Source organism: Grus americana, chromosome 4, assembly GCF_028858705.1.
Source record: "Grus americana isolate bGruAme1 chromosome 4, bGruAme1.mat, whole genome shotgun sequence".
Lineage (NCBI taxonomy): Eukaryota > Metazoa > Chordata > Aves > Gruiformes > Gruidae > Grus > Grus americana.
In genome coordinates this window covers 28,025,253-28,127,540 of record NC_072855.1, presented here as the reverse complement: position 1 = coordinate 28,127,540, position 102,288 = coordinate 28,025,253, and the positions used below count along the sequence as shown (strand labels likewise).

The window sequence follows — 102,288 nt, the reverse complement described above, 5'->3', positions numbered from 1 at the left end:
ATAATAGGGGAGGGAAGTTATACTGAGGATCCAGCATCTCAGGTGCTTCACTGGCAGGAACATGGTGGTTATAGCAGCATTGCTTCCTCCTCATTTCTGGTTTTGCTTTGGGTTATTTTTGCATGTTTGCTGGCAAATGCATTTGCTCTTTCTTCAATGGTCTGCAAATTCCATGTTATAATTGGGTTTTAGTGTATACAGTGTGTTTTTCATGTGTTGGATATTTGTCTTTTGCTGTCTTTGTTATCCCTAAATCCAGTACTAATGTGGTCTGCAGCCCTACGGCTTCTGGTGTCATCCTACTCTTGCAGTTTCAAGGCTCATGCTGTCATCTTGTGCTTGAATTTTTGGAGGTCCCTGGTTTTCTTCAAAAGCCTTGGAGCTGTTCTTTCCCAATAATATAAAGTTATATTAGCACAACCTTGTCAAGCATACATCCTTGTTCAAGGGTTATTCAAGAGTTCACTCCACAAAAAGTATGCTCCACAGGTATATCTATTTGTATACTGAATATGCTTTGGTAAATACTTGTAATTAATACCTATTAGTTATGGCAGTATCACTCTTATCAAAATTGCTTTACAACAGGAGGGATTTCAATCACTTGAACTGGAGTAGATGTTTTAAAAAGTTTACAGTGTTGTTACTTTTGGTGACCATCCTAATGCATGTTTATAACTCGTCAGTGTGAGTTAGTGGCTTCTAGAGCTCAGAGCAGTTTTGAACAGTTGAACTCAAATCCTTCGTGTACTTTGCGCATTGTCAAAAGCTGGGTAGGATTACCAGTGGAGTAAATCTGTCTGAGTGCACTGCATATGCAAAATTCATTGGTAGGTAACACTGGGATGCGATTCCTAACTCATTGATTTCCAGCTCATCGTCATTACAAACATTATTTAATTCTGGTTGCAAACTTACAGTTGTTTAAAATCCATTTATGTTTTGCACAGGTAATGACATCACCTTAAGCAAGTCAGTAACATAAAACAAGGGCAGCCCGATATGCCTATTACCAAGTCCTCTCCCATCCAAGACCAGACATTTTGACAGTTATATATTCCAAATGCAATTTGAAATTCCTTACCGAAAACTGTGGACTGGCTCCATTAGGGGAAAGTGCTATAAAAATAAAACATTGCAGCTGCCAGAAAAAAATCTGGGAAGAAGTAAAACTTGTTTCAGAGAAGAAGGAGAACTGGGAAGCAAAATCCTAAGAGCTGTATTAGTGGAAGCTCTTCAGGGTACGAGAGTTTGACTTTTGAAAAGAATATTTGAACGAGTTCAGCAAGGAGTTGAGGAGGATTTAGTGAAAGACTTAAAGGCATTAAAAGGTACTAAAACTTACAGCATTTGATGGAAAAATAGCGTCTGAAGACCTGGTGGCAGAACACTCCCCTGGTGTTTTGAGAATTGTGCTCAAAAAAGTCGGCTCGTCTTCAGACCTTCAGGCATCAAACATCAATTCTCTTAGTCCAGCAACCAAAAATTCAGAGAGCTACTTAAACCTAAAATTCTGATTCAGAACCACATTGCAAATGGATCATTAAACCAATCTATCTTGTCTCCTACCTCCTGTAGTTCTTTGTTGAACAGATGCTAAGTGCTCTTTGCTTTCAACTTGTCTGTTTGACAAATACAACTACGATAAATCCAAAGCAACTGCACTTAATCTCTGTTTTGCTTGGAATTTTTCACAATTTTTTCAGACTTGGAGAAGTCATCGTGTACTTGCAAGCTTGTATGCTTTCTCCAGCTATTTCACCTGGTCTAATGCACTATCTTACATTTGTTTCCCTCAGAAAAGACAAAAATCATCACATCACATGGGTTTCTGATACCCTGGGTGGTAGGGTTGGACAATCTGCATGCAACATAAGATTCCAGGCCTGAAAGCCTGAGCAATATTTTGGGTTCCTGCACAAAAGCGGGAATAAGATCTGAAATTTAAAACAAGACTAGAAAGTATTGGAAAGTCACCAATATTTAGAGGGATGAGGGCTATAAATGCTTCTTTAGCCAAGGATGAAGGACTAAAACTGGAAATGGCAGAAGGAAACATATCCCCCTTACTTAGCTTGCACAATACCTATCTCCGCTGTAGGAAATGGAGAGGCTGTGATCTGCTCTCCATCTAGAGAGACTAGATGGACAGCTTCTGACAAGAAAGAGGAAAGGCATCCTGCAGCAGGTTAAGAAGCACTGAGTCCAGTGAAAATAAGGAACTAGAAAGGCACTTCATGATGATGGCAGAAAGCCGCCTGCAGACCCAGCCTGGAAACATCTTCCAGTGACCTAAGGATGTTACACAAAAGGATAGAAGGTTCTTAGTTTAATATTTGGGTTTATTTTATCTATCTAAGATGACGATAAACATTGAGAGGTACCATGGTGTCTGTTACTATGGTTATTCTTGTAGCTATCAGGGTGATTTTATATGTTGCTTCCGGAGAGGAAGAAAAGTAGCTACAGGCATGTGTATGTTGAAAGTGGGAAAAGGCTACCCACCTTCAGAGAAGTGCTAGGTAGAGTCAGTTGGGCACATTCATCTATGAGTAGAAGATTTTCAGAGAAGTGAATCAGAAAAATGTGGGATTTCTTTTGGTTACCTCTAGTTGGAAAAATTCTCAATGATTACCATAGGTAGCATTAGCAGCATGAGGTCTGCAAGGCCCTGTTAAGCATTGGCTTTTAACATGTCAAAACTCCAAATAGCTGCACTGCTTCGGGAAGAGTGGAAGAGGCTGTATGGCGGGGCATGAGGCAGAAGGGAGACTCTGATTATATTGAGCTTCCAGGAATTAAGTGCACTCTACTAATTTGTCAGAAACTAATTACCAGTAGTGCCATCTGCAGTGAAATTCATCTGAAGGAATGGGAGGGAAGGACTAGTCACACAGCTAAACTATATGCTCTCTGTGCAGCTGAGAAAGAATAACTGAATCCTCCAAAAGATAATTATTTCCCTCTCCATGGACTACATAGGGATCCTGGGAAATAAACGTCTTAACCTAAGCACTTCAGAACAACATCAAAGTCAATTGCATGTCGCATTTATCTAGTTACTTGCTATGCTGGCATCTTAGTTGTTCACTTCCCAAGTGTTTAACTGTTAAAACATCTATAAGACTATAAATATGTCTGCTTTCATGGACGCAAATACAGAAAAAAAATATATATATATTAGGTGGACCAATGTAGAATTGCAATTCAGAGAGCTTGACATACTTACACAACACCGAGCTTTCTAACAGTGGTCACCTACTTAGTTGCTGCCAGAGTAAGAATCACAAGAAGTCATTGATGACGGCGTGAGATGGTAGTTCTTCAGTATGAAAAATTACTCTCATAGTTAATGCTAGCTGATGTAGTCATCAGATTCAGAGACAGCATGCATGTCTAGGCCAAAAGAATGAGCTCTTACACCCTGTAGATAGGAAGATATTGTGCAATAGAATTACGTGTGCTGTACCTATTTTGCAGGTAAATAGAAGTCCCCAGGGCTGCCAATTCAGGTGCTACCATGATCTGTATGTCTGCACCAAACCCAAAGATATCGGACCTATGTTTACAGCGGCACACTCGCTGTTTCTTGCCTTTTCTTTCTTAAAACCTCTACGAAGGTAAATAAAAAAAAGCCACTAGATTAACTGGTTAATCTTTATAAAACAGCAGGTATAAAATACCAGCAGGTTCAGCAGCATGATTTTCTCTTATTCTGATAGGAAAATTACTATGAAAAGCCACCATCACAATTTACAATGTGACAGTAGTGCTTGTGCGTATAACAGTTACTTCACTTTTTCTGACTGTTCATCCCAGCAGCACTATAGCATTGCAGTCATAATGCCATGCTCAAGGCTGAGAGGACAAGACCACTGCAATACTCTGTGTTGGGTTTGCGTGGCAAGGTTTTGGTAGCGGGGGGGCTACAGGGGTGGCTTCTGTGAGAAGCTGCTAGAAGCTCCCCCTGTGTCTGATAGAGCCAATGCCAGCCGGCTCTAAGACGGGCCCGCCGCTGGCCAAGGCCAAGCCAATCAGCGCCTCTGTGATAACATATTTAAGAAGAAGAAAAACACTTAGAGAGAGAGCTTTTGCAGCCGGAGAGAGGAGTGAGAAGATGTAAGAAACTCTGCAGACACCAAGGTCAGTGCAGATGAGGGGGAGGAGGTGCTCCAGGCGCCAGAGCAGAGATCCCCCTGCAGCCCGTGGTGAAGGCCATGGTGAGGCAGGCTGTCCCCCTGCAGCCCATGGAGGAAGGATGAGGGGGTGTAGAGATTCCACCTGCAGCACGTGGAGGACCCCACGCTGGAGCAGGTGGAGGCACCCGAAGGAGGCTGCGGCCTGTGGGAAGCCCACGCTGGAGCAAGTTCCTGGCCGGACCGGTGGACCCATGAAGAGGGGAGCCCACGCCAGGGCAGGTTTGCTGGCAGGACTTGTGACCCCGTGGGGGACCCCACGCTGGAGCAGTTTGCTCCTGAAGGTCTGCACCCCGTGAGAGGGACTCCATGCTGGAGCAGGGGAACGATGAGAGGAATCCTCCCCCTGAGGATGAAGAAGCGGCAGAAACACCGTGAGATGAACTGACCGTAACCCCCATTCCCCGTCCCCCTGTGCCGCTGAGGGGGGGAAGGTTGAAGCCGGGAGTGAAGTTGAGCCCGGGAAGATGGGAGGGGTGGGGGGAAGTGTTTTAAGAGTTGATTTTATTTTCTCATTCCTCTACTCTGTTTTGCCTAGTAATAAATTAGATGAATTTCCTCTCTAAGTTCGGTCTGTTTTGCTTGTGACAACAATTAGTGAGTGATCTCTCCCTGTCCTTATCTCGACCTACAAGCATTTCGTTATACTTTTTCTCCCCTGTTTAGTGAATGAGGGGAGTGAGAGAGCGGCTCTGGTGGGCACCTGGCCCCCAGCCAGGGTCAACCCACCACATACTCCTAAGGCATATGCACTCGTAAAGAAATGTGGTAGCTTAAATAATTTAGGCTAATAAATCAGTTTAGTTTTAGGTTAGCACGGGGCTGCTGACATAATTTTGCCTATTCTCAGGAGCGTCTTTCCATTTGTAGACACTGATATTAATGAGGTCAAGTTGACCCTTTCTGAAGATAAACTATGACTTGGACTTAATCACCTTGCTTTCAAAATACACATACTAGTAAACCATGCAGATGACTTTTAAAAAGTTTATTTTTTGTTCTTTCCTATGGATAGATAAAAGAAGTAAGATTGTTTCAGTATAGTGAAAATTTTTACCTAGATTACAACTCCAAGGAAAATTTGACAATATTTCAGGGATCATTCTTACAGGATAAAAACTTATCCTTCTATCTTGAAATGCCTCTAAACAAGAAAAAAATGCAATCACAACAGCATATATTAGGTAAGATTACATTAGCTACATCTAGTAAGATGTCCCACCATTTTATATTATGAAAACTCTATGCTGCAATTTAGTCTATGGATTTATTCTATGCTGCACTTTAGTCTATGGATTTATTTTCAATACATTCATAATCATCAAGGACTTGACTAGGATTAATGAACTCATCTGTCCTCAACAGATGCAGTGTGTAAGGTCACCAGGTTGTCACAAGTCTTGAAGATGATATGCTCGTGAATAGGCAGCTTACTCTGAGTCCAAACAAGAAATAGGTGCTCCTGGCTATGACATTCGCATAAGGCTTCAGCAAGAATACATGCTGCTAGCAAGAATCTCCATCATCCCAAGAAGGCAAGTGGTTTTACTTTTTAAAGACAGGTTTTGGTGTTTACTCACCATGAGAAAAATGTTCTGCGATATCTATTTGGCAAGAGACTACACCACTGCTATTCAAAAGTATTTTGCAATTGCAGTAGGCTCTGGCAATCCCTGGTATTTGTGCAGCTATGACTCACTTTATCTGAGGCTTACACAGGGGCTACCGCTCAGCATAATGTGGCAGTAACTCAAGGCCAAGACATAGCATGAATGTGTCTGTTCCTTTTGTGCTACATTTATTCCAAGGGGCAGATCTGATTTTGTTACAAACCCAGATTATGGAGCTACAGCAAAGTCTGGGACTGGCTAAAAGCAAAGTCTCTCCTTCGTGCCATGATTCACCTAGAGAGCGCAGCTGGACTTCAGGTAGTGCTCATAACCCAGGCCATAAATGTCAAAACCTGGAGGCAGGACTTTATCAGAAGACGACAGCAATTTACTGGAAGAAATTTGTAGAATGAGCAAAGGCAAGCAGGGCTCACGACGGACACTAGGCTCTGCAGAAAACACTGAAACGAGTGACTGCTTTTATATCTTTCTGTCATTTTTTGTCTTTCCATAAGATTTTCCACTCAAACGCTACACTTTTAACTAGGTGAAGTGTGTGCAACCACCACTGAAATTTAATGAGGTAGTTTAAGAAATTATACAAAGTCACTGATAGTAGATACTTTGAGTGAGGAAGATACAAGCTGGAAAAACAGAAGTGCATGTACGGTCCTCTTAAAATAATCTTTTCTTAGCAGAAAGAGTGTGATCCAGGAGGAGCTGCAAACTCTCTTGTAAATAGACATCCAGGTCCTGGCACTGATCTGGAAGGAAGAGGGGATATGATAAAGAGCTGGGGAAGATGGATGGTGGAAATTCCTCAGCTATGGGACACATTGTCAAATTCTGCACGAGTGGCAGCTTCTACTTGACACGTGTCATAAGCCTGTGAGACATTGAGATTGGCAGCTATTAACACACTGCAGTCTTTGCAATACTTCCTAAAGAGCAAGGCTAGCCTCTGGGTGGACCACATTTTGACAGGCGATAATGAGTATTTAATGGTGAAAAAGGATTAGTAGTTTAGAAGAAATATTTTAAACTAAAGGAACTATGAAACAAAATAGATTAGAAAATTAATTTTAAATTACATTTTATTTTATTAAATCAGATTAAATTATAATGATATTTTTCAGACTACATAAAGAATCTGTTTTACATGGCTAATACAGTGTGGTAACTGAGGTGAAGCTTCAGAAAAACATGCAATGCTTTTAACACCTATTACGGAAATCAACACTCCAACATCCAGAGTAACATTTACAACACAGCTGAAGCAGAAGATAATATGAATATCACCAATCTTGTCAGTGGAATTATTTTAAGAGATACTTTCAGGAGAATGGTTGAAGTACCCCAGGGAAAGATCATACCCAAGAATAATAGTCATCAGTGACACAAACTAAACAGCTGTTCCATTAGTCTCCAATCAAAACGGTGAATTGGTATTGATAATCGTAACTGATATGACCTTCCTGAGAGCATATGATAAACCGTAAGATAATTCTTCCACTTTTAAAAATAGTTGAATTCTACGTCATTCACAAGAATTATCTCTGCACAGCAATGATTTTTTGTCATGCTAGAATGATGAATTTTCATCATATGCAGATGCTAGACATGCAAGTCGGTGATTAAAGACAACTGCAGAAGCAAGAGTTTGCCTAGGAGCAAAAGACCTAAGACTAAGAGCCCTCAAGTCCTACTTTTTTGGTACTTTTGAGAGAGAAAAATACTCTTCTCTGGGACATGTTAAGAAACAAAATCAAAGCACTTTTACATTGATGATTCAATGAATTAGTTTTGAAAACATACCATGAAATATATCTTTAAGAGATTAGCAGACTTCTGCATTTTGACACAGTGGAATATGCATATTTATATTCTTTATTCTTTAAGCTCCATGCTATCTCAATGCTGCTTAATGTTGACATGTATGATATCATCAGCAAATGATTACTGGTAATTAACAGCATTTTCTTTACACAATCTAATGAGGACCTGTCATGACACACTACTGAGGAAGGCTGGGTTTTTTTCTTTTTTTCTCAGTAATTAAGTTTGGAAGCAATGCTGGTTTTACATTAGGTATTTTGGCCTATTCCTGCCACTGCAAATAAATCTATTGACCTGACAGTTGAGTTTACAGCAAGCTATATTCTAGGACAGTTCTGTTTGATTATGTAGTGAATACTCAATAACAATTAAAATAATTTGAAGCACAGCCAGAGCTCTGTTATTTCCCTACTAAGCACAGGAGATACTGATGACTGCGATGTGTTCAAAATGGAAATTAAACAATTTTTTTTTTAAGAGTCCTACAGTAACCTATAACGGGAAGATGGAAAAAGAACCTTAAGAAGAAAGATGGAGATGCAGAAGAAAAGGAGAAAATTAGTGCAACTTGAGAGAATATATATCCTTTGTCAAAGGCAGAAAAATACAGCCTAATACATCAAAAAGCAATTTCTAAATATCTCAGGCTTTTGTTACAATTGAGAGGTCTAGAGGTCAATTAATAACAATTGCAGAGGTTTAGCAAGTGACATAATATTTTGCAGAGAGAATGTTAATGTTCTGGACAGCAATTATATCACCCTTCATTTAGATTTGCTATGGGATTCTGTTACCAAGAGTTTAAATCGACATTCTGGAGAGAATGTTTTTCAATTATCAGACAGACCAGTCTTATGAAGAGACCTTTTTATGTCTTATGCTTTGCAGATTAAAAAACTTCTTATACTCTAAGGAGGATTGGTCAGGATAGGGTATGCTGAAAAGCCACTTTCAACTTTCAACAAAGGCTGAGCCAAGTTAAACTGAATCTTTTTGAAACTGGAAAAAGTACAGACCACAGTCTTTTGCCTGCCCCATTATTTTTCATTTTCACATGTCTTTGTCCTCCTGATCTGGCTGGAACAGTAAGTGCTCACAGTAGTTGGATAGAACAGCTGCCCTGTTAGCCTCTAACAAAATAAGACCAGACAGATAATCAAATATTAGTCTCCTGAGAGCATCCTATAAGCCGTGAAACAATTCTTATTCTTACCATTTGCAGGGAATTTCCATCCTGCCTGGAGACAAGAGGAATCAGCAAAAAGAAAAGAGCTCTTTGCTATATGATTTTGAAAGTTGAGGAGCACCTACATTGGCAGGCTGATTTGCCACGATTCATGCCAGGGTCCTAGTCCTCTAATGATTCACCATGGCTTTGGCTGCACTGGCAAATACTGTGGTGGTGAAAGAGGAGCAGGTCTTTAGAATCAGTTGGTGCTGAGGGCCTGACACCCACAGCATGTGTGTTTTGGGGGAGTTTTACTTTAGACTAGCACTAATCTAGCCCCACGGACTGAGGATCCCTTAGTGCTGGAGCACAGTAGGTTCCAGCAGTCCCAGAAAGCACCTCCAAAAAGATGCTGCAAGCATTTTCATGTGTTCCAGGACCCCTCTCTTATGCTAGCTAAAGCTCCATAGGTGAGGAAAGCATGCTCTTCACTTGAAGTGCCAATGTATGTACAGTACTCTCTGTATATTTGCACCACTGTGGTTCACTGAGGCGAACCATGTTGCTTCCTTGCCAGAGAAAACAGAGCATAGACTGGAGAAGAGTTTGAACCAGTGCTCGCCTCCCGCCCACGCCATTGAGGTCATCCAAGCTGGACTTACCTTACAAGGGTGCATCTTGGTGCCACAGTCCCCTGTAAGACTCCTTGCCTTGTCTGCAGCATACACGTGCCTCACATTTGCAGATATGACACATTCCTCTTCTCATCAGTCACCGTATTCACTAGAAAAGTCTGCTGTCTTTGAAGATGTGTCTTGGCAGATGGGAAATCCACGCTCCTGAAAAATCCAGGGCCCTGGCCTCTGTTTTCTGGGATATTGTTTGAAAGGTGAGGGAGAGGCAAAGGTAAAATTGTGCTCTTTGGGGGAAGAAGATGGAGAGATTGTGGATTTATGCCCTGTAAAAGAGAAAGGATCAAAATGTATTTACTTTCTGTTTTCAGGCTCATGTTGAAAATACAGGTCTAGTGAAAGGCAATGACAATAGTCATAGACCACGTGCTTTTAAGTTGTCTTTCTGTACCGAAACACTTCAGTCTAGTTACCATAGATCTGCCTACACTTCAATTTGTTTTTCATTTCATCTTAGCTTAAATGGAGAAGAAGGATAACATGCTAAATGTAAACAATATTGGTTTATATGCTCTAATACTTCCCCTTTCCTCTGGATGTAAAGATGGGTGCAGTCGTCTTCTTTCCTACATCCGTCGTTCTCTACTTGAGATTACTTCTCTCATTTAATTTTTAAGTGCCGCTAAAGTCATACTGTTAGTAATCATTTTAATGAATAACATAAGTGAGTGAGCAGTTAAATCAATGTATGGGAGATGAAATCTTAATTAAAATGGTATTTAGCTATGGGAAGTGAGAGTTTTATAATTTATTTTCTATTAAGATGTTGACTGTTTCACTGAACCAATTATTTTGTGGTTTTAATCACAATATGAAAGCTGCACTGAAGTTTGTGCATCTTTCTGTTCTCCTCTCATGGAGATCCACCATTGTCATCTTTAAAGGTACATTTTAAAAAGCCACTGCCAAAATGTTTGCATTAATTTTCTTTGTTCTTGAGGTGTTTTTTACATCTGTTGCAACAGTAGGCTACTGTGCTGTGTATGACACCTTGATATATTTCTTTAATTTTATTTAAAAGTAAACATTCAGGTAGGATTAAGCATGAAAGTTTTATCGCATATTTTAAACCGCTTTTTCTTGAATTGCTCTAAGAAGAATGTAACTGTTTTCATTTGGGCTGCAGGTTTAAAATACTGTGCTTGTGACAGCACTTGCATTGGTGCTTACTCAAATGCAAGCACATAAACCACATAAGCATACCTGTTGCAATCTAAGGGTATCTAAGGGTACACACAGGAAGTTGCTTTGTGCATCCACAATTAGGGTCTGCATATGTAACTTCACCAAAAATGTGTTAAGTAAATTTGAATCAACCCTTTTGAAGACATAGCTGCAATGGTCCTTGAGCTCTTGCTACTGTAGACACTTTTTTTTGGTGGAGGACAGAACCCCATAATCATTTTCTCTTCCCTCTCCATGTACTGGATGACTTTGCTCTCAGCAGGATATGTGTTCCATATACAACTACCTCAGTGAGGACCACCAACTTCCCTCAAGCACAGTGAATGAAGATGGGCCACCCATTAGGGCTAGATTTTCAAAGCTCTTTATGCACTCAAAGTGTTATGCAGACACACAAACCTGCCATCAAGTTTCACATGTTCCTGTCAGGAAAGTACTTATGTCCAAGAGAAATACAGCAGATATGTGATGTCAGCTATGGAAAATTACATATGGGTGGTTTTAGGTTCCACTGTTGTCTTGAACAGTTAAATTTGAGGAATCAAAATGCTTTTCAGTACTAGGTGTGAAGGCTCCCAGGTGCAAAATCATAGAATCATAGAATGGTTTGAGTTGGAAGGGACCTTAAAGTTCCAACCCCCCAGGCCATGGCAGGGACACCCTCCACTAGCCCAGGTTGCCCAAAGCCCCATCCAACCTGGCCTTGAACACTTCCAGGGATGGGGCATCCACAACTTCTCTGGGAAACCTGTTCATTCCTTCTTTTATTTAAAAAAAAAAAAAAAAGGAAAAAAAAGGGAAGAAAAAAAAAGGGGAAAAAAAAGAGGGATGGATGTTTCCCTGAACTGGCCTTGCCTTGGTGCTATTTGGGAAAGTGTATAAATGCTTTCCCATATAGTGATATTAGCTAGTTTTGGTTTTGTTTTTTTTTTTTTTTCCCCTTCTCTTTCTATTTGGACTTCAGCTTTAAGCATGAACATTCTTTCTCATGTCATTTTAGATACATTACAGATTGTAGATACCTTGAAGTTGAATAGGTGGCTTCCAGACTGGAAATCACAAGCTTGTGCTAAGTGCCTTCTGCTCCTTCTACAGTGCCAGAGGGTTAGGTGTATTTGTATGGAATCCAAATACATTCCCACACTTTTAAGAAATTAGGAAAGGGATGATCTACCCTGATTGCATTCAATTATCCTATTATCTTGCATTCCTCAGAGCTGGAGGGTAGAGAAAGATTTCAGGTGAGCTTGGGCAGAATTTAGGTGCTGAGCTGCTCAAACTAATGCTCTTCTTGGTGTTTGTATGTGTGCTGCTCTACAGTCCTGAAGAAATGTCACAGTTAAATATAAATGCTTTCTCTAGATCTTCCACTATTAGGTAAGAGCAGAGCTGAGATGTGATTTTACATTTAGATACTTAAAATCTTTACCAAATTCAACCCTGAATTATTTTTCTTTTTCTGTTTGCCAATATACAGTCACTTCCCATTTTATAATTAATTTTCTCTACTCTGATGAATTAATCAGTGTTCTCTATTTTTTGCTATGGACTTAACTTTTCTGTTTCTTGTCTTTAAAACCATTACTTCAGTGAGGAATTGGTTAAATAAATTAATCTCAAGAGCAGATTCCTAAGAACTCATGATTCATCTTTTTAACGTGGAAAGCTGACCGCTCTGATAGTAGTCTCAAGCAGTTTCTGAAAGATGGCATTACTGTCCTCAGCCCATAGCTATGCAGCTCCTTTAATAAATAACTGATAGACTTTAAACGGTTTTGAAAGACAGTGAATTATGTAGCCCTGTTCTTCTATTCATGGACTCATTAAACATAACTGAAGAAGTTAGAGACAGTGGTTTTCCTTTGCAGAAGCCATTACGGTTTCTGCCTCTTCAATAATAATAGCAATCTGAATCCTACAGGTTTGCTTGTACATTAACATTGTTCAATTTGCTGCTTCTGAAGTGATGCCTCGCAGGTCTGAAAGTCCACTGTTGACCCCCTTCTTCACCTCTGATCTTTTTTTTTTTTTTTAAGACAGCCTTCCAACTCTGAGCAGGAGAAGATGATTTTAAGTGAGAATTTAAATATTGTTGTTAGGTCAGCTGTTCCAATACCAAGTGGCTGTTGAATATCAGCAGGCCTTTGTAACTCACGGTCCTTTAGTTCATTATCCTGCATCATTATTCCCTTCTTTTGACACTCATCTAGGTAATTTTCCCAGCTTTTCTTCAACATCCTCTTTTTACAGTTTTCCTTTATTGCTTGTTTTGTTCCTTAGGAATGCAGACTATCTGAGATGATTTTTTTCCCTCAAGTTTTCTTCTGGTAGTTAAAGAATTTTTGTTATTTTTGTTTCCTGTTTGCCTTTCAAAATTTGTATACCTATTTTTAATCTTGTATTTTACTTACTCATGGAATATTTTCTTCTCTAGTTTTGAGAGGGATGGATTTCTATTGTTTACATTAAAGTATGAGGAAAATTCAGATTTGGGACTGTCTGAAACCAGCTTGTCCTGATATCATCTTTAGTCTTCTGTCATTTAAGAAATTTAATTGATGTTTATTTTAAATTACTTTTAATGACACTTTTATATGCCTTAGCATTCTAAATTCAGAAATGAAATGAAAAATTTTATTTTCTCACTATTCATGCTACATGCTTTTTTAGCTATAAGCCTCCACCTCCTTCACTGTTAGCAAGCTGCTGGACCTACACAGGGGTGAAAACTATGTGGTTTTAAATAGATGCTCCAAACTGCTCATGTAGAAAGAAGATGTCTTGTAATCCTGTAAGTAATCTTAAACTTCTTATGTCGAACTTTCTCTGTAGTCACATTAATTATGTAATATATTTTAGTGACAGGATGAAATTTTATAGACTAGTAAAGAGTTTTAATGGCTCCATAAACATCAGAATGCAAAGGCATAAGAAGAGTTCATTGCATATGTTGGAAAATACAGTCAATTTGACAGATCAATCCATAATAAACCTAAGGACCACGGCTATTTTCAGGGCAAAAGGACTTCCCAGAGAGAAGGGGACTTGGGGACGGGCTGCGCTTATTTTCTTGCAGAGGGGGACAGCAATCCCGCTCCTTGGACCCAGTGCCACCAGCTGCAGCAGGGGAGCAGCTTCTGCACTTACTCTGTAATAAATGCATGTTCTCTCTTCTGAGCTCATGCCTCTGCCATCACACTAGGACGCTGCCTGCTGTGTTAATCCACCAATAAAGAGACCTCAGGTCATATAATAATATGTGCCTTTACCTTCTGCCAGTACCCCCAGGACTGGCTATTAATTTTCAAGTCATTGAATTTTCACTTAATGTACTGCAGCTCTCTGAAGCGTGGTGAGTTAAATTAAAGCAATTACCATTAAAGCAGCTGTAAGCTGTATATATAAAATAATAACCAGATGATGACGTGTAAAGAAGCAGGAGAACCCAAAACAATGCACTGCCTTTCATCGGAATAACCACTGAATAGGGGATTGTTTACATTTCTGTGCAGTTACATCTTGACTCAAAGGATGATGACGATGATTATAAAACGGTTAGCTCCTCACGCTGAGAATCACGCAGCACAGGTTACTCCAGGAGTGGCCCATAGAGAGCTGCAAGCGGGCACATCTCCGGGGCCAGATAATTGGGTTGGAGAGACATTGAGGGACCATCAGACCCTGAAGCCGTGCAAAGAAATACCCTTTATTTAAGCCCTAGTCCCGCTGGCTGTCCCCCCCGCCGGGGGAAGAGGGCTGCAAGCGCAGAACGTCCGGCGCGTCTCCGCCACCGCGGTTGCTTTTCCTGCCTTGGGTTTGTTTTTGGTGGGGGTTATAGTAGGGTTTATTTGCTTGGTTGGGGTTTTTTTTGCGACTTTCCCCTGTAGGTCTCCCAAGAGAGGCAGGAGGAGGGAGCAGTAGAGGGGGGAAAGCGTTTTGCATGTTGTAGCAAACCCCGGCGCATTTTATAGCGCAGCACCGCGCACAGCCCGCTTTCCTTCCCCTTCCCCCCGGGGGCGCTACGCGGCCGCGCAGAGCCGCCTGCAGCCTCCGGGCTTGCGCGACTCGCGTTTCTTGGGTACGCGGAATTCCCGCGGTTGCACTTGCGCGCCGAGCAATGCCGCCTGCCTCCAGCACGGCTTTAGGGACCGCGACTGGGGGGGGTGGGCCCCTTCTCCTAGGGACGGACGAGGGGCTGAAGGGCACCCCCTTCCCCGCCGCTGGTGCCGCCCTCCCCAAAATCGCGGTCGTGCCGGACGCGGGGCCGCGCAGTCCCGCGGGTGTCCGCGCACATCCCCCGGCGCTTCTCCTCCCGGCTGCGGGTCTCCACTTGGCAGGGCCGAGGGGCTGCTTCTCAGATTGCAAGCCGTCCTCTGAGTAGCTTTAAAAAATAAATAAATAGATTTAAATATATATAATATAGCTTTAAATATATATTTAACATTTTATATATTATGCATATCTATATATATAAAAGAGCTATTTTATTTCCCTCTTTGGAGAAAATAGCAAATCAATGCCACCCTTTCTCCCAAGCATGTTTCCCTTCTAGTAAAGGAGGCTCCACCTCTGCTAGGGATTGATTCGCCCAGCAGTTTTTAGGATAATTTATGGAGCAACCTGATGAGCCTATTGGGCGAGTTGCTGGGTCCTTGTAGAGTGGGTTCCTACCTGTTTGGGTGTTTTATTTTATATTTTTTTTCCCCTTCCCTTCCCCTCCCTCTGCCTAACGTGTGCCGGGGGGGGGGGAACGGTGGGATTGGCAGGGTGGCTATTCCCCAGCCTCTCCGGAGAAAACTCGGGGAAGGGAGAGCGCCTTCACGCCCATGGATGCGTGGGGGGGCCCCGCGCCCCGCTGGAGCCGCCGCCGCGGGGCCCGGCTGCTGCTGCTGCTGCTGACCGTGCGGCTGGGGAGCGGGTGAGTACGGCGGGGACCCCTGCACCGGCCGCCCGCACCCTCCCGCCGGCTCTCAGCTCCCTGAGCATCACGCCCCGGGCTGAGCTCGGGGGGTGCCGGCCGGGCTTGGGGAGGGGGGTGGGGGGCGGGGGAAGGAGGCGTACTACGCGCCGCGAAACTTAAAAAAAAAAAAAAAAAGCCCATGTGCTCCGGCGCAGGGTCCCGCGGGCGGCTGCGGGGGAAGCCGGCACCGGCAAAGTAAAACTTCTGCCGCATTCCACTTGTTCGCTGAGCGAGTCGGTGAGTCCGGGCTCAGCTCGGTGCTGGGATAAAGCGCTTCCCCCCCTGCAGGGGTCGGGCCGGGGGCGGCCCGGGACAGCTGGCTGGCGGGGGAGCCCTGCGCCCCGAGGAGGGGCGGCGGTGCGGGCTGCCGCCCGGCGCAAGAAGCTCCCCGCAGCGCCGGCACCTCCCCTCCGCCGTGCCTGCCCGTCCCCGCTCGCTCGCCGGTTGCTGCTGGGGGAAGAGGCTGGAGTTTCGCTGGCGAGCGGCTGCGGCGCTGATGGCTTCTGTGAAAGAGCCCGGTCCAGCAGCCGGTGGTAACGCGGGGGCACCGCTCGTGGTGCCGGTACTTTGTCACTGCTGCCCGCGCAGCGGGGCATCCTGCACGGCGCCCGCTGGCGCCTCTGCAGCCCTCGGGAGTGGGGTTGGGCCCACGCGTGGGGTGGTGCTGGGCAGCTGCTCAAGTCCCAGAAGTTGGAAACGTGCATTTTAAGGGAGAGTTACAAAATTGATCTGAAGGGCTCTTGAAGAAACAACAGTTTAGTACTGTTGTGTAAATGTATTGTTAGTACCCATAACAATTGAACAAAAAGCAATCTGATCATTCAACGCCATTAATAATTCAGAGCTAATGTGAATCATTCCACAGGTTATACTCATAAAAATCACAAGGCAGTACTAAAAGGGTATTTGACTGTTGCCTAGTGTGTCTTTTTTTTTTTTTTAACGATGAACCAAATTGTCATTCTAAGAGGATATAGCAAATCTGTAGTGTAAAGGCTGGGGAAAAAAAAGAAGAAAAAAATCTATTAAACATTTTTTTAGGTCTGTTAGACTGTAGACCCCTGCCCCACACTGAATGCTGATTTATCAATCTGTGTGAAGTGTGTTGATCTCAGCTGATCTGTCATCTTCAGAAGGCTGATGTGTTATCCTAGTTAGAAACACCACTGATTATACTTTTCTTAATCTGTGTCTTTAAAAACCTTGGCATATTATGGAAATATTTTTCAAAAGCATTGATGGAAATTATACCAGTGCAGCTGTGTGTCTTCAAAATGTTTCTTAATGAACATATTGTAGCTCAGGTATGAAAGAAATTATCAAGTGGTTTGAGAGAAAAGAATATGCATGCTAATTTATCAGTTCAAAGACTTAGTTAAAAAGGAAGACCAGCTAAAAAAAGTTGGTTTTTTTTTTGTTTGTTTGTCAAAGTGTGGTTGTGATTAAAGTACTAGGTGTAGATTATTGTGTATAAATCTCATTAACAGTAGCATTTATAAATAAGTTGATAAGAAGTCTTCAGTGAGAAAAAGAGGTAACTTCCGTGCATTATTTTATTTTGTGCTCCAGAAGATCTCAGATAAAATGGAACCTTTGGTATATGTATCCATGTATCTGAATCAACTGTTTTCAGGCTTGCCTTTCATTCAGAGACTACATGGGAAAATGGTGGTTATTGAGAGATTTTTCTTTTTTCCTTTTTTTTTTTCTTTTAAGTGACCACAAATGGACATGTTTTTCAGATCCTGATTCCCTGGTATGTAGTGCATTACAACTCAGGGGTGTTTGCAGAGAGCTCAGGAGCTCTAGCTCCCTTTAGCAGCCTACCACAAAGTAGGATGGAAATACTATTTGTATGCTTTTTATACCTTTCTGTAGTTTCATCCAGAGCTTTTCCTTGAAGTTCAAATTACAACACAGAAGTAATGTTTTTCTCAAGAATAGTCCAGGCTGCACCAATTCTAGATCTTTTTCCAAAAAAAAATCTTGCAGGAGCCAACCCACTTTTTCAACACATACTTTTAAAAGATTGCAAATTGCATCACTTCTAGTATGCATTTATACACAAAGTACTTTGTGCTGAGTGTGAGTAGTTACTTCAGGTGTAACTAATGGAGCTAAAACCTGAGCAAGGAAATTGGTAATTGACTACAAGCAAGAGCTTATCCTCTTCAGCTGTAGCGTGACATTAGACCAAACTTCCTTCACCAAGGGGATTCATCGTAGTTGAACTCTGCCCCATAAACCAATTGTTTTCCCCCAGTTCTGCACATGCACTACAAAGAGACCAGAATGGCCAATGCACTTGATGTAACTTCACAGTCAGTATTTTGAAGGACTATTTTCTTCTGTAGCAGAAATTGGGCTGTGAGCCTCTCTGTAAGCTTTGCACAGGAAAAAGGGTAGTTACCCAGCAGTCACTGCAGTCCTAAACGTTCAGCAGACCCATTATTCTTGTTGGACTCAAATAAATAGATAATTCATAGGGAGAGCATAAGAGCTGACAATATAATTAATATTATTTCCTTAGTTCTAACCATACAGGTGCAGCATAATTTCTTCTAATTTATACTGCTTTAAATGGTATGTGCTGGTCAGCATCCCTAACAGTATATTGTAAACTTAATTTTGGCCATATCTTCCCTTTAGTTTTGAAACCTGATGTTCTAAAAAGCAATGATAAATACTCCCTTGCAACCTAACTGTCAGTAGGTGCAAATGTTAACTAATATTTTCTTTCCCATTTCAAAGTTTCTCATAGGAAAATACTTATATAATAAACCCTACATTTTCTTCTCATATAAATTTCTGGATCAGAGTTAAGCCTGTCATAACAACATGGATTTCTTAATACTTGATAATAGCGATTTACTGTTTCATTTGAACATCTGTGATGTTTATTCATTATTATCCTCACTCTTATGTGCTTTGTTCATGATGTGACAGTGAAGAACTTGTTATTCAGCAGTCCCAGTGGTTTAAAATACAGTTTATTTTATTAAAAGTTTATTAATATTTTCTTTTGTTAGTATAAAGTTTAACGAGACAAATATTGAGAAATACCTTTTTTGCACATAATTTTCTTACAATGGATTTAAAGGAAATCTTCAGACTATGGCAATACATTTAAAAAAAGGGTCTCATAGCAAATTGAACTACATTTTCAATTACTTTTAATTTTCTGTTTGTTAAATATGCCTGATGTTAAGTAAAAGTACCCTTGCTACCAAGTCAAGCCTTTTTGAGGTGGATAGAAAAGGTTACAGGTGAGCACTCGTTGGCTTTGGTCAACCTTTTTCCTGGATACATAAGCCTGGCCACAGAATAAATTACAAGGGGGTTGGGAGATCTGTGTTTTTTCTCTGAAGCTGTAGAGGAATTGTAATAATCTGGGTTGAATACAAGACCTGGTTTCTATGGCCAGGAGGTAGGACTACTTAAATGGACTTAGCATATGCACTGTTTGAAAGAGAATTCCTTGGTTTGTGCTGTCATGTATATACTCAAAAAGTCATGTATGTCGAACTCACAGAAAACCAAAGGTGAGCATCTCCCAGGATGGGAAAAGAGCCATTTTTATAGTAACATTTATCAGGGAAGAGTACTAGGGCTTTTTTTAATTACCTGCCTAGCCCCTTCTTGCACTGCATATGAAATTGAGTGTGTACTTAGGTAAAATAACGATACCATAACTTATTTGGTAAAGAGCAACAGAGAGATGTGATAATTATAAATGACAGTATGTAGCATAGTGACAGGAACATTTCAAAGGGTGGTGAATGACAGTGACACTAACTTTTATTTCTTAACATTTTCTCTGAATAATTTGTAAGGAGTAATTCAGATGCAATTGAATTAACCTGGAGATGACACAGAAGCCCTGATTTTGCAGTTTTATGCATGTGAACTTTTTTAATAAGACTGAAAATAGCATGGTAAGTTCAGTGGCCTGATGGCCTATATTAAAAACTTGATTCTACATATCTAAACTTCAAAAGGCAAATCATGCAACAACATTCAACTAATAGACGTGACTGGAGACACTAGAAAGGTCATCAGGAGTTGACCAGAACAGAACTTGCTTCAAAAAAGAGAGAAATCTCGGTGATATGGCAAAGATGGAAAGACATAGTTTCTAAAATATACTTTCATTGGTGGGTGTTCAAGTCGGTAGGATCTGTTGTGATAATCCAGTCTGATATCAGAATAAACAAAACTGGAGAATTTACCCTGGCTTCTGCATCAGGTTTGTTGCTTCAGTATTACTCTTCTAAGTCCTTACATAAAGATTTGATGAGGAGGAATCCAGTGAAGTATTTTACAGTATTTCTAGTCTGAGTTTTCTCTGGCTTCCAGCTAGTGGATCTTCTGCCTTCTACTTGCTGAAAAAGCCAGATTTTTTTCCCCAGTACCACCTGCTACATGTGGCTCAGCTACTGGATCCCATGTCCATCTCTCTGTGGGAAGATCCAGGTCTTTGTTCATACCTCTGGTTCTGCAGGGCAACCTCAAGGTTCAGATCCATGGCTGCAGCAGCTCTTCAGGAACGGAGTGTGGTCTGCAGCCAGCTGGTCTTCAACAGGGAAGCCAGTCAACAAAGCTCTTCCTCGCCTGGTGTGCCTCTGCCAAGTTTTGCCTTAAAGAGAACTCGGAGCACCTCAAATGAATCCTGAAAATTCTTAAAAGAATTAGCATTTTGTTCAGAAAACACAGAATCATAGAATCATGGAACGGTTTGGGTTGGAAGGGACCTTAAAGACCATCTAGTGCCAACCCCCCTGCCATGGGCAGGGACACCCTCCACTAGACCAGGTTGCTCAAAGCCCCATCCAACCTGGCCTTGAACACTTCCAGCATCCTGCTGTCTTTCTCTTTCTAGCCTAGTCTTTCCTGATATGTTGTAGACTATTTGCTTGGAGAAACCTCCTCACCTCTCAGAGATGAGAAGCTGCAGTGCAGTTATACGCCTAGCAGTTGTTGCAGGATGAGTGATCTCCTCCAAAATGACAGTTTTATACAAATGTGTCACAATCAGAGATACTCCGCGCAGAGCGTAAATTTCCAATTAATTGGATTTACCTATGCTACAGACATACTAACTACTGTTAGAAGTGTTTCCCTGGTATATGTAGTCTAAGAGACAACTTGATATCAGCTTACATTTTTCTCTCAGATAAGTAAACTGAGCTACTTAAATTTCTTCAGAAAAAATTGAATTGTTTGTTTAACCATTTTGTAAATGCTTTCCATTTTTTCTTTGAAGAACAGACCTCAAAAATGGGTATATTATATAAATACACACAGAATATTATCGCCCTCCTCCTGCTTCATACTGCTGAGATACTCTATCCCAGGATTAGCTCCAGTACTGCTCCGGTGTACTTCATGTTCTTTTTGCTTTCTGCCTTGATCCTCAAATCCTTTTCCGTGTCACTGCATTCATCTCTCATAAGGTGTGAATGGCTAATTCTGTCTTTCTAAATTTATATGCAGTTATTTTTCTTATTTTCAGGAAGACAGACAGACATAGTGAATAGGAAAGATCTGAAGTAACATGAGATACGTCCCCTTTGGATTAAATTATTTGAAGTCTTAAATAGATTGTTAGTCCTTTCATTTAATATGGTTTTCTTCTTATTTAAGGCAATGTACCATAAGAGATTAAGTCTTATTATTATTGTCTAATTATTATTAAGTCTTATTAATGTAACATTATGGTCCAATTTATCTTTCAGAATGCAGTTCAGCTGGATGGAATTTATATTAGAAAAAAGTTGTAGCATTACGTGTTAATTTAGGTGGCTAACTGTCACTGTAAGTCATGAAATTTTTTTTTTCTTCATTGTCCAATGCCATATTTACATGGCAGAATAAATTATGTAGATTTTTTAAAAATAAAGTATTTTCAGTGTTTTCCCTGGGGCGAGAAAGGTACTTGATCTCACTAGCACACAGCCACCGAATGTGTACTGGATTTTATTAGACCTCCTTCATGCGAGCTATGGACCTGTACCTTAGGTTCTTGCTTTGTCAACGAGGGTCATCCAACTGATGGCCCGCAGGTTGCATCCAGCAGGAGACAACTCTGACAGCCATAAATTTTAGTCACTGTTTGACAAGAGGTGGAATACTCGTGTTGTAAAAGATATTTTTTATATTTAATAGACAATAAATTGCAGTGGAGAAGAGACAATTTTGCTTGCAGAGAGAAAGAGAGAGCGCAAGCTTTTTATTACATGGTTTAGCCCTTACGGAGTATATTCACCTCTTTGTACAATTATTCATTAATTTCATTGACCTTTGGATTAGTCCATAATTGCCTAATGACAGTTACACTAAATTTCAGTAGAACCCGTTTACCGTATTTCTCTTGGGGACATGTTGTCATTGCCCAGTTATTGTAGTTGTATGGCGTTTTCTGTGATTTTAAGCCAGATTCACCTATATGCCACAATTATAGTATGCAGTTCAGAGCAAGTCTCTGGTTCTGTAGCTACTTCAGTCTATACATATTTCTTTGCTTCCTGTGAGAGGAGACTGATACTTGCTCAGATGTGTACTAGGACTGGGAAGTATTTCTGATAAGCTTGTTTTTGTGAAGAGCTGTAGTAGATTCCTAGTTACCTCATGATTTGGTAGGAAACAGGCAATGAATTGTGTTAGAACAAATGTTTGCATGAATATGTTGAAACAGGAGCAGCTTAAATGACTGAAAATGCTGTATAAAGAAGAGCTCATTTTATAAATTTCTTGAGATGCTGGTGACATTTTAGAGTAGAAATCTAACAAAGTTGACTTTGCAATTTGATGAATGTTATAGTGACTGTGGGATGACATTTAATTAGGGTAACTGCTTTTTATTGTGGTTATGGTTCTCAGCACTCGTTTATGTTAGGTTTGTTTTAAGTCTAGTTCCAGCATGGGAAGTGTTTCATGGATCAAGGCACTTAACCCATCAACAATACGTCAGCTCATTCTGAACTTGATGACAATTAACCTTTCATCAGTCAAGTGTAGATAGAGATCTGCAGTCTCTTGAATGGGGTGCTGACATGGGGCACATCATCATGTCCTTCCTTAGCAGTTTGGGGATATTTTGTCCTTTATTTAATACCATTTGTGCCTTTTCAGTTATATCTGTAATTTACCATCGTTATTCTTTTATCTCCTCTTCTCTGAATCATCATTTCTTCCCTGCTGTTTGGTCTGGATGAACAGTGGAATATGGCTATTTACATTTTAATTATTTGATTGTATGGTCTGGCCAAAACCCACAAAGAAGGTAAAACTTACCAACTGAGAAGATAAGACTTACCGATTTACATTTCTAGGTTTCATTCAAATCCATCTGAACTAAATCTCCGTAAGAGTTTTAGTAGGTTTAGACTTCAGTTTCAGTCAAGGCAGTACAGATTATCCTAAGGCCTCCTTTATCTTCCTGATAAGTTTAATTTTTTGTTGTATGCGATGGCTAAAGGCTTTCCTTAGAAGACATTTTGTAGAGGAAAAAGAGTATATATTTGTCTAAAAATTTTACAATGACAAAATGCTCTTGATCTCTAAGATTAAAATATAGTTGGCTTAAAGGCCTCTACTAATTTTTCAGCTAGCATTAGAAATGTTTCTACTAGATAAAAGGAAGGACCTCCTTACTGAAGATAATGGGTACATTCAAGTACTTTCCTAGGCAAAGAACTACATTAAGATACTGTAGTAACAATTTTCTCAGAACAGAGGAAGAGGTGTACTTACACTGTGAATGTGGGTGTTATGATCAATAAGTTACCGATTTTTGTAAGCCAAAACAAAACACACAACACATTCTGCAAGTTTGTAGTCAGAATGTGGAATAATTGATGTGAGGAAAGAGAAGTGAGAAGTGTGTCCTATTTCCTTGCTTGTCTGGGGTGGAACAAGAAATGCTCAGAGCATCAGGAATAACGATATTCGTATAGCCTTTCCTGAAGACAACTTATTTTTTTCCATGTTGAAAGATTGTTTTTACCAAGTTGATGTGTTTGTGGGCAGGGCTGTTGTTCAGAGGGAGCTACAGACTATGAGGGAGTGGGTTGACAGGAATGTTCTAAAATTCATTGAGGATGAGGTCCTGCACGCGGGTGGGAAGCCCCCCTCAGCAGGACAAGCTAGAGACTGGCTGGAAAATTTTCAATTGATTTCTGGACTGCAACTTGATAGGAGTAGAAGTGGCAGTTTTACTGGTCTGAACTTAACAATATTTGGATGAACTTTCAAGGAGAGAAGATGAACTCGGTATTATATTGGAAGACTGATGGATAAAGAATATCTGTGATGCTTTGAGTCCATATGATATTTTTTTTTGAGATGTTTAAAACCCATTTGAATTAATAACAAATTTGACCAGTGTAATTTCAAATAGTATGTATCATTATCTGAAAGTTGACTTGGAGGACAGCAATTTGTGTGGATCTCAGAACAAAATTGTGCTTCTGGGACATATCTTTAATAATACCTGTTGTTCTCAACATTAAAATTCACATTTCTGTAAATGTTCTTTGCAGTCAGGTTGTGCCTTTATTAAGTTTTCAGAGTTCAGTCTGGTTGTATTGTTCAGTAATTTCTGTTCGAATTACTTTTTGTTATATTAGTATCACAGAGATGTTGAAGATCATTTTATAAGAAATGTGATAATGCTTTTAAGTGAAGGTCTTGCTGGGACTAAAATTAATTGTACTGAAGTTATTGTGCGTGGAACAAAATGTTTCTTATCTTTCAGAGATGTACTTCAAAGCTATAATGGCTCGAAAGAGCTTGATCACCTGATGCTTGTGATATGTATTAGGGTATCACAAGTTTGATAGTCTAAACACTCAGATATGTAGGCAACACTTTTCATTACAGGGAATGAGCAGCAGAGGTACCTGCTTTTATTCTGTTAGTGCTATGATTGTTCTTTTTTAAAAAAAAAAACCAAACCAAAACCCGAAGCTTTAATTATTTAGTATTAAGTGAACTTCTTTATGTAGCTTATCCTACAAATCTAATGTTTCTTTCTGTATTAGAATTTTTACTATTTTTTCCACACTTTTCTCTGATAATTTTACTGCTGACTTAAGATCCAGATTCATCCCTTCAGTAAAAACTCAGGAAGGAGAAGGGAAAGCGGAAACAGGGCAGGAAATTATAAATAGCCAGACAAATATGAGATTAGAGAAGGCGAAGAGTATGTGTATCCAGAAGAGGAATCAACCTAACAGTATGTGGTAGGTATACTGGAAAAAAGATGTAATTTTGACACACAAAAAATGTGCCAAAGTCTGGCAAGGCAGAAGGAGGGGCAAATAGATTGATAAAAGCATCTGAGATGGAATGGGTGGGGGGAAGAGAAGAGATTTTTGTCAGGAGAGTGTCTAAACCACTTTAGGAAGGATGAAGATGAAGGAATACAACATCAGTGACTTTATATCCCACAGGATTAAGAAGAGAAGTAATGCTTTCTGGAGACATATTTTCAGTAGCTGCATTTCTTTGCTTGCAGTTATGCTTATTTTCCCAGAAATTTTCTGTGATGAATAAAGCGTATCAGTGAAGCAGCTGATGATGAAATGCAAAAGAGAGTTCATTTCTGCAGAAGTGTAGTAGAACTGATGAGTATGATCTTGAGAGATGTTTAAACCATCCACTACTGCCAGCTAGCAGTGGAAGTAAGCTTTCAAGAAAATCTTTTGAAGAAAAATGTAATTGGGTCCTATTCTAGCAGTCATGACTATGTTCCTGCTACTATTGCTGCTGCTGAAAAGAAGTAATATTTGTATATGTGCAGGAGTCCCAATCCTTTTTCAGCTTCTGAAGGAGACTACAAGTCTGTCTGAGGCCCTTGTTTTATCTTAAGAAGATCCAAGGAAATATGTAAATATGTATTTTAAATTGCTGACATAAGAGTAATTACTCATTCCTACCATGTTGAAGTTGCATTTTGCTCTCTCTGTAAGGAAGTTTCTTCTGTCTCAGGCACTGCTTAAATTTACCATCCTTCTAGAGTTCAGATTTTCACCTATATGTGGTCCTGTGCCTTGGTCATTCACATGACACATGCTTAAGTGCTTGCTTTTTTAGCTTCTAAATTAGAATCATCACCAGCCTCTGTAAAAATGTCTGACTCTGGATGTTGGGGTGTCAGTGACCATGTTTTGTTTTTTTTGCAATGCTTCAGGTCATTTCTCATGTGTAGAATTTGGCTAGGTCAGATGAACTCTGAACTCTCATTGATGGGGCCATGAAATATACCTCTTTACAACATACAAGCATATCATATTTGGTGTTCTGGAGTAAGGTAGTGTCTGGTTAGATGTCGGATCGATTAGAAACCTTCCCTGGAAACCTTGTCTGTCTCAACTGACTTCTTATAAAGCATTGTGGAATACTGTGTTCAGTTCTGGTCCCCACTATACACAAAGATTGTGGACAGGCTGGAGAGGGTCCAGAGAAGGGCCACCAGGATGGTCAAAGGACTGGGAAGCCTGCCGTATGAGGAGAGGCTGAGGGAATTGGGTTTGTTCAGCCTTGAGAAAAGAAGGCTTATCACCATGTTCCAGTGTTTAAAGGGTGGCTACAAAGAAGATGGAGACTCCCTTTTCACAGGGAGTCACATGGAAAAGATGAGGGGTAATGGGTGCAAGTTACTCTTGGGGAGGTTCTGATTGGACACAAGAGGAAAATTTTTCACAATGAGAACAATCAGCCATTGGAATAATCTCCCCAGGGAAGTGGTGGATTCCCCAACACTTTTAAGATTCAGCTGGACAGGGTGTTGGGCCATCTTGTCTAGACAGTACTTTTGTCTAGATGGAGCTTTTGCCAAGAGAATTTGGACCAGATCATCCTTGAGGTCCCTTCCAACCTAGTGTTCTATGATTCTATGATGATTCTATGATTATCTGGTTAAATGCAGTATTTTGACAAACCTCTGAAGCTGTATTGTTGCTAACAAAGTAATCTCCCATGTTTACAATGCGGGAAACATTACTATTTTGCCTGAAAGTTGAGAGAAATAGATTTGGGGTTTTTTTAAGTACTGGAAAATAAAGGTTAACTCGTATTATACCTACACAAAGGACATAAATACAACATGCTGGGAAGCACAGCAAGTGAATAACAGCTGTCTTAAGGCATGTTTCATGATTTAGGTAAGTGTTGCTGTGCCCTACTCCTGTATTGGTAAAACTCCTGAAGCAACTGCTTTTTTACTGCTTTCATTCACATGTATAAGGCAAAAAGGAAAATGGTATGTTCCTTTCAGCTCTTCCAGCATAGAAATTATCTGAAACACTGACTTTCCTTCTTATTTATTTATTTATTAAATGATCATCAGACTATTCCTTGTACGGAAGGTTCACTTTGTCTCCAAAGAGATGAAGCCACTGTGCAGGGTTGTTTAAACCTCACAGCCACTTCAGGGCTTGAGTTGCTTATGCACAGGAATGAAGCGTTGGTGGAGATAACTAAGGTTCCCTGCCCAGCCCCTGCTGCTTCTCCAGAAGTCTACGGGTTCCCCATAAATCAACCTTGCTTGGAGGACTGGGTACCCTCAGGTGTGTTGGGTGGGAATCGGAGCCTGGGAATGGACAACTAAATTGATCCTTAGCTGTGTTTAAATACTCCCACCTATACTACACATGTACTTCTACATGTAATACTTTGATACGCATGATGCAAGTAGCAGTAGGAGCACTCTCACTATCTATTTTTTTTCCAGTTCATTACATGAGCTGACAGTTATTAATTGCAACTTAAAGTTCATCTGATTGGTTTTTCTCATGTTTAAAGGAGAACAAAGACCTATGTTATCAATGTCTGAAGATGAGCATGTTGCCTGATATTGAAAAGATTTATTTAGTCATTAGTCACTTGTGCTCAGGGATTTATTAGTCATGGTAATGTCTCAAATTAGTTGAAGGACAGAGAGCATAATTAGGGCACTTTTTACCTAATTACTGTTAAGTGTATACATGCAGTTTACTGTTGAGTTTACGAGGCTAGCTGAAGTGTTGTAACAACAAGCATGTTTATAAGTGAAGTCTCTTTCTGTCATGGTTTAACCCGGCAGGCAGCTAAAGCAACCACACACCCATTCGTGGGATGGGGGAGAGAATTGAAAAGATAAAAAAAGGTGAAACTTGTGGGTTGAGATAAAGACAGTTTAATGGGACTGAAAAGGAAGACAACAACAACAACAATAATAATAGAATATCCAAAACAAGTGATGCACATCACTATTACTTACCACCCAAAGTCAATGCTCAGCTAGTTCTTGAGTTGAACCGCCCCCCAGTTATATACAGAGCATGACGTCATATGGTATGGAATATCCCTTTGGTCAGTTTGGGTCAGCTGCCCTGGCTGTGCCCCCTCCCAGCTTCTTGGGTGCCCCCCCGCCTTCTCATTGCCAGAGCAGTATGAGAAGCTGAAAAGTCCTTGACTGCTTGGCAACAACCAAACACATCAGTGTGTTATCAACATTATTCTCATCCTAAATCCAAAACACAGCACTATACCAGCTGCTAGGAAGAAAATTGACTCTATATCAGCCAAAACCAGGACACTTTCTTATTTATAAAATCCTTAAAATTAGCATTAACACCTGGAGTAATAGATGTAAAATAGCGTTGTGCCATGGAACAGAAATGTTTTAATGTTTGATGTCATATTTTTTGTTCTAAATAGTCATCTCTCCAGACATTCTGAAAAAGACCTACTGAGTGAACTTTGTTGGAAAAAAATATATTTTACAGTAAATGGAGAGAGGATCAAGTATTATGTTCTGTGTATAGTGAAATAACCTTTAGATGATCTTGGAAAGGAAAAGAATTCATCTTTAATTAAGTTTGTCTTTCTTCCTGGGGTTGTGAGAGAGAGGGGAAAGTGCTACTGTTAAAGTGAGGGTGGAGTTAATTGACATTACCTGAATTTAACATTTTATTTTCTGGTTTGGAATGAAGTTTTCTGTCTTCTGTCTTTTTTTCTACCCCATTCCAAACCCTGGAGAAAAAGCTGGACTTTACAATATGAGACACACAGAAAGTCAGGTAAAAGGTCAACACTTTTGAACCATCTTGTTTTCCAAAGTGAATATTTCTTTAAAGAACATGGTTTAGCAACCTTAGTTAAATTCTGGTAACACCATCTCAACTGATCCTGCTGACTGTGTAAATCTGAAGGGATTTCTACCTTTGAAACAGAGTAGTTCACATCTATTTAGTATGACAAAGATCAGTAATTCAGATTCCAAGAAATTAATATGTACACAGTGTCTGTCCTGTTGCCTTTGCGTGTCTAGGTGCTCTTTTGGGGGAGCTTTATGCAACTCCCCCCAAAACATCAGGATTGAGAATTCAAGTTGGCAGGTGTTATGTGCTCTGCTTCACTGGAGGGCATGCAGAAGACTTGCTATATATTCTGGTCGCTTCCTTTTTCCAGCCAGCATCTTTCCTTTCTTATCTCAGTCCTGTGCCTGCGCATCAGTGGCTATGGCTTAGGAATCAAAGTGTAGAACTGGGTGCCGTCAGCACTGCAGAGACGTTATAGTCTTTATTGCATGCTCAGTGGTCTTGGGCACATTTTAAAGAGGAGTTTAAAAGATCGTGTTCTGGTAGCGAGATGGGTTAATCACAGTCAATCATCTATGAAAAAGCCAGGACGATAGGAATAGAGTAAGAATAGCTCCTTTCACTGTGTAGAACAGTGATAGTCCAGTTCCTCCACGTTTAGTTATATAAATTTCTCATTTGCTGGTTTAGCTAATAGATTAGTGAGCCTCAAACTCTTGTTAACCTAGGGTTCTGGTATGGAAGTCTAGTGTATTTCTTTTCTAGCAGTTGGCACTTTTTTCAGTGTACAATATTTTCTAGATAAAATGAGATAGTTCCATGTAAATATTAGGAAATGTGCATTTTAAGCCAAAACTCTTGTCCGATACTAAGTAAAGAGATGTTGCCTCTAATAAAAGTGCCTCTTTAAATGGATTTACTTAGTGGTGGCTGGAAAAGCTGTCAGATGTTGGGATGGAATTTTTCCTTCTCCCCCTGGAATTGCATTATTAATGGATTTATGTAAGCTATCAGTGTCCTCATCTGTATACCTATTTGTAGTTCAGAGTTTTAAAATTGGAGGAGGACCAGAGGTCCTTCCATCAAGCAAAAAAGAAAGTGAAAATCTGAAATGTATTTGCATTTGTGTTTTTTTTCTTGTTAATTTCAAGTTTATTTAAATATAGTAAACAGTGGAAGAGAGAGAAGTGGACAGCAGAGGAAGTTGCGCAGTTTGCATTGCTGGAGGTCTGCAAGACCCAACCTGATCAAGCCCTGAGCGACCTGCTGTGACCTCAGAGCTGGCCCGGCTTTGAGCAGGAGGCTGGACTAGGGACCTCCCATGATCCCTTCCCACCTGAGTTGTCCTGTGAATCTATAAATAAAACTAAGAAATCTTCAAAATGTCAAGATATTTGAGTGACTGCGAATGGAGGTTTCGTGCTTGTAACTCCTCTTGGGTTTAGGTGGGAATGGTGTGACCTCTTGCGCTTTTCATTTTGGCTAAATCTGTGCTGTTCTTAATAGTGATGCGGAAAGAACATTAAAGTAGGACAAAATTGTGTCATCATCACTTCAAATTCTCTGCAGATAATTGGGCTGATCATGAGAGTCAGGTGTCCTGAGTCTGTACAGAGCTCTGGTAGTTTCACTGTATTTTCTGCTGTTTGTGGGATGGAGGACAAGAAGAAAAGGTCAGTTTTGTAGTGGGCATGTCTCTTTCCTTAGAGAGCTGCTTATAAATTAAGTTTTACTCCTCGTCATCTTAATGCCCCTGGGGAAAGGCTGGGATTGCCTCTGCACTCTTAGCAACCGTAAGCTAATTTATATAGTAATTAGATGACATAAAATGCAAGCAGACCAAATATATATATAAAAAAGCTGCGTGGTAACAAAACATGAAAGAGATGGCAATAGGTAGCTTTGAGGGAAAAAGGAGTGTACATTTACAAAACTTAGCTTTCTATTTCTTTTAGTGCTTCCATTAGTGGGATCCTGCTAATGGGAAATGTTAAATATTTAATATCTGACATTTCTACAATGTCTATGTAGTGCAGTAAAGATTAAGTATTTTGTGGTGCATTTCAATTTAAAAGAATGAAAGCGCTTTTCAGACTGTTACAGGGGAAGCTGTCAGTGAACTTTGTATTTAGATTGCATATTACTTTCAGCTATAATAGACTCTTGTGACTTGTTTGCAGCAAGCTAGGTATGAAAGTCCCGATATCCAAGCAGTGCCTTTTGTTCATCCTCTGGGAATCTACTGAGCTGTGACAAGCTCCCTGTTGCAGTTCCCAAATTAAGCAGACTTGCCAAAACCACCTAGCAGTTTCCACAGCAATGGTAGTCTTGATTTTCAGTGAGACTTGGCAGTGTTACCTTAGAGGTGATGCAAGGTCTTACAAATACAGACTGTTTTGGTGCATTCCCACGAAGTAGTGCAATAAAAGCCCGGCGTGCCTACTCCATCTCTGTCCTTTCCTGACTTTTTCTGTCCTTTCCCCCTGAAGGTGTAGTGTTGTCTCCATGTGGAACATGCTGATGGTCTTCATTCCTGTAGGAAATTTACTGAAAAATTCCACCCTTCGTTTTGAGGGCAGCGTATGTCTGTGTAATTTAGAAGCCCTTAAATCCCTTTCTAATAATATAGCAGTAACATTTTTAGTTTTGATGTGCAACAGAAATTGGTACAAGGACAGTAATTTAATTCCTTTCTTTTACTGGAATATCTGTGCTTATGTTAACATTGGAACTGATTTATATGGATTGCATACGTTCTGTAATAGTTGCTAGCCAGTGTCCATTTGTGAAGATGCGTTGTGTGACTGTCAGAGTTACTGCTATCAGTTTGATGCACTTTGCTTGACTTAAAGCCCATAGCAGTTCCCTGAAATAAACTGGATGAGTAATATAGATTGCAAACTTTAGCACTGGAGGAATACTTAAGTCCGCACTCATTTGATTCAAATGGAAAGAAAACTACTTCCAGGCATTCTTTGACCTTTCGGTGACATCTGAGTGAATCTGCAGATGCAACCAAGGTATTGCGATTTTTTTCTAATGACTTAGTGATTAACTATATATTGCTGCTTATCTAATTAAAAGAGAGGCAATAAATGAATGTGTACTTGTTTTCCTTGTACATTTGTTTCGTCTTGATAAAATAAGTAGCTAACAAATGATCTTAACTGAAGGGAATGGTACAGCATTTTAACTATCCCACATATACACGCAGATACATAATTGACACATGACTGCAGCTTCTGTGAATGTTTAGTCATAGCACATGGATGTAGTGTTTGTTTGCTTTCTTAAAATCTGAATGGAGTTGAATAACTATACAAGTCTGGGTTGTTTTTTTTTTTATATTATACCTAGAACGGAGGCTACTAGGAGGGAGATTCTGTTAATGTTCTTGACATCAAGATGTACCTATTACCATGATTAAGCGTCTCTTAGAAATATTTGTACCATGATTTGAAAATGAAATACATGTAGGGAAAAGCTTGGGAATTACAGTTTGTGTTTTAAACCAGGAAAAGGCTGACAGTCAGAGGATGCCTACTGCTGCTTTTATGGGTTTGACGCATGGCTTGAGTTTTTCTGTACGGATGATGTGTTAATGCGTCTCTTGACATGTTTATTAGCTTACACTCTCTGCTGCCATAAAACAAAATGTTGGTGTTTTAAATAAGGGCCTGCATCTTTCTGTTGGCACTAGAATGTCTTTTGATTTTTATAAACTACCCTAAATAGTGTTCAATATTTTATTAGTTTCTTCTTCACCTCTTGTGTATTTAGTTTCACTATTTATTTTTTTTCCTAACCTTGTGTTTTTAATTCCCTTCCCATAGAGCTGATAAAGCAGATGATGAGGATGATGAAGATCTAACAGTGAATAAAACATGGGTCCTTGCACCAAAGATTCATGGTGGGGATGTAACTCACATACTGGACTCCCTACTTCAAGGATATGACAATAAGCTTCGGCCAGATATTGGGGGTAAGCCCATAAAATAATTCAGTAAATAGAAGATGTGAACCAGAGATGGCATGCATTTTGTCAAAAATGGCAAAAATCCATTTAATGCAGTTTTTAAAACTTAATGCAGCAAGCTAAATATAACAGCAATAAAATGTAATGGTTTTCAGGAACTGGTAAAAATAATGTTCCATGCAAGAGTAGATTTTTTATTTACAATCTCTTTTTCTTATGTAAAGTATTGCTTTTTTGTGACAGTGGGCAATCTATAATCAGTCATTAAAAGGTGATTATAGTTTGCTTTGTTTAACTAAGATCTTCTGACAGAAAGAATTGTAGATATAAACCAGCCATGGTTATTTAAAAATTTGATCTTGAGTCTGTAGCAGTTTATTAAAGAACTATTCCTGGGTATTTTTACTCTTACTGTAGAAAATGCATTGTAATTGTGTATTTTGAGCAAATTTAACTCAACCCAGTTCTCTTCTTCCCTTAGCTCAGTTTTTGAAAAATTGCATAAGAATCTAAAAATATGACTTTGGACTATATCTTTTCTAGAGGAATATAGGAAGGAAGACTGCATTACTATAGATCAAACTTTGCAGCTAGTAGGAAGGCAGTTTTGTCTTTCAATAGTCAAAGCATCAATTTGCATATAACTATTAAGTGTAAATATTTGGAAGAATCTTGTGTTGAAAACATGGAATACATGAAACCTTGCCAGCTCTTGTCTACCACATGCATGCTGGATCAAACTAAGAAAAATAATTTATTTCCTCTGACTTTGTTTCATGAACTGTGAAGGGAGAGGTGGAGGACATAATTATTTGTTAAAAACTTGGCATTCCCTGTCAAAGGAATGCCATGTAAGTCTGTAAGCTGCTTAAGTGATAAACAATACAACAATCGAGACTTGTTTCACTTATGTAGGAGAACAGAGAGATGCAATCTCAAACTAAGCATTTTCTTTTGAAAGCTTTTTTTTCCTCCCCAAATTTCTTCTGTTTTATTGTTGACTGTTATGCTGAAGATGTTGAATGGCAATTTTTCTCTCACTGTCATAGTATAATCACATGTGAATCTCATGAAGTTTGTTGTAAGTCTTTGCCTTCACTTTCATTTAACTGAATTACTGCAAACCTTTAGACAACAAGAAAGATCTTCTAGCATATTTTTCCTTAAATTCTCAATGTGTGGCAGATGTATAGCGTTACTTTTTTTTTCCCCAACTGCTTGATGCAACAGACAGCAAAGGGATTATGAGGGAATAAACTGTCTTCACTAGGATTCCTTCTAATGATTAGCTGGTAGGTGAGGATGAAAGAAAAGAGAATTCTGTTTCTCTTCTCTACCCATAAAACTTAGAAATAAATGGAGAGAAAATAGAGAAAGAGGAGTTTATTCTGACATTTCAAATGGATTTAGATGGACACAGAAGAATTTTGGTGTAATCCTTACCTTCACTTTTCTGGCTATGTACTGAGTCTTGATAGGGCAAGAGATTTTTGGATTCTGAATATCAGTTCCTGAAATAAGACACTTGGTTCTAGCTTCTCTCACATATATGCTCCTTTTCTTTTTCTTCTTCACGCTCTTGATGCAATACTTCTGTACCAATCTGAGCTTTGCTATCTGGAATCTGCCTCCATCCAGTATATTAAAACATGAGGTTCATGAATAATCAGCCAGAGTGATGAGAACAGGAGACATTTGGGAGTATTCACTTTGTTGCCAGGAGAACAAACGTTACGACTGACTTTCTTCTGGATGGAGAGGAAGTTGCAGACTTTTGCCACAAGGCAGAAATTTTGAACAACATAAGATGAAATTTCCAACTTCAGGTAAAGGCATCGCATTCTGTCCAGCTGCTTGGAAACTACAGCAGATATTTAACAGATAGTAAACCAAAATCAGGCTATAGTGCATTCATCTTAGTTTGCTTCAATTATGTGGATAAAATCTGGTGTCAGATTCCACATCTTCACAGTATGTGTCAGTACTTGTACAAGGTTATTGAACTGGAATTCCTATTATCTTTTAAAGCAATAATACCCCGCAGAACATTTTTACTATTGAATTACGAAGCTCAGTTACAATAGCAATGTTTTTTGTTTTGAACCTGGAGTTTTTGGGTTTGAATACCAGAGCAGAATTTTGTTTTCTTCCTGATGCTGACACAGAATTTCAGCACCTCAGAGTGAGATAAGGGGTTTCATTGTTAAACATGCAGTTAGTTGAGGGAGATTATAAAGGAGAGCCAAATGAAAATTGAAATGTCAGAGGCAATACTGAAATTTAATAGGAGAAAACCACACTGTCATTTTCTTTTTGTCTCATTCAAATATCCACAAGTTGTAGTGATTTCTTAACTCCTACCCTTTGCTATGTTTATTAATCTTACTAGTCTTTAGCTCAATTTATGTAATATACTTTGAGGTTTTTGGAGCATAAAGGAACTAGTATTAAAGTACCTTCTGCTCAGTATGAAGTTATAGTATTACCAGATGAAATCTCTTATCTGTAGTATAAATCCCTTTAATTACAGATACAACCTTGGAGTGTTGATATATTAATAAAGTAGTATTATTCTCACTGTAACATTACCTTTTGGCTGCCTGATTTTATGACCACACTGTTTTACTTTAAGTCATGCATCAAACTAGCTGTTATTTTTCAACTTTCGTTTTTAAAGGAAAGAATTCTGGCTGCACACTGTTCCATCTCTCATACCTTACGGACACTGATATATTCATATTAGCCTATCAATATACAGCACATTTTTTCCAGCTATGTCTCATGTCCAATTTTGTGTATTATATAGGTGAAACCCATCTGATCAATCTGAAAGTTTAATTTAAAATAGGGAATAATCATCACATATCTACAACTATAATAGAGTGTTTTCAATCAGCAGTTTGAGGAGAGTCATCATTGATAGAATTTGTAAGACTGGTGAGGATGATTGCTCATGGACATAGAGAAATTCGATACCTAGAGAAATTTGGATAGGTAATTACAGCCCTATAAGCAGGGCATGGGTAAGTAATTCCATCTCAGTGTGCTAACGTGAAAAAGCCATGTACTCATAAAGGATACATGAACAAAAAGTGGACTTTCAAGAGACTAATAGAAGCACTAATTCTGAAAAGATAAGGATATTAGGGGATATTCTGTTGAACAGGTGCTCTTAGTGTAGCATTGATGAAAGGATGATAGAGGCAGGAAAGTAGTAAGACGGAATAAGCAGGAAGATATCAAGTAAAGGTAGAGAGGTGTGTATTCTGAGATGAAGAATATTTTGCAAGAATTGCAGGAAACTGAAGTACAAGAGCAAGATGTGGAAGAGCATATGCAGTGAATGTTAAAGGTGCTGGATGTGTGCACTGCATAGAAAATGATGGCAATAATAAAAATGGTGGGGTAGGAATATTTGCTAAAGATGTGTTTCTTTTAAATAAAAAGGTAAAAGAAGTGTGGAGAACAGGACTATGCTTTCATCAAAATCACTTTGAAAAAGTTCTTCAGAGACGGAGCTGGAAGCCTGCTGTAGATACTTGAGGCCGAATTTTCAATATAGATAGCCATATAAGTAATACTCTTAGATAACTGGTTGTGAGAATCGTATTATTCCATTAAAAACTATTACAAATTGAAGGCCTCTGTTATTTCTGAATGTAGTAGTCGTCAAATTTTTTTTGCTGAATAACTGCTTATCACTAAGAAGAAATTCTTCATTAGGCAATTAATGAGGAGTTATAGAAAACATGTTCAAAGAAAATAACCCTGGATGAAATTATCAAAAGTGGTCTTAGTTTAAATTAAATAGCATGATAAGTAATAATTAAAAAAGGTGATATACCTTACACCTTCATTCCAAAATGGGGAATTGTGGTAAACTACGGGAACTGGTTAGTGAATTTAGATGGACTAACACGCTACTGGGTAATGTTGATGATTGGAGTAATGAAAATGGACCCATATTAAGCAATAAAAAGTGCAATGTTCTGCACTTTTACAATAATGATAATTTCTGTCAGGAGATGGGGGTCTATAAACGGAGAATAACTGATAAGGAGAGATATTTCAAATATCAAAAGCTGAAAATTGGACATGGATAAATACAGGCTAAAAAGGAGGCATTTTTGATAGCAAGAGCAATTACTAAAATAATTTGTCAATGACCGAGGTAGATTTTTATCACTATGATTTTTCTAATCAAGGGTAAACATTTTTGAAAATACAGATTTTGAACTGAAACTGGAGTTCAGAATATGCCAGTGTATTGGGTTTGCATGGCAAGGTTTGGTAGCGGGGGGGCTACAGGGGTGGCTTCTGTGAGAAGCCGCCAGAAGCTTCCCCCATGTCCGACAGAGCCAATGCCAGCCGGCTCCAAGACGGAGCTGCCGCTGGCCAAGGCCAAGCCCATCAGTGACTGTGGTAGTGCCTCTGGGATAACATAGTTAAGAAGGGGAAAAAAATACCCAGAGCAATTGCAGCCAAAGAGAGGAGTGAGAAGATGTGAGAGGAACAACTTTGCAGACACCAATGTCAGTGAAGAAGGAGGAGGAGCAGTCTGTTCTGGAAGGTCTGCACCCCGTGGAAGGGACCCACACTGGAGCAGTTCATGAAGAACTGCAGCCCCTGGAGGACTCGCGTTGAAGAAGTTGGTGGAAGACTGACTCCCGTGGGAGGAACCCACAGTGGAGCAGGGGCAGAGTGTGAGGAGCCCTCCCTCTGAGAAGGAAGGAGCAGCAGAGACAACATGTGATGAACTGACCGCAACCCCCATTCCCTGTCCCCCTGCACCGCTGGGGGGAGGGGGAAGAGAAGTCAGGATTGAAGTTGAGCCTGGGAAGAAAGAACGGGTAGAGGGAAAGTGTTTTAAGATTTGTTTTTATTTTCTCATTACCCTACTCTGATTTGCAATAAATTAAATTAATTTCCCCAAGTCAAGTCTGTTTTGCCCGTGTCGGTAATTGGTGAGTGGTCTCTCTCTGTCCTTACCTTGACCCCTGAGCCTTTTGTTATATCTTCTCTTCCCTGTCCAGCTGAGGAGGGGAGTGACAGAGCGGCTTTGGGGGGCACCCGGTGTCCAGCCAGGGCCAACCCACCACAGCCTGGGGGTTATGCAGCATCATCCCATACTAGTAGGGGATGCCAAGAGAGACTTCTTTCCAGCTCTCGTTGCTTGTCGGGAAGTTCATTCTTGCTCTTGAAGTCCAGGCGCAAGAGTCACTTATTTACTCTATTTATTTCTTGGGACGAGCCTGTCCTTAGCTATGTGCTTGTGTTAGATGATGCTCAATACCAGTCAAACCTTTTAAGGCAGAAGAGGAGAAGTTTAGTCTAGTGAAGAAAAGGTGTCAAAGCAGGAAATCAGAAAGTGTGAGTAGATCTCTCTAGATTGACCTTAGCCACCAGGTTCCCTGTGTGCTTCAGCTACGTTAGGAGTTGATGACTTATCCCTTGGGGGCAACTGTCCTTTGGTGCTCTTCTCTCTCTCTCTGTTGAGTATGCGATCTGCTGCCCTCCCACCTTGTTTACTCTAGCCTGGCTAATACTGTCTTTCAGGGTAAATACTTAGTGTGCAAGCTCTTTCTCCACTTCCTGAGAAGCTTCTGTAAGTTTACCGTGTTGTTTTGCACTTCACGTGGGATGTATTAAATAGCCTTCTTCCTACTTGTAGTGTGTTCAAGGCTGATAGCAAATTTTTAAAGTAAAATAAGAAGCATTCACAGTAGAAAAATCTTCTCAAACCATCTTTCACTGTTAGCTCTTTGTGGACAGTAAATGAACAATAGTAATTATATGGATGTCAAATTAGTATCAAGAATGTATTTTCCTCCGATGTTTGTCATTTTCATGGACTCGTATCACTTCTAGTTCAAGAACACAAGAAGAATTAATTCTTTCTTCAAATTCACTGAAGTACTTTGCTCTGTACCATACAGAAGAACTAAGGTAACAAAACAGCCTCTTCCTGTCTTTTTGAATTGGATCTCTTTCTCTGGATCATTTGGGTCAATTAAAATAATTTCAACAAAGGCAGATTTTCAGACTCTTCACTGGCTCTTAATAGCTCTGATAATCTTACTCATAGCAGTATGGAAAAGCAAATTGTGCTCCATGGCACATTACAGGAGAGCCCTTGTGGCAGATCAAGTACGGCTCGCTGCAAGCTGAAATTTCATAAATTTAACACAGCCCCCATTAAAAACTGGCTCACTGACAGATCTCAAAATTTACTTGTTAATAAGGAAATATCAATGGTTGGGCTTTCCATAGTGGGATCTCATAGGTAAGTTTTGATCAAGAATAATGGTATTTTGAATGATTTCAGCAATTAATTTTTGTAGTAAAGTTGGCAGATGACACAAGCCTGTTGGAAAGGGAGAGGCTGTATCTGCAGAGTAGTCAGCTCCTACAGTAAAATTGGAGATACGAAAATTGAGAGGGGAAAAAAAAAAGGAAGGGGGGGAGAAAACCTGTGAGTTGTATTTCAAGGTGAGAGATTCTGCATAGTAAAGTAGTGATTTAGGGGAAAACTTAGATAATTTGTGTAGTATAACATCTTAGCTCTGCCTCCCCTGAGCATTGTCCTGAGATAAGCCCCCTTTTGAAAAGGAACACAAGTAGAAATCTGGAAATGTTCGAGCAGCACTGATAACACTATTAGAAAAAGCTCCAGTTCTGGTGTCCACATTTCAAGATGGATCTGGAAACAATGGAGCAAGTTTAGAAATTAAAGCCTAACAGATTATCTGTAGGTTGCATTTGCAGTATGCAGTATAAACTGTTCAACGTACTGAAGGCAAGTTTCAGAGATGACTTTAATCACTGAGTGTAGGTGCTTGCATCTGAAGAAGAGGTTTGATATATGGCTAGGCTGTGCTGAAAGTTGGAGTCAAAGACTTGAACCTCCGAACAAAACAAGATTTCCTAACACTAAGGAGAATTAAACATTTCTTACTAATAGGGGGGAAAAAATAGTGGATTCAGCATTGCTCAAGCAATGAGGCAAGATGCACTTTGATCCACCTCCTTGTGTTCTAGTCTAGCAGTGAGGCTGCTGCTATATAGATAAATAGGGCTGCAAAATTAAAGGAAGAGGATATCTGTATGCGAGATGTGGTGTATGTAAAATATGTTATATTATACATGTGTATATATATACACATGCATTATATACTTTTTTTACTCTGATTTTTCAGTCCATGGATATGAGTTCTTGTGTTGCCCCCTTCCTTTATGAACCCTGCAGATATTGAAAACATTTGCAGCTCAGGAAATACTTAGATTCCCCCCCCCCCCCAGGAAATAAATTGGTTTCCAGAGTCTGTTTAAACTTTCTGTGAAGCATGCTGGGGACCCGATGGTGATCAAGTGACCCTGTGCTCTGTGGCCGTACAGAAAATCCTTTGTGCAAGCCTCACTGGTGTGTCTTGCTGTCAGGCTCAGGGTCACACCAGTAATCGGATTTGGAATCAGGGATAATTTCCTCACAAGTGAGATTGGCAGGGGAAAGGTATCTTAGGATATTTAGGAAATGTATCTTGCCTGTCATTGTAGCTGGCAAGGTTGTTAATGAAACCCTGTTTCTTTCTGTGTGTCTGTTCGAGTGTTAGATTTTTGGGATTTGAAAAATCCTCTTACTTAAGATTTTAGGTTTGTTATAGAGCACTTGGGTCATCTCTGATGGGCTGCAGTATAAAGAAATCAAATCTGATTACCTAGGGTCCCTCCGCTATGAAATCAAAGTGCCTTTTTGTTTGTACCTTCCTCCTTTTCCATCTGCAGAGGGACAGAGATGCTTCATTTTAATGTGCCACATCATGAAAGAAAGACCAGCAGAGCTTTATTGTTAACCCTCTTCATTCTTCTTGTGTCCACGTTTTGGCTCTCCAGTACAAACTAGAAGAAAATGCTTGGTAAATTGATGAAGTTAAAATGCATCCTCACCTCTTCCATTTGTACCTTTTTCCCCTATAAACCAGTTAGGAGGAAAAAACTTTATTATCAGTGTCACCTGTACCTCAGATGTGACTTTCATGGGAAGTCACTTAGACTTTGTGCCCTTCTGTGAGTGCACAAAGTGAGAGAGCATATTCTGCAAGAGAATATATTTTAAAAACCAGTTAATTTTTTGGCTGCCCAGTGAGAGTGGTTTCCCTGTGTTTTTGAAGAAAAATAAGTTTGGAAATGTTTAACTTTTAAATGGCTTTCACGTGAGGAGCTTTCAATTTAGTGTTCCAAGCAGTGTATCAAGCTGATAGATAACATGACATTAGTAATCCTTAGGTGTGCTATAGTTGCATGAATTGAAGAAATCTGTGGTGAACAGTTATTTTAGGTTTTTTTACACATTTTCAGTAGGAATTGACAGAAAGCACTGCATATTGATTCCTTACAGTTGATAAACACATCTGCTCCCAGACCTCATGCTTTGTTGCACGAGTGATTTTTTCCAAACATTTCTTTTCTGTTTATGATTAAATTTTTATATTGGAAGACAGTTGGGGTTTCTTTTGTTGTTGTTGTTTTTTTTCCCCCCTCCCTTTACCTTTTATACCTTTTATATCTATCTTATATCTGTTCACAAAGCACAGGTGGGGATTGCATTACGAAGTAAAAAAATCGTGTTGGTAATTCTAACAATTCGTATGGAATAAGGGAGCCAAGTCATATATGATCCTTCACAGAATGAACAAACCAGAGATTCAATTTTTCTGAATCTAATAAAAAGAATATCAGATCTGTTGTTGTTTTAGTAAATAAGTTAAATTACATTAACAATGTACGGAGTTAATTAAATATGTAGTTATTATGTTTACTCTTTTGTTTAGTGAGAACCACGGTAATTGAAACAGATGTCTATGTTAACAGCATCGGCCCAGTTGACCCAATCAATATGGTAAGTTCTGATTATTTACAGAAAATACTATCTGAATGATGCTGTGGGTTAATATTATGAAACAACTCTAATCTCATTCAAATAAGTTTATTTCTTACTGTGTATTCTTATGCTGTTGGATAAGATTGTAATTATTGTAGAAACATGTTTAGACTCGATTTGAAATTGTTGTAATTTTAAAAATATATTTCTTCTTAAAAAACACAAGGCCACACACAGGACATTGTATCAGGTCCTTATTTTGGTATGTGTTGAACATTTTGCCTCTGTTTGTTTTTATCTGGTTTATCTCTGGCCCAGTGTAATTTCCTGGAGTTATTCTTCAGAGATTAACAAAAATAACAATTGACCCAGCATTTGTGAATAAAACTATTTTCAGTGCGGTGCTTCATTATTATTTTTCAAATTCATAGAATGAAAAATTTGAAATTAACTCTTTTGTCCTTCCTTTTCCATGTCTGTCTTAGTCGTATGGGTCCTCTTCAGTGTGTGTGTGTACACATAGCTGGTTTCTTCAGAAGTTAAGCGATGCATCTCATCTAGTTTCTGGTAGTCCTGTTGAGATCTGACCTATCTATTTGGTATCAATACTGAAGTAACAGCACTTATGAGGATGTTGAATCTGTGGCCTTTTCTTAAGTCGCTTAGATTTTTCCGTCACGGTGTGCATTGTATGAAATGGTGGTGTCGGAGGCTTTAGACAGGCCTTGTTGCATGACTTCTCCTGGGGACTGCTGCCCAGGACTAAGACTGGGAATGGTCCTTGGGTGAGTTTGAGCTCAGCCCCCTTCTGCCTTTTTCCTTTGCTCCTCCCTGCAGAACTGCTGACAGTGTTGAATTTGCACGGCAGGGAAGCGTTTTGTTCAGTCTGAGGCTGGAGTATGCCAGTGCAAGGAACTTCTGAGCATATGGTGAAAGCACAGTAATTCTAGATGATTATTAAGGACATTGTGGTTTACAAGTTTGTCATCATGCTTGGGTGGGGAATATTGACTTTCAGTGAAGGGAAGACAAGCAGGAAAAAACAGTGATACTTTGATACTATGGATAAAGGTGCCAAAAGTAGATGACGCAGATCTGTGGCAAAGGATATTAATTCCAGCATAATGGTTTAACAAACTTAGGGTTGTCATTACCTGGGGCTGTGGCAGGGAAGTCCATGTCTCAGGGCAGGGCTGTACATAAAGAAATGCATGAAAGAGCAGAAGAGCGATGGGGTGGGGCAAACTCAGTTTCCATGCCCGGTATAAGTGGTGTCTTTGGTTTTGTCTGTTTTCCTACTACAGTCTTTCTCTTTTGCTTGTCTCCATCCTATCTTCTTCTGAAGGAACTTACTGTGGGAGCAAAATGTGTGGACAGGCAGCTACCTGTAAGGAGAATATACAAAATGGTAGAGGCTTCCTTTTCCAGTAACCGATGTACATCCTTCAGCCTGCGGCCAGCAGGTGTTGCATACACTGGAACTGCAAATGAGAAGTGCTTACAGCTTCAGTTTTCCAGTTTTAAAGAACCAGCACGTGACTGGCTTTGCAGGGTAGCCCTGCCCCACTTCCCATGCCCTCTTGTCTCCGCAGCCCCTGGGCACTCTCCGTGCTGCCATGTGCCATGGCCTCTCCCGTGCCCACCGCTGCCTTCTGCTTGCTCAGCCCAGAGCCTGGGAGCAGCGTCACCGTGCACCGCGCTTGCAGTAGTGACAGCGTCAGCCATGGGGCTATTTCATGTCAAACGTTTAGAGATCTCCCCACTTCTGCTAGAGCTGGGTGGTGATGCTCTTGCCATGGCGCTAATAAAGGCCAGTCATACTGGCTTTTAGTCCAAGGTGAGGATAGCACCATATTGAAAAGGCATATACTTCAATAGAGAGCAGGATCCTAGTGGTTATAATGTATAGCAACTGCATGTTTATGCCTCAAACCTTCTGATTTCTGTTTAAAAAAAAAAAAGATAACAATGAAGCATACCACCAAAGGGTAATAAGGTAGATGTCACGAAGACATAGAACTTTAAAAACTATTCTATGTTTTTTAAGCAGGGGCAGAAAACTACTCAGCAATTTAAATTATAGTCTAAGGGCACTATGGCCTTCATAAAAGAGCAATTGCTTTCACTGGGATTAGACTCGAGGATCATATGAACATCTAACATCACTACAAAAATCAAATGTTTGTGAAAATAAATAAAACCATATATATGCAAATAATTTGATTAAGAGTTCCAAAAAAGAAGTTTTTAATCTTGGAAACAACATTCTCAGCAAAAAAAATAATTACAGATTTGACCCTGTAAGTTCTCTTTATGTGAGCTGTTGGTTTCATTAGTAAGGCACTTTCCCTGGAGTCAATATTGTTTGAGATTGTTAACCAATAATCCAAAAATTGCTTCTGTTTCAAGGGCTGTCCTTAGCCCTTCATTTGATCACTTAATGTGAGAACACATATCTGTGATTCCCTATTGGATTACTTATTTGCCTGATATGTTAATTCACTCTGGCAAATGATGTCCTCTAGCTGTTTAGTTTGGATATGATATGGCATGATGTAGAGAGCGTTTTTTCTAACAATGATGCTAAAGCAGCATATCAAGGGAGTATGTTTGTCTGAAAGCTTCAGAGGACACATATGAGAGGAAACGGATTGATTTGTATAATTCAGTCTATTTTCCTCTTGCTATCTGATAGACTTTCACTTTCATAAAAAGGATGCTTTAAGTGTATGTATGACATTCATTAGTATTTGTTTTTGAAGGCTGTTGTGTTTTGGCTTTCACTATTTAACAAAGATCTGCACAAAATTCTAGATGGAATAGACACCTGTCACGTTTTAACCTGGCTGGCAGCTAAACCAACCACACAGTCATTCGCTCACTTCCCCCCCTCACCCTTTCCTTGGTGGGATGAGGGAGAGAATTGAAAATGAAAAAAAAAAAACCCAAACCCAGAAAACCTCATGTGTTGAGATAAAGACAGTTTAATAGGACAGAAAAGGAAAATGGTAACAATGACAACAACAACGACAAAGAAGATAAAAAACACATGATGAACAACACAATTTCTCACCACTCGAAGCTGATACTCAGTTCCTGAGCTGCCCTGCTGCCCGGCCACCCCCCCAGTTATATACAGAGCATGACGTCATATGGTATGGAATATCCCTTTGGCCATTTTGGGTCAGCTGCCCTGGCTGTGCCCCCTCCCAGCTTCTTGGGTGCCCCCCGCCTTCTCATTGTCAGAGCAGTATGAGAAGCTGAAAAGTCCTTGACTGCTTGGCAACAACCAAACACATCAGTGTGTTATCAACATTATTCTCATCCTAAATCCAAAACACAGCACTATACCAGCTGCTAGGAAGAAAATTGACTCTATATCAGCCAAAACCAGGACAACACCCCATGCTTAAGAGATCTTTTTCTATAGCATGTGATCTCTTTAGGCATCCGCAACCTGAGTAAACATTTTTAGCAGGCGTCTGGATCAGTGGAGTTTTTAGGCTTCTAAAACTCATTAAGCCTAAAGATTTTTGATTCTGTCTTTTAGACCTAACCTGGGCTATGCATCATGCAACAATCATGTAAAATGGAGCTAAGTGCATTTTTACGGCCAAAGTCTTGATCCTCAATAGCTCTGCAGTCGTCTAGGGATTTCTTAGCAGAATTTAGACATGCGGTGAATGTTTAGAGCCTGGTTTTCCTCTATGTGGAAGCTCATTCAGTTGAGCACTTAATGTAGATGTACTAGGCTCTTACCACCTTTCTCTTTCCTTTCAAACTAGGGCCAAGGTGAAAAAAAGCCACTCTGGTGGTACAGGTGGCAGAGTCTGACGTATGGTCCCTGTGTAGAAATGCATGTTGATCAATGTTGCCTGTGGGCCTCACTAGCTTTCTCAGCCATTATTCATCCCCTCAACCCTAGGTGTTCATAAACACATAACATTTTGTGCTACTGGTGCCCCAAGGGGTCCAGGGGAGAACCATGCCAGCGCCACAGCTTTTGTGGTTTGGCAAGACCATGCAAGTGTGCAATTCAGGTGGGTTGGGAGAGGCATGGCAGCCCGCCAAGACATTTTACCTTCCTTTAACTAAAAGAATACTTGATCTTGTAATTTCTGTTCAATCAAAACTCTCATGACAATGAAAGACTGCTACCCCAATTGAGAGAAATTTTTGGAGAAGGAATACAGGAGCAGTTCTTTAATTAAGAAATGGTATTACATGATTGTTTCAAAAATAAAGAGCAAAGAGAAAAGTTTATACTTTCCCTGTACTTAATGTCTATTAAATCAAGCTTCATTTAGTGGAGCAGTACTCAAGTAACAAAAATGGGGAAAGGGTTATAAAGAGGCAGATAATTTCTATAGAGATGCATAGACTTCAGGATGGATAGATTAAAAACAAGCCAAAAGATCTGTCTGTAAGTATATACATATATAAATATGTATGTTTACAGAAACAAAATTATGTTTTAAATCCTTTGCTTTTTCATGTGTTTCTAAGTCATAATTTAACATTTTGAAACATTATGGTATCATTGTCATTTTAGTGTGTTTGAGGTCTACATATTTTTTTATTCCCTTGCTGTGGATGCAGATGATGCTCTCTGTTCAGCTTTTGTATTTATTAATGGAACTTGATATTAGAAGGTCCAGACTGAAAATTCCAGGATAAATTTCTAGGACTGCACTTCACTGAAGTGGTTCGGTTTCCTTGTTATTTTCCAACATGTCTGTCTCTTCTGCAGATGATTTAGCTTTTGCCGCAAGATCTTTGCTAGTTATCCATTGAAGGCTACTGCGACCGCAGGCTGAAGGCCATACTTTGAAGCCCAGCACCCTTATTTTTAACAAGATAGCTAAACCACTGAGAGAATCAGATACTCACAGAATACACAATGTGCTACTTTGGTACACAGACTGCATGGCCTGGACACTGTTAGCTTACAATTTTTCCTGTCATATTGTACCGTTTATGACTTTGTGTAGAATGTGCTGATGGTGAATTTTAAGTATCCTTTGACTTCTAAATTCCATTTTATTCTCAAGTTGCAGTAACTAGCAGCAATTTTTTTTTTTTTAAAGTATTCTAATACAGATTGCTCAATGTTATTGTACTTGTGGAGGATGCTTTGTGGTCAGGTGTGTCACTGTACTTATTCTACTAGCTACTAAATTTGTATTGAAGGCTTGAAGGTTTGGTACTCTTACTTTACAGTGCCAGGTAATTTACATTGAGCACACTAGAATAGAAGTAATTGTGACCCAAAGATACATAATCTGAAGCTACCCTGGAATCCAGTACTCAAAGATGTACACTCTTTGTGTGCGTTATTCTGTAAATCAACATATTTTTAACTCTGTTTTTGAATGGCATTAAATGTTTTGTTACTGAAAGAATAGTAACTAGCATAAAGGAAAGATGAGGCTTAGAAAGAGACAGAAATAAATACTGGAATTAGCAAGGCCCTGATCCTGCTGATACCCAGGCATGTACTTCAGTTTACAAACACAATAGGAAAAAATCCAAAGAAGTGTATAAAATGAAAGATATGAACTCTTTCTCTCCCTCCCTCCCTCTCTGTCTGTTACAGAGGGTTGTGTGTCCAAGTGAACATAGTTCCATACAAGAAACATAAACATAATAAATCACAGTGCTATCCAAATGCTGCAGTGTGTAGTAATATTTCAGGACTGGGTGAACACTGCTTGATAGGGCTTGTTGTGGCTTGTGAGCTGCATTTGAAGCTTTTCCTGGAGGTTGGAATTGCTTTCACGTTTAAGAAGACTGTTTTGAGGAGAACCATTGTGTCTATGAGCTTTATGATGACAGACTGAAAGGAAGAGCATGAGGGATGCATTTCTGCCTGTCTTTGAGAATTTATGAGTTTTCTTAAGGTTTTGTGGGTTCAGTGTGCAAGCACTGCAAATTTTTGAAGAGTCAAGTGTGTGTATTTTATGCAAACTGGTTCCATTCTCTTCCAAATGACAGGAATATTTGTTCATAAATCAGGACGGAAGTACCAACAAGTCTTTGAATATTACCTTTCTTATTGTACAGCATCTTCTTTGGAGTAAGCTAGAATAATAAATTTTTTCCCAACATACTCTTTTATTTTGATTAGGAAAGATAGATTCCAATCATTTTGGTGCCTGTCAGCACTGCAAGTGATCAGAGTTAATTGACTGTTACTTAGATGAGTGTTTGAGATTGATGGACACTGCGTTCGTTTACAGCAGCTGAGTAAATATTCCTTCAGTAGGCTTCAGCATTGTTTTTTATTTGTTATGAAATATATTTAAGTGTCAAAACACATATGTCTGTTAGTATTTCTTATTTTACCAGCTCTAGGAACTTGAGTAATACTTCACAAATACAATTTCATGAATGTTCTCTGTTTTTTTTCTGGGAAAAAAAAAAAAAGCTTAAATTGATTAGTCTTACTCTTGCAGGCAGCTAGTTTGCCTAGTGCTATTGCAAGGTGGCTCTAACCTTCCCCTGTCTGGTTTTGGAGGAATTGGCTAAATACAGGCAATATCCTGCTCACACAGGCTCAGCACAGCAGTTCCTGTGTTGCTCCCAATTTCTGTGATCATTTTGAAGGGAATGGTGAGGGGTGAGGGAAAAGGCTACCGTTGTGCCACAGACAAATGTTGCAGTAGCTCTCTGAAACCAGAGTACAGGCATCTTTTCAGCCCCCGCCTTAAACAGCATTCAGTACTCGTCCCATTTTCAGCTGCAGTTTACTGGTTGTCCCTTAACAGATATGAAGTCAGGACAGGTAGTTAAGGTTCTGCACAAGACACCAGAAAAATCTGTGCTCTTTGCTGTAAAATGTGGCCTGATTGCTGTGTGCCATTTAGCAATGCTCTAATCTAAGGCTGCAGTCTTTTTGTGCTGTGGTTTATTCTTAAATCTTAGCTAGACTAGTTCATGCTTTAGGAAATACTGGGTTTGTATATTACTGTTGTATCATTTGAGCCACAGTTGGCATGGTTTATTATTATTATTAATAATATTATAATAGAATATTAGTAATAATAATAATACTAATACTTTGACTTAACTCCCTGACTTCAGTAGAGTGTGCCAGCATACTGGTTGGAAATTCTCTGATTCTTAGCATCCACAGCCAGAGCAATAACCAAACTGCCCTTGAAGTATCCGAGATTTCAGATGTTAGTGCTCTGTGTCTGCATAAGGCTAATTTGTTACAGAAACAGCAGAAGTGCTGAGCTGTGAACGTGGTTGGGGCTAGAAGACAATTCTGAAGAGCTTCTTCCTTTTTATCTGTGGTCAGTCTGTCGGTGTGCTTAATTTCTTGTGTTCCCATTACTTTATCTATTTTAGTGTTGATGTGAATGTACTTCTTAAAGCTCTTCCTTTGGTACTTCTGCGCAGGATGTCTTCCATGGTCACCTTCTCTTCTCCCGCTCTCAACTACGTGGCAGTTTCATGCACCAATTCAGCAACCTTTCGGTGCCAGTTGCCTGCTGTTACCTGTGTCTCCTTTTGTCCAGTCTAAAATATTGTCTTGTGTGCCTCATATCTGTTCTCAGGTGTTTAGTTAGCTCAATATGGCTAAACCATAGCTTTAAATCTTCCCACTTTTCACCCTTCCCACAGTCTCAGTTGCTGTGGATAATCACTACTCTGTATGTCACTGAGGCCTGAAATCTAAACATTTTCTGTGATGTGATGGATCTTAGAACCAGGAGTAGGGTCTCAGTTGTAGTCTTGCAAATTCTGAGTGCAAAGGGGCTTTATTTGTATTTGGTTTTTTAATCCATCACGTGGAATCTCTTGTCCAGACTCCCATTGTTACGCTCACGTATTTTTGTAACCTTTCAGTTGCAGCCTTGCTCCATTCATACCATAGAGATGAGAGAATTTTCCACTGTCTACTGAGTTGTTTCTAGCTCAGGTTCTTCCTCTGTCTCCTCTTTCACTGGGCCTCACACATAAACAGCTTCCTTTCACTTTCAAGGCACTTCAAAGCCTATCCCCAGCCATTTTTAGTTGTTTTTTTTCCCCAGTAGGCCATTTCCTATCAGATCTTGCTAGCTTCTCCTTCCATCCTTTCAACTTTTCATACTACTTTCTCCCATGCTGCCCTTTATGCTTGAAAGAAACTTTCTACAAATGTCTGCAAAGCTGTTTCGTTGTTTCTCATCGTGTTCCTGTTTAAACTTACTTTTCTTTTTTTCCTCTTTTTTTTTTTTTCTTTTTCCTTTCTGTAGAGGCTACAAAATATCACAAACAATTCAGCTTTTGTTGTGCTAAAATCACCACTTGTAATTCTGACTGGTATTGGGTTCTCTGTTTTCTGTTACTTATGCCCCCCTTGTCTTTCCAAATCTCATCTCTTATGTTAAATTCAAACCGTAAACTCCTTGCAGAGGACGTGTACCCTGTATAAGCAGTATTGAGTGCCTGCACAATTCAGTTGTGATCTGAGATGATCTAAACCAAGAATAATGTTACTATTAAGTACCGCATAGCACTTCACTGAGAAGGTAAAAATCTTGACTCGTGCTAAAGCTAACCCAAACAGTGCTTTACTCCTGCTTTTCCCCCCAAAACTGCACAGACTGCTTGCCTGCTCTGTCGTACAGTTTATTGTTCCTTCCGATGCTTTAATGTCCTCTCCAAATACCTTCCGTCTGCTTCTGCTGTGGTTGTCTCCCTTGTGTCTGCAGCTGAGACAAGCTACATTTGGTTCCTTGTCTTGTACCTCTTATCTTTGTGTCAAATAGATGGTAAATATTTTGAAGAACATTACGCACCTGTTCTTTGTTATTAATTCCTAATCTGTCTGTCTATATGGAAATTTGTGATGCTGCGTTCCAGTTGTGGGAATAATTCTGCTGGCCTAGATTTGAACTGGGTTTCGGGAAAAAAGGTAGGGGATAAGCTTTGATTGTTATGATAGCTCGTAACAGCTTGTTGCAATAGAAACTGTCCTCGGCGCTGGCTTCCACCACACAGGTTTTTATTGCCACCTTCACTGCTGCGCTCCAGAGGAAAGATGCTGTCATTCACTGGCCCCTACAATGGCTGGTGCCAGGATCTGTGCTGACTCTACAAACCCAACTCCTCTGTCAGAAGCTGGGCAGCCACAGGAGCAGGATTTTTCTCCTCACAGTACCTGCTGCGGGAAGTTCACTTTACAAAGCAGGGGAATGGTCTGGATGCCCTTTCCTGCAGCAGCACCTCCAAGCTGTTTACCACGGAAGGAGATCCACTCTTGGAAAGAGCGTTGCCCTGCTCTCTTGTTGGTAGGGGTGACAGCACCGACAAAACAGCTATGAAGAAATGCAATGTGCTTTTGCTAGTTAAGTGAATGTAACTTCCCTGCCTGTTGATCTTGGCCTTCATTATTTTTATTCTGGTTTTGTATGATTTTAAATTTCATCAAGTCTTATACATTCTGGATGGTTATTTCGACCACCATGGAGAACGCCCATCTAAACCCCTTTTTGTTGGACGATTTTGGAGTTTGTTGTTCATTGGCGTACAGTAAGTGCTGCATGAGATTCTACTTTTTTGAATACCAGCAGTGTCTCTATTATAGAGGGTTATCCCCACGAAGGGTTATGCCCTTGAGGCCAGTAAGTAAACAGAGGCTTTTTCAGGAAGTTCTTAACAGTTGTCCATGCTCTTCTATCTTCAGTGTAGCAGATGATTGATACTTGGAGTTGCATGACTGCCAGAAAGTTAAACTGATAGGAGTGCTGTATTTCACGTAGGATCATGTATCTTACCGGAGCGGCAGGGAAGAAATCAAACCCAGATAAGTCTCCTTGCCATCAATGTTGGGATTTTGAAGCGTGGCAGGAAACCCATGGAAATAAAAGACCGAACAGTAACTGGGCAATTAATCTTGCTTTAAAAATGGTTGTGCCATACTGAATGGGGAATTGTGTTTGAGACTTGATAGCTTATTTATAAAAGGAAACTGTAGAAAACAGTGTATGCTTGAGTAATGTGCAGCTTTGTTACTAAAGTTGTTTGTGGGACCAATTTTGACTACCTGAGTGTCACAAGTTACAGGAAGGTAGATGTAGCTGCTGAATTTAGAAAGTATAGTTAATGGAGCTGAAAAATCACTATTGATAATCTCGAAGCCAAACCCTTAATCCATACCAGTGTTCACTCCTGGGCTTTTAATATATATGTCTGTATTTATGTTTGATTTTTTTTTTGTTTTGTTTTGTTCTGAGTTGTCCTCTCTGGTTCTGTAGTTTAATGTTTGTTTATGAGTGCCCATGGCTGAAATATTTCAAGTTTCAATTGAAAAGCAAACCAAAACTTTTTGTATAATTTTCAGTGAGGGAATGTATATAGATTATACATATATTATCTATTTCCTCTCCTTATGCTGTCTTCAAATGGCCAAAATCTAAGCTGATCAAATAAAAGCAGAGATTTTGCTGAAGTGCTTTAGTCACTTCTCTAGCTAATCTTTTGACTGTTGGCAAGATTTTAATTATAGTTTCTAATCTACAAAGCATTGAAATAAATCTTGCCTTTTATTCATATTGTTGTTTGCATCTGTCACTTTGCATGTTCAAAATAAGGAATGGATAAGCACAGATGCCAAATTATGATGTGAAGAATGATAGATTTTTTCTGTATTGTGACTATGTAGGTCTCGCTGTACTCTCTCACCTTCTGTAGATATGATTTGCCATATTTCCACTTACCCTGTGCATATGTTCTCATAGCATCCTCCAGTGTGATTATCTGTACAATTATAACAATCTGACTGGTTAAAAGATTCTGGGAGCAGATGCTGTGCATTTCTGTTCCGTGTATTTCCTGCAGCCCCTACGTCTTCCACAGCTGCAGTATCATTAATGTAATATTACAGGTACATGTCAGAATCATTGGGATTTGTTGGATCTTTTAGATCTCACCCTAAGGTCACTACGTTTAGATTGCTCTAATGAGCAAACTAGAATGGTTTACCTAAACAAGAAGTTTTACTTTTGCTTCAGTCTCAGCCATGGGGATCAAGCTCTGAAACCATTGCTGGCCCTGAAGCAGCTCAAAAATCTTTTTAAAGGGCTTTTAAAGTAACACACCAGGGAGAACAACCACTTTTTAGACATTTTGTTAAGAGCAGTTATACATCAAAGATAGGTTAAGTATTTTAGTAAATTACTTAATAGCCCGTTATTGATGTCCAGAGATATTTGGATGAGGGAAGAGGTAAAGGTTATGAGTGTTTATTGGCAGCACACTGGCAAGATGAAGATGAATTGGCTAATGCTTGATGCTTTATTTGGTGCTTACCTCTTAGGAAAGCATGTGGTTACCATTTTGTCTATGACTTTGTTGTTTAAACCTCTTAATCAGCATACTAAACTGAGTCTTTGATATTACATCGCATTTCTTAATGTTGAAACATATAGGTTGGTAGAATGCTTTTTTCTTCATTTTCCCTTCTTCATTTTTTTTTCTGAAAAATTCCCTGCTTCCCTCACATTGAGTTCCAGTTTCAGGAATTAGAAAACTGAATAGAATGAAGAAACATGAAGAAAATATCTTGAAGCTCAGGTAACCGAAAGTCGTGGTTTAGCTCTAGCCAGGAGCGCAGCACCAGGCGGCCACTCGCTCACTCCTCCCCCCGCCCTGGTGGGATGGGGAGGAAAATCGGAAGAAAAAGACAAAACTCGTGGGTTGGGATAAGGACAGTTTACTGGGACAGCAAAGGGAGAGGGAAATAACAACAATACTTAGAATGTACAAAGCAGGTGATAAACAAGGCAATTTGCTCAGACACCCGGCCCATCCCTGAGCAGCGGCTCTTCCTCTCCGGCCAGCCCCCTTCATACGCTGAGCATGACGTCATATTGTATGGAATAACCCTTTGGCTAATTTGGGTCACCTATCGTGGCTGTGTCTCCTCCCAAGCTCTTGTGAAAATTAACACGAGCACAGCCGAAACCCAGGACACTGAAGAAGATGGAAGTCATGTCAGACTTGGTACTTGAATTGAGTTCAGGGGCTCCCTATGAAACAGATTTCTGATTTAGCTGGTTGCACTCTGGGAAACTCCAGGTGCCCTTCAAGTGAAAATTTTAATCTGGGAGAAAAGCTGTGGTGGGTTTCTGAGCAAAGATGAAATGACAGGAGTATGTTTTTATTCATTTTTCTCTGAAACTCACTTGTAATGAACTGTATTGCAGGCCTGTAGTTTGCTAACACAATTTTTCAGTTCTGAGTTTGATTTTGGGACTTTTCATTGCTTTTCTGTTTGGCCCCAGAAAACTAGCCCACTTTTTGCCTGTTCTCTAGCAAAATGTGTTGCAGTTGACATAATCCAGCCAACAATTTAGCTGCTCATAGCTTGACTTCTCCACACTTTTTACTGTGGAATATCAAATCAGTCGTGAGACTGCTAGACAAAATATCCAAGAAAAATGCTTTTTCAGCTTTGTGAGATTTTTTTTTCCATCCTTACTGACACTGTCTTAGAATTCGTGTGATTCGGTTTACACTGAGAAAAAATCGTGTAGGATGGTATCTGTCTCCCTTTCTTTCACAGCTTTCCGACAAAAAACCCAAACAATCCACTGGTCCATTTTCATGTCTGACTGTAATTGAACTGAGCATGAAAATGAAATTGATGTTGAGGATTCCATTTATTCCCATACGGTAGCTGTTCCTACTTTATTTGAAGTAATTGCTTTTATTTATTAAATTATTTTTCTCTCAGACTATACACCTGCTTGTCAATATTCACAGTTTGTTCACTGCCTGGCCCTTTAATGGTAATCTCTGATTAGTCACTGTGTTCCCAGCCTTTGGAGTTTGTTATGATCTTTTAGAGAGGAAAGAGATGGAGGAGGATTGCAGTTATCTGTAAATAATTAGGCAGGTGGGCTCTTTATGCCAGCTGTGCAAAAAAGAGTTCAGTGATCTAATCAAATGCCAAATGTGAGCTACCGTGTGCCATGGTTATTGAACCCTGTGAGGCTAAATATGAATAAGCATGCATTTTGCTATGGCTGTGACTAACACAGCCATAGATTGATTCCATTTTATTCTGCATGGCTATTTTGTCATTAGTTTCATTTGAAAGAGAGAGTAGTAAACCAATTTTTATGGTTACACAGTGGCATTGAATGATGAGTTTTATGAAAGACTAATAGAAGTAGTGATGAGTGTTAATTTTAACTTTTTGTAAGAAAACAAGGAAAACAAAATAGTTGCTCAGAAAGATTTGTTTCACTAAAAGAATATTGTATAAATCTGCGTGCTCGTACCGTGTCTAAACAAAGATAGAGCATTTATTCATCTAGTTTTGGAAATGAAGTACTCCCAGAAAAGACAGTGTAGTGATTTTTCCACCTCATTTTCAACAAAGTTTAAGGACCCAGATTTCCCCTTCTTAAAAGGAAATACGAAATATTTTTCAGGAGATGCAAATTTAAGGGAATTCAGTGTACAAATCCGTAAAATCAGAAAATTTCAGGCCCATTTCAAAATGAGATTTTCAGAAAGAATCCAACTTTCTTGATAATTCCCCTAGCATAGTTTCCCTTTCAGATTATTTCTCTCAAGTGTCTATACTGTCATAGCTGCATGCTGCTGGACTCGTAGCTGTCTGATGATCCTATACGTTTGCCTGTGCTTGCTGACTGCCTGGGATATATTTGGAGCTATGCCATCTGACCTCTTCTGTGGGGAAAGTTGTGTTCAAAAAGGAAGCTAATATCCATTTGAGTCCCATTTTCACATGCCTTGCACCTTTACAATGTAAGTACATTTATATGCTTGGATGTTATGCTGAAGTTCACTTGAGTGAGAGATAGAAGATACAATGGGTTGAAAACATGATCTCCTTTGAGAGATGCTTTGTGAGATGCTTTGAGAGATGCTTTGTGTGAAGAATATATGCAGCCTCAGGATGTATTATGGACCCTCAAAGACAGAGAGGTCTCAGGGAGGCATAGGACAAATAGATATGCTGAAGAAGTTGGTGGTGATGTCCACCAAGGCAGATGTTAGAAGTGGAATAAATGTTCTTGGGAGAAATCAGAGAGCACTGACTCTGGGTGCCTGCCGAAGAGGGGCTGAACTGCTCCTGCCACCCACCGCCAGGCTGCAGGTCCACATCTTTCAGGTGGGATGAATAGTAGGATTATGCCTTTGGTTGGCTGACTTCTGAGGGAGATGTCGGGATGCTGAAGTGTCAGCTTACAAATGGAGGCCCACCCTCTGCAGGTATGTTGCAAGAGGCTAGCAATTGGATCTCGTTACGCATTCAGCAAGATATTTGGAAACAAGTAGCTCCTAATTTTATGATATTAAACTGTTACGTATTAGATTCTTTTTGAACAGTGCTAAATGTATCATGAAGGATTGTAACAAAGGTTGGGGATTTTTTTCCAAAAAGTTCTTTAAACAACTCCTGTGATACATGGGTATGAGAAAAACTTGCACATTTAATACTGAAAGGTAAGAGAATACAAGCATCTGGGTCTTGTTCCTATGCTTTGTGTGTTCAAAACAATGCGTGAGCTCATCTTCCTTTTTTATCTTAATTTGTTAGGGTGGTTGGTATTCTATGACAACCTGAGTTCTCTTGCTCTAGGTGGATTTGACTGTAATGACACTTTGATAAATTTCTTTTTCTCAGACAATGCAGTGCCACTGTGAAGTGGCTGCTTACAGTAGCACCTTCAAACTCGGACAGTCTGCTCTCTTCATGTGCGTGTCTGTTGATTTCACTCACTGAATTCTTTTTTCCTCCTATTTGTACTGTAAAGGCAACACGTAAATCTTTGTTCATTCTGTTCCATTTAAGCCCATTAGAATGCTTCTCCAGTGCAGTGCCTCGGGGTCTCATTTACACTACAGCAAGGCAAGTTTCTTTTCCAGTTGTAACCACTATAGATGAGCACAGAAAGCTGAATTTTAAGGTTAAAGAAGCCCTGGGTTTTCAGAGGTGTCTTGAACATTGTTTACAGAAATAAAATAATCAGGGACTTGTTTTGACCTGCAGAATCTTCCCCTGATGGCACTGCCTCTCAAGGAATCAGAGCTTTAGAGTGAAGTCATCTCTAAAATGTATTTTTGATTAGACCTTTTGTTCCCTCTGTCCCTCCACTGTTTGCCTCATATGCTAGTTATTCATAACCTTTGAGAGTCACTGAATTACCACCATCCAGGTGGTAATTCATCTGCTATACATCGCAGAGCAAGGGCAAGCCTCCCTCTTGCATATCTATCTCCTGAACCTGTTCTTCTCCTACCTGGAGAAGTGGGAAAATTGAGAGAGATTTAAGTAGTGCTGGAATATTTGCCTTGGCACTTCTGAAGGATGAAGTGCCAAATTTCACAAACTTTCCTGGGAGAAAAGAGTGAGGAGTCTGTAACTCATGCAGTTGGCTGCTGTGGTTATTTTAAAGTAAAATGAACAAAAAACCCCACTCCAACTAGCAAAGCCTTCCACTTTTATTTTATCTAAACCTAGAATTGACTGTCTGCACTGTGCGTTTTTGTTAACCAAGTAAACTAGTAAAGACCCCTTTGGCTGAAGCAAGAGTTTGAACCACTGTCTCCTCCTCTGTTCCCCCTGCCCACTCATCCCATAACTGAGAAATGAGCAACCATCACCAGGTGCCTAAGTCTGGTCTCCAGCTCATTTTCCCTGCAGAGGACCTGCCCTCATGGGGCAGCCGTGCAAGAAAGGTCACATCTCCCATGAAGCAGAGAGACTGTTGCCCTTAAGGTCAGAGTTGTGGACTGGAGCTGTGACAAATACAACAGAGAAGAGGCTGCTTTGCTCCTTTGTCTGGAGAGCAGGATCAAATGGCTGGGTTCTTTGAAAAACAAGACTTCATTTCATCTGTAATGTTTATCTCCCTCAAGTTTTACTGTGTCAAGAATTGTCTCATTGAAAGGCTGTGGGTTTTCCATTTATCTATCTATCTATTTATTTTACTTATTTATTTATATATTTTATATATTTTATATATTTATTTGATTGATTTTTCACCTTTCTTCTCTGTCCATAAGTCTAATGAAGAATTTGACTTTCTATCACAAAAGGAGCTTTCTTGAGGCTTTAGTAAGTAAAGTAGAATTGCGTTAGGGAAATTTCCATCCTGATTATGATTATGTATGCTTTTGTGTGTATGTAGGTAGATAAATGAGGCAGATGGTAGCACATAGTTCTGCAAACTGTGATGTTTACTTCCCGCATATTCATGAATTTTTCAAAATCTGAAATTTCTTAAAGGATCTTAAATTGCATGTTGTAATGTTTGGGGGAAAAATATAGAAAGTTTATTTGGTTTGCTTCTTAAGAGATGTAGAATCTCGATCTTAACAAACATACTCTAGCACTGAAGTATTAAGGTTGCCCTTAAATTTCTGTCTAGGGTCCCCAGAGGTGGTTGCACTGTGCGGGGACCTCCAAGTTACAGCAAGCTCCCATCACATCTCCTCTTCCTTAACTAATCAATGTGTGTCAGGGGAGAGGAGGTAGGGACAGAAGGCTGTGTACGTCTTTCGTCAGCCTGTAATTTCTCAGTTTGAGGTTACAGCCTGCTGTGTGCTATGCAAATGGTAATACAAAAGAAAATAAAAGTGGCCTCGGATTTATATATGAATTAAAAATTGTTGGCTTGCAGACTTTGGTAAATATATACGTAGATATGGTTGTTTCTCTGTTTTTTAGGAATACACTATAGATATAATTTTTGCCCAGACTTGGTATGACAGTCGTCTAAAATTTAACAGCTCGATGAAGGTGCTTATGCTTAATAGCAATATGGTTGGAAAAATTTGGATTCCAGACACTTTCTTCCGGAACTCAAGGAAATCTGATGCTCACTGGATTACAACTCCAAATCGTTTGCTTCGAATCTGGAGTGATGGAAGAGTATTATACACTCTAAGGTGGGTTTTTATTAACTAGGTAGAAAAAAATAAAACCGTTATGACCAGGAGTATGAAAATAATGAATATGAATCAAACCCTTGGCATCTCTTTTGCTGCGGACCCAGGAATTTGCAAGGAGTTTACTAAAGGAGAAAAAAAAATATTATTTGATCAGGAAAAACATGAAACTAATAGTATTGAAATATATTGCCTAGATAATTGGGTAAAGACCAATGAAGGAGATAGCAAACTTTAATCTCTTTTAAGTACAGGCAAGATTAAAAAACAGATGTTAGCATGTAGCACCATGGCGGTCTATCTAACATATTTCAGATCTAGTCATAAATTGTTTTGCAGACTTTCTGTTCTAAATGGTTCAGTATTTAATTTCCACAAAATTATATTCTGTAAGTAAAATATGAAAAGCTTCAGATAGTGAAAATCATAAGAAGTTTGATTAAAGCTAAAGCCCCAGTCCTGCATATACTGCTTAACATGTTTACTCTTGCAAGCTATTAAAATCAACAATTCTGTTCACCCAGATTAGGCATAAACAAACATGTTGGTCATAATTCTTCTTGACAAATGGGAGATGCTTGGGCTGGTTTTAAGCTTACCATCTAGGCTATTTGTACTGATCTTTGAGTCACTTTTCAAACAGCTCTCGAAAAGCTGTAGTCAATAGGAAACATTTTAGTGTGTTTTATTTTTTAAGTATGCCTAAAAAATCTTGCAATAAATTAGGAGCTGATCAAGAAGCAGTCCATGCAGAGAATGCCATAATTCTGATGCTACTCTTAAGAGTTTATTTACTATTTATTTTAAACAAAAAGTAGCACCTTTTAATTAATTTCTTTTCAGTCATTAATGTTGTTTTCCCATGTATGAACAATTTAGAAGTCTTCTGTGTCAGAAGTAAGAAGAATTAGAATGTTTTAAAAGGATTCTCTTCACTGAATATTTTCTTAGTATGCTTCATTTGAGAGCATACAAATATCTCTGAAGAGCACTTTTTAAACAGTTTATTATGCTGATGTTTATAAAAATCTCTAGAGAGCCTCTTCTGTTGACATGCTAATTTACTTTTTTTTCTTCTTGTAGCTAACAATTCTGGAGTCATACTTGGACCTTACCCTTCCATTGTTCATTCAGTTTCAATGTACAATTTCTTTCAGACTGGTTCTAAGTAACACAAAGAAACAAAAACGAACGCAACCAAAAAACCCACAAGAGCTCTCCCAGAGCAATGGGTTAGAATTGCTGTGCTAGACTATGAGCTATGAAGTGCAGCAAGCTGGTAATAAAACAGCAGAAGAGGTATTCACCCAGCACTGCAACATGCAAACATCTGTGTAGATGAGGATATGGCCTGAATTTGGCTTAAGGTGGAATAACATTGAGAGGTTCATATGTCGGTTATTGAAGGAACAATAATAGGATCTGACAGTGCTCCAGGTCGTGGGCTCCCCTGTACCACCACTCTTCCCCTGTTGGTAATTCAGGCAGTAGACATGGTGACTGTGTCAGGCTTACTGAGTCTTCTCTGAGCGTAGTCCTTGGTCTGTCCATTGCACCTATCAGTGACTCAAGATCTAGTTGTGTTGCTTTCAATAAAAGTCTGGTTTTGTTTTCTTTTTCTTTGAGTGTTTGACTATCCAAAGTTTGAAAATGGAAAACAAAGGCAATAAATGCATATACCATAGTTGGAAAATTTGAAAAGCATCTTCAAAGGGATGCAAGTGTTTTACTTGGAAATGTGTATGGAGGTGGTCTGTTCCTTCTACCCTCCCCACCCTCCCCCCAGTATATGGTAAGAAATACACTTTCCCTTATAAACCTCTGTCTTGGTCAGGACAAATTTCTAGAAAGGTCCTAGTGACACTTTGTGTAGCATAACTACTTGGTTCACAGACCCGTAGAGCTTTCTGGCAGCGTGTGGCAGAATCTTGCTTTCCCCATCCCTTTTTGCCTAGTTTATAAGTATTGCATACTGTCAAGTATGTAAACATTATGTTAATTTTCAAAGTTGATTTTAGAAGACGTTCTGACTTTCTTCACAGTGTTACCAACAAAGGAGGAGGTATTTTAAATGCAAAGAAGGCAGTTTGGAGTCTAGCCCCTTACTCTAGCTTCCTAGTGAAAGTTAGCAGAACTGGGTTGCTTGGAAGCTCTTTGGAAATCTGTGATAGTATTTTCAAAAGCAGTAAGTGATTCAGTTGATACCATTACACGTCCTAAACTATTTCTAAAATGTATAGTAGTTGTGTAATTACTTGAATGTGTTAGCCATTTAAATGAGTAGAAATATCGAGTCTGCTCTTTCTTATCCAGAAAGATATCTGCTCTTCTATCTTATCTGCTCTTCACCAGAGCTGCTTCCATGAGTATAGAGCAAGCCCAAGAGTGTCCCCACTTTCTCTCGTGTATATAACCACCAGATACAATGATGCCAAATGCAGTTTAACTTGACAAATGTGTTCTTCAGAAACTCCCTTATTTGCTATCATAAACTCCCCTCCTTGCCCTGCCTTCAGTCCCTCCCTTTTGTCCCCTATTTCTGGTAGAGAGCTGAGAGATGCCCCCAAATCAATGGAAATTTTTGAAATGGCTTGAAATGCCAGTTGAAACAACATAGGTCCTCAGGTTGCATATAATCGCAGAATGGCAGATTGGTAGGGGTTGGAAGGGACCTCTGGAGATCATCTAGTCCAACCCCCTGCTAAAGCAGGATCAACTAGAGCAGGTTGCACAGGATTGCGTCCAGGTGGGTTTTGAATATCTCCAGAGAAGGAGACTCCACAACCTCTCTGGGCAGCCTGTTCCAGGGCTCTGTCACCCTCACAGTGAAGTTTTTCCTCATATTGAGATGGAACTTCCTGTGTTCCAGTTTGTGCCCGTTGCCCCTTGTCCTGTCGCTGGGCACCACTGAAGAGTCTGGCCCCATCCTCTAGACACCGGTCCTTTGGATATTTATAAGCATTAGATGATGAGGTTTTGTTCTTTGGTGGTGATGCTTGATGGTTTTTGCAAATAGAGTTGGCTATGAGTAACATCCATGACTGGCAAAATTTATTTCTGTGCATGTTCTTTACTATCTAGTCTGGAGTGTCTGGATGCTTGAATATAATCTTTTTGCTTTTTTCTTCTTCTTCCTTTTCTAATTAGGCTGACAATTAATGCTGAATGCTATCTTCAGCTTCATAACTTTCCTATGGATGAACACTCCTGTCCACTGGAGTTTTCAAGCTGTAGGTGGTAAAATACTTTTTTTTTATTTTCTCTTTACATTCAGGCTTTAAATTTCCTTAAATTCTGGCAGCAAAAGAGCAAGTATTTACTTTTTAAAGCCTTGTAGTGACGGAAAGAACTGACCTGTTTATGTTTTGATTAGATTTATTGCATTACTTAATGCATTATTAAATACAGTAATGAATGAGTTGAATTACATGCATTTCATTTAGGTGCAACTTTAAAAATAATCTTATTGCTTAGGAGTCTGATACAATGTCCGTTCCAGTTAATGGAAATCTATTGCCCTGGAAGAACTTTTATTTTTATGCCTGCCAGCCTTGCCAGCCTTGAATTAGTTCCATGTGGTATACTTAAAAGGAAAAATAAGATCTGTCTTCTTCAACCTGTTCCTGTAAATGCTTAATCAGTATAAGAAGTCCTTCTCCTTTCAGTGGAACTTATTTATGTGAGCAAGAAACACAACTTTCAGTCTTCATTTCTTTAATATAAACTATTAAAAAAAAAAAAAGTTCCTAAGGGAATTGTGCTATTATGGGCAAAAGAAACCCAAACCACCTGAACACAGCTAAACGACTTATTCCTAAATGTGAAACTTAATAGGCAATGAAATCAAACTTCAGTGATTCTTTTTAAATTAATTTTTTCATTTAATACTTCCTTCTTGAGTGCTTCCAGCTAAAAGCAGAGTCTTGCTTAATTTCATTTCTGCCTTTCTGCAAGATAATTTGGGGCAACATGTGAGGTACATGAATATCAAGAAGGTTGCACTTCCTTAAAGCTGAAGTACTGGACAGTGAATCAGACCACAAAAATCCATTCTGGGAATAATAGACAAAGAAATTTTCAATAAACATCAATAGGAATTTTATAAAATGATGTACTAATAAGTGTCTGTCCTTTTAAGCTCTTTGTGGTCTTTTAATGGTAATGTATATTACATCTGTGTATAAGTCATAGTGATCATTGTGTGCTAGTTTTTCATATCTGAGTTCCAGAATACTGTGTAGGTATTTCCTAAACATTTGTATTTACATAGTTTTTTCATTGATCATACATTTAGCTAGGCATAAAACTGAGGCTAGTTATGTTGTGGTTAAATTTATAGTGTACCATGTGGACTACAGATTGGCTTTCTCTCTGATCCACTTTATGTATTGCCCTGGTTTAGTTTCTAAACAACTTCAGAGATCCTAAAACATGCTTTGATATATACTGTGGTTGAACGCTTGATTTGCTGTGTTTTATTCTAGATGGTTATCCCAGAAATGAAATTGAATACAAATGGAAGAAAACATCTGTTGAAGTGGCAGATCCAAAATACTGGAGATTGTATCAGTTTGCGTTTGTAGGGTTACGAAATACAACTGAAATTTCTCATACCTTGTCTGGTAAGGCAAAGTGTTAAGTTTAATTTCATGTAATATCTACATAGAACAAGACTAATAGGTGAAGATACAACTGGAAACCATTTTCAGTGTCATGTAAGTATTTTTTTCTTTTTTTAATTTATAGGTGATTATATTATTATGACAATCTTCTTTGATCTCAGCAGACGTATGGGATATTTTACTATTCAGACATATATTCCATGTATACTCACAGTTGTTCTTTCATGGGTGTCATTTTGGATCAATAAGGATGCAGTTCCTGCAAGGACTTCTCTGGGTAAGAATTTTTTTTTTCAACCTTGAAGGGTCTGGTACTCCCCAGGAATACAAATCTGCAGCAGGGAGTAAATTAACCACAGTTTATTCCCCTTCAGATTGTGACCATTGGTCACCCTTTCTCTTGAACTGCAAGATTAAGAGTAGGAGGATCCTGCTGTGGTTGCACAGCGGGGCTTAAGGAGGGAGTGTTGAGAATGGAGATCTGGAAATCCCCATCCAAGTCTCATGGATCTGCTGTTGTTCACATAAATACATTTTTTCTCCTTTATGTTCTTTTTGTCATCTCCAGGGACATCAATATGGCAATCATTAGTCTGACAAGCGTGATTAAACTTCACTTAGCATCATGGAACAAAGGATGTCATTACTACACAGGCGGAAACTGTGAAGATCTGGTTTTTGGGTTTTTTGTTGTTGTTGGTGGTGATTTTTTTGAATAATAGAGATGATTCAGTTGTTCTTTTAAGCCCAGGATAAGACAGAAAATTTGCAACCAAAGTTGCACTTCAAGCAGTTAAGCATATAACTCACAAAAACTGACTCACTGTCCTGCTTTTACTACGGACAGTACCAAAGTGTGTTGCAAGTTCTGCTCCAGAGATACTTCTGTGTTAGTGCCATCTTGGCTGACCTGTCTAGCATGGTGTCAGTCTCCTGTGCTTGACTGTTTAGGATTCATGTGCTTCCTTGGAGAAGAGTTGTAGTCCTCACATAAAGCATGATAGACTGGGGAGCGTGGAGTGCACAGGACACAGACTAGCAAATTTGAGCTTGGCAGTGACAGATGCTTTTAGTAAAACTGGTGACGGCAGCATGACCTGTTCTGGGGGGAAGATCAAGAGCTGAGAGTGTATCTGAGGAAGTGAGAGATGTGAGTTAGTTTTCCTCATCAGCTTATAGGATTGTGAACGCACCATTCCTACATTATAGGAGTGTTTCCTACCAGAAGGGTGAGTCCAGGCTTTAACTCCCTGCCTTTCCCACTGAAACTGGACCACTGTGCAGTCAAGCCTGCAAGATTAATGAGTCAAGAGAGAAAGTAAGCAAAAATGAGCATGGCTCAATAGCATAATGAAAAGGTAAGGGAAGAAAATCCAAGTGTTGGGTCTTAACTTTATGCTATTTAAAAGTACTGCAAAGTTAGTGCAGAGAGCCTAAAATCTTGAACAAATAAGTGAAACTATCTCCTGATAGTTTCAACTCTTGATTTGGAAATTTATTATAAGATTTCTTTGACTAATCCTTCGACATCATTGTGGGTACTGTCTGGAAAGACACTAGCTATAACAGGAAAAACTGTTGTATTGGTATCCTGCTAGTTCTGTATCCACTTTGTTCTTTTTACAGAGTACTTTTTCTATGCCGTGAACCTAGCAAATTCGCCTTTGATCTCACGGTTAAGCTAGTGTGTGTTTTCATGCTCCCACTTCAGCAGTACTAACCTTCATCTACTTGAGATGTACTGCAAAAGTTTGCAGTATCATATTTACAGTTCCCTGCATCTGACTCTGAGCTCCTTTTGTGTGAACATGCAGAAGCCATTGTTTGACAGATTGTAGGATGACTTTTCTCACATGCAGATGTTCTGGTGAAGAAGAAGGAGAATACCAGTCAAACAGACACAATTTTATAGAAAAAGGCTGAGAAATTAAGCAAGCCAAAACTATGCAAGGTCCATCGTGGCAAGCAGTCGTGATGCAGTGGAAGGTTTGTTCCCTGTGACAGCCCCTTGTGTGCCTTTCGGATAGTGGAGAGGACTGGGAAAGTCCACGTCTCCTTTTGTCCTCTCTGAACAGAAGTCAGTAAGGGGAATGGTGGGTGTGAATTCCCACCTGGAGTCTGTGCTGGGGTCTGGTACACTGAAACGATTTGGGCCTTTTTCTTCCACATATGTGAAAAAATCCTGGCAGATTGTGGTTTCCCAAAGCAAAAGGTTTGAGATGATTAAAGATATTTAAATATTTAACTATGCAGAAATGCCTAATTGATTTTCAAAAGCATCTAGTAGGAGCGAAACACATTTGAAAAACTCTGTGGTTATCTGTTTGCCCTTTTAGGCATGTAATTTCATTGGGAAATCTGTTGCAAAATCACCACTGCTTTCCTGCTGCAGGATCAGTTAATAGCGACCCCTGATTCCATGCTTTGATTTAAAAGCCATAGATAGCCTTAGACTGGTGTAACACATTTTTTTGCAATAAGCCTGTGTGTGTAAATAACAAATTATTTGTGTGTTCAAGTATTGCTCTCCAAAGGAAAGGTCACAGCTTAATTTTGGACTACTATGAAAAAGGCTTTGCATCTCCCTGAAGCATCAAATATAAGAAGAAAGTGTTAACACCTTCTAAATGTTAAACTAGTGAAAAGCAGTATCGTTATGATTCTGAACGCATAGCTGTTAAGGCCAGCTTGTTCTTTTAATTAACTTGTATGTAAGTGAATCAAGGGAAACATTTTCTATTACTTAAGACACAGTATTTAAAAAAATACCTAGTAACTTAGAGAATGAGACCAGAAAGGCCGTGAAGGTTGTCTGGTTTGATCTGCTACATGTCAGAAGCAAATCATTGAAACATTATTTCTTTTTCTCGTGTTTTCAGAAAGTTTGAAATCATTGATGAATAACACTTTTTTTTTTTTTCTGAATGCATCCTTTTGTGCATTTTAATCTTTCAAGAGACAAAGGACTTTTTTGTGTGTTTATAAGATTTGTGTGCTTATTTGTACCTGTTTGTCTATTGCATTTGTTTTATGTGTGCATTCTATAACAGATTTATAAAATTATACAAACTTTCTCAGTGTCATTGTTTATTCAGTGTATGTGGAAAATGGGAGGGATTTAAACTGAAGGTGAAATGTGCTGCCTTCTGTATGATCCCACGGTGGCCGCTGGATCCATAGGGACGGCTTCTTGCAATAGCACCGATGTGTGGGGGTGTGATCAGCGGAGAACCCTGCTGTGGCTCAGTTCTTCTATGCCTCATGAATGAATTAAGGACTAATTTGAGGATTTTTTTTTTGTGACAATATAGAATCATAGAATCATTTTGGTTGGAAAAGACCTTTAAGATCATCAAGTCCAACCGTTAACCTAGCACTGCCAAGTGCCACCACTAAATCTATATGATTGGATTACTTATACATTTCCCTCTTCCCGTCTTTTTTTTCTTTCTCAAACAGGCATTACAACGGTGCTGACCATGACAACGTTGAGTACAATTGCTAGGAAATCACTCCCAAAGGTTTCCTATGTGACAGCAATGGACCTTTTCGTGTCAGTTTGCTTCATTTTTGTGTTTGCTGCCTTGATGGAATATGGTACCTTGCATTACTTTACCAGCAACAGAAAAGGGGACAAAGGAAAAGAGAAGAAGACAAAATCTAAGCCATCAGTAAGTTTAGCCAAACAAGAAGAAAAAAAAATACAGAATGCTCTTTATTGTAGCATTAATTTTGAGAGACTGATTTTTAAGTAGAAGGGCTAATGTTCAAAGATAATTAAAACTAATATGTATTTTATCATTTATTTACAGCTGGGGGCTTGTACTCATTTTCTGTAAATACTGCTAATGAACAAAGGTTTTAGATCATTCCACTCATATGTTAATGAGAACACATGAGCCTCACCGAGAGAGTGGTTTGAGATAATATTCCATGCCATGCCTAAGCCCTTGGTGCTTCTAGAGCTGCCCGTGGAGTACGTGCCCTTGGAGACAGTTCTGTCTGGGCACAGTTCTGAAAACAAAACCTGGCAGAGAACCATAGATAAGACTGTAGCAGTAGAGATAATGTAAATGGACTGAAGGTATGAGGATTTGTTTGGGTCTGCATCACCTAACTTGGGTCTTACCTCACTAGCTTTGCAAAGGAAAAAGTGCTAAAAGTGCTTATTATTGGTCAGTGTTCTGACTCCCACTTCAGAAATTCTACTTTAACTATTTTTTTTTCTTTTTTTTTTTTTTTTTTAATTAACTTCCATGTTTCTTTCTGGTAAAATGAACCTTCTGCTTTCACAGGTTGATGCTTGTATCATGTGAATCCCCACACATCCCAGGAACAAGTATGATTCAATTTTATGAGGCTTTCTGTTCATGTAGTAAGAATACTGGAACTTCCAAAGAAGTTGTAAGCCAGTACAAATATTTAAAGCTAATCTTTAAACTAATAAAACATTGAGGTAAAGGCACTAAATAGCTTATTCATTCCAACACTAATCTTAATATCTGAGGCTTGATTGTAGTCATCTTTTGGAGAGAAGGACAATGTTGTTAAGCCCCCTTCCAGATCATTTCATCAAAGGAAGCTGGAGCATAGCTGAATCATACCACTTGGGTTTTTTACGTAAAGGCTGAATGCCACCTGTGTAAGATCAAACAAAAATTGAAATGAAATTACAGAAGCCCAGATATGGAAAGGCAGAAATCCTGTTATGAACCATATCTGTTCTGCAACTTGTGTTGGAAAGCACTGGCACACCAATTTTGAGCACCTCTGTTGTGGGAAACCGTCTTCTGGGGGCACTGTGGGGCTGCTATGGCTTAGTACCAGGGAAGTGAGAGCCCTCACATTTCATATGGTGAGCTGGTCCCAGTGGATCAGCTGTGTATTTAGGACAAGGCTAGTGGTGAAGGATTAATACTGCGCTGTGCTGCCTTGGTCGGACGTCACCGTGATCCTCAGGGAATCCAGCACAGCCGAGAGAACTGGAAAACAGAAACCTCAAACCTCCTTCCTGTTAGTGGTAGAAGTAAATGTGGGCACAGTGGAAAGGATGGAAAACAGGCTTTGGCAAGGGCCACAGCTGAGCAATGAGGGTAAAAGATAACAGGGGCTGCAGAATTTGGGGAACTTCCCAGTGTTAGCACAGCAGATTCAGTTTTAGGGTGTTGTTGCAGTGAAGTCTCAACAACCCTTAGGGAGCAGAGAACTGAAATAGGTCTGCTCTCAGCATGCACAGTAAGGAAAAAAGGAAGAGGGGAGGAAATACTGCTTATTCAAACCAGGGAGATATTAAAGATCAGCTGCTGGCAGATCAAAAGCCATTGAAGTGGTTTGCAAGGATAGTCTATTGAATGGAGTAATGAGACTTTCCAGAATCTGTTCACACATCAGCCATTTGTGCAATAATCTGCCAAATGCTTGGAGATTTTCAGTGCATGTGACAACTTAAAATGTAGCATAATGGAGAGATGATAGAAACTATGACACTTATTTAATAAATAGCTGGAGTTTTGGACTAAGATTTAGTTTGGACTAAAATTAGCAACATAATACTCAAAACACTGTTCAGTTCTGGTTTACTATGTTCTTAAAGCATGCTTTTTACTTCAAAGTAGTTGAAACCCAACCATCTTTTCACACAAAATGCTTTGAACAAGTTTCAGCATGTCATGACTATAAGATCATACTAGATAAGAAATGATTCTAAAAAAAAGGGAGGATTAAATTTAATATACTTAGATGCAAAGATTCAAATTTGATAAATAGTGGGTTTTGGTGATGTTTTATAAAAAGCTATAAAATTTCTTGTTCCAAATAGAACAATTAAAGAAGCCATCTGATTAATTAATGAGAATTCATACAATTACAAATCCATATTTTTTTAATTTTTTTTTATTTTTTCCCCCTCTTTGTCAAAGATTTCATTCTATTCATTCTTTTTCTCTTCTGGTTATGGATATGTAACTCAAAAAGCAAATTTAATTAAAGTAGTCAGTTTAATTCCTTCTGAAAAGTTCTCATTTACAAGTTTTTTTCCTCTGGAAAACTTGCCTTGCATATTTCTTCTATTTCTATTGCAAAATGCAACAAAAGCTTATAATTCCAGGAACTAATACCAAGAAGGTGCAATAAAGGGTCTTGTGAAAAAATGGTGAGATTTTACAAATGATTACAGCAATTTTATCTTACAAATTATGTGCTGGCATCATTCAAGAAAGGTAGTATGAATTGGCTTATGTAAATCCACATTAGTAAGGATAATGAGTTTGGGCAGGAAAGATTAAACTTAATTAGTTGTGGATCTTGTTCTGATCATCATTTCAACTGAAGTGAATGCATCACCTGTGCTGTGGTCTCCACAGACAATGGCTTTCTTTTGTACATGTATTAGTGTTAATGCAGAATAATTTGGTTTTGGCCCTATCGGAGTGTATTAGAAATGCTTCTCACTATACATGGAGTTTTATCTACGATATCAGCAGGCATGTACATGAACAATCAGCATCTACTACTGTACGTACACGTTTGGCGGTTTGTTGGTTTTTTTTTTTTAAAGTCTCTGCCAATTGAAAGAAGGTCATTTTCTTGTGAGGTGTTGGTCTTTTTTCCCCTTTTCCCTTGCGTTGTCTCTTTCTCACACACATTTTATGTGTTCCCTGTAGGTATTTAGGCCTGTGAGATGGCACTGTCTTTCTGCCTCTCTCAGGCAACCTCGTCAAACCTACAATTCGGTAGCCACCTTCAGTCTGTGCTGGTGACACCAGCAGTGAGGAGCAGTCCTGTTATTCTGAACTCCTCCCGTGGTGTTTCTGAGTTGGGGGTTCCTGCTTTACCCCACTAGTAGAACCAAATCACGCCAGGAATCTTACATTGGCAGAGCCAAGTCAGAAAATTCTTGTAAAGCCAGAGTAGGCGTGAATCGGAAGTAAGCATCTTTCCCTATATATCTTCAACAAAAGAATGATTTTGTAAGTTCAAAAAAACATTTTAACTTAAATTTTATGTTTTATAAAAATAATCCCTATTTGTAATGCCACAAATTAAGGTAGAAGCATGTAACTGCTGTTTGTTAGTGTTGTCAGTATTTTATCATAGCTGAAAAGAATAATGAGGTCCTTTAGGATGATAATTAGCTCCCTAGGTCATCATGTCTAAAAAGCGTTGAAACAGCAGTCTGTGTGAAACTTCCTCTGGTAAAGACACTCATTAAATAAAGCTATTCGAAAACGTGGTGGATACTGCACTGCTTTAATATCACTCCTTGGGACATGGGGTAAAATGTTCCTGCAGCAATGGAGTGCCTACCTAACAATGTATAGAGTTCTGTGTACTGGCCAAAGTAATTCCCTGGAAGTGGGACAACAAGACTCTAAAATATAACAAGAACCTAAATGATGTGGCTTCGTGCTTTTCATATTTTTTTTATAATTTTTCATTGCCTATAATGTATAATTGTTTAACAGAGATTCTTTTCTACACTTCAATACCCAGTCAGTTCTTCTGGCTGCATCGTTTCCTGCTATATTTATTCCTTACATGACGAAATATGGAGATGGTAGAAAAAAGGGAAGAAAATGTAAGAGTAGTGTTGATGTAACCCCTGTCTTCAGTCTGAAGATTTTAGAAGATATGCCAACAGTGGGGGGAGTTGAAAGAGGATTATGGAGTAGATTAAAAAGGCTATGAGACTTAGAAAGAGAAAAAATGACAGATAGAGAAAGAGAATGTCTTTTGAAATATTCAGGAAAACAAGGATGAAGAGTGAAGAACTGCATGGAAACAAAATAATAAAATGGGGAAAGATGGGCTGTGGTAGTGCAAGTAAAAGGAAGGTGAAAAGGCAAAAGTCACAAAGGGAATAGGAAACAGTATGTGTACCAGGCAATAAGGCACCCAGATTTTTTCTATGAAAATTATTTATGAACCTTAACATCTATTACACTGAGTTTTTACCAGATTGCAAGGGGGTTGAGTTATGCCCACGGAAAGTAAAAGTAAGAATTAAGAGCTGAATTAACCTGTATCACTGATTTGAATGGTATTCTCCTAGGGAGTCTCATGTCTTGGTTTCTAAAGGTGGGCCATATTGTTTAGGGATTTAACATCAGAGGGTTAGGTGGTGTAGCCTGGCCTTATGTGTCTCTTAAACTTCAGTAGTGATGCTGTACTAATCCCATTAGCTTTGTTTTCGATGAAAATGTAGTTCCCAGGAACGCATCCAGTCTCGTTCTAAAGACTCCAAATGGTGGGAGAGCCATCATTCCCTTGGTAGCGATGCTTATAGCCTGCTTGTGGACTTGCTTGTGACCCAGCTGTCGAGCTGTGACTGACTTCAAAATGTTTGTTTGTGTTGTGTAGACGGGATCAGCTAACCCTGTCTGTGTAACTAATTATCCACTATTCCCAAATCCCAGCACAACCCAGTTTTCACTATGGCAGGTGAAAATCAGTCATGATCTTTTGCCTGCATGAGCTAATTATATACAGCAGTTCATAATTCACAAAGGTCCCAAAACTGTTTTCTTTAATATTAGAATTTCCGTATATTGTACTGAATGTGTTTATACTGGCCTTTGCTATGGAAAGCCTATGGAATTATTTAATGTGAGGATAAAAAAACCCCGCAAAACTATATTTTTCTTTTTTGTTTTTCTTAAGAAACCACCTGCAATTGCTGTTCGACCTGGATCAACACTAATTCCAATTAATAACATTAATCATCTCCCTGAACGTGATGATGATTATGGATATGAGTGCCTAGAGGGGAAAGACTGTGCTAGCTTCTTTTGTTGTTTCGAAGACTGCCGCACAGGATCTTGGAGAGAAGGAAGGATACACATCCGTATTGCAAAAATTGACTCCTATTCTCGAATCTTCTTTCCAACTGCCTTTGCATTGTTCAATCTTGTTTACTGGATTGGCTATCTTTATCTATAAATTTCAGAGGTTTGACAAACTCAGAAAAAAAAATGCTAATTGAACAGTCATTAACACTTTTCAGTGAGCAGTCAAAGATTAGAGCTGGTCCAAAATGACTCAAATTGTTTGGATACTTTAAAAAATTGAAACAATGAGAAGAAATATGGTGATGTAGTCTCCCTCTTGTGATCAACTATAGAACTGATACTGGTATTTTGAAGAGAAAATTTAAAAATAAATACCCCTAAGATTTAACTTGCTTCAACACACACCTATTTTTGTCCAGCTCTAACAAAATGCAGAGTCAAGAGGCTACACTGTTTAACTGGACAGTTCTACATAAGCTTTCAGTTTTAATCCTAAATGATAATGCAGATGAATTTTGTAGCATCTCTTACACCTTTACAAAGAAAGCCTTAATAAAATGGGATTAGTTATTCTCATCCATTTCATCTATAAGGTGATGATTTTATTAATCCCTGATTTTAAAAAGTTGAAATGGAACATTTCTATTTTTCAACCAGCCATTTGTTCTCTGCAGTATGTTAAAAAAAGTGATTAAGTCATAATTCACATGTATCACAAAAAACCCCAAGGATAATTCTGAGCTTGTCTTATCCTGACCATTGATACAGGCTTTTGGCTTTCAACCTTAGATTACATTTATGTCTGTGCTCCATCTGCCGTTACTTCACTGTTGTGAGTTCCCCAAAGTTCTCCGAGAGGGCCGCAACTTCCAAAAATTCCTACCCAGCTGCCATTGCTTGCTCATTTCATAGAAACCAGACTGATGTTGCCTGAGATTCTGGCCATTAAGCTTAATGCTCTTCACATCCTCCCCATTCCTCACTCCTTTGTCCGATTCATACTCAGGGCCAGAGAAAAAGTCGTAACTCTACATTTGGTAGAAGTTGAATCATCAGAGTTTGGAAAACCTGTAACAGTGTTATAGTCATTGTATTTAAAGCCACTTTGTTAAATCTCCAGCCCTAAGAGTGTAGTGTGTGACCTGCTCCACTTTGCATACAGTATGGTTTTGTAGATTCTGCTTGTTACTGCGTACGTTACTCACTGAGCCAAAGCCGAATGGTATGAATTTACTGAACCTGTGTTATGGATTGCTCTGTAATTACCTCCTTGATATTTGTTTGTTTCTAATGGTAAAGCCCTGGTTTGGGGTGGGGGTCGGGGTGGTGTGTGTTAAAATAATCCATATGCGTTGCAGATCCTTCTCCAAGGTGGGATGTTGCCCCTCAGAAATCATAGGAGCAGTTTTCCAGCCTTTCTGTGGTCAGAGCTTCTGTTCCCTTTGGTAGCCGTTCTTCAGTGTTAGCCTTTCTGGACTGACATCTCTGTGTTGACTATTGCTGGTTGGCAGCATTCAGTATCTAATTTCTATTTTTAAATCCATTGTCTTCATTATGGAAAAGAGTCTTTCCTCCTTTATCGAAAAAACCCCACCCCTGGTCTCAAATGGGCTTGCAAAAATCACTGTAAAATTAAGATATGCATTAAGTAAAAGTCAGAATTACACAGAAGACCTTACAGATCTTTAAAGAGGATTAATGGGATTAGCATTTGGCTGTAGGTAAGGATGTTCAGTACTGGAGATAAAGACATGATTAATGGCTAATAATAGAAAATGATACATGAAGGACCCCTCCCCCCCAATATTTCTGTTGAATGTGCTCCCTCCTCTGAATTTCTCAGAAAAGATTAATGTATTTTTATATTCTAGTTGGTACCAGACATAATAAGATATGATATGCAATACACATTTCAGATGAAATGTTACTGCAGTGTTCACCCCTGAAGTTTAATAGAGAATGAAAGACTATGTGCAGTGATTCTGGAAGAAAGTGTGACACAGAAGATCCCATTTCAATGCAAACTTTATTTCAGTATTTAGCTGATAAAATATGAAAATGACTGAGAAAATCTGAAAGCCTGCTGTCGAGGTTGGCTGACATTATTTGTTGCGTGACCTTTCTGAACACCAACTTCTTCTGGCTGTTAAGCTGAGCATAGAAATACAGCATCATTAACAACACTGATCTACTATAGTGTATTGTTTCTTTAGAGTCTCATTTTCAGAAAATGTTCAGTACAATAGAAAAGTGTCAGTTTTAATTCCGTAGTGCAGTTTGATGCCTTTTGACAGCACACTAAACACATTCCTCTGTAGGAGGGATGAAGGTGGCTTCAGCAGCAGGATGTTGGATGTGTACTTGAAAAGCAGTCTACTCGCTATACAATACAAGGCCCAGATTTTGTGAGCTCCCGGTTTCATTAATTCACCTTTAAACAAAAGGAACTTGAAAGAACTTGGCACTTCACAAGGGGAAATACAAATTTCACAGCCTGCTCTCCTCTGGCACATCTAGTTAGCTTTTTCTGTTCATGTGGTTGTCAGTTGCCAATCAGCCTCCAGTGACTGAATTGGAGAACAGAAAACATCCTGAATTGGCAAGGGATGGATAAGAAGTCTTTCATCTCTAATTTCTGTGAAACAATGTAATGGAGTATTAAAGCTATTGAATGTTATGGCTGTTTGGCTTATGGATACACTTGCTTCTGTCTGTTGACAAACTTTTCTGTGTACTTCATTTGTTTCTGATGAAATAATTTTGGTTTCCCATAGTACTGTGAGTGCAAATAGAAATGGGAATGTAGTGAACTGTAACATGGCATGTAATAAATATGTTATTTTAGTCCTATGTGTTTTCTTTCTAATCTGCATGTAAACACTCGAGTCTAAGAAATCTGAGTGATACTCCAAAAAATGGCAAGAAACAGACACTATAATTACTTGGACTTAGATGCTGCAATCGTTTTTCAAACCTACCTGGATAGAAGTTCATTTACTGATAGCTGGGATCTCATTTACTGATAGCTGGGATCACAGTATTTGGAGTCATATTATACTGACCATTACGGCTTAAGCACATGCTTAAACTTACTACTAATCAGTACTGTAATTAGACCAGAATTCAGAAAAGCATGTGCTTATGTATTGTCATAAAGAGTGATGCTATCCTGAATTGATGCCATTAACACATGCTTAATTTGCACTAATTTCTATAACGAGTGTTCAGTAGCTCAAATGATTGAACGTTAAGGACGTGAGCCAGAGCCTCTTAAGGAGTTTTCTCACTGAAAGAGAAGGACATAAGAGGAGAAATTGCCATAAAGGCAGAGAGGTGAAAGTCTGGGGAAACTGTTTTATACTGCACCTATCTTAGGCACCTCCTGAAATGTATTTTTCAAAAAAACTTTTCCTTGATATTTCTGTATTAGTGTTCACCAGTTGTCTGTTTTAGTAGTGAGTACAGCTCAGTGTGTTATTTTTTGGTAAGGTTTTGTCTGTGATTGTATCTCACTGATCTTCAGTGCATGTCTTCCGTGTCTGAATGAATCTATTTTATGTAGTGGCAGTGCAACCAGTGCATGAGCTTTTATGTTCACATGTTGATGTGCTTCAAAGGCTTTAACCTTACCCAGTTTTCTGACATTCAGAGACATAGGATTGCATAAGAGTTTGAAGGAGAATCACCTCCAACATGGTTTTTACAATTTTCTGTTGCTTATTTGCTGTGGTAGTAAAAGATTTGTTTAAAATTGATACATGACTTTTCAATTGAAAGCCCAACAGGAGGAGTCTGGATTTAAATATCTATTGGCCCAAAGTAAGATACGTTTTGTTCAATTGCATCAGTCATCATTTCAGTTTACTGTTTCTATATACCAGACAATTAGTGCAAATACATCTAATTTAATTTTTTTAAATAGTTAATATAATTTTTAATTCATTGTTGTTTATCTCAGTTATACATTAAATGTCATCTTTTTTGTTTTTGAAATAATACTGTATTTTGTAGTCATTATAATAGATATCGAAAATAGAAACGAATGTAGAGTTCCTCAGCTAAAGAATACAAGGCCAGGAATTAGAAAGAATTGCTGTGCTTTCTGTTTCTGAAGAAGTTCAGTGAATGTCCACGTGCACCATGAAGGTGCTGTGGGGGATACTGACTCATGGGGAGAGAGGTAGAATATTCTCTGAGCTTTAGAAAAGGCCTCTGCATTGGTTCATGCCATGGGCTCGCTACCCAAGTGTTGAAGTCAAGGAAGGGAATAGATCTGTCCTTCCTTTTTCAGTCATCTCTTGCTTCTGCTTCACTTGTGCCAGCAATAGCAGTTGTAAAGCCACGTTGCCAGATGAATCAAAACCTGAAAATTTATCTTAATTTTACTCTTTTGTAAATTAATGTTTCAACCAGATGAGTGGGATCATCTGACTGAATGTGCAAGACAATGACCATTTGTTCGAGTCCAAGACAGGAGCTTGCAGCTGGAGGCAGAGGGCTGGCTTCTTATGATGGGCATAGTTCATTCCGTTGAGAATCTGCACTGAAAGCTGGTGTGGAGGAAGAGCAAAGATGGGGGAGAAAAGGTTGCGGGGGAAAGTGATTCCAGAATCCAGTGCTGTGGATCTGAGTGACTTATATTTAGTTAATAGGTTTCTCACTAGTATCTGTGATAATGCTCTTGATTTCCTTGTGACATAATTAAATCTCTTTTTTTAAATAAAAAAAAAATACTGTGCATTTCTTATATACCAATTATAGACTGAATGAGCAATAGACAGTTATCTTGGGTGATCATTCTGGTGAAATGTCAGATAGGAAATTGGAAATCAGGTTAAATCAGAAAAAGGTTATCTTTTTTCTCCTTTTATTATTAATGATAAAACTATTTTTAAAATTATTGAGTATTCATTAGTACAATATACACTGGGAAAGAGCTAGTACCCTCGAGGGCTAAAACATTTAGGAATAGAAACCTGAGCCAGACTGCATTCGGTCAGTGAGCCCCTCTCTCCTTCAGGGAGTGGGGAAGGCGGATTGTGATCACGTCAGGCACTAGGATAGCCGCTGCACTCCAGGGAGGTTGGTAACAGTTTCTGGTTAAAAGGAAGGGCGAATTCTGCCTGCTAGACTGTAATATGAAACATGCTTCCCTTCAGAAGACGGATGTGTGCTATGACTTCCAGAAGAATGGAAAAGCATCCCGGCACTTGATGCTTATCTTTGTACCGGAGTTGACTGTCGTGTTGTGAGGCGCTGCGGTATTCCCCGTGTGGTATAGGGGGAGAGCTTTGATTGCACGCCGTGGCAAAGCGTCTAAGTCTTGTGACAGGGCTCAGTATTGTGGGTTCTGAGTTTTCTTTTGGATCTGTTATGATGCTAGCGAAAAGGCAGTGAATGCTAAACTTTAGATGTTATTTACTAGTAAATGTGACTGAGAAAGCCAGAGCGTTACAAAGGCTTTAGAGGAAACCTCAGACAGCCCATGGAGATAGATTAGCTAAAACTGTAATAGGCTAAAGGACCTAGCCCTTTTTTCCATAGGTGGGTCTTGTTGCCCACTAGCAATATATTGTTTCTAAAAAAACCTTAAAAACCTCATGGCACTTCAAGGGGAAAAAAAAAAATCTGTAAAATTCCTGGGCAATCTTATTCCCTTTCACAGTATCTGTGAAAATCTTGTTTTGCCTGCATATTTTGCTTATGGTAGATCAACATCACTTGAGTTGCGTGCAGAGAGCCACAGGGGATGCAAGACAGAAGACCTATAAACAGCTCCACCTTGTTCTTCCTCTTAGTTCCTGTTCTTAGTCAAGAAAAGAGTTTCAGAAGAACAGGTATATGGCATGTGTAAGTGAGGACAGTTTTGCTGCTGACAACAGGGCCTGAGTCCAGGTAGCTGACAGGATCAAGAAAGACAGTAGTTTGCTTGCAGTAATAATGCTTCTCTTTCGTAATTCTTTGTAGCAGCTGCTTTTCCATACATCTCTGCGTGCCTATCTGTAACTCAAATGTTTTTCAGGTTGGAAGCAATTCTTTTGTGTGTTTATGGCTTCACAGAATGATCTTTATCATCATGGTTTGAGCCTTGCTGAATTCAAAAGAAAAGGTTTCCCCTTGAAGCCTCCCTTTCCGGGAATTGCAGGTAGGAGATGTCTTGCCACCAAACATTGGAAGAGTGATTTTCAGTTGATCCAGGTGAGGAGGCAGACTGGCTCTGTAGGGCGACATTAAGATTGCTTTGTCATTTAGACTTCAAAAAGTTGAAGACTGTTAACAGTGATGACCAGTACTGCCCCCACAGAGGATATATTACTTTTGCCAATTCAATATTTAGAAACAAAAATCAAAACCAGCCACTGTGGGTGGGAAGTGAGGATGAGTCATCATTTCACTGAAGAAGTCTTATCTCCCCTTGAATTGTTTTTCCTCCTTAGGAAGACAGTAAATAGGAATCTTTTGGTTTGTGAAGTCTGCAGAAAGCATGTCATGGTCATTTTAAACAGACAAAGTCATGTTTGTTCCTCTGCCCACTGACAGCCTAGAAGCAGGAACAATGAAGGGGCTTGCACAATGGCTCAGGTTTTCCAAGACAGGTAAATGTGGACATTTGTGTATTCATAGGTCCACGGTAAATAATCAATCTGTGTTCATGCTTTAGTCACTGAAAAGAATCTTAATGGTTTGTGTGTCTTCACAGTGTCTTTAATATTTCCCACTGTTTTCCACTGTGAATGCTTAGACTTTTTGTCTGAACATGAAGGGTTGTGCAATACCATTACTTACTGTTTAAATTGCTATAGAATATAAATACTTCCTTAAATGAAACTGAGGGATCAGAATCTGGCAATCTCATGGTGATTCCTATCTTGAAAAATCTAACATCTGTACTTAATTGCTGTTTCAAATTAAATAAATAATACTGCTATAATTTGTAGCCCCCTTCATTCAAGTTTTATAAACAATTACATTGTATAGTCTAAAAACTAAATTTACAGAAATATCCTTCAAAAATAACACTTGATTTATTATGTGTCTCTGTTTATTATATTGAGGTTCCGTTATTCAAATACACTCTTAATGCAAGTCTGTGTCTCAGCATCTATAGTTCATGTACTGTTACAGTGATTCACAGTTTGCCCCTTACTAGTGCATCCTTTTTTTTTTTTTCATTCTTTTTTAAAAAAATGCGGATATTCTTAACTACCTAAGTGAACATTCCTACCATGCATTTAATTTGATAGTGTTTTGGCACCAGTGGGCAATGTTGCAATATTGTGCATCAATGTTCCTTTTAAAATTATTTATTAAGGCCCTTGTGGATAACTTACTGAAAAAAATATGGAACATTAAGATAAATCGTGTAACTCTCAGTGCTGCTTCTAAAGATTATATATAAAATACAGAATATGGATGTAAATTTATTCTTCCATTTCAGTTTTCCTTCCAGAAACCTCCTCAGTTGGGCTAATATTATTATTATAAGTGTGCTGATATTTACAGTTCTACTCAGTTATTTGGTACTTTTCCAATAGCCTTGGTATGCAGTCATCCATTCTTATATTCAATTACCTAGAAACATCAAGGTATCCTCACAGGCTTTTAATGTGATTAAGCCATGACTTATTCAGTTTCTCTTAAAATACCATAATCTTTTGTGTACAATGCCAAAACTAAAGCATTTGCAGGTATTAAATTGAATGTTGTTTGCATCTCCATTTTGATAGTCTGTCTCCCAGGTTAGAGTGAAACATTGATATCATCATTCTAATATTTGACAGTGTTATTAATGAGCATGGCTGAACCGGAAGACTTCAGAGATGATAAATTGATGATGCTCTTGGCTAAATCCCATACAGATGAGACTATGTGAGTGTGGTGGAAACTATATTGGCAGTGGCAAAGACTTATGTATATATACCTGTGTGTACACTGGAGAGCAAGATCTGAACTTTTACATTGAGTTCCGATTGTCATTTTAACAAGTTTTCCCCACTCTCCATAAAATTCATGTTCTAAATGTGAACCAAAACATCCTAAAAAAATCCATTTAGATTTGCACAGTTACAATGTAGAAGTGGTTCAGAAGCTTAAAATAATTATAGGTCCATTTGATGGGTCTTGTGGATTCATTTTTAACTCCTTTTTACTAAAGAAGAAAGAGAGAACACAAACGTTCTGGTTGAAGGTAGGCATTGATATCACTGAAGGTAAACATGAAAATTCCCTCTGTGGTGAAAAGTTGATTTATGGATATAGGTAGGAGCAAATTTCTTCAGTGCTGAGGAAGTTTCTGTGATCGCATTTGCAGAGTAGATGGATTCTGCTCTTTATTTTGAGAACTACCATGCTACCATGGTAAAAGACTGACTCAGAGTTTTACACTTTGTAGTATACCCTTAGTTTCTGGATGCCTCATTTTCCAATGTGCCGTTTAAAACATCTGGAAAAGACCTGCTTTTCAGATCGTGAATAATTAGCCCTTTCTAAAAATCATCCCTTAAGCTTTCAGTTTAAAGTACTCCAAAAGTCAGCAACTGGGCATCACCGATAGTGTTTTCTATAGAATATTGACAAAAGTTCAAATATGGTTCAAGGATAGAATTTTCTAGCCTTTTGTTCTCTCTTGCTTGTGAGATATTATTATTATTATTATTATTATTATTATTATTATTATTATTATTTAATTTTCTTGAGGTCTGGGGGAGATGAAAGCAAATGGAGGGATTTCACCCTATAGAGTTTTTTTTGACAACAGTATACCTCATGCAGAATAGTACATCAGCTGCTAAAAGCTGATTTTATTTGAGGACTGATGAGACTTTGAGACTGATGACAGGAATAATAAGCTCAGAAAGGAGGTGCTTGTGGTGCTCATTATCAGAAAAGGCTTGGCTGCTCAAGGCTTTGGAAACAGAATTTCTGAAGTAAGATTATGGGAGAGAGCTGGGTTATAAAGGCTTCCAGAAAAAACAAAATCTCAGAAACCTCTTGCCAGGAGAAGACTGACAGTAGTTTGAGGGATAGGTTTTATAGCTCATGACTGTACTGTGAATGTTAATGTCTATTGAAGTTTCATATAAATGTTGCACTAGTCCTTGTGCATTGAATGGAAATGTGCTTGCACCTTGGTGCATGGTTCATACAGATGCTTCTGAGATGTAGCCTGTAATCTTCTAAATGTAAAACTCTGAAAGCCATAGTCTTAAAAAATAAAAATAAATTTAAAAACCACCATTGAATACCATGTGTTCTGTGCAAAATGAACAGATTAGATGTTTGTGCTCTGATGTCTCTTAAACTGACAAGAATCAAGAGTTTCAACACTGAACTTTGTAAAGCAGTTGTAATGCATTGTTTTTACTGTATCTGCTGTGAAGTTGATTTGTTACACTGTGAAAAAATAAATAGTGCCTGGCTACTCACTTTCTGATGTTATTTATTTTCTACATGTCATACATTCTTTTCTCTTTAGGACCATGATGATAATAGTCATTCTGGTGAAAACAGTCTCACACACTGCTCTGACCGAGAGCAATGCCTTTACTCGCTTTAAAATTTTTCCTTCCCCCCTCCTTTCCTCTCCTCTTTCCCTCTCCTTCCTTCCTGAAATAATAACGTAAACAGAACACCAGTCATCTCACTGAAGTAAAGCTCTGGAGCATAAATGCCACTTTATCAGCCATTTTGGTTGGGACCATTTTTATAGCAGTTACTGCCACAACCCCTCGGCTTCTGCCAGCGCTGGTGCTTGGCTAACCCCGCTCTCCCTCCCCTTCCAGGGTCCCTCACGGCCACCATGTGTGGCTCCCTCTTCTTTGTCTTGTCTGCCATTTTAGAAAGCGTCGTAACTTTCTGTTAGATGTGCCAGGGGACAAGGAGCAGAGCTCATGCTGAAAGCAAATATCCAGGGGAAAATCACTCCTCGTTATTTTCCTCAAATACATTTTGTTCTCTGGCCTCGCTGGCCCACAGGAGGATCTGCCTATAAGCATCAGCTTCCTCATGTGGTAAGTCCCAGGAAATGTTTTTAATTTATTCTAAACAGTGTGGAAAAGTGATGAAAAAGGGATGCAGTCGACATAAAAACTCTGGGAAAGGAGTCAAAGATGCTTTAAGCATCTCAGAGTTCTGGAAAGTGCCACAGATTTCTGCAGCCTCTTATGCATCCTTTTCAGATTAAAGTCAGGGATCCCAGCAACATTCCCTTTGGCATCTTGTGTTCTTTTTTTCCTGGTAACTACTTGCGGTATTATGTCTTGCCAGCTGTTACTTAAATTATTAAGGTTCCTTAAGGTATAACAGAATTTATTTATCTTTTTCTTTTAGATTGTTCATGTCCTCTCCATTGTACAAACGGTACAATGAGCTGTGGTATTGCATAACACCAAACCTCTGCAAGCATAATGTTTTTAGTGGCTTTTCAGCTCAAAAGACTCAAACCTCTAGCTTCCACAGTGTTGAAGTAGCTGATGAATGAGGGAATTAGGCAAAGCCTTTATGTACAGACTTCAAAGTAAAATCTGTCATCTATATTTTTAAGGTAAACATTTTTCATTATTACTGTCAATAGGGTGAATTTCGGCAATACATGCCTGCAAGGAGCTAAAATGAATTCATTTCTCATTGACAGGCCAAAGTGTATTGTTTTCTACAAAACTGAGACTGCTAAGACTTGGGGTGGGCACAAGCCTTGCTGACTGAAATTACTAAATGTCAGTGAAGAGCCAGAATAAGGCAGTAAATTTTTAAGAGTTCCCAACTATCTTATCTTAGTAATATCTAATATTAGATTTTACTTTGTAATAATTAGTAAACAAAATTCATTATAAATAAATTTCTTCATAATATCCATTATTTTTATTTGCTAATAATATCTGCAGTAAAAATTGAACAGCGCTTTTAAGACGTGGATTAGGAGCTTGAACTATCCAAACGAAAGCTGTGGATATTTAAAAACCCTAGTCAAAAAGAAGCAACTGCCACTTTCCCAAGTACTAGGTAAAGCCGACGGCGCTCCCTCTCGTGCCCTAAGGTCCTGCACTGTGGCTCGTTGTGAGTGAGTACCCCATCCGCACGCCCTCAGAGAGCTGCCCTTGGTAAGGGTGACTTCTGTGTTGCTCTCGCCTCTCCGTTGGGAAGGGGACCGTGAGCACTGGAGTCATTCCACACAGGCCAGTGAGCAGCCGGCGTATGGTTACAGCTTTCAGACCCGAATAGCTAACGTTAGGTACATATTGGTAACTGAAATTGGTTTTTAATCTGTTACCGGTCCCTGACGGGTTGTGTCAGGTTACCAGCTGCTCTTCTGGTTTCTCATGTATTCCCTCCTGTGAGAAACACCACCTCAGGTTTCCCCGCCATTTCTCTTTGTGTCGAGCTATCAGCTACCGTCTTCTCATAAACATCCTCAGCAAATTTGATACCTGGTTCTTTTCCTTGCCTTAGAAATCACTGTGCCTTCCTGAACTTCCACCGTGCTGTCCATCCTTTCACCTGCTTCTGCACCTTCATTTTCTCATTTTCTGTTTAGTTCTGGGTTAATTCACACATTCACAGATGAGAACTGTGGAAGGTGAGAGATGATGGCTCTGAAAGTGATGCTGACATAAGACACAAGACCTTTCCTCCCTGCACATCACCAGCAGTCTGACGACGCAGTATATCAGCCTCTTGCTGTCTGAAGAACCCCTCAGAGACTTCTGTCTGGTGTGAAGTCATCTGACAAAAAAAAGGTAAATAAACAGCAGATCTTTCCTAGCACTCTCTTAAGGATGTCAAAAGACAGAAAGGACAAAATGTCCTTGAGAATTATTTTTGTTTGGGATGTTCTTGCACGGCCCCGCTGTTGAGGTCAGTGAGCTCTCAGCAGCAGTTTCTTCAAAGCTGGTTGGGTTCCCAAATGCATTTTCCCTGTGTCATGTTAAGATGGATAACCTGGCAAAAGTTCAGATACTTTCTAAGTTCCCTACCAGGAATGGATAACAAATAGGGGCACTGATACCTCATACTGACCTTTTTTCCCTGCTCCTAACTCTTATTTACCATAGAGACCACTACAAGAAGCCCTGGCTTAAGATTGATGCTGGGTGCTATGCTCTGAGCATGAATCAAAGGTTAGATATCAGCCTTAAGACTTGGACTTCTAAGGATCTCCTTTTCCTATTCTACCACTGAATCTGCACGACTCAAATATTTTCTGTTTTATTTGAAATAAGTAGTTTCCGTGTGCCTCAGTTTATATCCATAAGATGTCCATAATGCTACTCATGGAGCTGTTAAAGTTAACAATTAATGAATGCAAAGTACTCAGCTTTTCGTGTAAAGAAGGACCTGTGAGAGAACTAGAACAAATGACATTGATGACCTTCAATTCTGAGAAGGAAAATGTGTGCATCTCTTTAGTGGAGACTATACTGCTTAAGAAGACAAATGATAGTTGTGTGCCTGGAACTTCCCTACTAAGACAAATATTTTTGACACAAGTATTAATAGGTAAATAAAACAGACATTAATGAAGATAGATCCTCAGAAGAACTTAGTGATCAGGGTTCATCTGAAGAAGTAACCAGGAGCAGAACTATCTGGCCAGTATGCTCAATAGCAAAACTCTCTGGAAAGAGGTGTGAAACTAAGTACAGTGATATCTTTCTGTTGTTATTAACGAACATATACAAAAGCAATTTTATCCTGCTTATCTGTTGCCTATTTTGGGTCTGTTGCTGATAACAAAGCATGCTATCTTAATACTGGTTTTATTTGTAGTTTGCCCTCCAGGCCGTATTGGAAGACTCTAAGACCTTCATAGTTGCGGTAACTTAAGTTGCAGTCACAAGTGTAGCTCAACGCTGCCTAAGGTCTGAACGAGTGGGGAAAAAAAATTTGTCAGAGAATAAATAAAGTTAACAGCAAAGTATAGTCTGTGTAGCGAGACTGCTGAGCTAATTTTATTTAAAAGTTGACAGGATCAGAGTCTCAGTGTAAGGCAGTATTGCTCCTCTGAAATCAATAGAATTACACTGATTTACAGCTGCAGCTGCATGACCAAAATTGTTTTATAACTAAGAGCTATAGGTTCTGACGTGGGTGAGAAGTATCACCAGTGTTTTGCATCAAAGAAGTATCGGTTTGGGAATTACAGCCTTCTCAGCACACAGTAAACTCACAGTGAGATCACACTGTCATTGTTCAGACTGTCAATGAATGTTCAGCACTGTTCTCATCAGTAGCTGCTACTTAATCCATGCAGTCAGTTGCATTGGATACGTATGTTAATGACTTAACAGTAGAATCATCTCTACTGAGAACTGGGCTTGATTCCCTGTATTTGGAATTCTACAGCAATATGGAGAAGGTCTTTGAAATGTTATTTGCTAAAATATCTTCATCCATGTCCCGGCCCATGGCAGGGGGTTGGAACTAGATGATCTTTAAGGTCCGTTCCAACCCAAACCATTCTATGAGTCTATGTACCATTTACTAGGTTAGAGATTTGTTGCTGTCTTCTGATAACACAGAGTGCTTTAAAATCCTAATATGATTATTTAACTAAATGAGAAAATCTTGTTACAGAAACCCTTCAAATTTCCCAGCAGCAACAATGAAGATAATTGTGCGTGTGTTATCATCACAGTATTCCAAAAAACACATTAAGGGAAGTTAAACATCAAAACTGACCTGTCCTTCACACTAGTGGGGATTAGTGGTTAATAACTGGGCAACAGTCAGGAGTGTGCAGACAACCGTTAAGAGTGCACTTGCTGTCAGCCAGAGTGTCCTGTGATACAGGCAGCACTCATGAACTTGCAAAAGCTTGGATGTTGTGAAGATATGTAGAAATAGATGGCATTTGACTATGTGGACCACCTAGTATGTGATTCAATCAGTGGGAATTATGAATTCCTTGATATACGATTGCCTTTAAGACCTATCAGTTTTCTGTACACTCTGCAGCCTCTGTGTCCTGAAGCATTTCAGCTTGCTCCTCTCCAGGAGCACACCTTGTCATATCTCTGTTCGCATGGAGCCAGTTCCACCCTGTTGCTGCCTTAGGAAAGAGGAGAGGAGCCACTTTGCCAGACATCGCTCTCAGAACTTGATGAAGAGCATCACTGTAATTTCTACCGAGAGACTGGAATTGTTGATTTAACTGCAGTGGAGGGAACACACAACAGAAATACCCTTAGCTACCTCCTTTAGATTTTAAGACAGGTTTCTATTAGCCCATGAACTCTACACTGGAGGCACGTTTGTTCTGTTACAAACCTGTTTTAGAGAATATTTTACACCACTGTGTAGAACTAGCATGGATTGTCTTTGTTCACTGAAACAGCTCCCTTTTTCTAAACAAGTTTCAATATCAGATAGGGAGTTAAACAACTAGAAGCCATGCAATAATTAATGAGTTTAAATGAGATGTAAGTGAATGAAAATTGCCGCTATTGTAGAATAGCCTATATGGCTAAAACAAAACACCTGAGAGATTAGGGGCATCTGCTAGAATTCAATTTCTAATCCTTAGTTAAAAATGAGTAAAATCTTGTAAAGTTTATTTTTAATAGCTTTTTTCCCCAATGATTTGTATTTTGACATTGTAAATGTTCTTCTCACCTCTCAATAATCCTTTCAGTTCCTTATCCCCACAAGGTCTAGCATCTGGTGATACCATTGCTTCCCGTCTCTCATTTGCATTAGAGATTTTCACGATTTTGTTCTTTCTAGTCTCCTATGCCCCTCCCCACCACCACTTCCCCCTTGGGGAAACTCAGCTGCATCAGCTGAACTAATACTCAAGAAACCTATCAAACTAAAGTGATGCTTGCATGGCATTTTGAGCTATCAGCCAGGCAGATGAACAGCTCAACATTTCAGGCACCCAAATAAAGTTCAAAGATAGAGAAACAGGCAGGGCTGGAATTCTTGTTTTGTAACAGACTAAAAAGGCAGCAGCATAATTTCCTTTGATCCTTGCTTGGCAAAGCATGATAATGAAAGACAAAAAGGTTGAGTTTAAAAGAAAATTTTGGAGGGGTGAGAGGAATTGATATGGGTTCCTGAGGACCCCTCAGCATCTCGGCATTATGAAGAGTGTTATGCCATGCTCCGCTGAGATGTGCTTTCCCAAGCACTGTGATCCTTGGTACAGCTATGCTAGTGCTTTTTCTTTCCCATAGCAGGGCATAGTTGCATCCCAAATCACTACTGGGATCAGACAGGCAAGGGAGCCTGACAGGACCCAAATAAACCCTGCTGCTTGCCTGGTGATTTCTGTGAGCGGGAGGCCCAGGTAGACCACCAGCATGCTCTGGGCAGGTGTCCAGCCCGAGGCTGGTGGTGTGCTGCAGGCACATCTGCCCTGCGTTGCACACATAGCCTTAGTGATCTACTTGGTGTGAGTCTTTCCAACATCTCCGCTTAATGCAGCGGGGCAACGGGAAGCTTTAAGACCCAACAGCCAGACTTCCCAGCATCACTCGTTTTCTGCCTTCTGGGAGAAAGGCAGAGGTGCCTTCTGCTCAGAGACTAATGGTTCACAGGGAGGAAGGAGACTACTATCTTTCCCCCTCCACACCAACCCCACAGTCCATACTGGCATTTTTTCAGGGCTAGTTGGTGCAGTACTTCAGAATGAAACCAGAAATTAATGTCTGAGAGAATACATATATTCTTCTTGTTTAGTGAAATATACCATAGTAACTTCATTTGTAGAATTAATTCTGCGGAACATCTCCTGGCTGGTGCTATCAGCTAACCCAAAATCATGTATTTTACTGTTCTCCTGGGCAAACTGTGTTTTTTCCTCATGAGTTTTCCTCAGTTTTACCAGCACTGTTTTTTCCCTGTCTTTCTGTTTTCTCTTGCCTGTTACCATTTCACTTTCAGACCGGTGCCCTTAAAATACCAATCAGTCAGGTTCACAACAGTACATTTTAAATGGATTATAGCAGAGGAGTAAATGAAAATCTCTGTATTCGAGGCCTTTCCAACCACTTGAGGCTCTGGACTGCTTAGAGCAGGGAGAAAGCTTGCATCAAGCTGAGATTAACCTTTCTTTGCTTTGTATTTCTAAGCTCTTTGTGTTCTCGATTGAAAATATTCCCTTTGAAGGCTTTCTCTCATGAAAGGGATTATTGCTTGCCTGAGAAATAGTAATTAGCTGATAATTTAGACTGAAAATAAACCACTAGTTCATGATTCACAGTCCAGCAGAGAAATCATAGTCGTCTTGCTGTAAACCAAAGCTGCATTCTAATAGTCATTATTCCCTTGGGAAAAGCCATATGAAGGCAACATTTTACCTGGAGACACCCTCACTGGGAGATGTTCCCTTTTGCTACCCAGATAAAGCTTTCCAACAGTCTCTTCATAGTTTCCTGCTACAGGGGCATTTCCCTAGAAACAGGAAGCAAGAGAAAGCAGAAAATTGCAAGCAGTGAAGGAGCTAAGCAAAACTTTAAAAGTCGGTGGAAGACGCTACCTTTCAATGCATCACCAGATGTTTTAGTCTTCAAAGCACAAAAGTTTGAGAACAATATGATTAGCTGCTGGGTAATCTATCTACAGGGACTAATGTCAAAGAATGTTAGGATCAGGGAAATACTTGTTGACGCCAATTTGAACTGTCTGAGGTAAACTGCATCTTGACAATTGTAAATACTATGGAAAAAAGAATTACAGTCTACAACCTTTTTCCTTTTCCTGATTTAGCATGAAACTCAAATAATCTGAAATACTGCAATATCTCTAATGTGGAATCTTTTTTACCAGAAAACTGTATTCTGAACATTTTACTCAGATTTTTTTTTGTTGATCCCTTTGTGATATGTATAGCCAGCACAGTTTTAGTGCAAGAGACTACTCACAAAAGTATGTTTGGTGGTGTAGTTCTCATTATGAAAGCTAGGAAAGCATAAGAGCTGTATGAGATGTGAACAGTTTTATTACAGAAAGTGAAGGAAAGAGGGAGCGAGACAGTTTACTGTTCTTTCTGTTTAAAGTGCCTGAAGAGTGACCGTAAAAGCTAGAGACTGGTGTCTACGCCTTCTCCTTCTCAGATAACAGTCCCTCAACAGGAAGAGCAGAAGCAGAAATGAGTTTTGTGACTCTCTGCATGGACTTGAGAAAAAGCTAAAGCAGTATAACCAGGAAGGTTACATGAAGAAGCCTGTGAAAGTTTACAAATAGGGTAGGAAGGTTTTCTGAGACTATGCCAAGGAGGAACAGAGAAAGCTATGCTAAGAGAGATATGAGGTAAGAATTGGTTGTAGAAGGAGAGGAACGAGTATTTCAGGATCCAAAGGTTGGAACTTATGGAAGCTGTTTCTATACCTTAAGGGATTTTGAGTAGTAGCTTTAAATTGTTGGATAAAGGATATAAACTAAACCTGACAGCTGAACTGTTCAGATCTCTGGGGAGAGGTGAAAGAGTTTACTGAGAAATTTAATGGGAAATGTTTCAAATGTTTGCTTTCAGCTGCTGGGGAAGGAAGGGAAGGAAGGAGAGGAAGAAGAGGAAGGGGAGGATGAGAAGGAAGGAAGGAAGGAAGGAAGGAAGGAAGGAAGGAAGGAAGGAAGGATATCTTCAGAGCTACCTCATTAAAAATAAAATAGTCTCAAAAATTTCATTGTTGATGAATTTTAGATATTTTGAATATAGGTCTGTCTTTCTGTCTTGTTTAGAAATGTCGTATGAAGTAAAAACCACTGTCAAATATGACTTTTTATTATGTGTTAGTTTTGATCCCAGTGTTTGATAAGAATCTCACTCATTTCAGTTATAGATGGTACTAGTAGGTCTATACAGCACACAGAACCCCAAATCACTGCTGACATAGCAAACACCAGAACTAGAGGTAGGATGGTTGCTCTACATTAAAACTAATTAGACTGTAGTGTTGTGGTGCTGACTGTGATGTTCCTGGGACAGAAGCTGTTCACTTCGCTCAGAGAAGGGGTATCCACTCATGCAGTCACCTGAGGGATCTGCACTCCAACAGTCCTGTACACCATGTGAAGGCGCACACAGGCCCATGGAAAGGGTCATCTGAAGAAAGTGACACAAGGCCAAGAATCGGACTTGCTTGAAAACACCAGTAGCAATAGTTTTTGCCACTAGGAGGGTTTTTCTGTCAATGACATAAGTGAGGAATCAGCCCTTTATTAATGAAGGGGAAGGAGATGTTCAGAGCCTATAATTTATACCAATTTTCTTAATAAACAGGCAATACACTAGATGATCAACTGTGTAAAAACTTCTGTTTAAAAAGTTACTAGGTCTCACTGTTTAAAAATATTTTCCTTTATTTATAGTGCATACAAAGTTGCATTTATCAACAAGGTTCTAAGTAGGCTCCTTCTGAAAGTGATGGAGTTAAATGACTACCTAACTATAAACTCAGGACTCAGAAAATAGAAGTCATATCCAGTATCTTCTACTTCCAAGCTGTGAAGAGCCTTGAGGAAATGAAGTTCTGGGCTGACTTGAAGCACAGAAATATTTGACATATAGGAAAGAAGGTTGTACATTTATTCTTTCTGATTCAGTTCAGAAGTAAAGACTAATTACATGACTTGTTTGTAAGATAGACTCCTTAACTTTCTTTGTAGCAAGACCACAATACATTTTTTTTCCAGAAAGTCTGCATCCTCTATTTATTTTTTTCTTACAAAGAACATTTTTATTTTTTTTTTTCATGGTGGCAAGGCCTTAAAGGATACTCACTGTGTCTAGGACAGCAAGGCAAATCACTTTTAGTTTAATGAAGAAGGAAGTTGCGTAAGAAGGACGCTTTAAGGAGACAAAATCCATAGTCAGTGAATAACACGGGTGAATAACTATTGAGGATTGTCTTTCATTTGAGACTGAAATAACACCTATTGCTGAAATGTTTATGTTCTTTTAGGTATTGCTTTCCAGAACATAAAGATGTTGCTCTTATCGCTGTCTGGGGATATTGAGGAGATTCCAGGAGATTATCTAGTATGACCTGCTGTATATCATAAAGTGGTACATTTCATATTGCTTATATAGGAATACAGAAGCCAAAGAAACCCATGAGTCTGACTACATCAGGCTTTCAAAAGGGTGTCTGTTCATGACTAAAAACTCAGAAAATGGAGATGCTACCATTTAACTTAGTAATGTAGAAAAAAGGTCTTTTTTTCTTGCTGTTTTTTCATTGTTGCTTGTTTTCTCTGTGAACGTTGTGGTTTAAAGTATGCTAGTCAGTGTATTTGTAGTGTTTGTGACTAAAGAATTAATGAACCTGTGAGTAGCCAATACCTTCTCCCTAGGTGGGAACTTGACATTTTACTACATTATATAATATAATCATCTTTATGATAATTGGAAAAACCTCTCTTTTTCAGAGGCATCTTTCTTTGGGCTTTGAAATGTATTTGGAACTCTTCGTGTTCCGTGAGAGCTCTTCAATGCTGAGGATGAGTACAATATTCTCTTAGCTTGATCAGTGATCTAGTTGAGAGAGAACGTCTAGTTCCAGTATTTTAATTAACCCTGTATATTCACATGGGGCCCATTCTTTCCTTCTGAATTGCCTCTCAATACTTTTAAAACTCCTATTCATGTTATACTTCCATGTTCAGACTTAAATTTGAGTGGAGCTCTTACCAGAACTTAGAGGGTAAGGAAGAAGCTCTTCATCTGAAGACATTGTCAAAGAGGCAGTCTAAGGCTTATGGTACTAAAATTATTATTAAAGGCACATGCTGCAACATGTCTACAGTGGAAAACCACTTCCTCAAAACAGTGAACAATGAGCACTCAGCTCCTTTAGATATTCTTGTAAGTCTAACTGTAGCTGCAGTTTTTCCATGAATACAGATTACTTTACATTCTGTGTTTCACCATAGGCTGCATTGACCATTTGCATTATAGACTGAGTAGCACAGAGTTGACTTGACGCATCAACTGTTTTCTTTACAACTGCAACAACATGCAGCAAAGACTTCTAGAAGAGTTTGAAGGTTGAATTATTTTTGCATGGCAAATAGAATCATAGAATGGTTTGGGTTGGAAGGGACCTCAAAGATCATCTAGTTCCAACCCCCCTGCCATGGGCAGGGACACCCTCCACTAGACCAGGTTGCCCAAAGCCCCATCCAACCTGGTCTTAAACACTTCCAGGGAGGGGGCATCCACAGCTTCTCTGGGCAACCTGTTCCAGTGTCTCACCACTCTCATAGTGAAGAATTTTTCCTAATATCTAATCTAAATCTACTCTCTTTCAGCTTAAAGCCACTACCCCTTGTCCTATTACTACATGCCCTTGTAACAAGTCCTTGTAATAGTGTAAGCAATGTATATAATCTTGATGCAAGCGTTAATTTCCTGGTAATCTCTCCACTACTGGATGCTGTTCTCAGAACTTAAGGTCTAGATGTGCTTCCTCCTAAAGCCGTTTCATTCCAGAACAGCTATATTCTATTGACAGAGTGAAATCGTCATTGAGGAAGAGGATTTGCACGTGTATACGAAGAACACAGTGCTCTAACACTGGACATAGATTAGGAAGCAGATTCATATAGCAGAGCAGAATGAAAATGGAGCATATCATCTTCAAAACACTACGCAAAAATTGTTTCTATATAGTTTTCTTCACCAGTTCATCATGCACTAATAAAGGCTTCTGAAACTAATCAAGTAATTACTTAACACCAGGCAAAAAGGGGAGTGAATAATGATGAATGGAAAAAATTTCAGATCCAGGAAGTTCGAAATTACTTAAATACACTGAAGTAGAGTAAAATATAAATGACAAATATGTGAAAGCTACTGCAATGCAGAGTTTGACTCCTTTTTCATTGCTGTTTCCATTGTGCTTTTTAATTTTTATTTTTAATTTTCCTATTCTTATAAATATAGTAGAAATACTGCAGCATACGTTTTACTGTAAATGGAATACTATATCTGTATCTGTGGTTGAACTCAGGGAACAAAGACAATACTTTCACTCTAGTAGGTGTCTTTGCAGAACATCCAAAGGTTGTTAGCAATCCCTCAAACATTAAACATATGCTTTTTAATTTTTAGTTTTGAATGCTCTTGAAAAAAAAAAAATTAGCAGGATTTTACCTGGAGCCCCCACTTACCATTTTGTGTCTCTCACTGATGTCTTTCTTTGAACCATTTTCCATACTGTTCTGTAGGAACAATTTTTTTGCTCTGAGCCATAATTTCAATGTCTTACTTATAACTTTGCACATCAATGGTCAATACCTTCTTGCTATGAATGGGAAACTGGCCATTTAAAATGGACTGAACTTCAATTTCTGATGGCTTGTAGTAACCTATAAACTCATTTTATTCTATGGAAGAAGTTATCAGATCGTTCTGTCCATAGTCCAAAAATCTCTTCTTCTCAACATGTGACTTATATTTGGCATTCCACATTACTTGTTACGTTTTTAGGAATTTCCTTCATGAGTAGCTGCACAAGGTTCCCTGTGATTTGTCTTTGCTAATAATCCATTCTTGAGGCAGAAATGCTGGCTGGAGGTAAGTAGGGATATTTGGCCCTGAAAGATGACTCTTCCTGCATTGCTCTGTGTGTGTATCTTCCTACACCCCTTCTAAGGCTGAGATAGATGTGAAATGGACAAATCACAGATTTATCAGAGATTTCTCCTTAGTAGGGAGTTATCGAAGCCGGACAACTCCTCTTGCTGTGTAGATAGCTGATAACAGTTGTGTTAACATCTTCTAGTGACATTTCTACATGAAATGTAGGCTTCTTGCAGAGATTTTCATAAATATTCTCAAAACTTGAGAGCCCACGTATCTGTCTTCATGGATTCTGTTGTAGAAATTACAAGAGGGATAAGTTGGAGGTGATTTAGTTGAATCAGCTTTAAAATGACAACTTATGCTCCCCCTCATGTCACCTCCTAACAGCAGAGCCTTGGAGGATGTTTACTGTTGGCTGCTTAGAAATGCTTGTGCTTCTGTAGAGAGCTAAGCTCATCTAGAATTGCCAGCCCTTGTTTCCAGCTGGGCTTCTAGGCACTAATTTAGCCTAAGTCTGGTGCAGGAACATCCGTAGAACTAATTAGAAAGCCACAATCCATTGTGTAGGACCTGAATTAAAGCATCACCTGGATTAGGTCTTTGGATTGAACAGAAGATGCTAAATAATGGAGTCAGGGAGAACTCTTTTGGATCTTAGGGAGTTTGCTTTGAACTTAAATTGAATCGCAGCTTCTTTGGAGGCTCTAGAGGATTTTTTTTATTATTATTTTTTTAATTCCTCAGTTCACAGAGTAAACATAAAAATGAAAATATGGAAATGTAATGGAAATATTAAGCAAGTAAGTCTTCCTTTGCAATTGAAACTGTGGGGTTTGGATAATCTTGTGTAGCATCCTACTGGATATTACCAAGTGGTTTGAGCTGAGTCTTGATCATGTGTAAAATTTTTTTTTCTGACTTGATCGTTTAAACCTTTGGGAAAGAAGTTCATTTAAGACATATGTGAAGGGAAAGAAACTCAACTGCTGTTGAGGCTTCTCTTTGGCAAGACAATTTAAGAAATCCTACTGAACCACCTTCTTAACAAATAATTTTTTTTTTTAATTCCAATAGTACAAGACAGAGCAGATTACAGCTGCTCGGGACTTAATAGCCAGGATGGCTGAGTCATACTTTTACTGAATTACCCTCTGGTCAGCAAAAGATGTTTCTAAGCCAGAGTGCCATCCAGAGGGGATTTGGTATCCATCCTGTCCTTTGAGCTGTGCTAGAAAAACAATCCTGCTCTTTCTGAGGTAGAAAGAAGAACATTCTGTACATCTGGAAACTGCAACTTTAGAGAATTGCTACAGTCCTATTATGGAGACATCTGACATTAGCAGATTGTTCCCATATCTCTGTCAGGAGTTTTTATAAGGCTGAAGCAAGGAAACAAAACAAAACACAGAAATCTGGGCCTGATTGGTGACATTTACACAAGCGAATCAAGCTGTGAGGATATTGCTTTGAAAAGTGCCGGCTCTTGTCATTGCAGCATGTCCAGTCTCTGTTATTGATCTGCAGAACAGCCTTTCTGACAAGATATTTCTGGTACCTGTATTGTGGAAATCCTAGCAAGCCCCTTTGAAATGTTTTCCTTTTGCTGTGGTGAAGCATCTGATTATTCTTGGATGGCAGGTAAAATGGTCCCCTCTGTTTCTAGTGCCTCTGAAAAAATGACTGTGTCTGTGGTGTGTTAACCTTGGCCAGCGGCTAAACTCCATCCAGCTGCTCGTTCACTCCCCCCTCAGCCAGCTCAGGGGAGAGAAAACAGGAACAAAAGGGGTGTAAAAGCTCATGGGCCAAGAGCAAGACAAGGAGATCTATTAGCAATTACCATCACTGGCAAAACAGACTTGACATGGGGAAAATTAATTTGTTGCAAATGGCAATGTGTATGTAATTACTGATTTGGGTACAGGGAAACAAAAAACCAAACATTAAACCAACACCTTTCCTCCTCCCTTTCCCAGGATCAAACTCACTCCTTCACTACAGCCTCCTCCACTCCCCCTCCCTGGGGTGCAGGAGGGTGGGGAGCGGGTGGTTACTGTCAGGACACCTCTCTGCCGCTCCTTTCTCCGCACAGATTTCCTCTGCTCTGGCTTGGGCTCGCCATGGGCGGCAGTTCTTCATGGGTATATACTCTGCTATGGAACACCTCCTCCTTCTCTCTGGCCTTGGTGTTCCCACTGCTGTTTCTCACTCTGTTTGCTGCTCCACTGTCCGTGTGGTGTTTTCTGCCCTTTTAAAAATATGTTTTCATAGAGATGCCACCAGCTTGTCTGATGGGCTCAGCTGTGTCCTGTGGTGGGTTTGCTGGATCTTGGTCTCTTCCCAATGGGCAGTCTTGCACAAATTCCTAGCTATGCCTGAAATTTACTTTGAGAAGCAAACTTTGTGAAAGTGTTTTGAAACTTGAAACATTTTATTTTGTACTATGAAGCAGTCATGGGAAATATATAATACAATATGACTGTATTAAGATCACCCTCCACCTTGAAGATCTCCAGGACCCAAGGACAGTTGTAGAAACGATACATTCCTTATCACAGGTTAAAATTCAGTCAGTTATGCATCTTCATGAATGAGAGTTGCAGTCTAAAAATGTAGTTTCAGTAGTCTCAGTGTACTACCATTGATTTAAATCAGTGTTGAATTACAAATTCTGCAAGTAAACCTCAAACTTTAGAGGTAATTTCTGACAGTCAGTAAGCTACATTCCTCTGGTCAATTTATGTATTAAATTATTCTAACTGCTTGAGCAATGTTAAGAATGGCCAAGTTAAAGTAAACGTACTGCTAACAAAACATTGCAATGGAGTCCAGTAGCTAACTAAATTTTCCTTTGGCAAGAAGAATACTATTTATATCACCTAAATAGTTTTTCAGACCACATTGTTTTGATTTGTCCCTCTAGATGCATGGTACTCATCCTGTTTTATCCAAGGATAACCTCTTTCTTGAGACTGAATATTTACCATTTCAAAGTCCTGGCCCCCTTGATAACGTTTGCTAGTATTATTAAAACGTGAAAGCAAAATTGCTGCTGTTCAGAGTACACCAGCAGGGAAGGGCCAGACTGTTGATCAGCCTGATGCAGAGACATGCTGACAGCAGAATATTTATTTACCATTTCTAATTCCTAGGCTGCCCCAAAAAGTGTCATTTGTTTTTAGCAGTGATTCAAGCTGACATTTCCCTCACATCACATTACATTAAGCATTGTTATGATCCAGAGGAATACTAAGCTATGTAGGTAGACTAGACAATTTAAAATAGAAGCTCCAAATGAAAGCCATAGCTAAGAAAAGACCTTTGAGGTTTAGCACAGCTGCTGCAGGAGGGTTGAATGAAATTTGGTCTATAAAGACTGAAATACCCCATTTCAGAGAGATAAGTGATCTCATCAACTTAACCAGGGCTCAGAGCTACTTCCTGAGGTGCTTAAGTTGATTAAATCTGCCTGAGAGTTTTTTGCATGCATGCAAAATGGTTATTTCCTAACCCCTCCTGTAACTGCCGTTACAAAAAATGTCTCAAATGAACCAGCACCCTTTTTTGTAGTTCACTATGCCTTTTTCTCAGCCATAAACCTGATCTAAACCAAAAATACCACCCAATGAACTCCCAACTGACCTCTATCCAGACTTCTATGTTCTGTTTTCCATTAGTCTTAACAATCTACTGGAAGATGAAAATTTATCTCCAATGTCTTGTTCTTTTCTTTCTAGGGAAGCTTGCCACGTTCTAGCTGGCTTTACAATGAGACAGGTCCCCCCCCCCTTTTTTTTTTACTTGCTCCTCTGTTTACCCTTGGAAAGATATTTAAGAGGCTCTGGCATGAGCTAAGGGACGCCAGTGTAATGCTGTGAAGCAGTTTATGTTACTCAATGGTAGAAATAGATGCTCAGAAGTATGTGGAAGTTTAGCGAATTGTCCTAGAAAACAAAGATCCAGCTTAGCTCAGTAGACAAATATGAATATTGAGCAACAGTTTAAAGATGGACTAAATCTGCCCGTTCAGAGGTCTGTATTCAGGATTATGTCAGATAAGCAAGAAGCACTACACACATGTATCAAAACTCTTGTGACAAACTGAGGAACAAAATAATAGGCTCCCTACCTCTTGTAGACCTTCACTTGATGATGGGTGGGATGGGTGAACCAAAGACAGTGAGGTTTTTTCTGCTTTTCTAGCTGCTACTTTTGTCATCTCTGATCATTACAACACCACTAGACCTTCATCAACCTCATTCTGAAAGATGTCCTGACCAAAATAAGAGAGGTATTTCCACAGCTGAACTTAACACCTTTAGATCTGAATGTGTAATATGGATTCCTTCTTTTCTCTTCCTCTCCTGTGTCTCCTTTTCCTTCCCCAGCCACATTTATCTTCTATCTCTGTCTCCATTTGCATTCTGCTAACTATTTGGCTGGCAGACTGAGACAGGCTTTTTTAACAAAAATACTTTACTCTTCTGATTAGAAAAGTGGCAAAAAGGACTGTCTCAAATATTTTTACACTGGCCCAAGTTTGCCAGGTCTTGGCAAGGCTGATAAGATCAGGGACCAGGCATTGTAAAGGATTAAGATTCCTGAAGCAGGATTCCTGCGGACATTTGGTGATGAAATCCAAAATTGTGACCTCAAATTGTAGCTCCTTAATCTTGAAGCTGTCTGAGATCACCAAGACTTAATTTCTGTCAGTACAAAATCAATTCTTAGACTGATGATGTATGTGTGTAGCTCCACAAATCTTGTTCCCAGGTATATTTTCAAAAAGCAGAATGTCAGAGAACCACAGTATTTCGGCACAGCAGAAAGGTGCCTTTTCTGGTTTTCACCTCTGGTTCTGTTTCTCTGACCTGTTTATGAAATGCCATCAGAAAATACTGGCCATTCCTATATAATAAAGGAGTGTCGGGGGGGATTTGATGATACTGCAGACTCCTAAAACTACATTTCTTTTTAAGGAGGTTTAATTTATGGTGATGTAAGAGTCTTAGGGATTAAAGAGAGCAAGAATAGAGGAAGGACTCTGAAAAATAGTGATGAAAGTGTTCTCTTCAGGCCATTTTAAATGCCTTGACCCAGGTAAGCATACTAGGCTTGAAACCTCGTCTATTTGTTCTTGGTTTTCTTTTGCTTTTCAGTTAACTCTGCCACTCCCCACAGTGCCCACTCTGTTGCTGACTTGGGACTGCAAGGCAAATCTTCAAACTGCAGCTGCAATAACTAAGCTTTTATTTTGGGATATAGTTACCTGAAACTTACTGGTATGGTGAAGCTCAGTCAGGCAGTTTAGAAGAGAGTGTTTCTGACTGAGATAAGAGCTGTATTTAGCTCCCCTCAGCTGTGAATTTTCTTTGCCTGTCACTAGTTTAGGAGGGCAAAACTATTCTCTCTCTCTGATTATGCAGGAGCATCTTTGCTGCATCTGAGCATCAGTCAAAGACCAATTGCTTCCACGCAGCCTCATTTATAAGTGTCTGTGTACCAGCATACAGATAAAGAAAATGATAGAAAAAAGAGAACGGATGACATTTAAATGCATATTTCTGTGTGCCTGCTTGCTTTCAATGATCAAAAATAATGATTAGAAGATGATCACTGCTAGAATGACAATGGTATTGGTAAATGATACTCCCAGTGATCTTATGGCATTAAAATTCCTCTCGTGCCAAATAGATACAATGAAAAACATGGAAAAGAAGAATGTTTAACAGCATGATACAAGTGAAAAATTGCCTTTTTAGACACTGTTAACTCAAACTAAAACCTGACTGAAAGAGGAAAAAGGATGTTTATTTAGAAAATGACAGTAGAAAAGAATTAATTGTCATTAAAGAACAGATTGCGGTTAAAACTTGGACCTTGATTTCAAATTATCTGGCAAATTATTGCTAGCAGTTCACTGCAGGAATAGACAATGGTAAACTGCTAATGAAAACTTTTAAAACAACTGATTAATTAAAAAAATTGGAAAAGCAGTAGAGAAAAAAATGTAAATCCTGTATTAAAGTTCAGATTAAAGGACATAGATTAATGTGGGTGTTTTGTTGTTTGTTGTTGTTGTTGTTGTATTGTTTTTTGGTTTGTTTTTGTTTGGTTTTTTTTTTTTTTAAATAGACTTGTGTTTCCTGCAAAGAAATTCATTCTTTGTGCAAATTGTGTGTCATAAATGAAAGCATATTTTCACCACTACAGCCAGCATTTCAGACCCCTAGTCAAATGGTCAACACTCTGACATTGTCTCCAAGCAGGAAACATTGCCTCCTCACCGAACCTGATGATGGGGGATCAGACTCTGTCCAAAGCTGATCCAGGATTTGGCCAGCTGACTCTGTCCTGTAGTGAGTAATGTGATTTGTCACTGCTCCACTATTTGGAGCACTTCTATCTATCTGGAATGTCTTCATCAGAGGTATGGGACTTTCTACACTATAGCTTTGAATTCTTTCTAATATGTGCTTTTATATTGCTACCTATTTAGAACTTCTCCTCCGTACTTTGTATATGTGTAACCTGATAACAAAGTGGCAAAGGAAAAAAAAAAAAAAAAAAGAAAGAAAGAAAGAAAGAAAGTCAGTCCTGTAAAATTGTGTATGCTTCATTGGTAGCTGTAGAATAAAGAAACAAAACTGTAAGATTAAGTTTTAATTTTTACTATCTACTAGTTGGTATAGAAGTGTGTCTTCTAAATTTACTTTAAAACAAGAATATAGCTTTTGTTTTTTTAGTAAGGCAAATGCTTTGTCTGCAAATGTTTCTAAGTCCAGTACCTTAAGGTTTTTCTCCCCATGACATTTGCAAAGAGCAAGTGGTAGACTTAGTGATAAGCTCTAATGATTTGTCATAGTTTAAATCACATGGTTTAACACCTTGACACTAAGAAATCTAGTAAAGAAATGCTTTTCAGTATTTTCATAACATTCTCCTGAAGAAATAGATGACAAAAAAAAAGAAGGAGGAAAATGCATTTGGTATGTGGCAAGTATTACGCCATGATACTTACACTGTGAAATTAAATCAGCTCTTATTCTCCTACATAATCTTACTTAAAATTCAGATGCTTAGCAAGATGATTAGGAGAAACAGAGTAGCACTCTATGCGTGTTCCATAAACGGTGGTTACTGGGCAGCTGAGTGAGCTGTAGAGTATTTCTTCAGAAATACCACCAGGTAGGATGACTTTAAAACTCTATGCATATTACTTCAAGACCAGTGAAAATGAAAGGTGTCCTTAGATATTATTACAGCATTTTATAAAGTGGACTTATGGGTGGAAGGAGCTCCTCAGCTGCACTGGCAAACTGTGTGATAGGTGGAAATAAACAGGCATTGGGAACAGAGAGAGAGGTTACCCTGATGAGTCTGCAGGACAGGCTCATCAGCATGGCAGAGCAAAGGTGTCTCCATCAGCAGGCATCAGCTGGAATTCAACAGGGAAGTTCAGGAAGAAAATGTTATGTTCTTTCCAAAATAATTATGATCACTGCATGATGCTCTTTTCCAGAGCACACATGTGTGTTTTGAGATAGTGGTGGGAAAAGTCAATTAGCTAATATAGCTAATAAAAGGAAAGATTTTTTAAAATGCAAGTTACATAGTTTAACTTGCTTCATACACAATCAGTTCTTCTCCTTTTGATTGCTTACTTCTGCATTGATAGCTTATATCAACTAAATTTTAATCTTCGCTGACATTCCAGAGTGCTATTGCCCATGGAATTACTGATGTATTTATTGAAGAAAGTGCTGTGGATTGGGGCGGAGGAGGGAAAAAGGTATATTGTTCAGGTTCTGCATATAAAGAACAGTGACTGGGAACTGTACTTCCAGTGTGCAGCCTCCCAGGTGTGGAATCAATGTCAGTTCTCTCCAGCTCTTTTCAGAATTCACATACAGCCACTAGCTGAGATGGGCAGACTGCGCAGGCTGGGTGGCACACGGTCATTCCTAGCCAGCACCATGTGTGTCTCCACACTTGCTAGCAAAATGGATGGCTGGCTCGTGGATGAACAACAGCTTGCTAAAGCTGAACCCAGATGAACGTGGATCTGTTGTGAATTCATGCCCTAGTTTTGTTTTCTACTTGGATTCTTCACCAATACTAAGCTTTCCCTCACCAACTACTAGAGTAATGCTCAGTTCTCTTTTTGTTCTTAGTAGGAAAGCAATCCTCAGCTGTTTATACCTTTGCTGCTGGTTGGACTGTAGCAATAAGCTGTCTGAAGTCTTTTGTGCTTACAAAATTCTAGTGCAGAGCACTGAAATGAATGCTCTGAGCAACAAAAGACCTGGACTATTTTTTCCACACTACTTCATCTATTGACAAAATGTTTTCTCGATATCATTTTTTCCCAATATCAAATCTAGTCTACTTGCAAGAAGATGGACTCTTCTCAGAAGTGGTGGAACAGAAAGAAAATGGTAAAGGAAGGCTCCTTGGAGGGCAAGAGGAGGGAATAGACAACTGCAGAGACGATACATAATTTTGGATCCAGGCTGAGTTTTGTGAACAAAACAAAGTTGCAAATAGGCAAATCTCATTTGGTTTGTAGGTCTGTTAAGATTAATTAAAAATCACCATTTTGCTGTGAATAATCTTTGGATTAATCTTTTGAATAATCATTATTTTCTGAAAAGTCACTGAAAAGAAACATAGAACTTTGTAAAATCAGAAGAAATAATTATTTGAAGTTTAGAAAAATGTACAAGCCAACAAAAGCAAATGACAGAAACTACTTTGTCAGAAGCTAGAAAGAAAAACAGTAAGAAAATCTTGTCCACAGTTAAAAATTAATGAAAATAATGTTTTTCATTAAGTCCTCTGAAAGGCAAAG

The 102,288-nt window shown here is 39.2% G+C and overlaps 1 protein-coding gene across 3 annotated transcripts; it reads left to right on the top strand.

The window, feature by feature from the left end:
* Positions 1 to 15,319: 15,319 nt before the first annotated feature.
* Positions 15,320 to 80,574, top strand: GABRG1 (gamma-aminobutyric acid type A receptor subunit gamma1). 3 transcript variants are annotated; one of them, XM_054825426.1, is made up of 10 exons: positions 15,356 to 15,605; positions 32,566 to 32,714; positions 41,537 to 41,604; positions 41,813 to 41,848; positions 58,286 to 58,506; positions 61,654 to 61,736; positions 62,991 to 63,128; positions 63,253 to 63,405; positions 66,588 to 66,799; positions 71,787 to 80,574. In XM_054825426.1, the coding sequence occupies exons 1-10, from the start codon at positions 15,514 to 15,516 to the stop codon at positions 72,063 to 72,065; spliced, it is 1,431 nt and encodes a 476-aa protein (XP_054681401.1). In that variant the 5' UTR covers positions 15,356 to 15,513; the 3' UTR covers positions 72,066 to 80,574. The 3 variants fall into 3 exon arrangements, with proteins under 3 accessions (XP_054681402.1, XP_054681401.1, XP_054681403.1); XM_054825427.1 differs by lacking the exon at positions 41,813 to 41,848 and having other exon boundaries at positions 15,320 to 15,605; XM_054825428.1 differs by lacking the exons at positions 15,356 to 15,605; positions 32,566 to 32,714; positions 41,537 to 41,604; positions 41,813 to 41,848 and adding an exon at positions 55,233 to 55,356.
* Positions 80,575 to 102,288: the final 21,714 nt, after the last annotated feature.

What these genes read in the sequence shown, in the direction of transcription:
- GABRG1 (XM_054825426.1), top strand. Translation starts at nt 15,514, where the DNA reads ATGGATGCGTGGGGGGGCCCCGCGCCCCGCTGGAGCCGCCGCCGCGGG. An exon ending in CAGTTGACCCAATCAATATG is followed by an intron (nt 41,605 to 41,812) that starts GTAAGTTCTGAT and finishes AAAAAACACAAG; the next exon opens with GCCACACACAGGACATTGTA. An exon ending in TGTATCAGGTCCTTATTTTG is followed by an intron (nt 41,849 to 58,285) that starts GTATGTGTTGAA and finishes TCTGTTTTTTAG; the next exon opens with GAATACACTATAGATATAAT.